The sequence below is a fragment of the Phycodurus eques genome, chromosome 1 (genome assembly GCF_024500275.1).
Source record: "Phycodurus eques isolate BA_2022a chromosome 1, UOR_Pequ_1.1, whole genome shotgun sequence".
NCBI lineage: Eukaryota > Metazoa > Chordata > Actinopteri > Syngnathiformes > Syngnathidae > Phycodurus > Phycodurus eques.
This window is the reverse complement of record NC_084525.1, coordinates 1,062,005-1,199,479: the sequence shown is the minus strand read 5'-3', so window position 1 is coordinate 1,199,479 and position 137,475 is coordinate 1,062,005. Positions and strand designations below refer to the sequence as shown.

Below are 137,475 nucleotides of genomic sequence, written 5' to 3'. Positions count from 1 at the left end.
CACTCTGGACCGCTCGTCGGCCAACGGCAGGGCACAAACTGCACACAAGCAAGTATTCATATTCACCCCTATAGACAATTTAGACCATTTCTTTGAAGAACCTAACTTGCATGTTTTTTTTTTTTCTAACATTGACGGAGGACCCGTAAAAGCACGGGAAGAACATGCAAGTGAACCACTACGTCCCCATTCTGACCTTCATAATCCTCATAAAATAAAAGGAAAACATATATAAGGTCAACTGAAAATGAAGATAATGATCAAATGTGGCCTTTGCCAACAGGATTCACATGAAACGATAAGAGTTTACGTGACCTCCTGAAAAAAAAATGGTCATTAAAAAGAAATGAAATGCTCTTTTTTTCCCCAGGGAAAGATGGGAGAGAAGAGCGGCTATTTCCCCACCAACTACCTGATAAAAGTCCGTGCGTCAGAGAGGGTTTACAAGGTGACGCGCTCTTTTGTGGGGAACAGAGAGATGGGACAAATCACACTGAAGAAAGACCAGGTGAGAAAAGATTCCTTTCACGCGCTAGAGTGTTCGTCACCTGCCATCGTTTCGACCCTGTACGTCGGCACGTTGCTCGAGTGCTTGTCGTCGCCGGGCCACGGCGCCGTCGCTCTGCCTTTTCAGATTGTGGTGAAGAAAGGAGACGAGAAAGGCGGTTACTTGAAGGTCAGCACTGGACGCAAGCTGGGCTACTTCCCCTCTAATCTGCTGCAGGAGATCACTGTGATATAAGAAGAAAAAAAGGATACGTCGAAACACAAAGACAGAGTCTCAATGTTTCTCATTCCGGACGGCGACCTCTGTATTTTATACATTATCAAAAAGTGAGATGCAACTGCTCCACTCGGTGATTATGTGAATAATCCAATGAACGGCAATGACGCGTACTACCAGACACAATTAGGCACACCGAACATCTATCCGTTGTCTACACACCCCCTACCCTGTTCAGGGTCGTCCACCGCAGGCGTGGGCGAACCTTTCGGCTCAGGGGCCTCATTGACTTTGAAATTTTGAAGCCATTGTATTATGAATACTTATTAGATTGACTTTGAACGGAAACAACGTTGTTTTGTTGATCACCTTTTTTTGCCGTTGCATCGGAGTCTGTTGTTAGTTTTCTTGGGGCAATTCCCGGGTGTTCGTCACTGTTCTGTCGGAGTCTGTTCACACACAAACGTAGAGCCAAACACCACCAGCGGCTTCTGGATGTTTGGAAATGTGTCTGCCTAAAACTCATCCAGTCTGAGAGTCGAACTTCTCTTTGAAGACACTATCACGTTGGAGATCAAGCAGATCCGTCTGCATCCATATACATTTTGAAATGACATGATTCACTTCAGAAAAATGTAATAAAAGGAAGGAAAAGTTTGAACTTGTTTTTTTTCGATCTCAACACACGCCAGTCTCGACACATCTGAACAATCGAAGAAGGGTTCAAATGACACGGCGCCATCTTTAATAGACGCGCCCGTAAAATGCCGCCAATGAGGAACGAAGGTCTCAATTCATCCGGATACTCCGACCTCGCTCCTCCGTCGCATTTCTGTGGGATGAGAACGAGCATATAAAGACAGGAGCGAAGAGCGAGAAAGTCGCAAGTCGAGAAATGCGATGAGCCCATAGCACGGCCGGCCTGAAACGCACGCACTTGATTGGCTAAGCGGTATCACGTGGGATACCCAACTCGCATGTTGACCTTTCGTCAGCTACCCAAACCACTACAGTTAAAAATGCAAAAGCTGCACAAGTTAAAACAAAACTGTTGACTTGGATTTCATTACCTAAATTAGCGATGTTACGAGATATGCCGATTCTTCGAAGCGTGTGTCGGGCAATGAAGGGGGGCGGGGGGGGGGGGGGGGGGGGGTTATCGCTTCATTTATGGGCGGAGCCAGACGCGATGTCGTCCGAAGCCTCGCTGCCCGGCTGTCCCGCCGGCATCGGAACAGGTCCGATCACCAATCGTGACCGATTCGGGAAGCGCTTCGGTTTTTGCTGTGAGGTTGGACAGCAACATAAAAGCCCTCCTGCAGGCTCCATTCAATTGGTTTTGAATACAGCGTCAGCTCAGAGTTTGGATGAAGATTTTAGCGTTTGTAGAGGCTCCTCGAGTATGGAGAGTGTTTATTGCGTTTATAGTTTGGAGATCACTTGGATGATAAGAGGCTGGGCTTTTGGTGCGCTCCGCTCAAACTGGGCGATGGTGGTCATGTGAGCTTGAACATCAGGCAGAACTCCATCCATCCATCCATTTTCTGAGCCGCTTCTCCTCACTAAGGTCGCGGGCGTGCCGGAGCCTATCCCAGCTGTCATCGGGCAGGAGGCGGGGTACATACACCCTGAACTGGTCGCCAGCCGATCGCAGGGCACATAGAAACAAACAACCATTCGCACTCACAGTCACAGTCACAGTCATGCCGACGGGCAATTTAGAGTCTCCAATTCATGCATGTTTTTGGGACGTGGGAGGAAACCGGAGTGCCCGGAGAAAAGCCACGCAGGCACGGGGAGAACATGCAAACTCCACACAGGCGGGGCCGGGGACTGAACCCGGGTCCTCAGAACTGTGAGCCTGACGCTCTAACCAGTCGGCCACCGTGCTCTTGCTCATGAAAAACCACGCGGAAGAAAACGGCGACCTCCGGAAACGCGGAGAGGAGGAGAGGAATCCCGCCGGCCCCGCCCCGTGACCCCCAATGCAGGGGCAGAGGTCATTGGCGGAAGCTTTTCAGCATGGCAAAGAATATCCAGGGGTGGAGAATAGTTTACTATTAATTAATATTCATTTTCAAATTTAAACTGTCTTTTAGTGAATTGGCCCAACTAAAAAATATCAAGTATGCTAAGACCTTCATGTATGTGTAACACCGTGGAATTGACGGTGCATTCAAATCGTATTTAAAAGAAATACATTTACTAGAATGGAAAAAAATATACTGAATATAATCCGGCTCATAATTGAATATCATTACCCTTTTGTGTTAACTGTGAAAGGAACACTATCACATAGATGCGCTTCATTCTTATTGAATTTATTATTTCGCTTACCTGATTTCCCAAGAGCAGAGGAGATCCTGGCACAAACGATTGTACAAGACCTGCAACCTCAGGCACAGAATTCTACATACAAAGTCTTTCATGGCGAGGAAAGTTCTTGATGAACACTGCCGCGCCAAGCTTCAAAAGGCAGTGAACGCAGTGGACAATGTTGTGCCGATCAGTGACCTGTGGACATCAATAGCCGCAGAGGCATATTTAACAGTCACATGCGACATCGTCAATGAAAACTGCCAAAAGCTGGCAGACGTGCAGAAACGTGCTCTTCCTGGACAACACGCTAAAGACAATATTTGTACACAATTAAGCAGAATCGCAGAAGAATCGGGTACAGCGGACGAGAATACGTATGAATACCGTATGCGGATGAGACCACGAGTTACGCATTTTGGTTTTTCACAGTGCAAAGACAGCTCCGCTTGCGCAGAGCATCAAAAAATTGAGATAGACTCTTGTTGTTCCTCCCCACGGAAATCTTTAGTAAAAGGCGAAAGATTTATACGATCTGAAGAGAAACAAGAGTGAACTGCTTTAGACACAGCGGAGCGGACTAGGTCATTGGCCGCCATGCCATTTTAACAGACGGTCTTAAATTCAAACAATTGGACTATTTTTTTGAACACTAATAAAAAAAATCCACCTACATTTGCCATACTCCAATATTCTCATCCTGTCACGCAAAAAGACAATGTAAACCCGTATAGACGCTTATTTTCCCCCTTCTTTATCTAGATCGTCAACTGTTTTGACGCACAGCATTGTGGGAATTTGAGTATACAGTCTCCTTCGGAGTGCGTCTACGTCATAGGAACGCAAAGCAATTTATATAGCGCATTTCACACAAGGTAACTCAATGTGCTTTACAGGAGTGAAAGCATTTCAAAACAAAGGAATAAAAAAGCTTATAAACATTTAAAACAAAGAGAAAAAATAAAATACAACTAAAACTAAAACTCTAAAAAGCATGAGAGAGAAAAATATTTTAACTGGACTTAAAAACATGCACACTTGGCATTAGCATTTCATTCATGTATTCAGGACCTAAACCGTTTAGCGATTTATCGACCAGTAAAGAACTTTAAAATCTATTCTACAGCCGACTGGGAGTCAGTGTAAAGACTTTAGAATTGGAGGAATATGCTACTGCTAATATGATCATTATGAAGGCGACACACGCAAGCTCGCTCTAACAGCCCGGCTAACCAACGGGCCTACTTGGTGGCCATATTGGGGAGGTTGACGTTCCCATTGTTAAGCTTTTTCTTCAATAATAATAATAACAATAATAATAACAGATTAAACCTATTGCGCTTTCCACTGATGAGATAACAATAACAATAAGGTGGGTAAACAGGAAGCACAGGTGCTGGTGTCAGCGATGCTGTCCACCGCGGTGGATGCGGAAAATGGATGGCGAGAGCCGAGCTGGCCGTCAGGGGACGCGGAAGATGGTCGCTAGCTGAGGTCGGTGCACGCATGTTCACGAGTCACGACCGAAGCGGGTGTTCGCGAGATAGGTAGTTCATAATTTAGCCTTTTTGTTTTTGTAAATAAATTATCCCCTCGCCTTTCCGGGTTCACGAAACATGACAACAACGAATAGTCATTCGGTGAACGTGAGACTCGGGGATGGCTGATTAACTGAATATGAAAGCACTTGAATGACTGTATGAAAAGCAACTGAACTTGTTTTTGATGAACAGTTTTGAATGATTAAATACACTCAAATGCTCATCACTATCGGTAACACGGTACAATGTCAAATCACCACACAAGTATTGAACACTGTCCTTTTTCGTTAACCAATAATCAGGGGAGAGCGCGAACGCAGTCCCCCACTACCAGAAATTATGCAGTCGAGATTCCCACATTTGGGGAATTCGCAGGGGTCAGCACAGCCGGAGTGCAATGGCTGAGCCTCACCCTGGGTGAACCACCTTCTTGATCATGGTGTCTCCCCTGCCAGGTAAGTATGAGTTGGATTCGGCGCGAGCACGCAAGTCATTCACGCGCACGCTAGGTCAAGCGACGGTGTCATCATGAGCACGTGAACAACCATACACACAACGGGCAAGCCGGAACACACGCGAGATGAAACGCTACTGTGCGCATGAACATGAACAAATATGCTTCCTATTTGAGAATTTCACTTGGAATGGAGACCGTCAATGGATACCCATAATGCACAGCGGCATCGAGAGACGATAAAATAAATTGAAAGTGAGGTCATTCACACCCAGAAACATATAAACCACCTATTCGGGTTTAAGAGAGACCAATGATTTGACTAATTAAAGAAGATCGAATGTAAACATAATTAGTAGTAGTTCTTGACGAAAATAATACATTCGTCTCGTCGAATGTCAAACACTTCAAGTTAGTCGAGACTTCCAGTTCCAACAGTTGGATGCGCATTTCAAAACGCTACTGCCACCTACTGAGAACTATTGCGCATGACAACCTTGGCGACGTTTAAGACAAAACGGATTCATTCTACAGTGGTTAGCCGTTGTCACCCACATGTTGCGACCCACTTTCATATAAATTGAAAACAAATTATTATTTTTAAAAAAACAGCCTTTAAAAACATGGACAGTATATTATATTTTTAAATGCAGTTTCAAATGGTTTGCTGTAGCGCTAAAGTCATATTGCCTGCCATGACGTCCACCAGCCAGACTGAGCTGCTCTGTGTACTTGGTTACAGAGAACAAGGAAATAACATTCCTTGTCACTTTTCTCCGACGCTCCATGTCCGAACTTAATACGCCTCCGTACAATACTGAAGGTCAGAATGCAAGAGTTGAGAATCTCTTTTTTTACCTTCTGTGCTCTGCACCAAACATAGTTGACCTCGTTGGACTGAAGACTCCATCGATATTTTTTTGACAAAGCTGTGGGGGTGCACCGTTCCTGGAGGTACTGCAATACCAGGTCGATGCGTGGAGTGGACGGAGCAAGCCCCTGTTCCATCTCCCAGTTCCAAAAATCAATTTAATATATGGTCCCCGGATAGGGGACGTATCAGATATTAAACTGATAAGAACAGATACTACACTTGATCTTAGCCAAAAGGCCGAGAAGCGATAACACCGTGAGGCCAGAAAACACGACCTCATTCTCCAGCCTACAAGCCAAAGTTACGGTGGCACATATCGACATGCTCATCACAGATGAGTCACATGTGGACACGCCAAACAACAATTAGGAAACGAATGTCAACTGGGTTGTTTTTCAACGTTGATATCGAAATCATGCTGTCAGACGCTCGCTTTCCTTGGTCACGTGGTCCACGTCGATCCAATAGAATGCGGAGATGAACGCATATTCTTCCGCCGTGTATTAAGTCTTCAACAACCGAAGAAATAATGAGCCTGACTCTCCCAAGAATGTCTTTCCTCTGTTACATCCAGGTCATTGACAATCTTCAGTGAGTTTCTCAACTTGAAGAACGTGTACCTTGTCATTTTTGGGCTTATTATTACTGATCTTAAATATCCATCTATCGAGTTACCATACGTGCTTGGTCTTGGCCCACAGAGGACGACGGTTTTCCTGTTCATGTGTGTCTGTCACATCATCTGATGAGTCTCCTGCCTCTTCTTCTGAGCTTTCGCTCTTCTCCAGCATAAGCACGCTCATCTGACTATTCCAGAACTTAATTTTCTTCAATTATTTGGTACAAAAGTTGCCTCGCTTCTGCCTCCTACAATAGTGTCACAATTAAAGAGGTTGAAATAAATACTTGTAACCTTATCGATCGATCATTATTTTATTCAGAGAATACATTCGGCGTGTTTATAACCCCACAAAGAACTGTTTTGGGGCAGAAAATGGAATGTAAACACAGAACTTGAAAGCCATTTAGCTATTAGCTAACACTATCCAATCATCCTCATGTCCGTAACAGTAGACATTTATAAAAGGGCTCGAATTTTTCCCAACAAAAAGTTCAACTGAACTCTGACTCCAAATTATGACTCATAACATGTTCATAAACAAAAAGATATGATTGCCTTTGGTGAAAAAAAACCATTATCTTTCGAATAGTTCACTTTCCATTTCTCTTCTCCTGGCATTTGTGTTTTGCTGCATTCTCCATTTTGTCTCGGGAAGGAAGCACAGCCGCTTCGAAGCCACCGAACACATGAGATCACTGGAAAGGCCAAGATGTCCTCGAAACAGTTGACCATCGAGATAAAGAACAGGAAAACTAAATTGTCTTTTTGCGTTGAAAGAGGAGACTTTTGGAGTATTTCAAATGAAGATGAAGAACTTTTATTTGGACTCAAAAGAAATAGTGGCACTTTTGAGTTGAACACCGTTTGTCAAATGTGTATGGCGGCCAATGACTTAGTCCGCTCCGCTGCGACCGAAGCAGTTCACTCTTGTTTCTCTTCAGATCGTATAAATCTTTCGCCTTTTACTAAAGATTTCCGTGGGGAGGAACAACAAGAGTCTATCTCAATTTTTTGACGCTCTGCGCAAGCGGAGCTTTCTCTTGCTGTGAAAAATCAAATCTGTAACCCCGGATAAAAACCGGTCTCCTTGTTTCACTCGCGATGTCGCGTTTGACACGTTCATGTGGTTACTGTAACGTGTCTTTAAAGGGCTTGCTAGTGAAAGTGGTATACTTTGCATTTCACTGCATAGACTGCGAACGAACGAATCACACGTGGCGAACAGTACATTCAGCTTGCATGTTGCTAATGTTGCAAAGTCGCGACCCACTTTCATATAAGTTGAAAATAATTCATTATTTGGTTGAAAAACAGCCTCTGAAAACGTGTACACGATATTATATTTACATGCTGTTTCAAATGACCTTTCTGTCATACTGCTTGCCATGACGTCCACCAGGCAGGCTGGGCTGCACTGTGTTTGTTTACAGAGGAAACTAGCGGCTAGAGAACAAGGAAGCGACATTTTGTGTCACTTTCTACTGTGCTCCATGCGGGACCTTCATTCGCCCGCCCGCGTACTCTGCCCAAAATCAGACTAAGAAAACGTGCCAATTGTTTCGATTGGTGTCGCTGACGCGTTGAATCGCGAGTGCCTGGTCGACCCAAGTGTTACACGCGACGGAAAACAACCTACACAAGACTTCGTTATTTTAAACCATCGGTGGGGGTGCACCGTTCCTGGAGGTACTGCAATATCAGGTCGATGCGTGGAGTGGACGGAGCAAGCCCCTGTTCCATCTCCCAGTTCCAAAAATCAATTTAATATATGGTCCCCGGATAGGGGACGTATCAGATATTAAACTGATAAGAACAGATACTACACTTGATCTTAGCCAAAAGGCCGAGAAGCGATAACACCGTGAGGCCAGAAAACACGACCTCATTCTCCAGCCTACAAGCCAAAGTTACGGTGGCACATATCGACATGCTCATCACAGATGAGTCACATGTGGACACGCCAAACAACAATTAGGAAACGAATGTCAACTGGGTTGTTTTTCAACGTTGATATCGAAATCATGCTGTCAGACGCTCGCGTTCCTTGGTCACGTGGTCCACGTCGATCCAATAGAATGCGGAGATGGACGCATATTCTTTCGCCGTGTATTAAGTCTTCAACAACCAATGCATCACAAAATACGTGGCCGAAGCTACAGTTGCCTGTGAGTATACACTTGGCCAGCAGGCGGTGCACGTCAAGAAATGGACCATGACTCCAACCAATGACCGAAGCGTTACGATGTTATGAAGCTTCATTCGTCATGACCAACTGCTTCTACGACTCAGGGCAAACGCATGCATGCTGGAAATTGCATCACACTGCAGTACCACAGCGTCATATGACGCGCACTCCAGCTTGTACAATGAGCAACATCTTCATTATTGTCAACCAACGATCAGGGGAGAGCGCGAACGCAGTCCCCCACTACCAGAAATTATGCAGTCGAGATTCCCACATTTGGGGAATTCGCAGGGGTCAGCGAAGCCGGAGTGCAATGGCTGAGCCTCACCCTGGGTGAACCACCTTCTTGATCATGGTGTCTCCCCTGCCAGGTAAGTATGAGTTGGACTCGGCGCGAGCACGCAAGTCATTCACGCGCACGCTAGGTCAAGCGACGGTGTCATCATGAGCACGTGAACAACCATACACACAACGGGCAAGCCGGAACACACGCGAGATGAAACGCTACTGTGCGCATGAACATGAACAAATATGCTTCCTATTTGAGAATTTCACTTGGAATGGAGACCGTCAATGGATACCCATAATGCACAGCGGCATCGAGAGACGGTAAAATAAATTGAAAGTGAGGTCATTCGCACCCAGAAACATATAAACCTCCCATTCAACTGGGTTGTTTTTCAACGTGCACCCTGAAACATATAAACCTCCCATTCAACTGGGTTGTTTTTCAACGTTCATATCGAAAAAAAATCGGTTGTTGTTTTAATGTTGTGGCCACGAGCTGAATAACTGTTTGCTCAACATTTTGAAATGAACACACATTTTGAAATCAATAGCTCTCACTCGCTCCAATACTTCCTGTTTCCTGCTTTGGGAACTGACATTAGGACTCCAGCGCCATCGTCGCAGAGGAGGCGAATTACACAACACCCCTTCCACTAATTTGGTTACAAAACGTTGCTGTTCCTCATGTCGTAAGCGTTAATAATCGAATAAAAACATGCCAGAAACGTCAAAATCCTTGAATATTTTCCATTAAACGTTTCAACGTATACCCCAAAACAGTAAGCATGCCCCGCCCAAGAAGTAATGCAAAAAACGATTGCGTGAAAGCAAAACTAACCACTCGTTAATACTTAACTATAATCAGCCATTATTACTTGACAACACACAACAATAGAAAAAGAAAATCCATATTCGTAAACAAATTCAGTTTGGTTGTCATACTGAAGTATAATAATCTTAAGGAAATGTATGGTCACGAGTAGGCCCCATGTTTCTCAATTCGCTTACCTGTTGATGTGAAGTGACATTATATCCAATTTAGCTTCCTTAAAATCTTCAGTGACCCTAACCCTTCAAAGTGACAAGGAATGTCCTTGTTCTCTGTAACCAAATACACAGAGCAGCTCAGTCTGGCTGGTGGACGTCATGGCAGGCAAAATGACTTTAGCGCTACAGCAAACCCATTTGAAACTGCATTTAAAAATATAATATACTGTCCATGTTTTTAGAGGCTGTTTTTTTAAAAATATTAATTTGCTTTCAATTTATTTGAAAGTGGGTCGCAACATTGGAACATGTGGGTGACAACAGCTAACCACTGTAGAATGAATCCGTTTTGTCTTAAACGTCGCCAAGGTTGTCATGCGCAATAGTTCTCAGTAGGTGGCAGTAGCGTTTTGAAATGCGCATCCAACTGTTGGAACTGGAAGTCTCGACTAACTTGAAGTGTTTGACATTCGACGAGACGAATTATATTATTTTCGTCAAGAACTACTACTAATTATGTTTACATTCGATCTTCTTTTATTAGTCCAATCATTGGTCTCTCTTGAACCCGAATGGGAGGTTTATATGTTTCTGGGTGTGAATTACCTCACTTTCAATTTATTTTATCGTCTCTCGATGCCGCTGTGCATTATGGGTATCCTTTGACGGTCTCCATTTCAAGTGAAATTCTCAAATAGGAAGCATATTTGTTCATGTATTAGCACACAGTAGCGTTTCATCTCGCGTGTGTTCCGGCTTGCCCGTTGTGTGTATGGTTGTTCACGTGCTCATGATGACACCGTCGCTTGACCTAGCGTGCGCGTGAATGACTTGCGTGCTCGCGCCGAGTCCAACTCATACTTACCTGGCAGGGGAGACACCATGATCAAGAAGGTGGTTCACCCAGGGTGAGGCTCAGCCATTGCACTCCGGCTTCGCTGACCCCTGCGAATTCCCCAAATGTGGGAATCTCGACTGCATAATTTCTGGTAGTGGGGGACTGCGTTCGCGCTCTCCCCTGATCATTGGTTAACAACAATAATGAAGATGTTGCTCATTGTTCAAGCTGGAGTGCGCGTCATATGACGCTGTGGTACTGCAGTGTGATGCAATTTCCAGCATGCATGCGTTTGCCCTGAGTCGTAGAAGCAGTTGGTCTTGACGAATGAAGCTTCATAACATCGTAGCGCTTCGGTCATTGGTTGGAGTCATGGTCCATTTCTTGACGTGCACCGCCTGCTGGCCATGTGTATAATCACAGGCAACTGTATCTCCGGCCACGTATTTTGTGATGCATTGGTTGTTGAAGACTTAATACACGGCGAAAAAATATGCGTCCATCTCCGCATTCTATTGGATCGACGTGGACCACGTGACCAAGGAACGCGAGCGTCTGACAGCATGATTTCGATATCAACGTTGAAAAACAACCCAGTTGACATTCGTTTCCTAATTGTTGTTTGGCGTGTCCACATGTGACTCATCTGTGACTCATCATCAAGTGTAGTATCTGTTCTTATCAGTTTAATATCTGATACGTCCCCTATCCGGGGACCATATATTAAATTGATTTTTGGAACTGGGAGATGGAACAGGGGCTTGCTCCGTCCACTCCACGCATCGACCTGGTATTGCAGTACCTCCAGGAACGGTGCACCCCCACCGATGGTTTAAAATAACGAAGTCTTGTGTAGGTTGTTTTCCGTCGCGTGTAACACTTGGGTCGACCAGGCACTCGCGATTCAACGCGTCAGCGACACCAATCGAAACAATTGGCATGTTTTCTTAGTCTGATTTTGGGCAGAGTACGCGGGCGGGCGAATGAAGGTCCCGCATGGAGCACTAGTAGAAAGTGACACAAAATGTCGCTTCCTTGTTCTCTAGCCGCTAGTTTCCTCTGTAAACAAATACAGTGCAGCCCAGCCTGCCTGGTGGACGTCATGGCAAGCAGTATGACAGAAAAGTCATTTGAAACAGCATGTAAATATAATATCGTGTACACGTTTTCAGAGGCTGTTTTTCAACCAAATAATGAATTCTTTTCAACTTATATGAAAGTGGGTCGCGACTTTGCAACATTAGCAACATGCAAGCTGAATGTACTGTTAGCCACGTGTGATTCGTTCGTTCGCAGTCTGCCAAGGCGGTGACGTACTAGACGTATGCAGTGAAATGCACTCGGGCGGAAGTTCACTGCGAAGTATACCACTTTCACTAGCAAGCCCTTTAAAGACACGTTACAGTAACCACATGAACGTGTCAAACGCGACATCGCGAGTGAAACAAGGAGACCGGTTTTTATCCGGGGTTCCAGATTTGATTTTTCACAGCAAGAGAAAGCTCCGCTTGCGCAGAGCGTCAAAAAATTGAGATAGACTCTTGTTGTTCCTCCCCACGGAAATCTTTAGTAAAAGGCGAAAGATTTATACGATCTGAAGAGAAACAAGAGTGAACTGCTTCGGTCGCAGCGGAGCGGACTAAGTCATTGGCCGCCATACACATTTGACAAACGGTGTTCAACTCAAAAGTGCCACTATTTCTTTTGAGTCCAAATAAAAGTTCTTCATCTTCATTTGAAATACTCCAAAAGTCTCCTCTTTCAACTGAAGGAACCTGTGTTTTAAAATCCCCTAATTTCCGTGGTTCCAAGCGTGTTCGTTTTCGTGAAAGAACGTCGTTCACAACAATGTATAAAAAGAAAAAAAATCTGTCCTAGGGGATCGGCCCCCGAGACATCTATACCCGAGGTCAACAGTACGGGATGTCTGTCCCCCGGGGTAACCGAGTGCATACTACCTCTTTCCAATTTGATCCTGTCCTTCCACCGCCAATTTCTATTCTTCGTCGGCTCCCGGTATCTCGGTTTCGAGTGGACGATCACCTGCTTGCAACTGTAACACAAATCCACCTGCTGGTTCGCTTTGAACCTACGGTTCACCGGATACCGGCCAGCTCCGCATGTCCTGTACTCAAAGCGCACAAGTAAATATCGTATCCCGCCGGGTCGCCCCAGCGTGCACAATTTACCACCTTCCCCAATTCAAATTGGTGTACCGTCTTTTCCCCCAATGTGTAATTCTAGGGCCCCTGTTGGCTTCACGGCCCTCTTTGTTACTCGTTCTCCTTGTATTGAAGGCATTCCAAAATAGATTCCTGTAACTATAATCAGGGAGATCACCAGAGTCATGATTATAACCTTTGACCAGACATACAAGATGTACATATTTCCCCCTATGTTAAATGACTAATTTAACACCAAAACACAGTATCCGCACACAACCCCATACACAAATCGGCAGGTCGTCTCCTTCCGTCGGAGAGGCCCCTGACCAGACCCGCAAACATTAAATTAATCACTACTCTGCAAACGATACCCGTGCCAATTGACTACATAATTCCTGTATACATACTCCAGAGAAGGGACAAGTCGGCAATTGTCACCCAACATTGATATTATTCCCCAACCAATTGTTAATTTGTCTCACAAAAGTGTAAATGTCATTAAACCAAGAATCACATAAAATCAGCGTTAAGTCAGCACACCAACATCCTGCAATACAAAAATAACACTATCAAGCTCCATCCTCCTGGGCGTCCTGTAAAATAATGTTATTTCAACAAATCAGTCATTCAACAGTCTGTAGACCGCATTCTCTCGTCAGTCACCCGGTCCTTTGGTAACTAAAGGTCTTTAGTCTCTTTCCCGTGATCACATCCTTCACTACTCCTGTCAGCCAGCTCAGTAGTGCTCCATTTCTGCTTTTAATTAAGATGACACAAACACTAAACGCAAAACAAAAACAATTAACATGACACGACAAGCGAGACTTCACAGACAATAACATTAACCTGGACCCAGGAGCGAATGTCCTCTCACATACACCACACAGACAAAACTGAACACAGCACACTTATTGGTTGAACCATAACACCTAAACCACTACAGACCAGGCTTCTATCCATATCATTAATTAAACGATCCTATTGTAAATCTCCCTGGCCTTTGCAATAACATAAACCCGTAAAACTCACACACGCCTGTCATAAAGCTGCCCCCATCCCCCAGCTGAGGACGCCTGTGTCCTGTCATAAACCATTTGGTGCACCCTCACTTCAAGTGCTCTTTTAAGCACTCATCCATTTTCTGAGCCGCTTCTCCTCACGCGGGTCGCGGGCGTGCCGGAGCCCATCCCAGCTGTCATCGGGCAGGAGGCGGGGTACGCCCTGAACTGGTTGCTAGCCAATCGCAGGGCACATACAAACAAACAACCATTCGCACTCACATTCACACTTACGTGCAATTTAGAGTCTCCAATTAATCTACCATGCATGTTATTGGGATGTGGGAGGAAACCGGCGAAAAGCCACGCAGGCACTGGGAGAACATGAAAACTCCACATAGGCGGGGCCGCTGATTGAACCCCAGTCCTCAGAACTGTGAGGCTGACGCTCTAACCAGTCGTACACCGTGCCGCCGCTCTCTAAGCAATATATCAAATCCCATTCACCAGCTCAGATAGCAACTTGGACGTCATTTATTCAAACTCCGAAGCGTTTTCTTACACCAAAAACCTCCCGTACTGTTTTCAGGCTTTTATCCCAGGCACGCAGAGGCGCTCTGGTCCGCTCTGCTGACCCGGAAATAGAAAGTCAAGATGCTACTCTGGCTTGATCCCATCCGCCGGGTACACGCCTAAATTTATTTAATTTATCTTCCAGAATATCATATGCATACCTATTTATACATACAATATGTATGCCTTATTTATTTAGTTAATAAATATAATGGGTACCCTTTGAAGCACTTTATAACATTTTACATATATAGTCATATAATTTCATTCATCAAAGTTCTAAGGTTTACTTTATATTGTGTACACAATTTATAAAACATATCGCACCGAATATTTATACCATTCACACTTAGTCCACGTTTTTTTTTTACAATAGAGGCCTGCGCAGGACATGTTTGGGACAAGTAGAATCACTTGTCCGATCTGATGACTCGTGGAAACTCATACGTCGAAATATAATGGTTAACCCGCGCTTTGTCGACAGACGGCACGTTTTCTTTTGCACAAGGATAGCCTTTGGGCCATCCGGAAAAAGTGCCGACAATTATTAATAAGTACCTTATGCTTTGGACTGGGACCACCATTGTCGGTTCGGTCCATTACCACCACATAAATTCGGGCCTTGGCCCATCTCAGTGTGTCAATTCCCTCTTCGTTGTAGGGCGAACACTGAAATCTTTACATATATCACAAAAAAAACACAAAAATCTTTTACCTTACACAGAAGATCAGGGTGCCACCAAAAGCGCAGCTTGTTCAGCATTGACACATAACTTTCCTGTAGGTAACATCAGTCTCCTAGGTTCTCCTTGTCATCATACAAACCACAGCTTCTCCTTGTCATCATACTCAGCACCTGTCTCTTGCCACTTACGCTTGTCTTCCTTTGGCGCCTCCTCCTTCATCATCCTTTCGATAGCCTGCTATTTCTTTCGCCGCCGCATCCGCTGCGCCATTCCCCCGGGCTACCAGAGTGCCCGCTTTCGCCTGTCCTGGACACTTGACCACAGCCACCTCCACCGGCCTATCAATAGCCTCACTCAGTCGTTGAATCAGCTCTGCGTGGGCCACTTGGTCACCAGTGGTCGTAACAAAACCCTGTCGCCTCCATGCAGCCAGATCAACAAACAAACATCCTACCACATACGCCGAATCAGAATAAATTGTAACACACTGACCTTCAGATAACTCTAGTGCCCTGCACATGGCCAGCAGTTCCGCAGCTTGAGCGGAGGGTTTCATAACATCATTTATGGACCAAAGCGTTGGGATTTCAGAATTTGGGTTTCAGTGATATCTTCTATGGCCTCTTGCTTACAAAGATACTACGGCACGTTAACAAAAGCAGTTGGGTTTACCTCGAATGTTACCGGAGTCACGGATGTACACAGACCCCTCGGACCACAGCGAGTCCGGCAGCGAGCTCCACAGCTGTGCGGCGTCCTCATGGTCCGAGAGTTCTCTGCCAGGGAATCGCGCGAAAGTCACATGCTCCAACACCCCTCCGTCCACCATGGTACCTTGAATACAAAAACATTCAGTACTAGGAGAGTACAACACATTGGGTATTTGATCTTGTTGCCAATCATTTGCCAAATGGCATTTTCTCACCCTGGGTCCCAGTTCTCTGGCTTCATGACCTAATGCTAGTGCAAGTAATATGTGTGGAAAAGATGTCAAGTTCATCATAAACCACTCACTCTGCTCTGGTGCCAAGGTGGACGCAGCCGCCACACCTTGTTTCCCTATGTAAATTCCTGTACTATTGAGCCTCCAATTTTCTTCCTGTATTGACTCGAAAGCTTCCCTATAAACCAAATCGTCATTTTTATCATAAAACAGTGTGAGATGGAGAGGGTCACTTGGAGGACAATAGGGGGCAAGAGAGTCGATCCAGGGCTTCCACCGCAGGAAGGCCGAGTAAACTCCGCCTCCCTCCTTTGTTTCAGGTTTTATTCGGGCCCAATATATGTCAGCAGTTGCTTCCGGAAGTTCATGTTGTATCATGTTCCATCCGGAGGACAACTTCTGTCCACAGTTCACCATGGTCCCATCGGGGAACCGTATCGTCAGTCCATCCGGGCTACAAAGGATGGTAGCCCTGGTCTTGATAAGCAGATCTCTGCCCATCAGGTTCACTGGAGCCCTTTTTTCATGAGGACAAACTGATGTTCATGTGTCTGTCCAGCAATTTCAGTCTTTAATGGTGTCGTAATCGGCAGATTCATGGGCACCCCTGCACAGCTCATTCAGGTGGTTGTCTTCCCTTAGCCGGGTTCAGAGGCTCCGTCTTTCCTCCGTCCCCTGGCTGCAGGCTCATTGGGCATTCGGACCAGTCCTCATCGCAGTAGTACTGGCGAGATGGCTCTTGTTGCTGTGGAGCCTTCTGCGGACGCTGTTGCCGGGCCGCGCCCAACTCTCCCTCGTGAAGCTTTGTAGCCTCCTCTTTGAGGTGTGGCCTCTCCGGGTTCCACTCAATTGAAGCACGCTTGGTCCGTTGGAGGTCGGCAAGGGCTTCCCCTGCCTCCGTTGGTGTACTCTGTCACGACTCCCGCCTCGTCTCCTCGTTGACCCCTGCGCCATCCACATCTGTTTCTCTGCTTCCATTTTAATTTATTTATTTATTATTATTTTTTTTATGGCCACTTTACGGGCCTGGGCCAATTGTAACTTCAAAAGTTGTTCCTGCATGTCCTTTACCTCATCTGATGATTTGTGTTTTCTGTTGACAAAAAGTTACAAATGGTGTGACATATGACAGTTCAAGAAGCTATCTCCCCCTTTCATGAGGTCAGGGTCTTTAAAAAGTTCAGTCCTAACTTCAACCGGCAAGGTGTCAAGTAAAGCTATTCAATAAATAACATTTGCCTCCCTTAAACGGGAGGGATGTGACCCGGTCTCATCTGTCCAAATACTTATACAATTTTCGAAGTGAGAACTGGGATCCATGAGAGGTTTGACGTCCAGAGGCTTCGGCACCGTTGGGGAAGAGGACGGGAACATGTCGCGGATGACTGCAAACACTATAGGAGCAAAAGGGGCAAAGGGGCAAATTTCAGGTTCGACATTATTCAGACCCGACCGTGTCAAAATATCATCCGATTGGTGAACCGAAATGCAACAGGCGCGTATCAGTCTCACGATGTCACCACACGCCAGGCTCATGCCGTCCGTCAAACTTTTCAGCCCCTGGATCCAAATTACACCAACAGCAGCCAGTCCGGGAAGCCGCTTCTGTAAAAACTCAACATTTTTTAAAGACAATTTGTATATTTACCCACCTCTTTGAATGCGGTGACGTCACTGGGGCCGTTTTCGGAAAGGTCCGTAAATTGTATTTAGCGGGGGAATTTGTCGCTCTTTTTTTCTGAACAGCTGTTACAGCTGCCATGGCAGGGCACACCAGACAAATCTCATAATTTTTTCTTCTCAATTTTTCACTCTTCTATTTTCTTATTCAACCTTCAATTCTCTCTCCACCCTGCAGCAGCCAACTTTCCCTTCATCTTTTTCCTTTCAGAATAACCTCTCTGTGCCGTTAAACAACTTACATTCCTTTTTCTTTTCCACACACTTCTTAATCCTGTTGGTTTCTTGTTCTGCCTTTCTCTTTCAATCCACAAATCCGACACATATCCCATTCATTACCTCGACACTCGACTGTCCAATTCACAACCCCGAGTTTTGGTGGCACACTCATCTTATTCTAAATCGGTTTTTGGGGGTCCCAAAATCCCCAACGTCTACCGAAACGTTACAATTTGAAACCGCGTCCGATTTCAAGTCAGTCTACGACGGGACAAGTAGGTACCTTGTTACCCTACTTCCAGGATTTTCTCTGATCCTGGTCTGTCAGGTCCCTTGTTACCCTGACGTCAGGTCCTCCGTTACCCTGACTTTAATTATGCAATTTTAACAACACACCGTCTTATTAACTATAGACAACAAAACAACTGTACCACAAGTCTCGCAAATTTCGTAATTTCCAATGCGCAGAATTCGTGATATACTCAAACAGGCTTCCGCTCACCTTTTTTATTTCGGTGCACCGGGGAGATTTGCAGTCCAACTGAATTCCTGTCCGCTTCTCTGTCTTTGTATCTATTGTTCCTTCAGGATCACGTCAGGGTCACCATTTGAAGGAACCTGTGTTTTAAAATCCCCTAATTTCCGTGGTTCCAAGCGTGTTCGTTTTCGTGAACGAACGTCGTTCACAACAATGTATAAAAAGCAACCAATTTATTCCTGACAGAGGAGTCTATACATTTTGCAGAGCTCTGGCTTCGTAACTACCCTAACTTATTCTTAGCAGATACAGTAGTAGAACCAAACTATCTGACTCTCCCCCAGACTTATACAATGTTTCAAACAGGCCGGTGTGGAATCGCTGTCGTGTGATTGGTCCGTAATGTTAGATATATTGTAGAAGTTATCATTTATTTGCTTAGCTTGCATTAGTATATACCAATTTGTCACATGTCATGTGACACAGCATGGCTCAATATAGCAGCCCATTTGAATAGTTTTTTTTTTTTTTTTTTTCTCTTTGCTAATGTCAATTTCATTTTGTAGTTTTGCACTTTGAATTGCGTTCTTGTTGTGGAACCCTCTTACTGGCTATCAGTATAGATTGTACCATCTTTATTTATTTTTAGTTTGCATGCCTCGGTTAATGCTACTAATTCAGCAGTTTGTTCGGCCAATCATGCTGCGTGCCTTCATCAGGTAAGGGTGTTAGCGTGGCTGGATTTAAGGTTGTGCATCGCTCAACAGTCAAATGTGGTTGTGACAGCAAGATGGCCATGCAAGATAAATATTTTGCAGGTGTTAAAAACGCCATATTGGTTTGCAATAGGAGAGCAGACACTGTATGTGGGTAACACAATCGTGGAACTGCTCTCTACTGCCTTTGAAGCTGCCACAACTGCTCTGACACAATGCAGTAATGCACACGTCACGTTGTCCAATTTAGTCAAAAAATAAGCCCATTTTTCTTAGTATATCACCGTATTGTTGTGTAAGTACGGAGCTCATGTCATAGCTTTTACAATCTACAATTTGAATGAATGTTTTATCATTAAATTTGGAAGGCCAAGCGCAGCCCTGGACACCAAATGTTGTTTAATGTCACAGAAGGTCTTTTCCGCCTCTGTATTCCATAGAACAGGTGATGTCATTTTAAGGTTTGCTTCATACATACATTTTGACAATGGTGCAATCATTTCTGCATAGTTTTGAATCCATGCTCTCCCTTAATTTGTCAGACCTAAAAATGACATCATATGTTTCTTTGTTTGTGGTTGAGGGTTTTTTCAAACTGTAGCTTTTCTGTCTTCTAATATAGTCCTTCCTCCTACACTTAGATTATGTACCAGATATTTGACTTGTTTTTTTACACCATTGCAATTTATTCTTGTTAACTTTATGTCCCTCCTCTGCTAGATGACACAGTAAGGCTAATGAATCTTTGCATGTCGCGCCCTCCTGGGGGAGTGAATTTAGACATGCTTGTTATTATTACTTGTGAATAAATGGTTGGACTTTCACAGTAACCTTGTGGTAATCTAGTAAATATATATTTTCTCCCTCAAATTTAAATGCAAACCAAATTTGACTGTTCTTTTCTATTGGTATAGAAACGAAAGCATTGCTTATGTCAATATTTCTTCATCAATTTCAGTGAGGATCATTTGGTCCAATCATACAGGATGCATGCGTCTCCCTTCATCAGCCTGCGTTGTCCGAAACATCGCATTCCTGATTAGACCAGTTGACGCACTGTATTCCAGTTTGTTTTCTATTTGTCGCCAATCATTTGTCTCCTATCCTTGTTTCAGTAATGTTCCCACATGTTTCCATTGTGACCCATAATCTTTGCACAATGAAATACGTGGGACACTTGTATTTTTATGCAGTTCCTTTAATTTGTCCAGTAAAATAATTCCTGCCGCGACTTTTGCTTCATTGTCTGAGTACAGATAATCTTCAGTAATTTTATCAGGTGTCGCATGTCGTAACTTGTTTTCATATACTGGGTCTTGCATTGGCGTGTTTTTGTACCACAGTGTTATATGCAGCTCATCATTGTTTTTTTTTTTTTTTTATCTTCTATTTGTGTGATAAGCTGCAAGGCTGCAGACAACAGACTCTCTCCCATGTTTAACGGTGGTTTGTCTGGGATATCGATTGTATAATAGAATGTACTCTCTCTGTTTTCTAGTGTCATATAGAGGTTGTCTCTTTTTAATTCATGTTTTCGTTTCACTACAATATTTTTATTTGAAGATGGAATGAGTATAAGTCCTAGTTGGAATAAGCCATCTCTTCCCAACAAATTCACAGGGCACTCCGGGACTTTGAAAATTGGCATTTTACAAGTTCTCCCCTGAGGGCGAACTCTCTCTAATCCACACAGGCTCAAGTTCAAGTTCCATGGCAAAAGTAATTTGCGTATTTGCAGATTTAACTATGGCCTTATGTCCCGATAGTTTGGAACCTGGGATCTTTTCCCTACATGCTTTTGTATCGCAAGGAAATTTCATTTCTTTCCCATTTATTGACAAGGTTATTTCAGGTTTTTTTTTTTGTGTGTCCAAACTCAGAATGTCCTGTAAATTGAAATCCACTTCCTCATTCTCTGTAATAATTAAACAAGAGGATTTGTTGAGTTGGGAATCAGGTTGGCTTAGTCATGCGGTTGTTTGTCCGTATTCTCTGTTATTTTTCTTAGGGCAGTTACGTGCGATGTGGCCTTTATCTCCACAGCACCAACAGATGGTATTATCATAATATTTTCGACCATATCTTACCATCCCACGGCCTCTGCCGCGTCCTCTAAAATTGTCTCTCTTTTTGCCTTGATAGTAAATTTCTGCTCCTCCGTTGAGGAAGACATCTACATTATTATTTTTTTTTTTCTTCTGTCTTAACACTCTTTCTGCACGGAGGGCATGATTAACATATTCCTCCAGAGAGCCAGTTGCTAGGTTTATCCAATGTTTATCGACCCATTTGTTAATGTGCTCTCTCGAGTTCGCATGTAAAGCATTTTTCAACTGTTGTTGATAAGGGCCCTGAGGATTTGCATCCTCAGTCAATCCGCTGTTTGCTTTAAAACAAGCGGTCATTCTAACCCTGTATTCTTCAAATAGTTCATCGTCTTTTTGTTTTATCCTTGCAATTTCCGTGTAATTCGCCCTTTTGCGGAACCTGGTTGTGGTTCTTTCTATCAAGGCTCTAACTCGATGGTGTAATTCTCTGTCATCATGTGGCATTATAACACCGTGATGTTTTGGATCCTAATCTCCCCGGCAAAGATGCCAATCAGGCCCCAGTATATGAAAACAAGTTACGAAAAATTGAGAAATTGGTCCTTCGAGCCGGATGTCAACACACCCGAGGATTCCACACTACTGTGCGCATGAACATGAACAAATATGCTTCCTATTTGAGAATTTCACTTGGAATGGAGACCGTCAATGGATACCCATAATGCACAGCGGCATCGAGAGACGATAAAATAAATTGAAAGTGGGGTCATTCGCACCCAGAAACACAGTAGCGTTTCATCTCGCGTGTGTTCCGGCTTGCCCGTTGTGTGTATGGTTGTTCACGTGCTCATATTGACACCGTCGCTTGACCTAGCGTGCGCGTGAATGACTTGCGTGCTCGCGCCGAGTCCAACTCATACTTACCTGGCAGGGGAGACACCATGATCAAGAAGGTGGTTCACCCAGGGTGAGGCTCAGCCATTGCACTCCGGCTGTGCTGACCCCTGCGAATTCCCCAAATGTGGGAATCTCGACTGCATAATTTCTGGTAGTGGGGGACTGCGTTCGCGCTCTCCCCTGATTATTGGTTAACAACAATAATGAAGATGTTGCTCATTGTACAAGCTGGAGTGCGCGTCATATGACGCTGTGGTACTGCAGTGTGATGCAATTTCCAGCATGCATGCGTTTGCCCTGAGTCGTAGAAGCAGTTGGTCATGACGAATGAAGCTTCAATAACATCGTAACGCTTCGGTCATTGGTTGGAGTCGTGGTCCATTTCTTGACGTGCACCGCCTGCTGGCCATGTGTATAATCACAGGCAACTGTATCTCCGGCCACGTATTTTGTGATGCATTGCAATATGGCGTTTGTTGTGGCTCTGGGAAATTACTTCTGAATGACAAAAAATATTTGATCAAATATTTGAATTGAACTACTTCACTAAATTAAGCTTTTGACACTATTATAATTTATTGAGCTGTGCCACGATGGCAGCTTGTGTAATGTGTTTGTCAACTTTGGACAATGGCATACCATAAACCCACTTTTTCATGGAGCTGCTCGACAGGGTCTATATTGCTGTGTCGAAGTAGGAAGTAGTTGAGCGAGGCAGGGCCATTGATGGTTTTTCGTCAAAATGTTGAGCAAACAGCTATTCAGCTCGTGGCCACAACGTTATACCAGCGACCGATCGTTATGACAAATAACTCATTATTTCTTCGGTTGTTGAAGACTTAAGACACGGCGGAAGAATATGCGTCCATCTCCGCATTCTATTGGATCGACGTGGACCACGTGACCAAGGAACGCGAGCGTCTGACAGCATGATTTCGATATCAACGTTGAAAAACAACCCAGTTGACATTCGTTTCCTAATTGTTGTTTGGCGTGTCCACATGTGACTCATCTGTGATGAGCATGTCGATATGTGCCACCGTAACTTTGGCTTGTAGGCTGGAGAATGAGGTCGTGTTTTCTGGCCTCACGGTGTTATCGCTTCTCGGCCTTTTGGCTAAGATCAAGTGTAGTATCTGTTCTTATCAGTTTAATATCTGATACGTCCCCTATCCGGGGACCATATATTAAATTGATTTTTGGAACTGGGAGATGGAACAGGGGCTTGCTCCGTCCACTCCACGCATCGACCTGGTATTGCAGTACCTCCAGGAACGGTGCACCCCCACAGCTTTGTCAAAAAAAGTCTTCAGTCCAACGAGGTGAACTATGTTTGGTGCAGAGCACAGAAGGTAAAAAAAGAGATTCTCAACTCTTGCATTCTGACCTTCAGTATTGTACGGAGGCGTATTAAGTTCGGACATGGAGCGTCGGAGAAAAGAGACAAGGAATGTTATTTCCTTGTTCTCTGGAACCAAGTACACAGAGCAGCTCAGTCTGGCTGACGTCATGGCAGGCAATATGACTTTAGCGCTACAGCAAACCCATTTGAAACTGCATTTAAAAATATAATATACTGTCCATGTTTTTAAAGGCTGTTTTTTTAAAATAATAATTTGTTTTCAATTTATATGAAAGTGGGTCGCAACATGTGGGTGACAACAGCTAACCACTGTAGAATGAATCCGTTTTGTCTTAAACGTCGCCAAGGTTGTCATGCGCAATAGTTCTCAGTAGGTGGCAGTAGCGTTTTGAAATGCGCATCCAACTGTTGGAACTGGAAGTCTCGACTGACTTGAAGTGTTTGACATTCGACGAGACGAATTATATTATTTTCGTCAAGAACTACTACTAATTATGTTTACATTCGATCTTCTTTTATTAGTCAAATCATCACCCTAACCCTCTTAAACCTGAATGGGTGGTTTATATGTTTCTGGGTGTGAATGACCTCACTTTCAACTTATTTTATCGTCTCACGATGCCGCTGTGCATTATGGGTATCCATTGACGGTCTCCATTTCAAGTGAAATTCTCAAATAGGAAGCGTATTTGTTCATGTTCATGCGCACAGTAGCGTTTCATCTCGCGTGTGTTCCGGCTTGCCCGTTGTGTGTATGGTTGTTCACGTGCTCATGATGACACCGTCGCTTGACCTAGCGTGCGCGTGAATGACTTGCGTGCTCGCGCCGAGTCCAACTCATACTTACCTGGCAGGGGAGACACCATGATCAAGAAGGTGGTTCACCCAGGGTGAGGCTCAGTCATTGCACTCCGGCTGTGCTGACCCCTGCGAATTCCCCAAATGTGGGAATCTCGACTGCATAATTTCTGGTAGTGGGGGACTGCGTTCGCGCTCTCCCCTGATCATTGGTTAACAACAATAATGAAGATGTTGCTCATTGTTCAAGCTGGAGTGCGCGTCATATGACGCTGTGGTACTGCAGTGTGATGCAATTTCCAGCATGCATGCGTTTGCCCTGAGTCGTAGAAGCAGTTGGTCTTGACGAATGAAGCTTCATAACATCGTAGCGCTTCGGTCATTGGTTGGAGTCATGGTCCATTTCTTGACGTGCACCGCCTGCTGGCCATGTGTATAATCACAGGCAACTGTATCTCCGGCCACGTATTTTGTGATGCATTGGTTGTTGAAGACTTAATACACGGCGAAAAAATATGCGTCCATCTCCGCATTCTATTGGATCGACGTGGACCACGTGACCAAGGAACGCGAGCGTCTGACAGCATGATTTCGATATCAACGTTGAAAAACAACCCAGTTGACATTCGTTTCCTAATTGTTGTTTGGCGTGTCCACATGTGACTCATCTGTGATGAGCATGTCGATATGTGCCACCGTAACTTTGGCTTGTAGGCTGGAGAATGAGGTCGTGTTTTCTGGCCTCACGGTGTTATCGCTTCTCGGCCTTTTGGCTAAGATCAAGTGTAGTATCTGTTCTTATCAGTTTAATATCTGATACGTCCCCTATCCGGGGACCATATATTAAATTGATTTTTGGAACTGGGAGATGGAACAGGGGCTTGCTCCGTCCACTCCACGCATCGACCTGGTATTGCAGTACCTCCGGGAACGGTGCACCCCCACCGATGGTTTAAAATAACGAAGTCTTGTGTATGTTGTTTTCCGTCGCGTGTAACACTTGGGTCGACCAGGCACTCGCGATTCAACGCGTCAGCGACACCAATCGAAACAATTGGCATGTTTTCTTAGTCTGATTTTGGGCAGAGTACGCGGGCGGGCGAATGAAGGTCCCGCATGGAGCACAGTAGAAAGTGACACAAAATGTCGCTTCCTTGTTCTCTAGCCGCTAGTTTCCTCTGTAAACAAACACAGTGCAGCCCAGCCTGCCTGGTGGACGTCATGGCAAGCAGTATGACAGAAAGGTCATTTGAAACAGCATGTAAATATAATATCGTGTACACGTTTTCAGAGGCTGTTTTTCAACCAAATAATGAATTCTTTTCAACTTATATGAAAGTGGGTCGCGACTTTGCAACAGTAGCAACATGCAAGCTGAATGTACTGTTGTGATTCGTTCGTTCGCAGTCTGCCAAGGCGGTGACGTACTAGACGTATGCAGTGAAATGCACTCGGGCGGAAGTTCACTGCGAAGTATACCACTTTCACTAGCAAGCCCTTTAAAGACACGTTACAGTAACCACATGAACGTGTCAAACGCGACATCGCGAGTGAAACAAGGAGACCGGTTTTTAACCGGGGTTACAGATTTGATTTTTCACAGCGAGAGAAAGCTCCGCTTGCGCAGAGCGTCAAAAAATTGAGATAGACTCTTGTTGGTCCTCCCCACGGAAATCTTTAGTAAAAGGCGAAAGATTTATACGATCTGAAGAGAAACAAGAGTGAACTGCTTCGTTCGCAGCGGAGCGGACTAAGTCATTGGCCGCCATACACATTTGACAAACGGTGTTCAACTCAAAAGTGCCACTATTTCTTTTGAGTCCAAATAAAAGTTCTTCATCTTCATTTGAAATACTCCAAAAGTCTCCTCTTTCAACGCAAAAAGACAATTTAGTTTTCCTGTTCTTTATCTCGATGGTCAACTGTTTCGAGGACATCTTGGCCTTTCCAGTGATCTCATGTGTTCGGTGGCTTCGAAGCGGCTGTGCTTCCTTCCCGAGACAAAATGGAGAATGCAGCAAAACACAAATGCCAGGAGAAGAGAAATGGAAAGTGAACTATTCGAAAGATAATGGTTTTTTTTCACCAAAGGCAATCATATCTTTTTGTTTATGAACATGTTATGAGTCATAATTTGGAGTCAGAGTTCAGTTGAACTTTTTGTTGGGAAAAATTCGAGCCCTTTTATAAATGTCTACTGTTACGGACATGAGGATGATTGGATAGTGTTAGCTAATAGCTAAATGGCTTTCAAGTTCTGTGTTTACATTCCATTTTCTGCCCCAAAACAGTTCTTTGTGGGGTTATAAACACGCCGAATGTATTCTCTGAATAAAATAATGATCGATCGATAAGGTTACAAGTATTTATTTCAACCTCTTTAATTGTGACACTATTGTAGGAGGCAGAAGCGAGGCAACTTTTGTACCAAATAATTGAAGAAAATTAAGTTCTGGAATAGTCAGATGAGCGTGCTTATGCTGGAGAAGAGCGAAAGCTCAGAAGAAGAGGCAGGAGACTCATCAGATGATGTGACAGACACACATGAACAGGAAAACCGTCGTCCTCTGTGGGCCAAGACCAAGCACGTATGGTAACTCGATAGATGGATATTTAAGATCAGTAATAATAAGCCCAAAAATGACAAGGTACACGTTCTTCAAGTTGAGAAACTCACTGAAGATTGTCAATGACCTGGATGTAACAGAGGAAAGACATTCTTGGGAGAGTCAGGCTCATTATTTCTTCGGTTGTTGAAGACTTAATACACGGCGGAAGAATATGCGTTCATCTCCGCATTCTATTGGATCGACGTGGACCACGTGACCAAGGAACGCGAGCGTCTGACAGCATGATTTCGATATCAACGTTGAAAAACAACCCAGTTGACATTCGTTTCCTAATTGTTGTTTGGCGTGTCCACATGTGACTCATCTGTGATGAGCATGTCGATATGTGCCACCGTAACTTTGGCTTGTAGGCTGGAGAATGAGGTCGTGTTTTCTGGCCTCACGGTGTTATCGCTTCTCGGCCTTTTGGCTAAGATCAAGTGTAGTATCTGTTCTTATCAGTTTAATATCTGATACGTCCCCTATCCGGGGACCATATATTAAATTGATTTTTGGAACTGGGAGATGGAATAGGGGCTTGCTCCGTCCACTCCACGCATCGACCTGGTATTGCAGTACCTCCAGGAACGGTGCACCCCCACAGCTTTGTCAAAAAAAGTCTTCAGTCCAACGAGGTGAGCTATGTTTGGTGCAGAGCACAGAAGGTAAAAAAAGAGATTCTCAACTCTTGCATTCCGATCTTCAGTACTGTACGGAGGCGTATTAAGTTCGGACATGGAGCGTCGGAGAAAAGAGACAAGGAATGTTATTTCCTTGTTCTCTGTAACCAAGTACACAGAGCAGCTCAGTCTGGCTGGTGGACGTCATGGCAGGCAATATGACTTTAGCGCTACAGCAAACCCATTTGAAACTGCATTTAAAAATATAATATACTGTCCATGTTTTTAAAGGCTGTTTTTTTTAAAATAATAATTTGTTTTCAATTTATATGAAAGTGGGTCGCAACATGTGGGTGACAACAGCTAACCACTGTAGAATGAATCCGTTTTGTCTTAAACGTCGCCAAGGTTGTCATGCGCAATAGTTCTCAGTAGGTGGCAGTAGCGTTTTGAAATGCGCATCCAACTGTTGGAACTGGAAGTCTCGACTAACTTGAAGTGTTTGACATTCGACGAGACGAATGTATTATTTTCGTCAAGAACTACTACTAATTATGTTTACATTCGATCTTCTTTTATTAGTCAAATCATCACCCTAACCCTCTTAAACCCGAATGGGTGGTTTATATGTTTCTGGGTGTGAATGACCTCACTTTCAATTTATTTTACCGTCTCTCGATGCCGCTGTGCATTATGGGTATCCATTGACGGTCTCCATTCCAAGTGAAATTCTCAAATAGGAAGCGTATTTGTTCATGTTCATGCGCACAGTAGCGTTTCATCTCGCGTGTGTTCCGGCTTGCCCGTTGTGTGTATGGTTGTTCACGTGCTCATGATGACACCGTCGCTTGACCTAGCGTGCGCGTGAATGACTTGCGTGCTCGCGCCGAATCCAACTCATACTTACCTGGCAGGGGAGACACCATGATCAAGAAGGTGGTTCACCCAGGGTGAGGCTCAGTCATTGCACTCCGGCTGTGCTGACCCCTGCGAATTCCCCAAATGTGGGAATCTCGACTGCATAATTTCTGGTAGTGGGGGACTGCGTTCGCGCTCTCCCCTGATCATTGGTTAACAACAATAATGAAGATGTTGCTCATTGTACAAGCTGGAGTGCGCGTCATATGACGCTGTGGTACTGCAGTGTGATGCAATTTCCAGCATGCATGCGTTTGCCCTGAGTCGTAGAAGCAGTTGGTCATGACGAATGAAGCTTCATAACATCGTAACGCTTCGGTCATTGGTTGGAGTCATGGTCCATTTCTTGACGTGCACCGCCTGCTGGCCATGTGTATAATCACAGGCAACTGTAGCTTCGGCCACGTATTTTGTGATGCATTGCAATATGGCGTTTGTTGTGGCTCTTGGAAAGAATCGCAAAAAATTTTTAATCAAATATTGTGTCGACTTGAAATAATACAATATTGTTTCAACGTACTCTGTGTGTGTAACTGGTAACGGGAGTAATCATATACAGGTAAATCTAAAAAAAAATGGAAAACGCAATTGATTTCAGTAATCATACATATAGATTCTTTAAACACTTGGGAAAACACTTTTCAGAGGGCAAATTCCTGCCTAAATTCTACATTAAAAATAAATTCCATTGTTTGATAGTAGTTTGTTATGTTATATTCTAGATTCTAGCGGTGGTGAATTTGGAGCTGTCATTAGCTTTAAACTACAATCCTCAAATTATTCATGTATTAAAAAAAAGAAATATTTCAGTGTGTGTGGTGCATCTCTATAATATGAGTTTCACTTTTTGAATTGAACTACTTCACCAAATTAAGCGTTTGACACTATTATAATTTATTGAGCTGTGCCACGATGGCAGCTTGTGTAATGTGTTTGTCAACTTTGGACAATGGCATACCATAAACCCACTTTTTCATGGAGCTGCTCGACAGGGTCTATATTGCTGTGTCGAAGTAGGAAGTAGTTGAGCGAGGCAGGGCCATTGATGGTTTTTCGTCAAAATGTTGAGCAAACAGCTATTCAGCTCGTGGCCACAACGTTATACCAGCGACCGATCGTTATGACAAATAACTCATTATTTCTTCGGTTGTTGAAGACTTAAGACACGGCGGAAGAATATGCGTCCATCTCCGCATTCTATTGGATCGACGTGGACCACGTGACCAAGGAACGCGAGCGTCTGACAACATGATTTCGATATCAACGTTGAAAAACAACCCAGTTGACATTCGTTTCCTAATTGTTGTTTGGCGTGTCCACATGTGACTCATCTGTGATGAGCATGTCGATATGTGCCACCGTAACTTTGGCTTGTAGGCTGGAGAATGAGGTCGTGTTTTCTGGCCTCACGGTGTTATCGCTTCTCGGCCTTTTGGCTAAGATCAAGTGTAGTATCTGTTCTTATCAGTTTAATATCTGATACGTCCCCTATCCGGGGACCATATATTAAATTGATTTTTGGAACTGGGAGATGGAACAGGGGCTTGCTCCGTCCACTCCACGCATCGACCTGGTATTGCAGTACCTCCAGGAACGGTGCACCCCCACCGATGGTTTAAAATAACGAAGTCTTGTGTAGGTTGTTTTCCGTCGCGTGTAACACTTGGGTCGACCAGGCACTCGCGATTCAACGCGTCAGCGACACCAATCGAAACAATTGGCATGTTTTCTTAGTCTGATTTTGGGCAGAGTACGCGGGCGGGCGAATGAAGGTCCCGCATGGAGCACAGTAGAAAGTGACACAAAATGTCGCTTCCTTGTTCTCTAGCCGCTAGTTTCCTCTGTAAACAAACACAGTGCAGCCCAGCCTGCCTGGTGGACGTCATGGCAAGCAGTATGACAGAAAGGTCATTTGAAACAGCATGTAAATATAATATCGTGTACACGTTTTCAGAGAATTCTTTTACAATTATATGCAAGAAACTTTGCAACATGCAAGCTGAATGTACTGTTGTGATTCGTTCGTTCGCAGTCTGCCAAGGCGGTGACGTACTAGACGTATGCAGTGAAATGCACTCGGGCGGAAGTTCACTGCGAAGTATACCACTTTCACTAGCAAGCCCTTTAAAGACACGTTACAGTAACCACATGAACGTGTCAAACGCGACATCGCGAGTGAAACAAGGAGACCGGTTTTTATCCGGGGTTACAGATTTGATTTTTCACAGCAAGAGAAAGCTCCGCTTGCGCAGAGCGTCAAAAAATTGAGATAGACTCTTGTTGTTCCTCCCCACGGAAATCTTTAGTAAAAGGCGAAAGATTTATACGATCTGAAGAGAAACAATAGTGAACTGCTTCGGTCGCAGCGGAGCGGACTAAGTCATTGGCCGCCATACACATTTGACAAACGGTGTTCAACTCAAAAGTGCCACTATTTCTTTGGAGTCCAAATAAAAGTTCTTCATCTTCATTTGAAATACTCCAAAAGTCTCCTCTTTCAACGCAAAAAGACTATTTAGTTTTCCTGTTCTTTATCTCGATGGTCAACTGTTTCGAGGACATCTTGGCCTTTCCAGTGATCTCATGTGTTCGGTGGCTTCGAAGCGGCTGTGCTTCCTTCCCGAGACAAAATGGAGAATGCAGCAAAACACAAATGCCAGGAGAAGAGAAATGGAAAGTGAACTATTCGAAAGATAATGGTTTTTTTTCACCAAAGGCAATCATATCTTTTTGTTTATGAACATGTTATGAGTCATAATTTGGAGTCAGAGTTCAGTTGAACTTTTTGTTGGGAAAAATTCGAGCCCTTTTATAAATGTCTACTGTTACGGACATGAGGATGATTGGATAGTGTTAGCTAATAGCTAAATGGCTTTCAAGTTCTGTGTTTACATTCCATTTTCTGCCCCAAAACAGTTCTTTGTGGGGTTATAAACACGCCGAATGTATTCTCTGAATAAAATAATGATCGATCGATAAGGTTACAAGTATTTATTTCAACCTCTTTAATTGTGACACTATTGTAGGAGGCAGAAGCGAGGCAACTTTTGTACCAAATAATTGAAGAAAATTAAGTTCTGGAATAGTCAGATGAGCGTGCTTATGCTGGAGAAGAGCGAAAGCTCAGAAGAAGAGGCAGGAGACTCATCAGATGATGTGACAGACACACATGAACAGGAAAACCGTCGTCCTCTGTGGGCCAAGACCAAGCACGTATGGTAACTCGATAGATGGATATTTAAGATCAGTAATAATAAGCCCAAAAATGACAAGGTACACGTTCTTCAAGTTGAGAAACTCACTGAAGATTGTCAATGACCTGGATGTAACAGAGGAAAGACATTCTTGGGAGAGTCAGGCCTCTTCTGGACAGAATAAGGCAAGGCTGCCTTAGCTTCCCGAAACCAGGAAAAGTCTGCATCGATGAGCAAAGGATCTCTTACAGGCCGCTGTCCCATCAGGCAATTTGTTCCATGTAAGCCGTACCCTACAGGCTTAAAGGTATTTGTCCTTGCTTCTCCTGATGGTCTGATGTTGGACTTTGAAGTCCCGCATATCAAGGGAAGAATGCATTGGCTGGTCAAAGGTTGACAATTGGGGCAGCGGCAGTCCAACGCACGGTTGAAACTGTTCCCGCAGGAAGTCCGCTGTACTTCGACCGCTGCTTCGCGTCAATTCACCTCACGGTCGAATCGCTGGCCGAGGGCCTTCCGGCAACTGAGACCGTGACAAAAGAAACGTGTCCCGAAGCCACGTCGATTGACCGATGACAAACCATTTCAAAGAGAAGGGACGGGATCGTCAGTGATGATAGTCAGGAGAAGTCCAGAGTTGGCAAGAACAAATTGGTTTGACCGCGAGCCAGTTTTGACGGCTTCTACTGCACACGGGAAAAATCCTGAAGATGTCTGCATCAGATGGTCGAACAAAGACAAAGACCAGATCCAGGTCCGAGTGAGAAGACCCGCAGTCATTAGGGAGTACAATGACAACAGGGGTGGTGTTGCGCGGACCTCTGTGACCGAACGTGGACCAATCACAGCCTGCCCGAACGGTTGCGCGCGTGGTCTCTTGAAGCATCACGGGAGCGGCGACTCAACGTGACTCGTAGCTGCGCTTCCGATGCATTTGAACCGGAAATATGAAAATTCTGCTATTTTAATGTTGAAATTATTGGATTGAAAAAAGAAAATCGATGCAAAGCACGGACCATAGAACTCAAAGGAAACAATTTCATGTAACTTTCAGGTCTCATTGACTATTCACATGCAGAGGACAGGAACGAGCACCAGGGGGCAGTGAGGCTCTGCCTCACTTGCCTACCCTGACCGCACGTCACTGTGGTATACTATTATTATGATTTACAGGTAACGATTACACATAGGTTTCATCTACAGTAGAGGGTTAACTGATTGCCACTTGGCACGGGCATTATCTTTTGTGTTAATGCGTCATTAACCGCCGTCACAGGACGAAGTGGAACAACCCTAAATTCCGTAATAGCGGGACAAGTGTATCCTAAGTGATATGTGATGATTATACTGATCCTGCCTCATGTATAGTCCGTATATGTGTGGATGAAGCTCTTTAAGAAAAAAAAAAAAAATAGACTTTGTTTTTTAAAAGTATGCCTTCCCGTGCTGAAAGAGTCATGTTTAAAGTTCTCATTTTAAAACGTTATCGATGATTTCAAATTGTAGGCATTCATTGTAAAGGCAATCCTTAGTGACAGAGCAAATGTTGGCCCATTGAAATGCACTTCTTTTTACAATGTAAAGACATAAACAGGCCCTTAGCAACCATGGGAGCTGCATTGTTTTCATGTGTTGCCCTCAAACTCTGCGATTACAAGCGCACAAATGATCCTAACCGTTTGTCAAAGAAGCAAAAACAGGAACTCTGCACACACCGAGATGTATTTGGGTTAGTCTTCATGGAAAAGGCAAAGTAAGCAATTGTGGGAAAATTATACTGATCCAAAAATGTAACAGTGAAGACATTTTGGCGTCAGCAGTTTGAAAAATAGGACTTCAGAAACAATGATAACCTTTTGATGGCTAACAACTGCGGATCATTCAAATGCTCATCATGTCGTTGTCGCAGTAGTAAAGTCCTAACTGCAGTGAACATTTGTAGGGGAAAAAAAAACCCCACAAACCAATGAAATGAAAAACAGCGAGCAGGGCGGGAATTGTTGCATGACAAAGTTTGAGTTTGCCGCTGCGCAAACAATTTCATCACGCCGCGTTCATGACATCGGAATAAACCGGAGGCCCTGACGTGATGAGCGGCTGCCGTACTAATCTTCCAATAGATGTTGCAAATCGACTCGGGATGTCATCACACTTGCCCTCAGCCCCAAACGATCCAATCCTTTCAGCAGGTTGAGAGTTTACGGTCGAGCACACTCATTGCATCATATTTATAGCAACCATGATGCACGGCGCAGATTTACGATGTATATGCGTTTTTATAATCACTGCTCCACTGTCATATTTTCTGAGCATTTAAGGTAAAAGCAAAACACGAGTAAAATGTAAACAACGATGACAAGGATTCCAGATGAAAAATGCATTTTGAATCCAACTAAAAGAAGGGTCGTTTAAAAAAAACCTGACCCCATTTATTTACTTGTTATTTATTGAAGATTTCAGTATTTCTTAACCAAGGGCTATGTATGTCTACGTTAATATGTCGTATATAGCCTATATGCACAAATATACACCAACGTGTATACGAACGTGTGTCTATATTGCAAGAGCGCTTAGTCGAGACAAACAGCGCACGTTGTCAACCTGGCGGACATCTGCAGTCTAATGCTGTTAAGTGGAGTGAAACGGGCAGCGTGCGAGCTTCAAACCCTCTGCCAGCCTGCACTGTTTCTCCTCAAACCGCACACGGGCATCGGGAGGCTAATCGTAGCCGAAGCAGTCTCGCGACTGCAGGATGTTTGGCTCCAATTCAACAAGGTCGATGAAAACAAAGGAAAACAAGGCAATATTTAGGTGTCAGTGTTTATTAGCGTGCCTGCACCCCTTCTTGCTCGAATGATGGGCAACAACAACAACAACAAAAAACACACACACACACACACACAAACTGCTGTGCAACTTGATGGCACTAGAAAATGGTTCATTTTAAGTTCAGTTGAGAATTTTTTTCCCCAACACGGAGGGGTTAGTTTTTATTCCTTTTCGGGTTATGAAGCCCCAACCCTTTTGTTTAAGGTCCATATTCATATGCCGCGACCAATACGTGACGGTCTTAAACCACTTCAGCGCAAAGCCTTCTGCTGCGTCATGCGGCTTGTGTGTATTTTTAAACGGGGATCTCTTTATGTCAATTAAGAGGATTAACGGTGAGCGGCAGTCCTTCGGACCGGCGGTCGCGTCGCAGGTGCTCTTTGGGACAGCAAACCAAGCGTTCCGGCAAACGTTCGCAAAGCCTGGGCAAACCTGGTTTTGGACCACCACAACGAGACCCCCAAAAGACAGCACCCACAGCAATCTGCGCAGACAAACAATTGCAAATCCATTGTGACCTGATGGATGTCGGTCTGCGTCCAGTCTGTCTTTCATCACCTTTACCCTCGGCGTCATCCTCTTTAGAAGAGGTTTCCTTCTGGGATGGCAGCCGTGCAGATCCATTTCACGAAGCTTGCGGTGTGCGGGCCGGACGAGCGACAAATATTCAAAAGAAGGAAACGAACAGCTCTCTACTTCGAACCAAGGCTCAAGACACACGCGGTCGGCTGCACGGCTCGGCTTGGAAAACCACTGCGGGCGTCGTCGTTCTCACAGGGTCAATTGATCGCCTCTCACGTTTTTAGCTGACTGCACGGTAATCCCTCGTTTATTGGGGGGCTGAGGTACCTCTACCATACCCATATAAGGACTTTCTATACTCTTAAGTATCCAGTCGTGTACAGTAGTACGGTACACTAGGTACGTTTGAAGACAGGAAGCTTTTATTCAATCACATTTTCTTCTTTTTATATACAGCATGCTCTCAAAGTCCCGCAAATGAGAAACTATGCACGATATGAGTCTGAAAAACAAATCTGCAATGCGCTGAATCCGCAATAGGTGAACGGCGATACAGCGAGGCAACACTGTACACGCCGGTGACATTTCGCGTAACGTCGCGCTTGCGGCCGACCGAGACGCACTTTGCGCCGGCCCTTTGGAGCGCGACCGAGGAACTTCTTCCCGGTTCTGTTTTGTTGTCCAGGCTTAGTGAGCCGGCCGGGGCTTGCCTTCGGGCAGAGACACCAAATGGGGCTACGTTCAAATATTGCCGGCCGCTAGCAGTTTGCAAACTGCATATGTTGTCCCTTCAACGGGCGCGTGGAGATATTTTGAGGCACCGGCAAATTAGCACTATTACACAGGCTGTACGCTAACCACATCGCAGATATCGACATCGTGTCAGACAGATGTTTCCGCTTGCTCTCCCGGTGACAGTGTTCCAAAAAACATCACGACAAGAACAGAAATGCGCCCGGTGGCTTTGCGATTAGCCCGGATAAGACGCGAGGGAGGATGACCGCAGTTCGTAATTGTGAAGACCACTTCAACTAATCCGACCCCGATTGGAATACATGAGAACAATCCCGTGAGGAGGTTGAAGAACACTTTCCACTGTCGGTGCGTTTGCCTTTTTTTGTACTGGATTATTTCTGCATTCTCTTCACAGTATGTTCACTATCGTTGCACTTTTGAGCTCACGAGATCTCCCCGTGTTGTCTCTGCAACTGATATGCTGCGAGCGAGGAGGCCCATATAGACAGCGATTACAGGACACACTGTGTTTGTACGCCTCCCCATGAATTTCCTCCCAGAGGGCCTTGAAGTCAAGGAAGCGAGGGAGCAAAGATGTTTACGCAACAACAAAGCATCCTAAGGACCGCATAAGAATTGTCAAATAGGTTTGACAAACCTTGAATTAAAAACAACGACGACAGTTGAATTGATAGCAAACCGGGGAGGGATCGGAGGTAGCTGTAATCCGATATAAAGGACCTGTTTCTCCTCCCACTCCCCCTGCCCCTGCCCCTGCCCCTGCCTCTGCCCCTGCCTCTTCCTCCTCCTCCTCCTCCTGCTGCCTCCTTGTGCACTGCAACAGGTTCAACTGTGAACCGACTAATGTCGTAACTCACGGGAAAAGAGCAAACGCAAGAAGCGGATTGAAGTTCCCCAGCGATTCAAAGCGGCGCAATGATATTTCGGACAGCGGTGGAGCATGCCAAGAAGCATCCTGGCGTGAGTCATCTCATTCTTTCCTGCAAATGTCTTTCTTTTTTCTTTTTTTTTGTTTTAATGCATTTGGTCAGAAGCTACGAGTCGCGGTCGTAATGTATCGAATGTGTTGATATGATGAAGTGGATCCTAATAAGATCATAATGTTCCCTCAAATTATTTGGAACTGAGAAAAGCGTGACGGAAATCAGCATTTCAACAGAATTTGTTCGAACAGGAAAAATGACTTGGACAAAGAAGATGGTACCTTCACATCATCATTTGTTGCGCAACCCGAGGTGCCTCCTCCAGACTTGATGTTTCAACTCCTTCCACAGTTTATCCCAATTGAGTTGAGGACTCTGCAGAATAGTCCAATGTCTTGTTCTTCGCTGTGTTTTGGATCTTTATTTTGCCGGCCTGCCTGCCAGTGGCCCGTTGCTGAAACTTTCTTAATTGTTTTAAATTGCAATTCTCTATCGGAGTGGCATAGAACATCTTGAAGCCTCTTTTTGGGTGATGAAATGTTCACTTTTTGCCAAATTGCTGCCCTTAGAAAAACACTTGGCTCTTTGAGTTCAGCTCGTGACAAATGTGAGCCAAAACAAAACGAGTGTCGCCTTCACATTTTTGTTCCGCGTAGTTCATTTACTGCATCATTTCCCCCCGGATTGGCTCGCATACGTGTGTCGTGTTCTATCCGTTAGTCCAAGCAGCGCGTGCACGTGTGCGTGTTTGGAGGTCTAATGGTGCCTCATCTCATTTGGTCAGATTCCTTCAGTTAGTTGGCAGCTTTGCTGAGGAGCTAAAGCGCGAGAGGCGTGCGAGACTCAAAGTGGCGCAAACAGCCGTGGTTTCCAATCCAAACTGACAAAATGGGGGCGGGGATCCGAGTCTGCGCCTGCAGGAGAGAGGATTAGGAAAATGCGTCCTTTTTTCCCTTTCTTCCGTTTTCAAGCTGCTCTGCTGACAGAGAGCCTTTACTTGTGGCACTTCTTCCGTCTTGTCAATGGTTTGGGGGCGGGGCCTGCAAAACCCCTCCATCACATCACATGAGAGAGAAAGACAAGAAGGCAAGCTGTTGCTCAGGCAATGGTGCTCAAATCAAATCACCTGATATATATATATATATATATATATATATATAGTATTTTTTTCCCCTTCGCTACGATTACTTTTCCTTTTCAGACATTATTCGCTGCTGTTGTTCTGTCTTATCATTATTGCCATTGTTAGCACATTACCATTACTGACCGGCCATAACATTATGATCACTTGCACAATACATATCATGATGTCCAATACAAGAGCTGGCGCAAACATTCTGAGTTGACAAAATTAATAATGCACAGTTTTGACTCTGTCATGTAACAAATTGAGGCAACCAAAATATGAGACGCAGTTCTCCCTGTGATGCAGTAAACCATTGCAAAGTACAACCGCAGTAATAAACATGCAGTTTAATGAATATCTCTCTGGCAGATTTAGTCATACTGAACATTATTAGCTTTATATATATTATATTTGGCAAGTGTGGCTGCTTCGTCTATCTACAGTGTATAGCGGTACGCAGTTTGTAACAAATGTCATAAATGTCGTGCCAAAGGTATCCTAAGTTAAAAACATAATGGCCAAAATAATCTTCTCATATTTCTGTCATGGTTAATAAATGAGTATGTGGAAGATTGTTCATCCAAAGGATTTTTTATGCTAACATATCATTTGCATTGTTACCTCTTAGAGCATTTCCACTTTTAAATGATATTTCTTGCACTGTACGCTGTTTTCATTGTATTTTTATTTTTCTCTTTGTCTTAAATGTTGATAAGCTTTTTTTTTCCTCTCTATTTTTAAATGCTTTTTAATCATGTAAAGCACATCGAGTTACCTTGTGTATGAAATGCGCGATATAAATACGTTTGCTTTGCTTTACTTTGCTCATTGCTCTATTTTTTAATTTGTTACTTTACAAAAACAAACTTTAAAAAAACGCATTGTTATTTCATAATGACTTGCATTCTTGAACAGACAAATCTGTTTTAACGGTCGAACGCGTTGCTTGATGATTTTCTGATTTCACAGAAAATCTGAATCCGAATCAGAATCCGAATTAGAATCGTCTTTATTTGCGAGCTCGCCTAAAATAAAAAATCCACATCAAAGCACTTCATGATGTCTGGTGGTCGAACACGATTGTTAGCGCTTTGCATATCACCCCTTTGTTTATTGCTCAACGACCGTTATAGGGTGCGCACTGTATGGCGATACTGTCTGATTCAGGACATTTTTTTTTCTTCTATGTCTCTTCTCAGCTCATCCCTCAGTTTTTCTTCATCTGCTTGGGAATGGGCGGTGCCAGTCTATACCTGGTCCGACTGGCCAAAGGACCCCATGTCACGTAAGAACCTTGACCTTGTGACACCGGACGGTGTCAGTAAATTGTTTGAAAAAAACAAAAACAAAAAAAAAAAGCGTGGCTACGACGAAGAAAGAAGAACTACGCAGGCTCCTCCAACGAATGATTGATGAGTTCATCTAGCTTGAGACACACGGCCCAATACTTTTAAAGACCGTGTTATCAGAAATGAACATTCAACATTCTCTCTTTATGTTTTAGCTGGGATAAGACCAATAACCCCGAGCCCTGGAATAAACTTGACCCCACGTATCAGTACAAGGTGACCTCGCGAACACACACGCGCACACGCTGCATCAGCACAACGCCAACGGGCCTCTGATTCTTCTTCTTCTTCTCTGCTTTAGTTTGTGGCCATCACCACTGACTATAAAAATCTGAAGAAGGACGGACCTGAATTCTGAACGTTCCCCACCCTGCCAGTGCGTCCGAAATAGTCCCATGCAAATACTGCAACCGTTGACAAATATTCTTTGGAAATGTCACTGTGCGTTTTTGCTCTCAAGCAATCAATAAAAAGGAACAGATTATTCCTCTTCAACTTTGATTCGACTCCCTCTTTCTGAAATTCTCCTCAGCTCAATTTGACCTTCGATGAGACCTGTTGTGAAAAATGTCACTTCGCAGTCGCTTGAGCGGTGTCTGTGAGCGAGTCGTTTTGCATTTCCGCCCCTGGGTGTCATTGGAACGAAAGCACTCCGTCAGCTACAACTGGCCCCCAGCCCCAAATTGTGCAGATGTCAAATCCTCTGTTATTTTTCGATCCTCCGCACGCACAGTTTGACGAACGAATGGCAGAGAAACCTGGCAACCGTTTGAAATTGTGAAAAAGCGCTAACGCTAGCAAAACTGCCAAAGTCGTTCGATCATCAGATTATCTCGGACGCTCGCGCCAACGCGACGCGAAAGGTGTCCCGGCCGGCCGGGGATGGGTTTTCTCTCTTTTACGAGCCAGTGCGGCTTTTTCCTTTTCGTGCCGTGTGTCCGCATCCAGACGCGAGCGATGCGAACCTCGCACGTTCAAAGAGAAATGTCAAGTTCTCTCGGAGTTGAACGTGTCTGATGTTCAATGACCAAACGGAGAAAAAGTCAATACAGGTAATAGTGGAATATTGCAAAAAAATCGAGTGTAAAGCATCTTGGGATAGGGGAGGCGAATGTCCCGCACATCCATCCACTTGCCATCACACTTTGGTGAGCCGGAGTCTGTCCTAGCTGACTTCGACTGGACACGATGACTGAGTCGGATAGGAATCTTTTTCCATAACCGGCTACGGAATAGGTCCCTCTGTTAACAGTGTGTGCGTGTCAGTTGCCACCCAGAGCGGAGTGTACGGCGTATAACAACATCCTGTGTGCGTGGGCACTGTCATTCAAGCTTCTTTTGATCAGCAGGAGAGCTGCAGCAGCCTCCGTTGCACAGTGCTGAAACGTTGATACCACAAGTTAACACGAGCCTACCTGGCGCACGCACACTTTACTGTATGCTAGGAGCACCTGACTAATAGAACACCTGACATGCCCCACAATTAGCACATTCAACCCTCAAAATTCACTTGTCAAGCATCGGGCAGTAACATCCACCCGTCCGATTCTCACAGCACGTCCTCATCGAGGTCACCGTAAGTTGGAGCCTCCGGTATCCTAGCTGACTTTGTGCTAGAGGCGCGGTATACCCCATACCCTCGCATTTACACTAATTAGCAATTTCGAGTCTACAATTAGCAGCACGGTGGACGACCGGTTAGAGCGTCTGGCTCCCAGTTCCGAGGACCGGGGTTCAATCCCCGGCCCCGCCTGTGTGGAGTTTGCATGTTCTGCCCGTGCCCGCGTGGCTTTTCTCCGGCCGGGCACTCCGCTTTCCTCCCACATCCCCAAAACATGCACGTTAAATTGCCCGTAGGCGTGACTGTGAGAGCGAATGGTTGTTTGTTTGTCTGGCGACCGGTTCAGGGCGTGCCCCGCCTCCTGCCCGAAGATAGCCGGGATGGGCTCCGGCACGCCCGCGACCCGCGTGAGGAGAAGCGGCTCAGAAAATGGATGGCTGGATGGAGTCTTCAATGATCCGAACATGACGGTTTCGGGGATGTGGGAGGAAGGTGTGGTTCCTGGAGAAAGCACGGCGAGAACATACAAATTGCACACAAAAAGATTTGATCCCCAAACCTCAATAGTGTGAGGTTGATGTGTTAACAACGGAAGCACTGGGTGCCCACCTTCCTTAACAGTTCATGTTTGAAGCAATATTTCTCAACACGCCCAAGTTGTATATTAAAACCATACGGAATTAAAATCACATAAAACTACTCACTCTTTGACTTCGGGTCTGGCCGTTCCATGTTTACCCATTAAAAAATGTCCGCAAATAACAATGATGTCCGATAAAGAAGTCACTGTTTTTTCAGGCTTTTTTTTTAGATCAAATTTGCACCCAAAAAAGTGTTTTATTTTTTTGGTTTTTGGTTTTTTTATCTTTAGTGGTGTTGTTGAGGTAAAAATGCTTCTACACGAAGAATGTCTGTGGATTTAAGAGTCTTCCCCGAGGGACGCCAGCGCACCGCGTCAAAGCAGCAGTCGGGTCGTGAGAAGCGGGCGCAGATGCGATGCGGACGAGACACTATTTGTCTTGTAATGTTGCCTGTGCGTCTCTGAGGACGTGCATCCTCGCGTCTGTTTGTATGCGTTTGCCAAGGACGAGCCTGAAAGCTCCCCTGACCTTTGAGTCGTGTATCAGCTGGTCAGCCTCTAAGGACGGAACACATTCCACTGGGGGGGCGGCGGGGCAATGGAAAGCCTGAGCTCGAACACAAAGCAGTGAGACACGGAACAAAGGTCCACTCATTTTCGGGGCAAGCGAATGAAAATGCTCCAGTGGGCAGCAGCAGCAGCAGCAGCATCCGGTCGGCTTTTACAGCGAGACCTGAAACACACGGAAATCACAATCAGAATCAGAATCATCTTTATTTGCCAAGTATGTCCAAAACACACAAGGAATTTGACTCCGGTCGTTGGAGCCGCTCTAGTACGACGGAGAGTCAATTTACAGAACACTTTGGGGACATAAAGACATTGACAAAAAAAAAATTGTGCAAAAAGATGCAGAGTCCTCTCGCACTTAGAGCAGTTCGAATGACTCATATTGCAATGACCATTGTGCAAAGGGCGCCGAGACTTCAAGGAGCGGATGCGGTTCAAAGTGACGAGTAGCGCGATCATCTGGGACAATGTCGGTTGTGCAAATGTTACAGATACTCCTCGATCCGTGTGCAAATGGAGCAGATGCTACTCTGGCACGAGTGGCCGGTATATGCAAATAGTGCAGCGTGGCGAGACAACGACAGCGGGTGCACGAGTCATACATCATTGGCCCCACACAAATGTGACAACCAACTAAAGTAAAAAAATTGCCACCTTGTTGTAATGGAATTATAGGTTAGCTGTTTAAGAAGTTGATCGCAAGAGGGAAGAAGCTGTCGGAATGTCTACTAGTTCTAGTTTGCGTCGATCGGTAGCGCCTACCCGAGGGAAGGAGTCGGAAGAGCCGGTGACCGGGGCGCGGAGGGTCCGAGAGGATTTTGCACGCCCTTGTCTTAGTTCTGGCAGCGTGCAAGTCCTCAAGGGCGGGTAGGGGGGTACCGACAATCCTTTCAGCATCCTTTCAGTAGAACCGTCTCAGCGGCTCCGGCGGCAGGCCGTGCTTTCTCAGAAGCCGCAGGAAGTACGTCCTCCGCCGGGCCTTTTTGAGGACGGAGTCGATGTCGGTCGCCCGCTTCAGGTCCCGAGAGACTGTAATTCCCAGGAACTCGAAGGTCTCCACGGTTGACACGAGGCGGCCGGACAACGTGAGGGGCAGCCGTGGCGAAGGACGCCTCCCGAAGTCCACGATCATCTCTACAGTCTCGAGCGCGTTCGGCTCCGGGTCGCGTCGGCCGCGCCGCGGCTCCGGCCGCTCCGCTCCCCGTCGATATGCGGACTCGTCGCCGTCCTCGATGAGGCCGATGACGGCGGTGTCATCTGCAAACTTCAGTCGGGTTCGCTGAGGTGCGGTCGTTCGTGTAGAGAGAGAAGAGCGGCGGAGAGGTGATCTACAAAATGATTTTCAAACGTGAACAAAGGTTTTGGGGACAATATTTCAGGTAATAGAAAAGAAGAAAGAATTGCAGTCGTGTCATGGGTGCGTGTGCGCTGGTTGTCGTCGTCCCCCCGTCTCGTACGCACCCGCTCCTGCGGGCATCTTCCCCACCTGCGCCTCGTTTCCCCTAATGGCGCCGCGCATTTAACCTCGCGTCTCCGTCTTTCCGGTCGCCGGTTCGTTGTACCTCGCCGTCACGTTGCCGCATTCCTCGTTTCCACTCTTCCTGTTCCGATTGTCGACCTCGCCCTTTTTGCCTGACGTTTTTCGGATACCGTCGCCTTCGCGGCTAGCCCGCCTGTGTGCCGACGTCTGCCAGTTTATTCAACTTCTCTTTTTGAAACTGTCCATTTGAATTGGAGTCGCGCGTTTTGCGTCCTGTCCGCTGTTCCGTTCACGACAAGTCCTGTGAAATGATGAAAATGATAACACGACTGCCAACGGCCTAATAAATGAAGAAGACTTTTTTTCGCCCTTTAACTGAAGGAACATAAATGTGGCACGAATCACAGTACGGACAAGTTAAAAAATAAGAGAAATTGAAGCGACCATTTTGGACTAAAACTAATTCACAGAGTCAAAGTAAAACCAACTTTTTGAAGGAGATGACGATGGAACCCTCGCTGAATATGTCAATTGTAAAACCACCCTGGAAAAGAATGCAAATGGGAAAAATATCGCTGTTTCTACATTCAGCCTATCTTATGTTGCTTAAAAAAAAACATTGGAATAGAAATGTTCCCACATCCTTCAAGCCTTTTTTGATTGTATATTTCTGATACAAGAATTCTCATCCCAACTCATTTATTGTCCCCAAAAGGTGTACCGTTTGGTGTTGAACCAGCATCGAAGGATTACTTCTTTTGCATTTTGACTTAGAAAACGGATGGCCGCGTGCGTGAAAGTGAGGCCTGTTTCTTTCTATTCACGTGGAATGAAACGAGTTGAGATCTGAAGTAAGCAGCTGAGCTGCTCTTTCTTGTTTCTTTTCTCGCAGTGTGATGCTGTGATTGTAGTTGCAGCTCTTCTTTTTCCCCCCCTCTGCACTGTTCCCAAATGTGATTTCATTGAAAGGAAATGACCAGAGGAAATGCCGGCAGCGCAACACGCTGGCTCTGTGTTGATCGTCGCCAAAGATCCTTCTTCTTTTCCCACATTGTCAAGGCGAGCAACATTTTTCCACTTAACTAAAATCACAACATACACTGTGCGTACATACGTAGATGTTGTCGTGCTTTAAAAAAAAAAAAAAAAAAGCGCTCTCCGTGTTTGTGTTGTCGTGTTAACGGTGGGGTTTAGTTCCCGGACCCTGCAAGAAAGTGTGGCCCCCTCGAGGGTTTGAATGGGGGGCTTAGTGACAAAAAGGCAACTCACTGAAAGGACTTCAAACCACCCACTTGAACAGAGCGGGCAGCAGCGGGTGACCTAGAACATGTACCGTGCACGACGGCAGTGTCCTGCTCACAACAGTAAATACAGTCGTGCCCGTTGAAAGGGACGGCAATCCCCTTAAAAGCCATTTCAGACCGCGCAAAAGGACACGTTTTTGCAATGTGTTCTTTGGAATCATAAAAAGATCCCGCAATAGCATTGAACCGTATAAAAACACGAAGACCATTATTAATAACATAATTAAAAAGAATAAACAGAATGACGCAGTTTGTCCCGCATTTCTTCAATTCAATGGATATTGTGCTACTCCTTCTGCTGTGCGCACCTTGACCACCGAGGGGCAGTAGAATCACTACATAGAGACACAACAAGAAGTTTCACGACTGACTAAGTGGCGGCAATATTCGTCTTTTTTTGGGTTTTTTTTCTTTTGCAAAGGATAAAGAAAGTACGCTTGTGAGTATTGTTATATTGTCTGCCGACGTGCGTTACTATCGGTGCAATAAACAGCTTGAAGCCTCGTCGAAGAATCGCTTGCCAGACAGCCGCTCGCTGTGAAGTCAGTCGAGTTGAGTTCACGACCGACGTACGGCGCTTGTATGTCAACATTTTGCTCGCATGCCGAAGCAGAAAAAGCTCGTATCTTGAAAAAGTCACGGCACCGCTACAAATGCCATCGCTGAATCGCAACGGGCGCGACTGCTCCTTTGCGCCCGATAGACAAAAGGTGTCAAACTCAAGGCCGACAATGTGAAAAAAAACGTTTGCCGCCCCTGCTACTGGCGATGATTCTCTATATTATAACTACATTATAGTTGATGCATTGAGGGCCGCCCAACGCGCGTCGGGAATAATCGGGAAAATATTTCGAGGGTCGAAGTTCGATCAGCACTCGCTGCAACAGCTTCCCTGATTTAAAGCCACAATATGCGATTGTGTGGATCTACACTGCTTGGTGATAGAGAGACTCAAATGTCAGGGGGCCAGCCAGGACGGCTCCCGTGTTGACTTGCTCTGCGCTTGTGTTGCTGTTCAGTTGCGTGCAGAGTTTGTACCAACGCACGACGACAGGAAGCTGAGGGTCTCTGTAGCCTCCGCGGTCAGTGAGTCGGACCCCCGGGAAAGGGTCTTGGCGAACAGCTCCACCTACCGGTGGCACTCAGTGAATCTGCATTACTTTGTGCTCGAAGAGCTTTGAAATACGTTTGTAGAACGGAGCTACTGTGGGACGTCGAATTCTGATCGCGATCTGTCCCGGGATGCTGGTGGATTTGCTTGAATTGAATAGGGATTTGTCCCGTAGGAAATAATGCTTATGCCTATTGCTGAAGGAGAGTTGACTTGAAGCATCACTGTTTAACATTGTTCATTGAAACTCAAAGTTAAGCAAAACAAATGATGTACTCACACTCTGTCTTGGTCTTACACAGGCGTCTGTTTTTGGGGAGGAGATTTTGTTATTTTGTTACGTGTCTGGTGTTCTGTGTTGGCCACCGAAGTACAACACACATTATAACAGCAGTAAGAATACACAAAGGGATTTTTTCCCCCATTTTAAAAAATCATTTTAGTTGTTGAAAATTGATATGCTGACATTTTGTGTGGTGGTTTGAACTGCAACTTTAGAGGCAAGAATTCTGGCTGAACTCCAAATTGCATTCGTGGAACGCCATGGAAAAAAAGATAAAGCTTCCGTTTTTTTTTTGGTCCGGTCATCTTTGCAGCCAGGCCTCCAGCGTGAAATGACAATCTTCATAAATAAAAGGCTGCCTCCTTCAGCTGTCAGGAAGTTGGCGTTTGTCACAAAGTAAGAACTTTTGAGTCCATTCGAAAGCCATCGCAACCCGGTTGCATGATGTCCTTATGTGACTGACCAAGGTAGGCGGATGACTAGTCCTTACCAAGGCTGAGACACAGACAGTGAGCCGGAAAAACACAAACAAGGCTCCCGCAGCTTTGAAAGAAAGAAAAAAACCTCGGTGTTAGCTATTGTTGAAGGATTCTGCGGAAACAACCTGCAGCTCATTTGAATTGGAGCGACTGAGTCCTCCTGTACAGTTCTGATGGTGTTTCCAACTGTTCTCGTTGAATGGGAAAAGGCAAGTCCACGCTGTCCTGGGATTATTAAAAACAAAACAAAAAAACACGAATATTTGAATTCAACCGCCGTCGATGGCAGTGAGCGAGTTAAAAAAGAAAATCCAAAAATCATGTGTTTCTCCAGCGCTGGTCCAGTAGTGGCACTGCAGTAGTACTGTAAGGATAACACCATAGCAGAAACTCTAAATGAGTGTCTCCCAACATTTACTGAGCAAAAGCACATATTTGACATTGTAAAACAAACACAAACAGCCACGGCACACTTTCAGAAAATGTCACAAAAAGTAGATACGCAGGTTAATTGCCATCGAGCGGAAGAGTACTATTTAATAGTTCTGCTTGTCAATATACGTCACTGGCGTCGATAGATGAACAAAGCGACATTATCTGTAGCGATGAAATGGTCGCAGACTGTCGGCAAAGGTCAGCCACAGCCGCCTTCTAAGGCTTTGTTGAAGACTCGCCCATTGTCAGACGGTTCGGCAATCATCCCTGCAAGACGCGACAACACTACCCCGTCAATCCCTCCGCCTTCTGTCCCCAAATGCGAGTTCCGCCTCAGCAGTTTTGTTGACCCGTCCCGGTGGCTGTTTGGGATTCTGCTACAAAGACAACAACGTGTGAGTTTCTCCCGTCCTGCTCTCTGTGAAGTGCAGGTGAAGACAGCAATTCAGTGTCACCACCATCCCTGGTCTGCCACCTGTGGATTATGGAGCACGACGTGACTTTGCCCTCGAACAAACTCGCAATCTTCAAAGTCTCGCCGTCTCGACTGTGACGTTAACTGCTGCTGCTGCTGCTGCTGCTGCTATTAAAGCCGTTTCCAAGTCTTCCGGTTGTTCGGTGTGCTGCACTTTGGTCCTCCATCACACTCGCCTGGTGTCACGGATCATTTTCAGACCAATGAAGTGAAATGGGATCATTTCTTGTGCCTCCTCGAAATGCTCGGCAGTAACGTTGTATAATACGATAAATGATTTAACCTACAGGTGAGCGTGTGTTGTTGTTGTTGTTGTTTTATTGGGAATAGCGATGCCCACAAGCAGTTGGAAAAAACAAAACCAAGAAAACAGGTTTTAATGTTTTTAAAATGGAATTCATGTCAATAATTCAATTACCAAATGTGTTATTCGTTGAATGTTCCTGTCAAACATCTTTGTGCATGAGGCAGCTGCGCTGACCCTCAAGATGCCAATAAGACAGCAAAGTTCACGAGACGGCGTGCCAGGCCTCCAAACGCAACACTTCGGGAAAAAGTTTGATTTGATCTTGCTTATAAAGTCACGTTTGTCAGGGATCTTCCTCAATGACTTCATTTATTATTTCTTTGTATTGAAACTTGGCCTCGTCTTGTGCATGCGCTGTCACGTCTGAGAAAAACAAACGATTTAGGAATTATTCATAAGCAGTTATTTTGACGGGACGTAGTGTCACCGTGCAGACTAAATAAGAGTTCTTATGACGCTTATACATGCAGACGTCGTGAAATTCCAACGGTAGCCTTCATTTAGCAGCGGACGTTCAGTCCATACTGCACAGTACCATCACAGTCTAATATTACTCATAATGTTGTATTTTCAAATATTTATCTCGCAAACACGAGTTACAAACACTGATAGAAGCATACCAATGAGTGCTAATCAGTCTAAATAAATCCTGGAAAAGCCAATTAATTGATGTACAAATGTACTGAATGAGGGGCTGTCGTAAGCATTCGCACTCAGAGTGAAATCCTGCCGTCAAATCTCACGGGAGAGATGGAACTGCGGGGAAGGAAGTTCAAACAATTCTCAGCATGTCAGTCATTTCTTGTCACTTGCGTTCCTTCTTTCTGCCACTGCCCTCCCTCTGCTGCCACCGAAAGACGCCTCGTGCCTGAAAGTCGCATGAAATTCCACACGGCGATTGTGAAGCGCGAAAAACAAGTTGAAAAATTAAAAAAAGAAATACAAAGGTGCAAGTGAAGATCTCCCAGCATCTCCTCACCGGCTCCAGTCAAACGTCCATCGAGGTTCCTACCCTCACTTTTGGGTCGCGAGCCAAAGGACGAGATCCCGGATACGAGCGGCCGAAAAGAGTGACGCCTCCCCGGCGAGGTGTTCCGGGCACGTCCCGCCGGGAGGACGACCCCGGACTCGCCGGAGAGAGACGTCCTTCGGCTGGCCCGGGAACTCCTCGGGATGCCCCCGGAAGAGCTGGATGAGGTGGCCGGGGAGAGGGGAGTTTGGGCCTCCCCGCGACCCGACCTCGGATAAGCGCTGGAAAATGGATGGATGGAAACCTCACCAATGAAATATTCAAACAAAACAGTCCTGCTGCCTGTTTTTCGATTTTGTAATTTTGATCTGAGCCTCAAATTGAATTGAGGAGACTCTATCGCTTTTTTTCTTTTGTTACATTAAAAAACTAATTTAAGAAATATGACCAGTCCATTTTTGGGGGTTTTTTGATTTTCGATTGCCAAACGAAAATGGAAGAAAGAAGAAATGTAAGAGGATGATGCCGCAACTTTTGCTTGTGTTGCAAATGTTCTGCTTCCACTAACTTTTTGCTGTCGTTGTTTTTGTATGATTGCTCAGCTTGTGTCTTTGGTAAACATGTGCAAAAACCCTTTCATCACTTCACATAATATCCTTTGTACCCGGGGGGGGGGGGGGGGGGGGGGGGGGTTGGAACCGAGGGAGTGGAACTAATGGGCCCTTTGAAGTTCCAAACAATCCACTGAATAAAAGGAAGCTTAGGCCCGTATGTGTTTTTCATTGGCGTGCTTATGGAAGATAATGAAAAAGGCAACGGTAATATGTCAGGGCTTGTTTGTTCGTCAGCTTCTTGTTGCGTGTTGTTTTGTCCAAACACACTAAACTATTGTCGCGGCGTAAATGAAGTGCGTCTCTCCTTTCATCTTTTGCCTTCATTATTTTTTTGACGAGCCTTTGGTGCATTCAAGCCTCACGTAAAGCGCAGGAGGCTAACTTTGACAGTCAACCGTCTTTCGGGACTAAGAAGTCTGCAGCGCCGGTTTCCCTTTCGCCCGACCCGAGATGATCACGGCGATCGGACAAAACATTTGCGCGTACAAGCGGACGGTCGAACGCGACGTTTCCATCAAGCTCTCCGTGCCCTCGGTTCCGAAAGCCGTCAAGGTTGGACGTGACCGCGCCGAGAAGAACACGCAGCAGAAGACTTCGGAGACTTCTCGCAAGGTTCAATATGTTGAGAGAAGTTGGAAACGGAAGCATTAGTTGTGTTTCAGCAGCGTGGGCTCTGACAAGAAATGAAGCAGTCGACGTGAATGGCCTTTATTGCCAAGGCACACATAAACACCGGTGACAGAGATCGTTGTCCCGCTGACGTGTCAGATAACACGAGTCCACGTAAGACGACCTCAATAAAGACCCTGCAAAGGGAAATGGGATGTGTTGATGACATGCTAATTGCTGACAAGACTGAGAATGATGCAGTGCTGAATTGTGGAGCTAAATTGACAAATAAAATGGCGCCCGGTGACGTCCTCACGGTCTCGGGTTTGATAGAATTGTCTCGTACGGTTCTGTTGCAGTTGTCTCCATCATTGAGTCCATCGTCCAACATTTCCCGCCGTTGGCTCGAGTCGGTCCGCCCAAACATAGGAACACGTGTAAGGTCAGACATTCTCCTGGAGTGGATTGTGTTCGAGTTCTGAGGTACCGTGCGCCACATAGTAATTGACTGCATATTGGTGAGCCGTGAAAGCGTCTTTCCAAAACAAAAGCAAAACGCTCGACGGCGTATAAGGGGCCATCCCCCGGATCGGCGCCATTTGCCATTTGCTTGTTGTAACACTCGCAAAAGAATCTTTTTCTGCAAATCCATCTCGCTACCGTTCCCAAATTGAACGAGTCAAAATGCGTGTTGGCTCATCTCGATCGACGTTCTCGTTGTATGTCATTGTTTTATTGTACCGCGTAACGGGACTGAGAGTAACCGGAGTGAGTTTTTCCGCATAGAATTAGCAAACGCAGGAAATATAGCCGCATAACATTTATGTTAACGTGCCGAGATCTCATCCGTTCCGGTCGTCGTCGAAATGGGATCAAATATACAAAGCAATAAATGCGTGAACTGGCTTTTAAGTTCTCGAAGGGGGTAACGCCTTGGAGTCACAAGACTGAGTGAAAACCCAGGCAGGGACACGACTCAAGTTGGAATTTAAACTCCGTTGTTTTTCTTGAAAGAAAATCATCGAAAAAGTAGAGTCGCGATAAGGACTAACACGAGTAGGTAAAAAGAAATCACATTTCTAAAGGACAAAGTCTAACTTTGGGAAGCCGAGACAGGCTGGACGCTAATTGTCCACTCTTCAAAGTACTTGAAATAAATCTGTCGAATTGTATGTATTAAATATGCTGTCAGATCAATGTGCAGGATAATTTGCTCACCCAAAATATATACACGTCATCTTATACATTTGATTTCGTGGGAATGCAAATGGCACCGATCCGGTGGAGCTACCCTCTTTTAGAAACGGAAGTAAACGTTTCATTCCGGAGTTGTCATCCGAAGTGCTGCTGGTTTCCGGTCTGCCTGAAAGTTGCGGTCCGGGCAAACCTTCTGCACCAGCCTGTAGTCGGTACCGGCGAAGGCGATGAAGATGCAAATCACCTTAAAGGGTTTGGCACAGATCCACGCCGCCTGCGACCGGGTGTTTTCCGAGTAGCACGTCTGACCCGGGTCGTACATGCAGGGCTTGGTCTTCTTGGACCGGTTTGTCCTTCAGGTACTCGACGCGGCAATTGAGTTCCGTCGTCGCCGTCAAATCCCGCTGCTGCTTGTGCGGGTCCGGAGAGGTGGAGCCAGTGGACTGAGAGCGGGAACCTAGGTCCGGTAACAGTACCGAGTTCCCGGTCTGAATACTTAGAACTCCTGGATGCGGAACCTCCAAGCCAACAGCTTGAGAAGGCGGAACAATGCTGACCGATATGTTTCCTAAATGGGAAGAGTTGTGGCGGAAGTAGACACCGAACGTGCCGTCGACGTGGTCCACAATTTTGCCGGTCACCAGAAGACTGAACTTCAACGTTTTCACGTTGAAGTAAAAGTCAGCCCAACCCAAAATCTTCTTGGACTTCGGGGAGACTTTTGAATGCGGTTTGGATTGAGGGTTGTACCGATGTCGATCGAGGGCCAGGGAAAAGTTCCGCGGCCGGCCGTACGGGCCGAGGGATCCGTGCGCGGGGCTTTTGTATTTGGTGGAGATGATCTGTAAGTCCTTGGAGATATGCTTCACCTTCAACGCCGCTCCGGCAGAAGCGCCTCTTTCCCCTTTGTCCGCCCTCCGTTGTCGGTTTGCCGAGTCGGAGGCTTTGACTGTTTCTCGGCCCTTGGAGGAAGAAAAGGAAAACCAAGCACACGAATGACGAGTCACAACGTGGCACGGGTCTGTTCGAGCTTATTCTACACATCGGGCGCGTGGTATTTCCCTCGCGATTTGCATTTGCACAACGTGGCTATCGAGACGACCGCTCCTTCCGGAACGCTGCCGTGCTACGGCGCGGTGCGTCTGCCTTACAGCTTCAGTTACTTTGACCGAAACGAGATAGCACTTCATGTGCGTGTGGCGCGTGCAGCGGAAACATCGCCAAACACAGATACGATGCCCGTCCGTCCATTTTCTAAATTTACGGCGGTCTACCGCAACGCCGTTCATGACCCAGAACTACATGGACAGTACGGTTCTAACAAATACATACATACATTTCAAAGGCATTTTTCGTAGCAGAGTACATTTCCTGCCCTAAAATAGCAACGCTAACAACAACACGGAGTTGTGTCTACCAAATGAATTGTGCGCATCCAGTCGTCATTGTGGAGTTCCTCTCCTTAAAACTACCACTTGGGAGGAAAAACTTTGGCTCCACTGTGAGAGACAGGTCCAACTTTTTAATGCACGGAGAGAACCGAGAAGAACTTGCAGACAGCCGACGTCGGTTTGCTTCCTCCTCTATATTTTGGGAATAAACATCGCCCGCGCGGGATGTCATTAAGCGCGATCACCTCCTGCCACCTCGGCCGCGTTGCCGACTCGCATCGGCCGCGGGCGGGCGACGTGCGCCGCTCTCGCCGAGCCCAATTAGAGCCGACAGCGTGACGACCGCGTCGGCGGATCCGACACCGTGCCGGCGCGGCGACGGCGACGACGACACGGCGAGAACCGTAGCGGATGCCGGGCCGACGCCGAGAGGGGACGGGCGGCGGAATACGCACGCACCCGAACAACGTGGAACGTTTTTTTGGAAAGGATTTTGTCCGCGGCTAGAAAAAGATTGTCCCGATCTACCGCGTTCGCCCGAGCACTCATAACTGTCAAATTAGGCGTACGCGCGACAGCCGAGCCGCGTGTGCTGTTGAAATGACGAGGTTGACAATTGTACAAAACAACACGACGCAGTACAGTTATTCATCACAAGCCAGAATACGGAAATGAACTCAGGTGATGAGAGTACTCTTAACGAACGCGTATTGCAGCTGCGTTTGGCCTGAAAACTACAAGCCAAATCATAAACATAACGCATCGTTGGCCCAGCCGTCCATTTTCTTCAGCGCTCCTCCTCACGCGGGTCACGGGCGCGCCGGAGCCCGTGCCGGCTGCCTTCGGGCGGGAGGCGGGGTACAACCGGTCGCCGGCCAATCGCAGGGCACGTACAAACAAACAACCGTTGGCACTCGCAGTCACACCTACGGGCAATTTAGTCTTCAATCAACCTGGCGCGCATGTTTTTGCGGATGCGCCCGGAGAAAAGCCACGCAGGCACGGGGAGAACATGCAAACTCCACGCAGGCGGGGACGGGGATCGAACCCGGGTCCTCAGAACTGTGAGGCAGATGTGCGAACCGTGCCGGCCATCTATTGTTCAATGAATACTTTTTTTTTGGACAGCGGCACTCGAGGCTACTTGATTGGTGCGCACATCCTCTCAGCCAAAATCGGCTGAGGCAGGAATAGAAAACACATGCGCACAGTTTCAAGGCTCAAGTGTAAATTAGCCATGTTAGCCATCTTTCGGAGAGGGTTAGGATACGCAATACCGTTTGGTCCCATGAGTTTCCATGACAACAGTGTTTTACATCCTGTATTATTGGTTTTCCCTAAAAATGGAGCACATGCACATGCGTGTTCAGCGCAGGCATGGATGAGTACTGCCTCGCACTTTTTAGAGTATATCTTCCTCGCTGATGAATTTGATAGCACCACTCCGAAAGTGTAGATTTACGATAGCAAAGGCACCGAACCCTTTTTTCAGTGAAGAATGGAGGATGACGCGACTTCTACGGGCTGCCGTTTGGAAAGCTGCGCACACCGAAAATAACAGTCAAGTGTTGTCACGTTTAGTTTGAAAAAGGGTTTCAAAAACTGGTGTGAATCTTCCGCTCACTTTTCTGCACAATATTTGTCCACTTTAGATTTACATACAAATATTAAATCATCCACCGACATCTCAAGTGTTAAATATAGATTGAAATGTTTATTCAAAATGTTAAACATAGATCCATTTTAAATATATACAGACATATCTACTTGCTCCATTTTTTGCACTTCACTGAAGCTGTGAAGATCCTGAAATAACTCAAGTCATTGCTCGCGAGACAGCGCAAATAATCTTCCAAGCGGCGGCTGGTGCCTGGAAAAAAAAGATCAATCGCAAATTGGGCCACTTAGAAGTCAGGTACCGTTGGATTCGACGTCACGGAGCGTTTCGCTAGCCTGGGCTTTTCTCAGCCTTTTCTTTTACAGCGGTTTTGAGTTGCAGCAGAGGTTTTTAAAATGTGTTGATTTGCGTTGTTTGAATAGACACAAGGTGCCGCGTATTTAAACGATATTGGTAAAAGTATTCGCTCGCACCGCCTTGACTCGCACGTGAATTTAAGTGACATCCCATTCCTCATCCGTCCGGTTCGATACGGCGTCGGTCCACCCTTTGCAGATATCGCAGCTTCAAGCTTTCCGGGAGTGTTGTCCGCACGGTTTAGGAGAGTTTATGGGAATTTTTAGAGGTTAGGGTTAGGGTATGGGAACCCTAACCCTAACCCTAACCTCCTTTCACTGGACCCAAGAGACCAAGGCCAGCTCCTGAAAAACAACCCCACACCGGGATCGCCCCTCCACTAAACTTTAGACTCGGCACAACGCTGTCAGACAAGTACCGTTCTCCTGGCAAGCAACCACCAAGCCAGGCTCGTGCGTCAGATTGCCAGATGGAGACGCGCGATTCGTCACTGCAGAGAACGCATCTCCACGGCAACCCGCTTCACGGCACTGCATCCGATGCTTTGCAGTTGCACTTGGCGACGCGTGGCTTGGATGCACCTGTTCGGCTATGGCAACTCATTCCATGAAGCTCTCTGCCGCACTCTTCTTGAGCTAATCCGAAGGCCTCGTGAAGTTTGGAGGTCCGGCAGAAAGTCGGCGACCTCTTGGCACTACTCGCCTCGGCGTCCGCTGACCCCGCTCCGTCAGATTACGTGGCCTAGCACACGGCGGCTGAGTCGCTGTTGTTCCCGAAAGCATTACATGTTAGCTTGTATTACAGCTAACAGTCGACGGCGGTCTATTTAGGAGCGAGGAAATGTCACGACTGGTGGCATCTTATCACACTTCCACGCCGGAATTCACCGAGCTCCTGAGAGCGACCCGTCCTTTTACAAACCGCGCGCGTGCCTCGGTACTTGATTTGATATACCTGCGGCCATGGAAGTGAATGGAACGCCTGATTCTTCGGATGGGTGAGCCGATACCTTTGCCAATCCGGTGTGCGTCACCGATCAGTATATTTGGATGATGTCGAGCTTCCGTTGACAAAAAACTGCACTCGTATCGACAGAGATCAGATACGGTACCTCTCCGCTTTTAATACACATTTATCGGAGGCGGGATTAGGATCCAAAGATCAGATGCGTTTTTTCCCCCCAATTGCGCACTTGAGAGCAAAAAAAAAAAATCAGAATTGTGTCACCAGCAGTGTAAATCTTGCCTCAGAGCCACATCATCTTTTAGATGGAAATGCCAGGCTCTAAACCGAAACGCTAAAAAAAAAAGAATCTTGCCAACGATGTTGACCGAAAGCTGTTGATCTAAGTAAACTTTCCACTAAGCTAATTAGGTTTTTTGGGGGTTTTTTTGTGAAACAAAAATCACTTGTGAAGTTGCAAAACAATAGTGACATAAAAAAAAATAAAAAAATACACCAGACCGCAAGAGAGTGTAGCATAGTTTTCCAGGTATGAAGGGAACTTCAAATTGGTCCCACAACGCAACCGTCGAGAAATCCCATCAATAGACTTCAATCACAACCTATTCATGGAATGATTCTTTCGTGAATGCCCATCACAGGTTGCAAAAACCACTGTTATAAAATATCGTCTTCGTCGGCTGAAGTATAAAAGTCAAGGTTGTCGACTCACCGCTGAGGGGAGAAGCCACAGGCAGGCCACGGTCAACTTCAAACACGTGGACCTCATCCTGTCCAAGCAAGGATCCACGCAGAGAGGAAGAGCGCGAGCTCGACTCGAGAAGATGGCTTTCGCGAAAGCTTGGAGTGAGGGCTTTCTGCAGTGGGAGGCTCAACCCCCGCCGCCGCCGCCGCCTTCCAAAGCGAGCTAATTCTCCCCCGAACGCACACACGCACGGACGCATCTCTGCTGGGCTCTGGTCTGACAACCGCCCGCTGTCCTTGGACAGTCACGCCACCAGAGAGGATTCATCCATTTAAGAGGATTTGCACACGCATTATACTGACAAGTCAGCTAATGTGATGACAAATCCGGCTGCGTAAAATGGGGAAAAGAACAAACTAGACAAGTCTTGTTGATTCGTCTTCAAGTAACTTATACCAATCGATCAACTGTCAACACTAAGGTCTAGTGCTGCAAAATGATTCAAATTTTAACTGTGATCCCAATTTTGGCTGCCATGATTAAATTTACCTGATTGTCGATGATTGTTTTGTACGTATATATATTTATACTCTGCACTTAACACAGTGTGGCCATATTATGTACTTGTTTTTAAAAGCGAACATCAAGAGTGAAAATAATAGGGTGGGTGGTGAATGGCGTCGGCCGCGCCAAGCAACTGCGGGTAATCCGGTTTTGTTCTTTATGGTTCAATTTCAATACTTCTTCAGGTCATAAAGCACAGAGGTGTGTTACCTTATTTTCAATACTCTGCCAATGTGGCTCTATCTTCTCTTGTTTCCATGAAAACAATATTTGTCACTTTACTACAGCTAACTGTTCTGGGAATAAAAAAAAATATATATATATATATATGCTTTTTTATATCAAATGAATTGTGAAAAAACATGTATATTTGTGAACAAGTGTACATTCAAAAAGAATGTCTTCAGTTTTATTGGGTGATGCAGCGATCGCGTGAAGTCCAGGGTCATATCCATCCATGTATACTCTGAACTGCTTACTTGGGTGTCCAAGGTCATAATTATAATAACATCATTTTGAGTTAGATAAGAATAGCACTTTTTCCCCCTCAATTATTTCGGACGATTATTTCGCTCATGTTTTGAAAGGAACATTGGAGAAGACACTACATGACTGAAGTTGAAGTCGTACAAGAATAACGTCAAACATATTTGACAAAACAGTTGAGTATTTTCGAGATTTTAAAGTGGGAGATTACAATCGTACAAGAAAGTCATATATTTTTGTAATGTAATCTAAATCTAATCTTCTTTTGCCACAATGTATGCATCCACTTCTTTCAAATCCACGCCAATTTAAGCCTCTCTCTGCTTCTTCTGAATTTCCCTTCCTCAACTCTATAGACTTGAGATAACCACTGCCATCTGCTGGTGAATAAATACACGTCCACCTCCCAAATGTGGCAAGAAGTTCGGTTAGCCGGGCTGGTACGAGTTTGCGTATCTGGTCTTCATATCGATGGGGGAGATCGCACGACGAAGGCGATCGCTGATTGGCTGCGAGTGAATGCTCAATTTCCCACAATGCTGTGCGTCAAAACAGTTGACAATCTAGATAAAGAACGGGAAAACTAAGCCTCGATGCAGGTTTAAATTGTCTTTTTGCGTTAAATGATGAGAACTTTGGAGTATTTCAAATGTAGATGAAGAACTATTATTTGGACTCAAAAGAAATAGTGGCACGTTTGAGTTGAACACCGTTTGTCAAATGTGTATGGCGGCCAATGACTTAGTCCGCTCCGCTGTGTCTAAAGCAGTTCACTCTTGTTTCTCTTCAGATCGTATAAATCTTTCGCCTTTTACTAAAGATTTCCGTGGGGAGGAACAACAAGAGTCTATCTCAATTTTTTGATGCTCTGCGCAAGCGGAGCTTTCTCTTGCTGTGAAAAATCAAATCTGTAAACCCGGATAAAAATCGATCTCCTTGTTTCACTCGCGATGTCGCGTTCTGACAAATTCACGTGGTTACTGTAACGTGTCTTTAAAGGGCTGCTAGTGAAAGTGGTAGCTCGCAGTGAACTTCCGCCCGAGTCACTCGCGCCAGTGCATTTCACTGCATAGACTGCGAACGAACGAATCACACGTGGCGAACAGTACATTCAGCTTGCATGTTGCAAAGTTTCTTGCATATAATTGTAAAAGAATTCTCTGAAAACGTGTACACGATATTATATTTACATGCTGTTTCAAATGACCTTTCTGTCATACTGCTTGCCATGACGTCCACCAGGCAGGCTGGGCTGCACTGTGTTTGTTTACAGAGGAAACTAGCGGCTAGAGAACAAGGAAGCGACATTTTGTGTCACTTTCTACTGTGCTCCATGCGGGACCTTCATTCGCCCGCCCGCGTACTCTGCCCAAAATCAGACTAAGAAAACATGCCAATTGTTTCGATTGGTGTCGCTGACGCGTTGAATCGCGAGTGCCTGGTCGACCCAAGTGTTACACGCGACGGAAAACAACATACACAAGACTTCGTTATTTTAAACCATCGGTGGGGGTGCACCGTTCCCGGAGGTACTGCAATACCAGGTCGATGCGTGGAGTGGACGGAGCAAGCCCCTGTTCCATCTCCCAGTTCCAAAAATCAATTTAATATATGGTCCCCGGATAGGGGACGTATCAGATATTAAACTGATAAGAACAGATACTACACTTGATCTTAGCCAAAAGGCCGAGAAGCGATAACACCGTGAGGCCAGAAAACACGACCTCATTCTCCAGCCTACAAGCCAAAGTTACGGTGGCACATATCGACATGCTCATCACAGATGAGTCACATGTGGACACGCCAAACAACAATTAGGAAACGAATGTCAACTGGGTTGTTTTTCAACATTGATATCGAAATCATGTTGTCAGACGCTCGCGTTCCTTGGTCACGTGGTCCACGTCGATCCAATAGAATGCGGAGATGAACGCATATTCTTTCGCCGTGTATTAAGTCTTCAACAACCAATGCATCACAAAATACGTGGCCGAAGCTACAGTTGCCTGTGAGTATACACTTGGCCAGCAGGCGGTGCACGTCAAGAAATGGACCATGACTCCAACCAATGACCGAAGCGTTACGATGTTATGAAGCTTCATTCGTCATGACCAACTGCTTCTACGACTCAGGGCAAACGCATGCATGCTGGAAATTGCATCACACTGCAGTACCACAGCGTCATATGACGCGCACTCCAGCTTGTACAATGAGCAACATCTTCATTATTGTTGTTAACCAATGATCAGGGGAGAGCGCGAACGCAGTCCCCCACTACCAGAAATTATGCAGTCGAGATTCCCACATTTGGGGAATTCGCAGGGGTCAGCGAAGCCGGAGTGCAATGGCTGAGCCTCACCCTGGGTGAACCACCTTCTTGATCATGGTGTCTCCCCTGCCAGGTAAGTATGAGTTGGATTCGGCGCGAGCACGCAAGTCATTCACGCGCACGCTAGGTCAAGCGACGGTGTCATCATGAGCACGTGAACAACCATACACACAACGGGCAAGCCGGAACACACGCGAGATGAAACGCTACTGTGCGCATGAACATGAACAAATACGCTTCCTATTTGAGAATTTCACTTGGAATGGAGACCGTCAATGGATACCCATAATGCACAGCGGCATCGAGAGACGGTAAAATAAATTGAAAGTGAGGTCATTCACACCCAGAAACATATAAACCACCCATTCGGGTTTAAGAGGGTTAGGGTGATGATTTGACTAATAAAAGAAGATCGAATGTAAACATAATTAGTAGTAGTTCTTGACGAAAATAATACATTCGTCTCGTCGAATGTCAAACACTTCAAGTTAGTCGAGACTTCCAGTTCCAACAGTTGGATGCGCATTTCAAAACGCTACTGCCACCTACTGAGAACTATTGCGCATGACAACCTTGGCGACGTTTAAGACAAAACGGATTCATTCTACAGTGGTTAGCTGTTGTCACCCACATGTTCCAATGTTGCGACCCACTTTCATATAAATTGAAAACAAATTATTATTTTTAAAAAAACAGCCTTTAAAAACATGGACAGTATATTATATTTTTAAATGCAGTTTCAAATGGGTTTGCTGTAGCGCTAAAGTCATATTGCCTGCCATGACGTCCACCAGCCAGACTGAGGTGCTCTGTGTACTTGGTTACAGAGAACAAGGAAATAACATTCCTTGTCTCTTTTCTCCGACGCTCCATGTCCGAACTTAATACGCCTCCGTACAGTACTGAAGATCGGAATGCAAGAGTTGAGAATCTCTTTTTTTACCTTCTGTGCTCTGCACCAAACATAGTTCACCTCGTTGGACTGAAGACTCCATCGATATTTTTTTGACAAAGCTGTGGGGGTGCACCGTTCCCGGAGGTACTGCAATACCAGGTCGATGCGTGGAGTGGACGGAGCAAGCCCCTGTTCCATCTCCCAGTTCCAAAAATCAATTTAATATATGGTCCCCGGATAGGGGACGTATCAGATATTAAACTGATAAGAACAGATACTACACTTGATCTTAGCCAAAAGGCCGAGAAGCGATAACACCGTGAGGCCAGAAAACACGACCTCATTCTCCAGCCTACAAGCCAAAGTTACGGTGGCACATATCGACATGCTCATCACAGATGAGTCACATGTGGACACGCCAAACAACAATTAGGAAACGAATGTCAACTGGGTTGTTTTTCAACGTTGATATCGAAATCATGCTGTCAGACGCTCGCGTTCCTTGGTCACGTGGTCCACGTCGATCCAATAGAATGCGGAGATGGACGCATATTCTTTCGCCGTGTATTAAGTCTTCAACAACCAATGCATCACAAAATACGTGGCCGAAGCTACAGTTGCCTGTGATTATACACTTGGCCAGCAGGCGGTGCACGTCAAGAAATGGACCATGACTCCAACCAATGACCGAAGCGTTACGATGTTATGAAGCTTCATTCGTCATGACCAACTGCTTCTACGACTCAGGGCAAACGCATGCATGCTGGAAATTGCATCACACTGCAGTACCACAGCGTCGTATGACGCGCACTCCAGCTTGTACAATGAGCAACATCTTCATTATTGTTGTTAACCAATAATCAGGGGAGAGCGCGAACGCAGTCCCCCACTACCAGAAATTATGCAGTCGAGATTCCCACATTTGGGGAATTCGCAGGGGTCAGCACAGCCGGAGTGCAATGGCTGAGCCTCACCCTGGGTGAACCACCTTCTTGATCATGGTGTCTCCCCTGCCAGGTAAGTATGAGTTGGACTCGGCGCGAGCACGCAAGTCATTCACGCGCACGCTAGGTCAAGCGACGGTGTCATCATGAGCACGTGAACAACCATACACACAACGGGCAAGCCGGAACACACGCGAGATGAAACGCTACTGTGTGCTAATACATGAACAAATATGCTTCTTATTTAATAATTTCACTTGAAATGGAGACCGTCAATGGATACCCATAATGCACAGCGGCATCGTGAGACGATAAAATAAATTGAAAGTGGTCATTCACACCCAGAAACATCCATCCATCCATCCAATTTCTGAGCTGCTTTTCCTCACTCGGGTCGCGGGCATGCTGGAGCCTATCCCAGCTGTCATCGGGCAGGAGGCGGGGTACACCGTGAACTGGTTGCCAGCCAATCACAGGGTACATAGAAACAAACAACCATTCGCAGTCACTGTCACAGTCATGCCTACGGGCAATTTGGAGTCTCCAATTCATGCATGTTTTTGGGATGTGGGAGGAAACCGGCGTGCCCGGAGAAAACCCACGCAGACACGGGGAGAACATGCAAACTCCACACAGGCGGGGCCGGGGATTGAACCCGGGTCCTCAGAACTGTGAGCCTGACGCTCTAACCAGTCTCCACCGTGCAGCCTCCCAGAAACATATAAACCACCTATTCGGGTTTAAGAGAGACCAATGATTTGACTAATTAAAGAAGATCGAATGTAAACATAATTAGTAGTAGTTCTTGACGAAAATAATACATTCGTCTCGTCGAATGTCAAACACTTCAAGTCAGTCAAGACTTCCAGTTCCAACAGTTGGATGCGCATTTCAAAACGCTACTGCCACCTACTGAGAACTATTGCGCATGACAACCTTGGCGACGTTTAAGACAAAACGGATTCATTCTACAGTAGTTAGCTGTTGTCACCCACATGTTGCGACCCACTTTCATATAAATTGAAAACAAATTATTATTATTTTTAAAAAACAGCTTCTAAAAACATGGACAGTATATTATATTTTTAAATGCAGTTTCAAATGGGTTTGCTGTAGCGCTAAAGTCATATTGCCTGCCATGACGTCCACCAGCCAGACTGAGCTGCTCTGTGTACTTGGTTCCAGAGAACAAGGAAATAACATTCCTTGTCACTTTTCTCCGACGCTCCATGTCCGAACTTAATACGCCTCCGTACAATACTGAAGGTCAGAATGCAAGAGTTGATAATCTCTTTTTTTACCTTCTGTGCTCTGCTCCAAACATAGTTCACCTCGTTGGGCTGAAGACTCCATCGATATTTTTTTGACAAAGTTGTGGGGGTGCACCGTTCCTGGAGGTACTGCAATACCAGGTCGATGCGTGGAGTGGACGGAGCAAGCCCCTATTCCATCTCCCAGTTCCAAAAATCAATTTAATATATGGTCCCCGGATAGGGGACGTATCAGATATTAAACTGATAAGAACAGATACTACACTTGATCTTAGCCAAAAGGCCGAGAAGCGATAACACCGTGAGGCCAGAAAACACGACCTCATTCTCCAGCCTACAAGCCAAAGTTACGGTGGCACATATCGACATGCTCATCACAGATGAGTCACATGTGGACACGCCAAACAACAATTAGGAAACGAATGTCAACTGGGTTGTTTTTCAACGTTGATATCGAAATCATGTTGTCAGACGCTCGCGTTCCTTGGTCACGTGGTCCACGTCGATCCAATAGAATGCGGAGATGAACGCATATTCTTCCGCCGTGTATTTAGTCTTCAACAACCAATGCATCACAAAATACGTGGCCGAAGCTACAGTTGCCTGTGATTATACACTTGGCCAGCAGGCGGTGCACGTCAAGAAATGGACCATGACTCCAACCAATGACCGAAGCGTTACGATGTTATGAAGCTTCATTCGTCATGACCAACTGCTTCTACGACTCAGGGCAAACGCATGCATGCTGGAAATTGCATCACACTGCAGTACCACAGCGTCATATGACGCGCACTCCAGCTTGTACAATGAGCAAAATCTTCATTATTGTTGTTAACTAATAATCAGGGGAGAGCGCGAACGCAGTCCCCCACTACCAGAAATTATGCAGTCGAGATTCCCACATTTGGGGAATTCGCAGGGGTCAGCACAGCCGGAGTGCAATGGCTGAGCCTCACCCTGGGTGAACCACCTTCTTGATCATGGTGTCTCCCCTGCCAGGTAAGTATGAGTTGGACTCGGCGCGAGCACGCAAGTCATTCACGCGCACGCTAGGTCAAGCGACGGTGTCATCATGAGCACGTGAACAACCATACACACAACGGGCAAGCCGGAACACACGCGAGATGAAACGCTACTGTGCGCATGAACATGAACAAATATGCTTCCTATTTGAGAATTTCACTTGGAATGGAGACCGTCAATGGATACCCATAATGCACAGCGGCATCGAGAGACGATAAAATAAATTGAAAGTGAGGTCATTCACACCCAGAAACATATAAACCACCTATTCGGGTTTAAGAGAGACCAATGATTTGACTAATTAAAGAAGATCGAATGTAAACATAATTAGTAGTAGTTCTTGACGAAAATAATACATTCGTCTCGTCGAATGTCAAACACTTCAAGTCAGTCAAGACTTCCAGTTCCAACAGTTGGATGCGCATTTCAAAACGCTACTGCCACCTACTGAGAACTATTGCGCATGACAACCTTGGCGACGTTTAAGACAAAACGGATTCATTCTACAGTGGTTAGCCGTTGTCACCCACATGTTGCGACCCACTTTCATATAAATTGAAAACAAATTATTATTTTTAAAAAAACAGCCTTTAAAAACACGGACAGTATATTATATTTTTAAATGCAGTTTCAAATGGTTTGCTGTAGCGCTAAAGTCATATTGCCTGCCATGACGTCCACCAGCCAGACTGAGCTGCTCTGTGTACTTGGTTCCAGAGAACAAGGAAATAACATTCCTTGTCACTTTTCTCCGACGCTCCATGTCCGAACTTAATACGCCTCCGTACAATACTGAAGGTCAGAATGCAAGAGTTGAGAATCTCTTTTTTTACCTTCTGTGCTCTGCACCAAACATAGTTCACCTCGTTGGACTGAAGACTCCATCGATATTTTTTTGACAAAGCTGTGGGGGTGCACCGTTCCTGGAGGTACTGCAATACCAGGTCGATGCGTGGAGTGGACGGAGCAAGCCCCTGTTCCATCTCCCAGTTCCAAAAATCAATTTAATATATGGTCCCCGGATAGGGGACGTATCAGATATTAAACTGATAAGAACAGATACTACACTTGATCTTAGCCAAAAGGCCGAGAAGCGATAACACCGTGAGGCCAGAAAACACGACCTCATTCTCCAGCCTACAAGCCAAAGTTACGGTGGCACATATCGACATGCTCATCACAGATGAGTCACATGTGGACACGCCAAACAACAATTAGGAAACGAATGTCAACTGGGTTGTTTTTCAACGTTGATATCGAAATCATGTTGTCAGACGCTCGCGTTCCTTGGTCACGTGGTCCACGTCGATCCAATAGAATGCGGAGATGGACGCATATTCTTCCGCCGTGTATTAAGTCTTCAACAACCGAAGAAATAATGAGCCTGACTCTCCCAAGAATGTCTTTCCTCTGTTACATCCAGGTCATTGACAATCTTCAGTGAGTTTCTCAACTTGAAGAACGTGTACCTTGTCATTTTTGGGCTTATTATTACTGATCTTAAATATCCATCTATCGAGTTACCATACGTGCTTGGTCTTGGCCCACAGAGGACGACGGTTTTCCTGTTCATGTGTGTCTGTCACATCATCTGATGAGTCTCCTGCCTCTTCTTCTGAGCTTTCGCTCTTCTCCAGCATAAGCACGCTCATCTGACTATTCCAGAACTTAATTTTCTTCAATTATTTGGTACAAAAGTTGCCTCGCTTCTGCCTCCTACAATAGTGTCACAATTAAAGAGGTTGAAATAAATACTTGTAACCTTATCGATCGATCATTATTTTATTCAGAGAATACATTCGGCGTGTTTATAACCCCACAAAGAACTGTTTTGGGGCAGAAAATGGAATGTAAACACAGAACTTGAAAGCCATTTAGCTATTAGCTAACACTATCCAATCATCCTCATGTCCGTAACAGTAGACATTTATAAAAGGGCTCGAATTTTTCCCAACAAAAAGTTCAACTGAACTCTGACTCCAAATTATGACTCATAACATGTTCATAAACAAAAAGATATGATTGCCTTTGGTGAAAAAAAAACCATTATCTTTCGAATAGTTCACTTTCCATTTCTCTTCTCCTGGCATTTGTGTTTTGCTGCATTCTCCATTTTGTCTCGGGAAGGAAGCACAGCCGCTTCGAAGCCACCGAACACATGAGATCACTGGAAAGGCCAAGATGTCCTCGAAACAGTTGACCATCGAGATAAAGAACAGGAAAACTAAATTGTCTTTTTGCGTTGAAAGAGGAGACTTTTGGAGTATTTCAAATGAAGATGAAGAACTTTTATTTGGACTCCAAAGAAATAGTGGCACTTTTGAGTTGAACACCGTTTGTCAAATGTGTATGGCGGCCAATGACTTAGTCCGCTCCGCTGCGACCGAAGCAGTTCACTCTTGTTTCTCTTCAGATCGTATAAATCTTTCGCCTTTTACTAAAGATTTCCGTGGGGAGGAACAACAAGAGTCTATCTCAATTTTTTGACGCTCTGCGCAAGCGGAGCTTTCTCTTGCTGTGAAAAATCAAATCTGGAACCCCGGATAAAAACCGGTCTCCTTGTTTCACTCGCGATGTCGCGTTTGACACGTTCATGTGGTTACTGTAACGTGTCTTTAAAGGGCTTGCTAGTGAAAGTGGTATACTTCGCAGTGAACTTCCGCCCGAGTGCATTTCACTGCATACGTCTAGTACGTCACCGCCTTGGCAGACTGCGAACGAACGAATCACAACAGTACATTCAGCTTGCATGTTGCAAAGTTTCTTGCATATAATTGTAAAAGAATTCTCTGAAAACGTGTACACGATATTATATTTACATGCTGTTTCAAATGACTTTTCTGTCATACTGCTTGCCATGACGTCCACCAGGCAGGCTGGGCTGCACTGTGTTTGTTTACAGAGGAAACTAGCGGCTAGAGAACAAGGAAGCGACATTTTGTGTCACTTTCTACTGTGCTCCATGCGGGACCTTCATTCGCCCGCCCGCGTACTCTGCCCAAAATCAGACTAAGAAAACATGCCAATTGTTTCGATTGGTGTCGCTGACGCGTTGAATCGCGAGTGCCTGGTCGACCCAAGTGTTACACGCGACGGAAAACAACCTACACAAGACTTCGTTATTTTAAACCATCGGTGGGGGTGCACCGTTCCTGGAGGTACTGCAATACCAGGTCGATGCGTGGAGTGGACGGAGCAAGCCCCTGTTCCATCTCCCAGTTCCAAAAATCAATTTAATATATGGTCCCCGGATAGGGGACGTATCAGATATTAAACTGATAAGAACAGATACTACACTTGATCTTAGCCAAAAGGCCGAGAAGCGATAACACCGTGAGGCCAGAAAACACGACCTCATTCTCCAGCCTACAAGCCAAAGTTACGGTGGCACATATCGACATGCTCATCACAGATGAGTCACATGTGGACACGCCAAACAACAATTAGGAAACGAATGTCAACTGGGTTGTTTTTCAACGTTGATATCGAAATCATGCTGTCAGACGCTCGCGTTCCTTGGTCACGTGGTCCACGTCGATCCAATAGAATGCGGAGATGGACGCATATTCTTCCGCCGTGTCTTAAGTCTTCAACAACCGAAGAAATAATGAGTTATTTGTCATACCGATCGGTCGCTGGTATAACGTTGTGGCCACGAGCTGAATAGCTGTTTGCTCAACATTTTGACGAAAAACCATCAATGGCCCTGCCTCGCTCAACTACTTCCTACTTCGACACAGCAATATAGACCCTGTCGAGCAGCTCCATGAAAAAGTGGGTTTATGGTATGCCATTGTCCAAAGTTGACAAACACATTACACAAGCTGCCATCGTGGCACAGCTCAATAAATTATAATAGTGTCAAAAGCTTAATTTAGTGAAGTAGTTCAATTCAAATATTTGATCAAATATTTTTTGTCATTCAGAAGTAATTTCCAAGAGCCACAACAAACGCCATATTGCAATGCATCACAAAATACGTGGCCGGAGATACAGTTGCCTGTGATTATACACATGGCCAGCAGGCGGTGCACGTCAAGAAATGGACCATGACTCCAACCAATGACCGAAGCGGTACGATGTTATGAAGCTTCATTCGTCATGACCAACTGCTTCTACGACTCAGGGCAAACGCATGCATGCTGGAAATTGCATCACACTGCAGTACCACAGCGTCATATGACGCGCACTCCAGCTTGTACAATGAGGAACATCTTCATTATTGTTGTTAACCAATGATCAGGGGAGAGCGCGAACGCAGTCCCCCACTACCAGAAATTATGCAGTCGAGATTCCCACATTTGGGGAATTCGCAGGGGTCAGCGAAGCCGCAGTGCAATGGCTGAGCCTCACCCTGGGTGAACCACCTTCTTGATCATGGTGTCTCCCCTGCCAGGTAAGTATGAGTTGCACTCGGCGCGAGCACGCAAGTCATTCACGCGCACGCTAGGTCAAGCGACGGTGTCATCATGAGCACGTGAACAACCATACACACAACGGGCAAGCCGGAACACACGCGAGATGAAACGCTACTGTGTGCTAATACATGAACAAATATGCTTCTTATTTAATAATTTCACTTGAAATGGAGACCGTCAATGGATACCCATACCCATAATGCGATAAAATAAATTCAAAGTGGTCATTCACACCCAGAAACATCCATCCATCCATCCAATTTCTGAGCTGCTTTTCCTCACTCGGGTCGCGGGCATGCTGGAGCCTATCCCAGCTGTCATCGGGCAGGAGGCGGGGTACACCGTGAACTGGTTGCCAGCCAATCACAGGGTACATAGAAACAAACAACCATTCGCAGTCACTGTCACAGTCATGCCTACGGGCAATTTGGAGTCTCCAATTCATGCATGTTTTTGGGATGTGGGAGGAAACCGGAGTGCCCGGAGAAAACCCACGCAGACACGGGGAGAACATGCAAACTCCACACAGGCGGGGCCGGGGATTGAACCCGGGTCCTCAGAACTGTGAGGCTGACGCTCTAACCAGTCTCCACCGTGCAGCCTCCCAGAAACATATAAACCACCTATTCGGGTTTAAGAGAGACCAATGATTTGACTAATTAAAGAAGATCGAATGTAAACATAATTAGTAGTAGTTCTTGACGAAAATAATATAATTCGTCTCGTCGAATGTCAAACACTTCAAGTTAGTCGAGACTTCCAGTTCCAACAGTTGGATGCGCATTTCAAAACGCTACTGCCACCTACTGAGAACTATTGCGCATGACAACCTTGGCGACGTTTAAGACAAAACGGATTCATTCTACAGTGGTTAGCCGTTGTCACCCACATGTTGCGACCCACTTTCATATAAATTGAAAACAAATTATTATTATTTAAAAAAAAACAGCTTCTAAAAACATGGACAGTATATTATATTTTTAAATGCAGTTTCAAATGGGTTTGCTGTAGCGCTAAAGTCATATTGCCTGCCATGACGTCCACCAGCCAGACTGAGGTGCTCTGTGTTCTTGGTTACAGAGAACAAGGAAATAACATTCCTTGTCTCTTTTCTCCGACGCTCCATGTCCGAACTTAATACGCCTCCGTACAATACTGAAGGTCAGAATGCAAGAGTTGAGAATCTCTTTTTTTACCTTCTGTGCTCTGCACCAAACATAGTTTCTGTCATACTGCTTGCCATGACGTCCACCAGGCAGGCTGGGCTGCACTGTATTTTTTTACAGAGGAAACTAGCGGCTAGAGAACAAGGAAGCGACATTTTGTGTCACTTTCTACTGTGCTCCATGCGAAAAACCATCAATGGCCCTGCCTCGCTCAACTACTTCCCGTTTCTTGCTTTGGTAACTGACAGTAGGACTCTAGCGCCATCGTCGCTGAGGAGGCTGTGGAGGCGAATTGCACCCGTTCCACAGAGTGTGTGCAGTGTGAAGGTGCAAATCATCCATCCATCCATCCATTTTCTGAGCCGCTTCTCCTCACGCGGGTCGCGGGCGTGCTGCAGCCTATCCCAGCTGTCATCGGGCAGGAGGCGGGGTACGCCCCGAACTGGTCGCCAGCCAATCGCAGAAGGCGCAAATCATTTTATTCCAATTTGTACACGCTTGCTTTAGTGTAGTTGTGCACCCCGACATATTCTGTGCCATGTGAAAGAGTATTTTCAAAGGCCGGGGAGGTCGTATAAAAAAGGAATTGTTTAAAACCACAAAATGTATATATCATTATATGAATGACTTGCGTGCTCATCACAACAGTTCAGTTATGTCTTTATATATGTTTTTAACAAGATATCTACTTAGAGCTCTTTTAAAACACCTAATTGCTCGAGACAAATGTAAGGAATTAAATGTTTTGATGAACTGTCAAACTACTGGATGCCAAAATAAAATGAGACAAAAGGAAAATGTTTCTCGGTCATTCAGTCAAATCCAGATGAAATCTTCCGTCGCCGAATCAATCTCTTTCAAGTGGGGTCACTGAAATGAGAATAGCAAACACTCCCTGTTCTGTTGAGGGCAAATTCATTGATGTGAGCCCAGACAACTTTGGAAACACGTCCAAACAGCCCAAACTGTCCAGAACACAGGAGAAGAAGAAAAAAATAGAGGGGAAATGGGCAATGTTCAAAACTATTGCTATTTGACTTTTTTGTAAGATTATGTAAATTGATGATGGAGGGGGGGGGGGGGGGGGGGGGGGCACCCCAATGTCGTCAAACAAGTGCATGATATTTATTGTTTATATTTTACAGCCGAATAAAATGTGTCAGGTTTTTATGCAATATTCCGGCACGTAAATACACTGATTTCATCTTGAATTTGGGATCGAAGCTTGACCTCTCTCTCTTTCCTTTCGGGAGTCTTTGGCAGATATTGGCGCCATTTGATTTTCACCGAAATGGGTGTAATGCTGTTATGTGACCACAAGATGGCACTGACAGTAGCCCGAAACATGGCTGCGGCTCAAAGCTTTTAAACCAAAGTTTCATGGGTCTGAGGAGCAATAATGTTATGGTCCAACATAACTGAGGGGAGGAAATACCTTTCGTCAAGCCATAGCCATGTCTAATAGGGAAAAACGCTTTGCGCCATCATCCGGCATGTACGGGAAATTACAAAAATCATTTTGAGGAGGCATCAATTTTGCCGTTTCACTGTTCACCGTAAATGTCCAAATACGGTTTCTTGCTCTAAGAAGAACCGTGCGGCTTTTGCGTGATCCTGCACACAAATACATAATCAGTCCAGTGACCACTGTCACTTTAGGACGAAACCACGGGAGCATCTGAAGTAGAAGAAGAGGAAGTCAGAGCGGACGTGACCACGGCGCCCGGTCCGGAAGCGACAGTCGGCACGGTAACCGAGGGCTCGGCTGGCCGAGGGGGAAGCGACTTGTTGATGTTGAGGGGGACGAAGACGTTGGAGGCGCAGTGCTCGCTGAGGTACTCGCCGCCCTTCTCCTCGTAGTCCTGCCGGCTGATCCATCCCGCCGCTCCTCCTCCAGCACCGCCAGGAGGGTGCTCCAGCGCCCAGTTTCTTGCCCCCAGCCACGCGCCCAGGCTCGGCTGCGTCGCCACGCTCACCTGGGAGGGAGGAGCCAGCGCGGAGCAAAAAAAAAAAAAAAACAGTATTTCTTTAATTGATCCAAAAAAAAGAATCACTTGACTTTGCTCTTTTCACCACTCTTTCAGTAGCTACTCATTTGCCTTGGATAGCGTTAAAGCCTCTATTAAAATCTTCTAACTCTTTTTTTAACATTCAAAGTACAAAATGGAAATATGAGCACAAAACAGACTCACGGCGCAGTAACCATGTGAACGGAAGGGAGCTGGAGGCCATCTGAAGCTCACTCATAAATTGGGAAACTCAGCCAAATAATAATAATAATAATAACAAATCGACCAAGCTACGGCTTGCGACTCTTAAACTCCTAAATTGAAAGTGGAATTTTCCAGAAGCTACTGTAGCCTAATGACACATGTAAATGATTACCAGGACCTACATTTCGCACGTAATCCCCAACAATATGCTCCAATGATATACCTTGAAGTGTGACTGGAAGGGTCTTATAGCTAGCAGCTCTCGCTCTATCCTCTCCTTCATCCCCGGATACTGCATGTTTCCTCCCGTCAGGAACACGTTGCCGACCAGCGCCTCCTGCTGCTCAGGAGTGTACCTGAACACGAACATGTTTCAGTACTGGAACGACATTTGACCCCCCCGAATCGGCTGACAGCGCTAACGTCTTCATTTCACCCTCGGTTTCGGCACCAACTGCAGTGCGAGGGTCCCGAAAGGGTGGAGCTAGACATAATGGAGTCCGTTGATTGGTAGACAGAGAAGGGAACGGGAAGAGTCGTGCGCCGAGAAGAACAGGCTGCCGTGCTTTACCTGCCTACGCACCACAAGCAGGATCGGGCTTTGGGTGGACGGACGAACAGATGGGAGACTTTCTTCGTCACGTCACATGAGAGATTGAGTGCAGCGTTACCTGGCCAACACATATTGAAGCGTCTCCATCATCCCCATCTGCTCTTCTCCAGTCAGCGAGGGCCGGAAGAGGATCTCCGGACAACGCAGACGCTCCGTGCCCACAAAGAGTTGGTGGTATTCCGCCATGTTGAAGGCTGGCTGGAGAGACTTGTTTTTGTTATTTTAGATTCGCATGAGGAAGAATTAAAGGCGTTTTTTTTCCAGGGGAGCAGCATGCAGGCTATCGTCCCGGCCGGCTTTGGCCGAGAGGGGGCGTGCGCCCTGGAATGGGCGTCGGTCGGTCAGATTAAGATTCATTTGGGAAATAAATCAATACGAGTCAAGAATGGATCAAATATGAACTATATTTAACATGCAGGTCTTCGGTGTTCAGTGAAAGAAGGACATTCAAATTCTACTTACAGTAGAAAAGTGTCCATTTTCGTGTTTGTATGTTCAAACCGTGGCGTTCTCGTTACAAACACATTCGAATCTTTTTAAACGTACGCTAATTTGCATGCATGTGTGCTTCTGACAAACCCCCCCCCCAAGATGCTATATTGCTTGTGTGAATTTCGTGTTCCCAAAAATCCACACAAATTCATTGTCACTTGGACTATTATATGAATAACAAGATTGTTTTTGTTTTTTTAAATGTGAGCAAGGAAGTTTTACCCTACCTGGACCACATTCACATTCGTTTTTTCCGGCAGCGCGTCCTCAGAGAAGTCAGGATACATGACGGCCACGCCGTCGCCGTCCTCCATGTGCTGCTCCAACTCGGAGATCTGGCGGGAAGAGCGCGACAAGCGTCAAGTCGGCGCGGACTCCGCAGTGCGCGACGGCGCGTGCTTCTGAAACTTGGGGGAAGTCTCGGTCCGCCTCGCCTCCGTCTTTCCCTCGCCGTGCGGCGGCGGTCTCTGGCGGCCCTGCTCCACGGCCAGCCGCAGTTTGCCGATGTACGACCGCAGCTCCTCGGCCGAGTCCATGTTGAGCTGCGCCAGGCTCTCGCGGAACTGATCCGATAAGCCGTCCTCCAGCAGCTCCTACGCACACACGCGCGCGGTTTGATGACGTACGGGACTCGCCGGAGAGGAACCGGAGTTTAGAAAAGCGCGACACAAATTTGACATCACATCATGATTCCGCTCGCGTCGCGTACTGCGTTTCTACCGAGACGAACGCTTCGCTGCACGCAGCAGCTGAGTGGAATAGGCTCGATGCTGATCCCAAACGGGAGCTTTCGCTCGTCTTTATCAACGTGTTCTGTCACTGTTGACGTGTGTTTGAGCCTCGAGACATTTAGCTCGGGCTCTGCTTCCGCAATCCAAGTTCCATCAACGGAGTGAATTAACTGACTATTCTTGGACGAAAGATTACAATAGGTCATGTATGTACGTTGAGTCTTCCAACTTCATTTGAATTCCGACTGATTTGATTGCTCTTTTTTTTGCGTCTTTTCATTTTATTTGGCCATTTGCGTTCAATGCGAACGTCTCCGTCTACGCGTTGTGTATTTATTGCTTCGTACAGCGCTTTGGTGCACTGCGTGCTTTTGAAGCGCTCAAGGAGTCAAGTTTGATCGGACGTACTCCTGAGGGTAGTGCCCAGTGACGTTGAAGCCGGTGGAACCCTCAAAGGAACACATTTAGCACCTTTTTTGTTTTTGCTTTTCTGTGACAGTGTAGCATACCGTCGCATGTCTCAATTGTCCGTAGGCGTGAACGGGAAGGTTTATTTGTCTACGCTCGGGGAGGACCACGCCTCTCGGCCGAAGTCGGCCGGGGTAGATTCCGGCCCGCCCGGCTGCGGCCCCGACAAGCGCGACAGAAAACGGACGGCCGGACGGTCAAGGAGAGAGACGACAAAGTTTCTCACCTGTACGGCCGTCAGCCTGTCCAGCCTCTCTTGGTCCTGATGCAGTTTCTCGCCACGACGTCGAGCGTTGATCTCCTGGAGCCGCCTGAGCTGCTGCGCTCTCCTCTCTTGCCTCTCCTCCACGCTCACACAGCCGCCGGGCAACTTGCGCGAGAAGGGAAGTTGCATTCGGTGAACCTCGCGCTCGTAAAACTCCGGGCTGCGCCACTTTTCCAACTCTGCAGACAAGCCAGTAAAACACAAACAAAAAACAAAGAAAAGAAAAGAAAAGAAACAATGGGGCAACGCGCTTAAGATTCAGTCTGCGTTCGTGAATAGGTTGCCTGCAAGCGCACCTTCTTGATAATCCACAGCAGCGTAGCTGTGCTCGTGCAGCAGTTCCTCCATGCGGCCGAGAGTGACGGCAGCCAGGTGACCCGGATATTTGAGCTGGAGGAGCCTCTGCAGGTAGGCCGCCGCCTGGCCTCCGGCCACATTCACACGCTTACAGTTCACCGCGTCCAACCTGCACGAGAGGCCGTGTCAAAACGAGAGCGCCGCTGGCACGACGCCGGGCACGATCGCTAATCTAAAGAGCCGTCGGGATCAACACCGTCCGATACATCGCCCTTTTCGATAGACGCGGTCGGTCAAGGAGGGTCGCATTGAACCGTCGCTTGGCGAGTATTGGTTGACGTTCGCAGTGTGCTGCGTCATCCCGAGAGCCGTTCCTTCATATTTGTCGCCGTTGTTTTTGGAGCGAATTCGACAGCAAACGAAAAGCATCCGGACGCCAGAGGCTCACCTGCCGTCGAGAACGGGCAGGATGTGCGAGCAGTGGTACCCCGAGGACAAAACGATCCCGGTCCGCGGCGGCTGCGGGTTCCGCCGATTGTCGGTGCGATGGAAACTGTACAAGGCGTCCACTCCGTAGGAGACGTGGGGGACGCCGTAGCACTCGAACAGCAACTCCGACATCATCTGGCGGCAGTGCTGAGGGTTGCAGGGCGCCTCGGTCAGGACCAGCGGGTGCTCCACGCGGCCGCCCTGAAACACGCGACACGCTCAAGACAGAACTTGGAAGAAAGGCACGTGTAGATTCTTGTCTTGACAATCTATTTCGGATACGCGAGGTCCTCGCTTTACGACGGCGTTCCGTGACGTCGGAACGCACCGCAGTCAATCGCTAATAACGTGCGCTCAACACAGTAGGAAAGTGACAATTATCGTCAATATTTGATAGAACGATGACGTCACCCGTGACTAACAACATTAGTATTGCTTGGAAAGCAAAAATAAATGGCCTTATCCCCGCCTGTATGTCTCACGGGGAGTTGCTGTTTCACCCCATGAATGCCACTTCTCACACCAACGCACATTCACAGATTTGCAACAACTCTTCTGAATATGCTTGACAGAGAAGAGAAATTGCACAGCGAGTTCCCCCCCCCCCCCCCCCCCCCCCAAAAAAAACAAATAGCCTCCTGAAACATTCAACAGTGCATCGGAACATTCAGAGAAGGTCCCCTGTAAATGTTTTCGAGCATTTTCGGGTCATCCTGCATACGCGTACATACGCAGTTGAAAGTAGAGGATGTGAATATGAATGTAAAGCGAAAAGGGAAAAGGGCACGTGGCACGAACCTCCGAGGTGACGCCCAGGTGAGTAAACACATGGTCGAAAATCAGCTCCTGGATCTCGAAGTTGACCACCACATTCCGGTCGAACTGGCTCTTGAGCAGCCACCGCAGAGGCTCCAGGTTGGGGATGTCGTTGCCGATCTGGGTCTCGCTGCGGGCGGCGCCCCTGCTGCGCGCCGCCACCGACCTGAAGAGCAGCCGCGGGGCGTCAAAGTCCACCGTCGCCCAGTCGGCCCTGGTCTGGAACGAGCCGTTGTCGATCACGATCGGCGTCGGCGTCGGCGTCCCGCGCGAGGCCGCCGGCGGCTCGAAAATTGGGTCGGGAGAGGTTTTACAGTCCCGAAATGAGAAAACCTGGCAAAGCGGTTGCTGCTGGGCGGCCATTTTGGAAGCGTGTCACATAAAAATAGATCCGAGTGCAACTCCATAACGGGGTCTGGGGTTCCTCGTTAATCTATCCCCGTCGACGCTTGCTTGAAAGGGTTCCGTTCAAAACAGTTACGGAAAGTCACGACGTACGATTTCAACGTAGATTCTTCAGGTATCTGTACTCTACTTGAGTATTTGACTCAATTTTTCAAAAAGGGTACTTTCTGCTGTATCAACGTGGGCAACAAACATAGTCTGGTTGCTTAGTGACAATTCAATTTGGAAACATTGGAGTGCACGGAAGCGACATCTCCGGTTTTTTTTTTTTATTGCTGAAGGTTTCACGCCGACAGTGGCGGTAGCGCTCATCACCTTGACTAAGCATCCGATGAGATTGCACCGATGACATCCGCTGTGCTGCTCTCAGCCACTTGGGGGCGTGTTCACACCATATCTTGGGAATGCTATAGAATACGCTCCGATGAACCCGTCAGAGAAAATACATTCATAAACGCAGAGATGACAGGTCTGATTGGCTGACACATTATTAACCATCCATCCACTTGTCCTCATTGGGCTCGGAGCCTATCCCAATGGACTTTGGGCACACCCGGGATCGGTTGCCATCAACACACCTCAACCATTCATACCGATGGACAGGAGCGTCAAACTCGTTTTAGTTTGCGGGCCACATTTACCCCAATTAGATCGGAAGCGGGCCGGACTGCAATATTTGTGGCGTATAAATCCATAAACAACAGCCATTCAAAAATCCCCCCCTTGTTTTGGTGCAAATAATTACAAGCTACTTTATTCATTATTATCTTGTCGCACATTTTGAGCAGTTTGAAATTTTAAACCCAAAATGATTTCAACAATACCATGAATCAGTGAGCGTGCACCATTCAGGTACATCCTTTGTAAATGAATGCATAAAAATGTAAGTTGTGGCAGTGCATGCGAAAAAAAAAAACTCTTTTGAAGTGAAGCTTTTGACTGAAATGTTCTAATATTCAAAGTCTTTTCTACATCTCCACAGGAGGTATTTATTTTTCAGAGTGTCAACATGGCACACCATTTGATATTAGTGTGCTCCTGCACCATTGTTTGGCCTTCACAAGTGCATCGATGTCATTTAAATGTTGTCAGAGCACCCTCCAGTGGACAAGATTAGCCAAAAGAAAAATAGCAGTGAATGTGTTCTCCACCCCCACGGGCCGCACTGGACCCCCTGACGGGGCGGTGCTGGCCCACGGGCCGTACGTCTTCAATGAACCCGGCGTGCGTGTTTTTGAAATGCGGGAGGACGACGGAGTAGCCAGGGAACATGCAAATGCCACACGGGAAGGCTGGAGGCGCAAAACTCTAAACCAGAACCTCCGAACTCTGATCCAGACGCAATAACCACTATCGTCCCTTGTGCTGTCCTTCAAGTGATAATTAAGACAACAAAATCCTAGTTAGAAAATGGCTGCATTCATTGCACCCCACCGCGAGTTAAGCATATCTTTGCACCTTAGGTGCAAAGTGTTAACTGACATAATAGTTGAAGCGATGGAAAGGTGAACATCCACACATGGCCGATCTGTCGTCTTTTTCCAATCAGATATTATCACGCGCGGTCAAATCAGTTCACTTTCAGGCTCTTGAATGAATGAAATCGCCAATCACAGAAAATGGTGCCGTTGTTCACGTCGATTTTCCTGGAGAGGGTTGTCATATGAGGGCAGAAGATGCAGATGATGACGGCGGGAAAAGCGCGTGTTTGCGGGCGTGCGTGCGGAGGAGGAGGAGGAGGACTACTGTATGATGGTGTGTCACCGAACCATGAAGCACAGTTCACTGCTCAGGCACAAAGCTCTAAGTGACTGCCGCAAGCCCCCCGCCCCTCCTTCCTGATGCTAATAAGCAGATCTGGGTCAACTCACCCTTCTCAAACACACACGCAAACATAGTGACGCGCTCGCTCGCAAGAGCGCGAGGCGTATCGGGACATCAAACACGCTGAGCGACTCTCCTCTCGACGCTTACGAATACACGTCCTCCCTCCCGGGTCTGACACGGGGTGCCCGTGCGGCGACAGCTCAGCCGGGCCTCCATTTTGTCTGAGCTAGCGAGGAACGCGTCGCGGCGGAGGAGGGCCGACGGAGAGCGACAAACGCGGTGAACACTTTGCGCTCATTTCAAGACGCAAACATGATGGTGATGTCATTGAATTCGAAATGTTACGTTATGGTAATCCGTGACATTGCTGGGAGAAAATGTCTCATTCAATTAACATTGCTTTGGAAAATTTCCATGACTACAATTTTAGCTACGTTTGAAAAATGGTCACAAAGGTCAGATTTCCCCCCCCCCCGCATTACTTCCTCCTTTTAAAGCCGACACTTACGATTGGCTCTCTCTGGCCATGTGCCGTTCTGCCCGAGTTGCCTATTTTTTCCAAATCTGACCTCGAAACGCCTGAGTTTGCCTGCGATTTTGAAAAGGGTAGACTTCAAGTTGCACTTTTGAACACGTAAAGGAACATTGACCTTTGAACAGTTTCATCTTTATAATTTTGGACTGTTGACGGAACATTCACTTGTCCGGGTCGTCATATCAAGCCATACTGTCGAAATGGTGTCATTTTGCATTTGTCATTAGGTCAACACGGTATGGTGGGTTTCCACATGCTGTACACCAAAATGCAGCAGCCACATTTCGCATGATGTATTTACATTTCATCGTCTTTTGCCGTCTGTTTATGAGTTGCGCAAAGAGCAAATACGCGGTTCATTGGAAAACAAGGATCTACGGTTTTAATCCACTTTTTCAGAGGAAACATAAAAGGAAAGTCATCGAATGTAATGTGTTTACTTTGAGAAAGAGAGAAGGCAAAACCACCCAAAAAACACAGCGTTTTTAAAGTGCTCCTAATTATTGTCGTCCAATTGTAATGCAGCCCTAAGGGGGGCACGAGCCAGTGCGAAGTGTAGGCCGGTCCCGAGCCCGGATAAACGCAGAGGGTTGCGTCAGGAGGGGCGTCCGGCTTCAAACTTTGCCAAACAAATACGAGCGTTCATCCGAAGAATTCCAGGAAAGGAGCTCGGAGGGACGGATGCTGGTAGACTTTGCAACAAGGATGCAAATGGCTGAAGTCGACGCTTTTTTCCAGAAGAACGCAGGAACATAGGGTGACCTACAAGAGACCAAAGAGAAGGTTGCCGGAGGTCGTGAGGGAACACATGAGGTTGGAGCGGAAGATGCAGAAGACAGGCTGACATGGAAAAGGAGGACGCGCCGTGGCAGAAGGCGAAACGGAAAAATAGGAAATATAGGGGCCTATATTTAATGGCGTGTACAATTGTGTGGGCGGACTTGAAGAAGGTTTGACTCAAGGTGTTTTTATATTTCGGTGCCGCACTTCAGATAGCCCCGACCCGACCCGACCCGACCCCCCGCCTCCGACCTCCTTGACTTTATTTCTCACCCTGTCATGACTGCACACACACACACACACACACACACACACACACACACCCTTACACCCCCTGCCCAACAATCTATCACGACACATTTCTTCATTCGGTGGCCCATTTTTTTCCCATGTCCATGTTTCACTGTAATAAATCTAATATCCATTCAAATAGAAGCAGAGAAAAGGTCGCCGTGCTTACATTTATTTGCATGCGAGAAAATGGAAACTACGAGAAACGTTGATCATTGACTGATGTTCGTTTTCATTCTTATTCATTTCATTTTACAGCCAACGAGAAAAACGACCGAGTTCGAAGAGAGAAAATACCGTTTCAATGGAAATTGCAAAACACACACACACACACACACACACACACACACCCTGTCCAATTACTGTGGCCATGGCAACTATCAGAGATTACTGCTCCCAGTCAGCACTTTTCAAATGCAACTATAAGCTCCTCCGTATCAGGCCCCCGCACACGCGCGCTCGTGCACGCGCTCCTATGGAGTAGAATTAATCCTTTTTGTTGTGATGGAAGGTGAAATGGTCGCCCTGGTAACCAATTGAATAGACCTTCAAAAAAAGGCAAAAGAATCCACTTTTGTCCGGATGGGAGATTATAGGCTGTAAATCATCGTTTTGAAATCATTTTGACATTTTTGACTTTCTAAATGATTTATACTGTAGAATAAATCGCACGTGGAACTTATCATAAACATTGTGGAATGAATTATAATTGCTGGTCCTAGTTTGGATTTAATCCAAATAGTGTGTGCGCATCTTTCTGTATTTTGACGTCGCGCGTGTACGCGTGACATTTGAGCCGATTCGGTTTGGGCACGACGTGACGGGTTTTTTTGGGGGGGGGGGGGGGGGGGGTTAGGGTTACAGACGCCCGGAGGACTCTCCCTATATCTCCTCGACCACACGCACGCGGATGACACACTAACGCGAAGCAAGTCTGTGTGAGCGCGAACACGAATAGCAGCTGGGCCGCGCGCACGCATGCATGCGTGCGAGCCGAGCATGAAAATAGGAAAATACTATATACTATATATAGTATATAGTATTTAATAATATATACTTCTCTTGTCCTCTGGCTGCTTCCTACTCCGCGTGGCTATTTTTTCCAATTAGTATTTATTTTGCGGCGATAGTAAAAATGCACGTGCTCAAAATGATTGCCTTCGCGTCCCCTCCCCCCCTCCAATTTTGGGCAAAACTGTCATGTTTTTTTTTTGGAAAGCAAGCTGAAATAAAACAACCCCCCCCCCCCCCCCCCCCAAAAAAAAAAAAAAAAAAGATGACAGTTTTGCCCAGCCTTGTCACAGCAGATTATGGAGCTGAGGTGCGCAAAACCACTCACGCTCACGCTGAGATTTAGACGACACGCGCATCTCGGAATAAAAAGAATATCCCCGATATTGAAGCCTTTCTACATTTAAATGCGCAAAATATATAATACATCCAAATGACGCCTTAGCGAAATGTAGAATAAGCTGCAGGCTCCGGCTTGCGTGTGCGCGTGCACGTGACACGCGGGTGGGAGCTGTCCACGGCGCTTCCTCGCGGGTCATGTGCGGCGTGTTCATCATATCAGCAACGAGTTGCGTCCTCGCAGCCTGCTGCTGCCGCTGCTCATCTGGAGCCAACATGTTTCCATTGCAAGTCTTCGTTTTCGCTTTTATCGCTCGCAAGTGAAGGCGAATCGGCTCAAATGACAATCGTCGTTTGGTAGAAGCGAATTCAATTGTTCGCGAAGGCGCAAAATGAGCGTTAATCGAGATTCGCATATGCACATATTGGGCAAAAAAAGAAGTTGAATAACAGCGCATGTCGCCTATCAGCAAAGCGGAAATTGGCAGAAATTGGAGCGCGTGTTCGAGGATCGCGCGCGTTAATGAAAAGCGACGTCGCTTTGATTCAAAAGGAACCGTAACGCATTTCAGCATTGCGCACCCTTTAAACAAACGACGGCAACGCGGAAAGTGATCACATGCTTTCTGCCAAACGTTCGCGAGCGCAACTGTGCACCGGAAGGGAAGCGCAGGCCTGGATTCAAATATCATAAAATGTGCTATTCCTAAAAGAGTTCTAAGCATGCCCGTGGAGTTAATTCGCCTATACAATCAAATACAGCGCAAGAGACAATAATAATCCGAACAAATGTTATTTATTTAGATAGATATATAAGAATAGACTGAGGTGCCGCCATCCATTTTGCTCCAACACTGACAATTGCGTTTTGGGTTTTTAAAAAATTACCGTCCACGTGATTTGTCGTGACTGACCTGACCATCTCTCTCTCTCTCTCTCTCTCTCTCTCTCTCTCTCTCTCCTTGTCCTCTCGCGACGCAGTCGCCCGTCCCAGCGCTGCACCAACACGCCATTAAATATAGGCCCCTATATTTCATATTTTTCCGTAGTATTTGACTTATTTTTGGGACAGATGACGACATCTTTTCAGTTGTTCTTTATTTTGACATAAAGGAGTTTTAGTTTTTGTTTGTTTGTTCTTCTGGGAAAAAAAAGGGTGGACAATGGACGAGCGAGCCAAGAAAATCGGCTGAGGATTTTCTTTGCGTGTGTGTCGGCTTTGGGACTTGAGGACAACAGGCATGACTTTGCAGCATCCGCAGCACTGAACCAAAATTCCCCAAAAACAAACAAAACAAAAAAAGAGAAAGGAAAGGAGGCGAATACTCCAGCATCTTGCGCTCTTTTCCCCCTCGACCGCGAGGCCCTCCCGTTTTCTGGATTAAATCTTTGGAGCAGAAAAGATGGCTCACCTGATCCGCCACAAGCTGACCAACAAGCTGACCAACGCGGCCCACGCGGTCTCCAACAAGTCCCAGGCCAAGGTCAGCGGCGTGTTCGCCCGCCTCGGCTTCCAGGCCGCCACGGACGAGGAGGGCGTGGGATTCGCCGAGTGCGACGACCTGGACTACGACTACAGGCGAGGCATGCAGATGGACGTCCTCCAGGCGGGCGGAGAGGGCGGAGAGGGCGGAGAGGGCGGCCCGGAGGACGGGGACAGCCACTACCAGAGGGACGGCCCCGGCCCCGGCCCCGGCCCCGGGCCTCAGGCCCTCAAGACCGCGGGGTCGCAGGATGAGGACAAGCCCAAGATCACGTCGTGGGAGGCTGGATGGAACGTCACCAACGCCATCCAGGTACATCGTGTGTTTGGGGCGGGGCGGGTGCTGCGCGGTTAGGCCTTCAAGAGTCACCTTGAACACATTCGAGCGGAATGCATCATCCTCAACACGCGATTTGGAAATGAATTCGAATTCTATTCTTTCCAACCCGTAACACGAGTGGGCGTTGGGCCGCGAGAAAGCTGCGCGAATCCTCTCAGCCAATCAGCAGCAACGAATAATGCAAATAAGGGCAGAAAAAACAACGTGATGTCATATAATTCGGCACAATACAATCCTGCTGAGCAATTTGAAATCAAAATGCTTTGACACATAAAACAATGACGCTCATCTTCTGCACACACACTAGATAAATATTGCAATGCACCATAACAGCTAATAAGAAACGAATAACAACAAACCAAGCAGGCCTTATTATTATTATTATTATTATTATCATTGCGGAACAGCGTTATAAGTGCATCGGTTGCAATTAAATGATCAAGCTCGGCGAGTGCAATTATGTAAATCCTGTTTAACACCCCCGAGGCCCGATTTCGTTTAGCAAAGAACATCGTAAATAAATGTGCACACCGACGGGAAACAATTCGGAGTCCGTCGCACAATGACATGAAATGCAAATAATTGGACTCGTCCTGGGGTTGCGCTAACGCCTCGTGACGTCATCGCAGCATCCAGCGTAGCGTTCCGATTACGTAAAGCGCGCGCGTGTCCGCTTGTGTCGCCCGCAGGGCATGTTCGTCCTCGGCCTGCCGTACGCCATCCTGCACGGCGGCTACCTGGGCCTCTTCCTGATCATCTTCGCCGCGGTGGTGTGCTGCTACACGGGCAAGATCCTCATCGCGTGCCTCTACGAGGAGAACGAGGACGGCGTCAAGGTGCGCGTGCGCGACTCCTACGTGGACGTGGCCAACGCGTGCTGCGCGCCCCGCTTCCCCGCGCTGGGCGGCCACGTGGTCAACGTGGCGCAGATCATCGAGCTGGTGATGACGTGCATCCTGTACGTGGTGGTGAGCGGCAACCTGATGTACAACAGCTTCCCGGGGCTGCCGGTCTCGCAGAAGGCGTGGTCGGTGGTGGCCGCCGCCGCCTTGCTGCCCTGCGCCTTCCTCAAGAACCTGAAGGCCGTGTCCAAGTTCAGCCTGCTGTGCACGCTGGCCCACTTCGTCATCAACGTGCTGGTGATCGCCTACTGCCTGTCGCGGGCTCGGGAGTGGGCGTGGGAGAAGGTCAAGTTCTACATCGACGTCAAGAAGTTCCCCATCTCCATCGGCATCATCGTGTTCAGCTACACCTCGCAGATCTTCCTGCCGTCCCTGGAGGGCAACATGCAGAAGCCCGGCGAGTTCCGCTGCATGATGGACTGGACCCACATCGCCGCCTGCGTCCTCAAGGGCCTCTTCGCCCTGGTGGCCTACCTGACGTGGGCCGACACCACCAAGGAGGTCATCACGGATAACCTGCCCAGCGCCATCCGCGCGGTGGTCAACCTCTTCCTGGTGGCCAAGGCGCTGCTGTCCTATCCGCTGCCTTTCTTCGCCGCCGTCGAGGTCCTGGAGAAGTCGCTGTTCCGAGACGGCGGGCGGGCCTCGTTCCCCGACTGCTACGGGCCGGGCGGCCGGTTGAAATCGTGGGGCCTGGGGCTGCGGGTGGCCCTGGTGGTCTTCACCCTGCTCATGGCCGTCTTCGTCCCCCATTTCGCCCTCCTCATGGGTCTGACGGGCAGCCTGACGGGCGCCGGCCTGTGCTTCCTGCTGCCGAGCCTCTTCCACCTGAAGCTCCAGTGGAGGAACCTCCTGTGGCACCACGTCTTCTTCGACGTGGCCATTTTCGTCATCGGCGGCATTTGCGCCATATCGGGCCTCATCCACTCCATCGAAGGGCTCGTAGAGGCGTTCAGGTACAATATCCATGACTGAGAGCTTTTCGCCGACGACCTTTAACCCCCCCGACGCCCCGCTCCGCTCCCCGCTCTGTGGGTCACGACGACGAAGAAGCCCGCGAGGAGGAGCATGTGTGTGAAATCGTTTTTAATTTTGCCTTTGTGAAAACGTGCAATAATAAACTCTGCAATCATAGTATCCAATAGTCTCCGACGGTAACGTCGCGCAGAGGGGACGCGACCTCCTGAAGGGGGCGTGGCCAAAGATGACAAAGGGTGAAACACGGCTCAAAGCACAAGCGTGCGCGTGGTGATGTTTGGGCCGAGCTGGGAAATACGTGGACGAACAGTGGACTTTACGTTCTACGACGGGGGGCCTCGATTTACGACGGCGTTCGGTTCCTACGTCGGCGACGTCACCCAAATTGGGATGTAAGGCGACGGAATGCGCCGTAGGCTGTTGCTAACCGGGGACGGAGCCGGGAATTTTTCCAAATGAAATTGTCGACCTGAGTTTGGGGGGGGGGGGGTGTTGCTCAGTATCTTTAGAGTGGCCACGCCCACCCTTGCCACCCCCTGGCTCCGCCTCCTGTTGCTAACCTATGCTAAAGCTAAAGCACGCCTGAAGTCACAATTACAGTAAGTACTTTTATGAAAGACACTTCTCGGCCATAAATATGAAACAGGGATGTCCGAACTATGGCCCGGGGCAATTTATGGCCCGGCGTCCATTTTGTAGGGGCCCGCGACATCTACTAACAATTTCCTTTTGACAGGGTCCACAACCCTATTTTAACACAGGGATGGGGCTGGGGTTAGGGGGCATCATGAAAAGTGTGTGTGTGTGTTTGGGGGGGGGGGGGGGGTTGGGACACCCACCCACCCACCCACCCACCCATAACCGCCACTACGACTAATAATCCGTCCCCGTGCTACGTGTCAAGGTCCAAATTGTGAACATATCCCATTATTACATTAGAGAGCTTCAAGGTGCTCTAAATCTTGCTCATTTTGGTTCTGAATGTGAAGTAGCGGATCGAGTCACATGAATCGCGTTTAACATAAAGCTGTGATGCAGCGGTTTTTCAAAATACCCGCAGTATATAATTGCTGGATGGACGGGTTTGAGCAGGTTTCATAAATGAAAGTGGCCCTGAAAGCCTTCCATTTTTTGGTAAGCATCCCCCATACGAGAAACGTTGGACTCCCCGCACGTAAAACAATCGAACGAAACAGTAAGTATACTGTTGCGCTAACTACGTAGTATATCGGAACCGGCGTAAATGGAGGCCCTCCTGTACTGCTATTTAAGCTGCTATAAGGGAAAGTCCGCACGAACACGTGTATTTAAAAGCAACTAACTGTACGACTGTACGAAAATAAATCTTCTCCCCCTTCGATGACACATACAAGTGGATGGAGAAGGCAGCCCTTTTCCTGCTGATTCGCAATCGTAAAAATATCGAACAGGTTTAACGTTTACGATGGTCGGCCCGACCGGTTCGCGAGCAGATCGTGGAGGAAAACTGTCAGTTAACACGTCCCACACCGCAAGATGATCAGCGCAGGAAAATATTTCAGAAACATCCGAGAAGCGGGCCTTTGCTGACTTGGATCACGAGTGCAAGATGATCCAAATTGGCCCGATTATCTGGCACGTGTTTTTCCCCTGAAATATTCGGTGTGACTCACTTGTTCGGGAGGGGCAATCGACTTCAGGCTGTTCCGCCTCATAGTCCGTTCTTTTGGGAAAAAGAAAGAACAACAAAAACCAAGCCAAATTTGGAGATATGCCCTTTTCATTGTACAGTGACCAAATACTCAACAACCTCAACGAGTACGTCGCAAATCACCCGCGCGCCTGCCATTGCACAGAACGAAGCCCACTTCGGCGAGGATATCCCGTTAGTTTTGCTGTTTTGAAATGACATGACATCGCACAATCGTGAGGTATTATCTGTCTCTATGCAAATGATCAAAACTAAATTCTGGAACATCTCCAGCCTGGCCAGAGTTCGCACGAGGGCACAAAAAAGCCTTCCCCCCCCCCCTTGTGTGTGTTTTGAATACCTGTAATCGTGTGGACGTTGCCGAAATCTAAAGTCACCTTTCCACTTTAAAGTCCAGTCCAGTTGGGTCCACCCCGTACTGTTTGGAACGATAAATCCCGATCTGGATTCCGTGTCCACTTAGGGAGCGTGAAAGCGGTTATGGTGACGTCAGCTACCTACGAAGTGTGACATCGCGAGGTCGCCAAGAAGAAGGCCACACAACGGCGGAATGTCTTCGAGCAATTTAAGCAATGACACAACACAAGGCATCGAGTTCTCCTCCTTTTAGTCGCATCCCACTGTGGTGTATTGTGCCATCTATTTTGGTACCCTTTAACAACTTTGGGCAATAGTCACACTCCAAATAATGAACTGAACGGTGTGGTAGGAACGGGCAAGCGCCCTTCAGTCGAGGTGCTGCGCTTTCAAAAAAAACAACCCAAAAAAAACATGGATATCTTCGGTGTAGTTGTTTGTTGGAAATACTTTTGTCAGTTTGTTCGGTGCTTTTATTTTTCCACCTGAGTAGAGCTCGTCGGTTTGTTCGTTTTTTCTCGGTGTTGCCGATGTTATGCTGGATGGAGTGAATTTTGACGTGCAAGCAAATGGGTCCTTCTCGTGTCGTATGCGAACAGTGTTTGTCGGACGATGTTCTCTCCCTGTTGAACCTGTCAATTGTGATTAAATGGAACTAATCGTGGTGCGTGAGACAAAGACTATTTGTTGAATCGAGCGATAAATAAATGGAATATTTTATGGCTGCCGATTCTGTTTCCTTTCCCACGGTGGGCCTTAAGTTGCGTTTTATTCGGAGCGCGAAGGCATCCTCGTTTTTTAAACAATCCTCCGAGCAGTCAAAGAGAACATGCATTGAAACGCGTTACACGTGCTGCAACTCCAAATGAAAAGAACCTTGAAGGCCATTTCAAGAGGCCCCGAAAATAACCCAACAAAAGAATATCAATGTTCCATGGAAAGACAGTGGAGCCACATTTGCAAGACACAGGGGGCAACGCGTATTCTGCGCCCGCTGTTCCTCCTGCAGCTGTAAATGACTTTCCAGCCGCCGCTGGGCTCCAATCAAACGGACAGTCATGGAGGGCATTTTTTTCAAGGGCAATACAAAGGAAAGTGCAGACTCATTTTGGCTGCGGGTCACATCGTAGTCATGGGTTACGGTCACGAGCGCCAACACATATACAGGAAATGTACAATTGCCTCATGTTATTACATATACTCCAAAAAACGGACGACAAACCAGAAGCCAGTCAAAAGTTGTTCATTCCGTTTATTTTGAAATGGGGATCGGTCACCCAAATGTTTGCAATCAACGTTCTATAAAAGCGAAGATGTTGTTATTTTAGCAAGAGACATGAAGTCGACGCACTTGATTTGCTTTCGTAATATGGATGTGGCGGGCCGGTTGTGGCCCCCGGGGCCTTGAGTTTGACACCGGCGCTCCAGATGATTTCGCACGATCGACGTATTTTAGAATGTGTATCGCTTTGGTGTTTAACCACAGTAGCTAATTGATCATCGAAAGCACCCGATTCTGAGTGTCGTGCATCATTTTGATGAGCTTAAACAAAACGAATGCTCCCTAAAGCTTACGTTTAATAAGCAAAGTGACATTTACATTTGTACGTTTATTCAATCAATGTTGTTGTTGTTTTTTTGTTGTTGTGTTTTTTTCGCTTGTGGACTACATTTATAGATTTATCCGTTTTCTACACTTTTGGTCTTGGCTCAATTTCTAAGCCATACAAAAATGGGTTCTTCCTCCAGAATGTGACTTTTGGGGACCGGAGAGTCTTTTGTGATGTTTTTCTTGAAGTTGGAATATTGATTGTATGTAACACAAAACACTGTTGGTGAGATGACGAAATGGAAAGTTAGAAATGTGAGCCAAAGTTTCCGTTCTATTCAGCAGACAAAGCGTCGTCGTATGTCATTTGAAGTTTCACTTCTCCGTTTTCAGTTCGTAACGGGAAGCTGCGACTTCTGCCAGGAGCCGATCTTCAAATGAACAACAACTATCGGCAAATTCAGTCTCTTTGCAGTTATTATCACGTCGCTGACGCAAAATGCTTCCAAACGTGCTAATATTGCTCGCGCTCATCTTTTGCGCCTGTGGACAAAATCCTGCAATACGAGTCGTCGTGACCGACAAAGGACTTCAGTATGGTAAGGTGCATCGGATGTTTGCTAATACGTTTCAATCTCTCCTTTTAAAGGTGACATAGTTACGGAAAATGGACTTTTAATGGCTTGCATACAAATAGTCGCGTCTCCAGAGCGCCTGCCGATCAATAATATGCAACGCGTTCTATCAATCTTTGCAAGTGATCATCGCGGCTACAGCCTTCCTAGGAAATCGCAATTTCTTATCACAGACTCGGGATCTTTTCTGCAAGTCAGGAAATGGGGTGCGTAAAGTGTATTTTGCTGAAAGCGGGTCGTTACGACAGCGGGGAACTGTTTTGAATTGTGGGGGGGGCGAAGAAGCGGTGTTCAAAGTCAAAAGGCTCGGTAAGGGTGTTGCGCATGTGCTGTCTCTCCCAGGAAGGCACGCGGTCGCAGGATGGATTCAAGACAAGTTGGAACTTGTCACGTTGCCCGACATGAGTGGTGAAATGCGCGTCGGCTTCCTGGCCCGCATCGGCTACACGCTTACAGGGTAGGTTGCTTTGTTGGGGGCTGGGAGCGAAAAACAACCGCGCTGCCGAGCAAACGGCCCCGTCGCCGCAAAACAGCACAGCGGACGATAGAACTCCAAAAAGAAAGGCCAATTCTTTTCTACGAGTCTTTCAAAAACCATTTCGAATGCAAAATGATTCGGATGCCAAACCGTCCGGCATTGAAAAAGTCCTTCATTGCGAATGGGAGAATGAACAAAAGACGCTGCACTTCAAAGGCAAGCATTTTAGCAAGCGAGCCGGGGGGAAACAAAAAGTGGCGGAATCTGCAGCAGCTCGGCTCTTTGCGGCCCAGCAAGGCGCAAGTATTCCATCCTAACGATTAAAGATCATTTCATTGAGTCATCAATTATGATGCCAATTCCTGACCAGAACGATGGAAATTCCCTTCAAAAGTGAGCTGACGTGTGCCAAATAGATTTCTTCCGGAGGTATTTAAGCACACTGCAGGTGCAGGCCAGGGAATGTGTATCGGTCAAGTCAGATATCCTTAAGTCTCATTTCATTGAACATATTATGGATCAGTCAACACAAATGTACATGATAAGCTGCTGTGCTACATTTGCGCTATTGCAATGTCAGCCCTAACTTGGTCGGAATCGCAAAAATCGAAACGATGCCATATGCTCGTGCTGGCGGATCAATACAAGCCTCGTGTCTCGCTCGCCTCTTCTAGCATCACCATAAGAAAGTGCGACTTTCCGGAACCGTCCGTCGAGTTCTACCCAGGCTTCTCCGGCTTGAAGACGTCCGTGGCGGGCCTCGATGTTGCGCTCGCGGGAGGCTGGGAGGCCCACTGTGGATTCGTGTGAGTGGGATTCGTCGTCACTGCATTACCGTTGACACGATATATTGTACATTTGTATCACGATGTACACCGGCCGGCCACAATATGCAGCACATTGCGCCGCTCGGTTCCGGTGTGCGTGCGTTTACTTTGACGGTAAACTTCAAATATTGCCTTTTTGCCCTTTCAGACACGGAGGCGGATCTTTCGACATGGCCTCGTTCGGCGTGGGCCTGGTCTCTGTCGTGAAGCTGGGTCGGGACTCTGGCGGACATCTTTCTTTAACCGGCGTGAACTGCAACGCTCAAGTGGACCACGTCGACGTACGTTTCTACGGCGACAGGAGGTACACGCGCTCGGATCACGTGGCCCTCGTTTGACATTGGCGGCGAGATGTAACGATGCCACAATGTCGCGTCGACAGCTGGCTTTTCCGGCTTTTCGAGGAACGCTTCAAGGACCGCATCAGAAGTCAAATGGAGGCCACGGTGAGTGATTCTCTCCTTTTGTGGGTGTTTGTATCGACAATTCGCTGTTGTCGAACGCGCCGGTGTTTCTAACGCCAACCCCCCCAAAAAGAATCCCCACATCCCTTAACCTCTGATCCTAGAATCGCCCCTTGTCGACAGGTAACGTTAAGGTCAAAACAATGGCACGATGAAGAGGGCCTTTCTTTAGTTTTCCGGTTCTGTGTTTATCAACATTGATGAAGGCAAAGCACAAGACTCTCCCGGCACACCGCCAAACAGAAAGGTCGCAAAAAAGGTGGATGCACAGGTTAATTGTCATCGTTCCAGATTTGTCCCGCTGTGGAGGAACTCATTGCAAACCTGGAGAATCGCCTAGAGGACATGAAAGGTATTGCGGCGTGTTAGGCTCAAAGGTTTCACTTCTTCTTATCCCAAAAAGAATGTGAAGTCACCTCCAGGCGCTGGGGTGAAAACTAACCGCTCAAATGATTGAAAGTGAGCTTTCAGGTGAATGAAGACCTCACTCTGGACCTGCCTCTCATTGGCCTGCCCGAGGTTGATGCTTCGAGTCTTCACCTTGGGCTCAAGGTCGGCAAACATACATAAAGCTTGTTCTGTTACGTTAAACAACGGTTCATTTTGTACGCGTTTTGAAGGGGGAATTTTACAGTATCCAAAGTCCAGAGGAGCCCCCCTTTGAGGCCCGGCCTTTCGCCGTAGCTCAGCAGCCGGGTTACATGCTGTCGGTGGGCTTGTCTGACTTCACCGTCAACTCGGCCTCCTTCAGTTACTTCGCAGCTGGTTTACTGCAGGCTTTCATCAACGACAGCATGGTGAGTTCACCTGAGAGACCGAGGAGGAGCAGTAGCACTTGTTTTCTTCTTCTTAGTAAGCTTCGTACGACTCAGGTGAGGTGAAAACGTGGCTTTCTCTCCTCAGATACCTCCAGGGTCGCCTGTGCGCCTTAATACAACCTCAATGGCTCCCTTTATTCCACAGGTAATACGGTAGCTGTGAATACTCCCACCCCCCGTCGAAACGAACGCATCATTCTTCTTTTGCAGCTCCCCGAGATGTTTCCAGACTTGCCGATGGCACTGCAGATTTACGCCAGAGACGTTCCGGTGTTTTTCTTCCGCTCCGGTGCTGTCACGCTGAGCTCGCCGTGCGCGGCGAAGGCCTTCGTCATCCGGCCCGACGCCACCCTCGCCCCGCTGTTTCAACTCCACGTGGTGAGCGCAAGTCAGCGACGACCTCCGACACGATCTGGTTGTTTGTTCCGTTTAAATGCAAGGTAGCCCAAAGTCGCGGTGTGGAGCTTCTCTGGAGAACGCAAAAAAACGAGTCCACTATGATTCAGGGTTCGGGTCACGTGGTGGCCGTCGTTAACGGTTGCGCACTACCTCGGGCTCTGTTAGTTGTGGTCTAATAACGGCTCATTCTTGTTCAATGGTTGCATAGGTTAACGAAATGTGTAAAAAAAAAAAAAAAAAAAAAAAAAACACAAACAATTTGAAAGGGGAAATGCAGTAGGCCTTATTCACTAACAGTTTCCAAATCTTTGAATAACACGTCTGTGGCATGCATTCATCAAAATAGCCAAAGGATCAACAATTCTATTACATTGTATTTTCTGGGAAGTCAGTTATAAAAGTTCATTCGAATTTGTTTCGTTAAAAACAAATGTCATTTGGGGACACGCTACTTTTGGGAGTGAAAAAGGAATATGAAAGTTCCTTTTTGCATATTCCGTTTAGAAATCACTGAGGTCCATTTAACGTCAAATGAACAGAGGTTAGAAATGAAGTAAAACAACAGCATCTGGTGGGACACCAACCCATCTTTCTTTCAGGACTCAAACTTCAGCGGCGAAGTGTGGGTCGCCGACGGACGGCTGAAAGGCTCCGTGTCAATGGACAAGTGAGGAAACGGTAACAGCGCCTGTGTCGAAAAGTCCAAATAATGTAATGAGGCGGCCTCTTTTCCAAACAGTTTCACTCTGAGTCTGGCCACAACTGAGATTGGACCCTTTAAGGTACCGGTACTGCTCCTCCACTGTTCACGTCATCCAGCATAAGGCCGGTTCCCTCATCGCTAGCGCTTCGCTTCGCAGACCGACGCTTTGGAAAACGTGACGCAGACCCTCATGGAGACGTCGGTCTTGCCGCAACTGAACGGTGAGGCGTCTCGTCTTTGGTTGCGTGTCTGATATTATGATCGAAGAGTAACGGCATGTGTGCTGTTGAACAATCGGTAGGTGACTTCTTGGTCTCACGACGGCAAAATGTGAACAGCACGACGAAGAGGACTGTTTAAATTGTGCAACAGAAGCCTGCAGATGACATATTCTACAATTTGTAGCGGAAGCGAATGAGGCCTCAGGCTATGTCCCTATTGCATTTTCCGGCTAATAAATCACATTTATAGTCATCCGCAGGCTTCTGTTGCACAGTTCATTTAGGTATGTTATCTCAAAATATTGGAATAAATATATTCTAACTGATTGAGATGTACCTGTAGATCACGAGCCATACCTTGCCCACCCTTGGTCTAACGAATGTTTTTGTCGGTTAAGGTCACAAAACGTGGGGTGGGGTGGGGTGAGTGGTCATTGATTGCATTTGCGTTGCAGGGAAACTTGCCACGGGCTTTCCTTTGCCACGAACTGTACACGCACAGCTGGTCAACCCATTTGTGAAAGTGGAAGAGGTAGGTACCAAAAGCAAATGGAGACGCGTTTGCTTGGGCTGAATTTTGCCTTTTCGCTTTCCAACAGGGATTTGTAGCTTTCTGCTCAGATGCCGAGCTGCTGAAGACACAATTTGAAATTGAGCACAATCTTGGCTCAATTTATTCAACATGATTCACGTATTATGATTTTCACGCCCAACCGCGGATTAAAACGCTTTTGTTCCATACGTCCGCACCTTGTGTAATCAGACTGCCGAAAATTGTGCAACAACTACAATAAAAAACATATTCAACTACAGACATGTCTGTATGACCAGTTTTTTGTTCATATTTTTTTACCTTGTTTGATGGTACCTTGTGTGTTTTGAAAGGAGTCTTTCCATCAGATCCATAATCGTTTCTTGAATTATTATAATGTATCCCATAGGACATCATTTGGATTTACTTGTTCTACTGAAAGCACAATTATGACTGTCGTCAAAATTGAAGTTAATGGTATATGCAAAAAAAAAAAAAAAAAAACATTTATGTTATGTAAGAAATGTTTAATGTTAAGTGCTAAGCTTTAAACAAACTTAGGAAGGCCTGATAAACAACAATGATCACTAACAGAAAGTCAATTTTACCACCGTCGTGAAACAATGGCATCACTTTATTTTGAAAAAAAAGTCAGTGTGTGTTTTTTTAGTTACAGGTTCGCATTCTTGGAATGTAACACCACCATCATATAAATAAACACACTACCGGCCGCTGTTATTCAAATGTTCCCCATTAAGAAAAGCATCGCAGTTGGTGAAAGGAACGACCGCACAGGTCGATGGCTGAGCACGACACACGCCTTCAGATTTAAATCAAACTTTGCAAAAGGCTGCTGTTAACAGATGTTCCACACCATGACAGTTAATAACACGGGGGATCGTATCTGGGAACACTTGCGACAAGCCAAAGTGAGAACGAAGGATGAAGCACGTTACTTCCACCGAGTGGCCAAAACATCGGAGAACGTGCCTCACGTTGTGGCCGACCATTGACCCTAAATAATAAAGATACGAACCGGAGCGCAAAATGAATTCACTGACTAGGTCTGCTCGACCATCCTTGAATCCTGTCACGCTCGAGCTGAAAGATCGCTCGAACACTCCGGCGAACGGCACCGCGGAATAAAACAGTCGAGGAATCTCGCCACCCTAACGGAAAACTACTACTCAAGTCCAAAGGCTGCGGAACACAGCTGCTCCGACCACACGGCGACATTTAGTTAAAGGATACCTTCCATCCTTAATCCATTTGTACATGTCGCATATTAATAAGAAATCAATGAGAATGCCGGGCGGAAAAGACCAACTAAAATAGTTAAAAGGACAAAGATTAGAAAATATATATATATATATATATATATTTTTTTTTCTTTCAATGATGGAAGGTGACCTTTAGAGATAGCTGTTTACAGTGCTTTAATGAAATGTTTGTTTAAAGGGTTTAAATCTCACACACAATCACATTCTCTCTGCACACACACTATACTTCACTCTATTAGAGACCCAATCACACACACACGTGGCGGCTGTAGTAATTAGGCTGTACTGGCTGACGAGGTGTCGCACCAGTTCATGACGGGCGGCGGCCCGCTATTATATGTCCGCAACCGCCGCCGCCATGGGCGCACGCACGGTGCCGCGAGCCGTCGCCGCCAGCTCCTCAATTTCCGTGTTTAACCGCCGGATGACCCACTCCATCGCTTCGCGGCCCTGAGAGCGTAACAAAAACGGGACAAAGGGTTCGGAAACGAGCAGGTGAGAGAGACAGAGAGAAAGGGGGGGCGGCGTGCCGGGAGAGTTGAAGGTCATCCTCACCTTGCCGGCGTTGACGGACATGGTGTTGGCCATCAGGCCCTCGAGGTAGCTGCTCAGACTGACACCTTTCACACTGATCACAGCCTCCTGGGTCAGCACAGTCCTGCTCATTGAGGGATTCCATGCTAATTAATTCATTAGCTCCATTTCAAATGAGCTGAATTATTTTTTTCTTCAACATTAAACACATTACCACACTCAAAAAGAAACCAAAAAAAAAAAAACCAATGACAAAAATTCAAGTTTTCAGTAAGTTCCAGCATTTGCGTGGCTGTGGACACACGTTTCTTGACCGGACTCTTGATCGTCTCCCGTTTCAGTTGACCTCTCTCTCTGCACATCATATACTTAAAATGCAAAAATCAAAGGATGACGTTTTGACATATGCGAAAGGCGGCTCTTCACTTCATCGCTTTATGGCAGAGAAAATAATGGAAGAGAAGTAATGAGTTTTGACTTTCAGGGACATTGTGCATCAATCACTTTTTGCCAGTAACTTCACTCATTATGTTGCTTATATACCGCATACATTTATGGCCTAAATCTTTTCCTTATTTTTGTACTTGAAAATTCCTGTTGCAAACTAAACAAATAGTGAAGGACAACGTATGACAGTGGAGACACGACATTCCAACGTACTTGTCGGGATCCCGCGGATGAGGCTTATACGTCAGCTTCTCGTCCACAGACACCAGGTTTGTGAAGGAGATCTGAAGAGACCAAACCAGTAGAAGTTACCCTCGGCCTTGAAGCCGAATGACAGAATCAACACGATGTTTCAAATAGAAGTGGGAAGAGGGCCTTGTGGAAAGTTTCTTTTCCTGTGCTTCATGAGTTTTCCTTTTGAATTGAACCGCTGCAATAGGTGAACGTTTTAACCATATTTCTAACTCATTACGATAGAATATCAGAGCTGTAAGTGGCTACTCACATTTGTAGATTTCAGCTCAAAGATCTTGTGTTCGGGGTCCACTACTGAATGTTCTCGGACATAGGTGTGTGTTCTCGTTAATCCAATGATCTGCAGGAAAATGAGATATCTTGTTAGAAAATGTTGAAGTTATCAATCAAACCGTTTTATTTTTTGGGCACTGACAGATTTGGCGATGGCGGGAAGACCCCACTCTGTGCTGAGCAGTCTTTTGCTGTGTAAGCGCCCCTCCGTGTCCACACTTCTGTCCAGAACATCCACACCAAACACACTGGGGTTCATGGGGTTGGGGTACTTCTGCATGGCGGCCTTGGTCACCGTCTCCCACGGGTGGCTGTTCAAAACATGTGGTACAGTATGTATAAAAAAAAAATCTTGAAAAAGAGGGGTTTGTTTAACCATCAAGTGACATCTCAACCACTCGGTAAAGGCTCCTAATTTTTTGATAAAACCAATGATATAGTTCATAACTTCCCAAAGGAAATATAAGATGGTTACTTGTATCGATTCATTGTTAACGCTACAGAGCATGACAGAGCTTCAGTATGTGGATGGTAGAGGAAAATATTCACTGTCGTCCATCACTTTTAATGTACAGTGTGTAAATTGTTACTGTCAGCTGTTGACATGTGTGAAACGCCCCCCCGCCCCCCCCCCCCTTTTTTTTATTAAATCTCAGCAGGCAGGCTGTTATGCAATAGTGGTTATGTCAGCGTCCAGGTTGATAAGTGATGGAAGTTAAAAAAAAAATCCTTTTACCAGCTATTTTGAATGGATATATTTGATGTCAAACGCATATATCTCGATAACTTAAAAGTTTTACGCTAGTAGCGCAAAGCTAACAAAGAGCGGTTAACTCTAGAGGCTTCCCTGCTCGAAGCTTCGTAAATATAACTATTAATAAGTACAAAGAGAGCTCCGGTGGTCATGGTAACAACACCAGCGAGCGCTTTGGATAACTTTGACGACCGAAGTTGCCAAACTTAGCTTAAGTGGCTATTAGCTTAAGTGGCTAACACTTCAAGCTATTTCAAGACACACACACACACACACACACACACACACACACACACACACACACACACACACACACACACACACACACACACACACACACACACACACACACACACACACACACACACATACACAAAAGCAGCGAAATAAACGCTTTTCGAGGAGTTATGAAAGTGCGGCAGACAGAAGCACTCACTTGAAAATGTGCTCTGACGCCCAGATCTTCATTTTTGACGGGAGTCAGAACTCGGGAGCAGCCGGGCCGGGCCGGGCCGTGCCGGGCCGGTGTGCCGCTAACTGGAGACGCCGAGGAAGGAGAAAGGAACGGGCCGTGCAGGGACGGAAAGGCAGAAGGGACAAACATTCCAAGTGGCCTCGACACACACGCGCGCGCATTTCCTCTCGCCGTAGATACCGTGATTACTCAACTAAAATTGTTTTTAAAATGTGTCTTTATGTTTTTAGTACTTCTAATTTTCAGTAAAATTGGAAAGTGGCCACTGTACTAATTGTAAAGCTTAGTATTAATATTAATATATGGGCTCCATGCTGATGCCAGCACAGCAACTCTGTACACCAGTTGACTAACATGCATGTGATACGGTGTTCGTTCAGTAAAAAAGTCCATAGATGTGCGTTTGGCTTCAATTTCTAATGCTGGGACAAATAATAATACCAGGTTATATTAAGATAGCAACTCACAGGTTCTTACAAGTGTTTAGACACTATAAACACTGCAACACTCATCGGTAGCACTCCCTTGCTCATTTCCAACACCCTGTCCTGTCTTGACCTTTTTTGTCCTCTCTCATCTTGTTCTATTGGTTAGTTGTTGCATGTCCTCACTGTTTTTTCTTTCTTTCAGGTTTGCCATTCCTGATAAATACTTTCTAAAAAGATTGTGGAGACATGAACAGGTAGTAATAGTCGTGATTTTAAACATCGCGGGACTCCCTGTTCAAGATGGCGGCCACTCTGCACGTCGCTCCCATGTCAACCTCTCGCCTGCGCGCGTTTAAATGACGTCATCACGACAGCGTCCGCCCTGCCCTTGAAGCGACCACAAGACTGGCAAGATGGTTGCATACTGGAGACAAGCGGGACTCAGGTAAAAAGAACAGGATTATTGTAACTATTCATATCACTCGTCCGTTTGTTTTGTTTTAATGGATGCAAGAATAAGTGTAGCGTTATGTGCAAGTGTTCCAGGCGTTAAGTTTTCACGGAGATGTGTGGTTAGCTACCATGCTAATGCTAGCTGAAGTTAGCGTGTGCATACATTCGCGTTTGACTTGCGCTGCTTGCTCCGCTGGCTATTGAAACCACGCGGTTTTCACCAGTTACGCGTACGTGTCGGCCTGTAGACAGATTGTGTGTATTTGTCCTCTGTGCAGCTACATCCGCTTCTCGGCTATCTGCGCCAGCGCGGTGCGGGCCGCCCTCAAGCCGCAGGTGAAAAGTGAAGCGATGAAGGCGGCCGAAGCCAGCGTCAAAATAGTCAAGCCCAAAACTGTCTGTAAGTGCACATTTCAATGGGACCGTCATTCGTTCATTACACTATTTTATTATTATTTTTATTGTTGGGGCAATCGAAGATAAAAAATAAAAAAAACAGTGGCGTTCCACCCTTAAATTTAAGTAAAAAAATGTCAAGGCACACCACCTTACAAAAATATAATGAAACAAGTATGAACACTGAAATACTGATCTGGTCTCAATTTACTTCCAAATTGCCATAGTGTGAAATTTGGGCCTTTTTAATTGAACACAAAGCTGTGACTATATGAAGAATGGCAACCTATGGACCCACATACTTATTGTAGCTTTCTGGCATCGAATGCAGTGGTTCTCCAACTTTTTACACCGAGTACCGCTGCATCAAACTCTTTGCTTGCAAAGTACCACCCCACCACGATGACCAAGGTTAAACTCCAGTAATGTAGTAGGCCCAAGTGTGCATCAAATACAAGAGGTTTTATTCATAGTGTATTTATTCATGTTGTGAATATTAACACCGTTTAAAGTAGGCCAGTAAAAACTACTTGAATTATTCATGCATGTATGTAAATGTCAAAAAGATATCTTGAACAGGCTGTATGGATAGCTGCAAGCTTCATTCTAATATGTTTGATTGAATTTGCTGCTTAGAAATGTACTTACTTCAGTGATTTTGCGCAGCCCTTGTGGTACACTTTGAGAATCACTGAAATGGAAGAGCGTTTTTGTTTTGCCTCTCACTGTACGTCGCTGGCATAGGTGTACTAAAGTTAGATGTGGAACAAATAATTTTCCGACTAATTAAAACTCATTGACTGCCAGCCTTCCCAGTTAACACGGATATTGGACTTCGAAAAACGTCAATGGCAGTAAATGTGTTTTAAGTGAAATTGGATCATTTCCCGGGACGCCACTTCTGATCTCTAGCGTCACTGTTGGGAATACTGTTCTATCAAATAAGTAGTTCTCCGTGTGGTAATATAGCTGATGGATCGTGATCATGATCTGATTGTGGCGGCTAACAGGCTAAAGTATCTTTACTGATTGCCTCTTACTAAGCTTCATGTAAACTACACTAATTAAAGATGAAAATCTAATTCATTCCTGTAGCCTTTTTTTGTATATAAAAGTATGGTTTGGCTCCAAAGGTAACTAAGACGATAGACCCATCCCCCCAAAAAATTGCAATAGGTGAATTTGCTATTATAGAAAAAGCAGGGGAATGTGGAAGTGACGGGCAAAACTAAAATGCTCAGTATGCTGTACATACTTTTGTGTCAAGTTAGGTGCCTTGGCTCAATAAATATTGGGAAACACTAAAAGAGAGTAACCATCATACTAGAAACCTCTCCCTAGAGGTATCAGTTTAACAATTGGTTTATTGTGAGGCGTTTATCTTTATTTACATATTTTGTTGTTGACAGTCAAAACAGTGCAATTGTTTTTAAGGTCTCATTTTTACACATATGTGGTTCTTGCTTGTATTCCTATTGAAATGTCTGTTTTAATTACCAAACCGTATTATGATGGTCAGTCTAGCTGTACAAATTTGTCTGTTTTCAAAATACATGCGAAGAAAAAAAAAATTCCTTCTGGACAAAATGATTTGATTTAGCATTAATACATTGCGAGGTCTTGTTTTTTTTTTTATAAATGCATTTAATACAAATTGCATCTTTTCAAGGTAAAGCAAGCCTGGATTTGTAGTGACCATTGCAGATTATTTTTCATATTCTGGAAAGATCTGGGTTTTACTGTAATTTCTGTTTCTGTAGGATGTGATCCCGTGACGTAGACCTCTTCTTCCTGCAACTGTCTGGGGGGAGAAGGACCAAGTGATGGTCAGAAGAGATGGGATAACTACAGAATGGCAATTATCTCCCTGTTATTTGTAATTAAAGTTATATTTAAGCGGATTCAAGCGATGATGGATCATTTTCTTTAATTTTGGTTTGAAATAGTTTTGCAAGTAAAAAAACAGCAAAAAGTTGGTGTCATTTTGGTAAAGTTTTTAACTTTTAGTGAAAATATGTCACACTTGCAGTTTGCAAAGGAAATCCAAAGCCAGAAGTAGTCAAGGCCCTCAAAAAGGAGATTTAAAACAAACAAAAAAAGAAACAAAACAATTCCTTTTAGAAATTCATGATGGACATTTGATTACATTTCCTTGATAAAGTGAAAATATTTTGTTTGCTGTGTATTTTGAAATGGCACAAAATACATAGACTTTTTGGATGATTACTTTTTCAAGACAATTCCACACAATATACAGAATCAAATGAATTAATTGTGTAGTTGATTATTATTATAGATATATATTAGAAATGCATGCAATCAAGCAGACATCCCTTCGTTCGTATTTCAGATTAATGATTGAAACACCTTCTGAAGTGTAATGACGTAATGTATCATGTGAACTTTGTGCAAGTCCCAGTTTGCTAATGGCAGCCACATACAGTATAGTCGGCACTCATAGACATCCATTGTTCTCTACTTAAGTGTTTTAAAACCGAGCCTTTAATGGCAGAACAGTTGACAGTTTTCTGCAACTTGTATCAAACGGCATCCATTGGTGGGGATAAGTCCACAGAAGAACAAGGAGGTTCCCCGTCTAGCCGTCCTTCTCTCTGGTCATCTTGATCATGGTCTCGGGGGATCTGTAGAGGAAGATGAGCTTCTCAAAGAGCGTCTCCTCCAGCGCCATCTCGCCGGTCTCGCGCACCACGAAGATGTCCGTGCACAGCTTGAGGACGCGGTCCACGCACGGCAGCTCCTCGAACATGATGGAGCGCGAGATGCCGTTGAAGAACTCCCTCACGAACTTGCCGATCACCAACACCACCGACATGTAGAGGCCCACGATGCTGCGGTGCGAGAGTTCGAAGTCAGTATTTGAAACCGCTTCACTCTCCTGTGAACGTTATGAACTAAACCAGTTTGGACTCGTGCAATTTTAGGTTCATCCTGAAAATGTGTCTTAGCGGGTTCGCTTAACCCTCCAGTTCCTGCGGAAAGTCCAATACTCCAAACCTGATGAATAGTTCACATTTGTACACATCAAACAGTTCCCGGTTTTATTGCAATGCTTCAGGATAGACACTATCTTTTGTCATCTTATTCTATGCCAGTATACGCAAATCATTACATCCGCCAACCCTTGAGCAACCGACAAAACTGACCGTGAGAAAAACATGGACAACGCAAATCCAATGCGGCAACTTTCAGAGACTGACCTTGGGACTTGTTGACACTCATTGCAAAACAAATTGATATTTGAAACTGTAACTGAACTGAACTGGTCAATCGTTATAAAATGGTATTCGGGCTAGAAATGCTGTCTCACCTTTAGAAGCACCCGTGACTAGAACGGCTTCAAGCACGTTCGGCAACATCTATAGCCGGAAGCTCAAAGTTTGTGTGTCCGTTTGCAAAGAACTTTCTAGAGCAAAAACGTTTTCCAATAAGCCTCCACTTACAGTACGTTTCTGCATGTCCTTGGTCACACGGGTTAGTAAGAATGACCTATCATGATAAGTATCATTAGTTCGGTATTTAAAGAGGGCGTTGAATCCTCGGAGTCGCGCGGGAGGACGGTTCTTTAAAAAACGGACACACTAACTTTGAGCTTGAAGTAGTATATAGATTTGTCGAGCCTCACGTACTATTACAATTTTTCTACCCTGGTCTAAATGCTGCGCCCCGTGGCCCCGCCCCCCCCCCCCCACACGCCTTACTTACCCGTGTCCAGCCAAAAAGCCCAGACTGGCCGGGCTGACTTTGTCGCTGAACACCACGATCTCAATGCTGTCGCACTCGTGTGGCGAGAAGACGTGGGCCGGGGAGCACTCCCGTACCGTCCACCACTGGTCCGCCTCCCGCTCCGAAGTGCCGTTGACCTTTCGGAGTTTGATGGACAGGGGCCTGAAGAAAGCCAGGAGCTCTGGACGCTCAGTCGGACCTGGGGGCGAAACATGCGCGGCTTCCGGATTTACGGCACGTTCCAAACTGGAGCATGAGGATTACGAAGTTAGTTGTACAAATGGATTTTTATCAAAAATAGCTATAGAACATATATATTCCAACATGAATAGCAAATCTAGCTAATTTCTATTAGAGTGCAATTAGCTGTTGTACTGAGCTAAGGTTTGCGATTATAAATTTAAAAGTGGGCCAACTTGTGTAAGCCATTTGCCCGTTGATTTTAGGATGCTTGTTCACTACGTAAAATAGATTTGGGATTCATTTTTAAACTGCACTAAAGGACAGTATATTTGTTGAAATTAACTTGTACTGTACATTGATAAGGCTACTGTGCGTTGCTGTTTTTTTTGGAGGGAATATGTTTGTTGTGTTATATTGTCTTCATTTTCATGTACAGGCTTGTTAAGAGGAACCATTCACTGAAGTTCTATTTTTGTATGATGAATGACAACTTCCTTAAAAAAAACTAAATATTCATATGAGGAAGACTCCCAAACAACAGCGGGTTATTACAATGACTAAAACCTCAACTAACCTACGTTCATCCTGGTTGCCATTTTGGACTCCGGTCCTTTGGGACCCCTGAGGAACTTGGGCAGCAGAGAGTTGATGATCCTAGCAGGGCACAGAAGCGGGTCACCAGTTATACGACATTCCGTCCGGGCACGAGCAAATACCCACTCGATGGTGCGCTATGTGGTTTTCTGGCTCTTTGCGTCGCGTTGACCGTGACTCACACGTGTTTGCCGCTGTCTCCTTTGAGCATGCGCACTATTCCTTCCTTCAAGGCCTCGTCCTCAAACTTCACCGTGTGCTCTCCCACCGTCTTGGCGTTCATCGATATGGACGCGTTTCTAAATGAGTACCGTGTTAGGATCAAGTCTGCAAGCGTTAGTAGTCACAATATATCTGAATAAATTGCACAAGGGTGTAAGTTGAATTGGCCCTCGAGGGATTATAATCAGTATAAAAGAAGCTCAGTGTACGTTGGCGGCATAGATAGAGTCGGTGAACAAAGGCGACGTTATTTGTAGCGAACGACTTTCAGACCGATCGAGTGGAATCGATGACCTGTTGATCTCTCGCGACACGCTCCGTGTTTGGGAATCACAGCCGAGGAGGCCCGCGGTCGGTCTGACCTGAGCAGTGTCCAGCGGAGCGTCACGTACAAATGAGGGGAGTCGCTGAGCTCCTCCATCATGGCCTCCCGACTGGCCGGGCTGATGCTCCAAAGCAGGCTGGCGTCGCTCTTGATCTTGGCAACAACGATGTCTTCAGCCTCGTAGTTCATTATGAACTGCATTGCGGACTTGAGGAGAGACAATACATTGGTTTAGTGGATTCCTGCCGGAAGACAAATTGGAAAGAAGAAAAACAGCAAGAGAGTATACTAGTTTGCCAAGTACCTACAGGTAAGTGGTTCAAACCCCATACTTTACGAAATTTGAAATGATTACCGTACCTATACTGTGAATCAATAGAAGGCTTATGTTTACTTAGACATTTGTTTAGTGGTCAAAGAGAAGATCCTCTCACTGGGTAGGTTGCGTAGACTTTGGTGAGTCGGTCGAATCCCGCTTCTGAGTAGGAAACCAAGTTCTGTTCCCGGGCGCTCATGGTGAACAGAGGCTATGGACACGCAAACGCGGGGAGTGACCGTTGTTAATGCTCTCGTGACGTTCTGTACACCACCAATACAATTATGCTTGTCACGTCACGTCGGCTACTGACACCTTAAAACAGCTACCGCTATTGTGGCGTTGCTCAAAAAAAAAGACCGCAGCGTTGAAGATATTTTGTCAAATGGCGGCCTTCCTTTTTCTGGACTAAAGCATCATGGACTTGAAACAAATGCCCCTGGCCACTATGTGAGCAAATAGGGTCAACTAGAAAGCCAAACAACAAGGAAGCGAATTGCTCTTGACCTCATATCCAGCGATGCTCAACTGGATGGAGACGTCAACGGGCTGATTTGTGACGCCGGCTGCTGATTGGACGAGAGACATGAAGAGCAGAGGAAACCAGATGATGCCGATGAGGACAAAGATGAGGAATCCTCCCATCCCGTATTTCACCACCTTCTTCTTCTTCTGTCCTGGCCGGTGGGGGAATTTCTGCAACGATGAATGAATCCATTAATTCATACCTCGGCCATTTTTAGAATCATCCTTTTCACTTTATTTTTTGACTTAACGCATTCCCTGCCGTCGACGGCTTTCGAAGTCAAATATCCGCGTGAACCGGGTAGGCTGGCAGTGAATGTTGATAAACAAACGCAAACGAAAGCACGTTCCGTATATAGTTACTTTTTCAGACTCCCTCCAGCACTTGAGGATGAATACATTCGCATAGATGTCTTCCACGCAGATCCAGCTGGACAGTGACAGAGTGGTGTCGGTCCACACCCAGTCCATCACGGCCCTTAACTCTGTCAGGAAGGGGACCAAGCGAAACCTGAAGGAAGACAGGGCGGGAGAAAAAAAAGCAAAATCATTTCAAGTCATCTTTTTATATTAGGCTTCTACTTGAGTTAAATGGCTGAGTTAAATAAAGACTCCACGCGAGTACCCTTGGAAGAGGAAGAGGTTGAGGTAGTTGAAGTTCTTCGTGAGGAAGTTCCCCAGGATGCGATTCGGGTAGCCACACTTGATCTGGTACGCAGAAAGGCCAAAGTAAACGCACTTGACAAAGTACCACAGCTGGGCGACTGGGTTGCGGTTGAACCTCCTGTGTGCGGAACATAAGCGATCGAAGGGGAGATCGGTCGGTCGGTCGTCTTCTCTTGTTCCAAAAGAATCCGTTCAACTTCTTACCTTTCAGTGACCCCGGGTAGGATGAAGAACATCCAGAAGTGTATGCCGAACACCAACACCACCTGGAAAACGCACTTTCCCAGCAGAGACTTCTTCAGGTAGAGGGCCCGGTCCACAATCATGGTACCGAACTGGATCAGCAACATGACCAGGAAGGCTTCAGGGACCTGGTCCTCAGACAGGGACTCGGTGATGTCGGCCGCCGCGGAGTATTTCTACAGGTCGGTGCCATCTGAGTCAGTGATACCCAAACACGACACGCGCTTCTACGCCGCTGCAAACTACAACCGCAATAATAAGCGTACAGGTGCGTCGCAAATAAACTCGTTTATTGCAAATCGTATTGGTCAGCGTAACTGATGAAGAGGCCGACAACATAATATCGCATTTGAATACGTTTCCAGTAAATGGGACAGTTTCTTACCCCAAAGGCCCAGTATCCATATATGGTAACGATGAAGTTGACGACGTCGATGAGAAACATGAGGGCGTAGACGTCGCACACGGGACTGTAGTCTGGGTGGATGATGTCGTAGAAAAACTGCCTTATGGGTAAGTAGATGTGAAGGGCTCTGGAAAAAGAACAATATACGTTAACGACGGCATCTAGCTCAAAGTTTGCCGACCTTAAATACTCAAAAGAGCCATACGGACCGTCTCTCACAAAAACAAAGCAAACACTGGGAGCCAAAAACCCTTTTGACAGCTAAAGGGAGGATAACACTGCATATATATATATATATTTTTTTTTTTTACCTAAATGTATAAAAAAATAAATAAATCAACCTCTCGTGTGTTGCATTTATGAATTCAATGAACTGCTATCGAGAAGACATTTTTATTTCTGCATGTAACCAAAACTTTGAAATAAAACAGTCTGTCGATTTGAGTCGTCTTTGCATTTATGAAATTCAAGCCACGCGCTTCAACGATCCCCCTGCAGCGAACCCAAACCCATTTTGGACTCACACTTCAATGATGGCGGTTTTAGTTTGAAGCATCCTCTCTCTGATGAGCTGCCTGATCCGCTGCTTCCTGGTCAGAGGCGCCTTTTGCCGACGCCGTCTCTTCTTGTTCCTCTTGTTCTCCCTCTTGGGCTTGCCTCCTGGGCAAGAAAAATCAAGACATCAAAAAGGATTTAAATATTCGAGAGAATAAAGGATTCTTTTCTCAAACGAAGTCCCTTAGAATACTCTGGAATCTCTAATGTCGCACGCCCCAATTATCCCCGCACAATTCAGACTTTGTTTTACATCTTAAGGGAAACAAAATGTCCAACATTGCATCAAACTTCAGTCCGACAAATCGCCGCCATACATGTGTCGTCATTGTTTTATGGCTTTTAAGTTTGACTCTTAATGGTGGCCACTTATTTCAACGCTCGGGCGACAATTAAGAATGTGGGAAAACGAGTCGCGTGACGCCAAAAGGCCGGCAGTTTCCGTGCAGTGTGCCTCGGGTGTTCACCGTCGGATTCTGCAGAGTTGCCTTTCTTCAGCTTCCGGAAGATGGAGGCGGTGGACGACCGGAGGGGGAGGAACTTGAGTCGGCGTGCTTGTTTCTCCTTTTCGCCTCCGGTCATTTTCTTCTTGTCCACCTTCTTCTTTAGCTTCTTGAAGAAATCGGGCATCTCCACCTCCTTGTTGTCCCACAGCCCGTGGCACTGCGCGGTCACGGACACGAGTACATTTTGCGCACATACGACGACCGTTAGTACAACAGTCGAGGTGTTCCTATCTGTACTATAGTCACGAAAACGCACAAAATATGTTAACCTTGAGAATAGAGCGGTGGAAGAACAGGGCGAGCAGCTGAATGAGGTCAAAAAGCACATAGCCATCCTTCTTCTCAACGCCAATAATGTTGGGCAGGGCGAAGGGACGCTCGGCATTGATGCCTCGGTAGGCAGTAGTGGTCCACGGGAAGAAACCGAACTGGAAGAAGTACTTCACCACCACGTTCAGCTGAAAGAAAGGTTTGGCACAAAACAAAGTGTCATTTGTCCGTAGCTTATTATCATAAGTTGATATGTTCCTGTCATTGTGGCTAAAAAGCGACGTGCGGAGAGTCTCTGTCAACGGAGGACACTTGTGCAGTCAGTGAATGGGGCGATCATTTCACTCTCAAATCTCACGATCTCGCCTTTTCTCACCCGTTTCCTCCCTTTGTACGAGCTACGTTGCCCGGGCCCATCTGCTTCTTCCTTGACAATGGCACCGTGTTGTTTGTGGTTCAACAAAAACATAATACAGAACAGTGCACGTGGCACCTCCAAAGGTGGTTTCCTGTTAAGAACACTTGGCTTGGGCAGTCGGGATGTGTGCGAGGGTCAATCGCCTGGTGTGCGGGTGTGAGGCGTCGACTGTCATTTTTGTTTGCGCTTGTTTATTAGTTCAATCGCAAGTGTGGAGATGAAACCGTCGATTAAGAAGGGCTTCCACGTGCGCGCTGAGACCGTACCTCGGTGTAGATGATGGCGGTCATCCAGAAGCGTTTGCTTGGCCGGGGCACAGACAGCATCGCCCACATGAAGATGAGGATCGGCAGGACGAGGCTGAGAAGCGACGCCGACACCATGTGGTTGAGGATGATGACAAAGTAGCACAGCATCTCCGACTTGGACACCGTGGTGTTGTAGAGGGCAAAGATCAGCTTCAGTGGCCTCGGAAGGGTAAGGAAAAACCTGTCGGACGCTGAGATCTCGTCGTCGTCAAACATTCTGCGGATGGAGAGAGAAGAGACGAACGACTTGAAGTAGCGGCGTTGGCTTCCGATCGCGAGCCCACTTTTGTGTCGACTGACTTGTTGAGCAGCAGCTCGCTGGCAGTGAGGTTCCTACTTTCCTGACTTAGTGGTCGTGGAACATCAGAGGCATCCGTACCGATTTCTGCGATGTCCTCCCTGAAGCCAGGAGAAGTGCGTTCCGGGTCCTCAGTTTGCTGGGATTCGCCGTCGGGCTCCTCCCCCTCGACACCCTCATCTTGCCGTTGCTCCGTTTCATCTGACACCTCTTTTCCACACCGCGTTTCATCCTCCCCTTCCCCTACAGCTTCTTCTTTTTCAATGGCGTTCGCCTCAAAGCTGCTTAGAGAAAACGGAACTCAACAATCAACAAAAACATCCACCAAGGCATCATACATTTCTTGTACTCATTTTAATTCCTTAAGGGGGAAATTCAAGTCACGCTCTCCTGTGTATATTTATGCATTTATATAGCCCACACTTGCAGGCGTTCCTTCTTCACCTTGGTGAGAGCTCATCGGCTTCATAGGAGGTCCAGTCGACACGGGCCGATTTCCGCAGCCTCCTTCCGAGATGGTCGGAAGCCGCCGCCGCGAGCGGAGGTTCATCGAGCTCCTCCTGGGTCGGCTGCCGGGAGCCCAGCACGGTCTCCTCCGTCGTACAGCTGATTCGGGCAAAACGTGTTTTGCGAATGTGTTTTTGTAAGCGTCGAAGACGATTCGGAGTCTTCAACGAGCCCAACTTGCGTGGTTTCATCAAGACAATAGAGAGCGTTTTCAACGACAAATGACTTTGATCGAAAAGGGCATTGGCGAGTATTTAATGAACCTCACGTATGTGTTTGATCGACAACTTTGTCTCTTCATCTGACCTATCGAGAATGTTTCCATAAACGGCGACAACCATTTAGAGCAGGAGTGAACAATAATAAATAAACAATGCAAATATGAAGGAGCGACGAGCATTTAGTTGCCCTCGGGTGACCCTCCCCCCAATGATTTAAATGACCGTAACCTCGGCATCGCCGCGGGAGGGCCGAGAGGTTTGAGTCCCAATATGATTGTAAGCCAGTGTAACGTGAGGCAGTTTGAAGTTTGACACTGCGTTTAAATATCGGAACACGGGAGGGGCGGACCGACTGTATTGCGCGTGGATGCGCTGAGGCCGCTTCCTCGACTGTGTCTTAACAGTTTGGAATGCGCTTGGAAAGTTCCTTTTCCTACCATCAGTTGATGTTCTTTTTATTCATTAGAATACGCGCGATTCTATTGTATGTTTGAAATGTATTTTTGTATTCCGTGATTCTTTTGTGTCCCGCGAGAAGGCGCCGACGTCCCACACGTCCCGAATCGCCGGTTTAGTGTCTCGGCTGAAGCTCCGGTACCTGGAGAGGCTGCTGGCCCAGGACAGCTTGGAAGCTTGGCTCCTGAGTTTGGCGTAGGCGTGGCGGGAGGAGGGCAGGGCGGGTGGCGGTGAGGAAGGAGGCAGCGAGTCTTGTGGGTCTTCTTGTGAGGACCATGTGTTGTGACGGGACAACCGGCTCTCATAATACCGCTTCACGCTCTGCCGGCTCACCTCTCTGCCCTGCGGAGCGAGCGAGAAAGTGGCGGAAATCGAAACGGTGTCACGCGCCATCGCGTGACCTCCCACCTTCTTCTGCTGCTGGCCGAGTAGTGCTCTCTCAAAGAGAAGCACTTTGGAAATGTCCAGGTTGTCTTTGCACAACGAGTTGAGACCCTGAGTCGAGTCGTCAAGAAGCGACTGCAAAAACACCATGCCAAATTTCAGGGTGTTGATGATCCGCTGTAGAACGTTTTCTGGAAGGGAAAAGGCTTTCTTACACACTTTTGGGGTGGTTCCAATAGAGTGCCCTCATGTCTGATTACCTTTATCTTCTTCCCCTTGCCCTTCCGCTATGCTTTCGTCAAGGTCGTCCTCGCTTGAGTCCATTCTGTCAAAACCTAGAAGAAAAAGAGATTCAAATTGGAATGTGATTCAGCATGGGAAGGATTCCCCAAAAACTCGCCAAACATGCTGAAAATGTATTTCAATATAATTATGATTACTTTTTCTTTTCTTTGTTTTTGAAATTGCTTCGACTTCAGATGTATTTTCACTCATAAAAATATAATTATGAAGTATTAGTCTTCGCCCACTGTAGCTGCGGTTGGACCTTCTGAAAACACCTTTTTTCACGCAAAATGCTACTTGATACATGAACTTCCCCGAACATGACTAAAATAGACACATCTCATCGTGTATGTTTCAGGAAGATGTCTTGGTTTTTGAAAACAATGGCGACATTCTTCCACTGTATTACTGTTAAATCCCGCGGAATGTCTTCAACCGCGCCGACAATTGTGCAAATCTGAATTTAGGTTTTTGTTGAAAATCCTACTAAATTCCAAGAAGAACAGGAGAAATATTTCCTCACCGCTTTTTCCAAGGTCTGAGGGATTCAAATGATGTTGAATGTACCCTGTTTAGCGCTAATAACGCGTCAAGTCCAAATTTTGGTGTACAAATTCCTCACTCTGCTGTGCCTGAAGCTCTCTCGTCGCTCTCTTCTTCTCCTCTTTTTCCATTCGCCTCTTCTCTCTGCTCAGGTCCTTCAAAGCTGTTTTGGAGCTCGTGACCCAGGCGTTGTAAGCCAGCTTAGAAAATGACGCGCAATACAATTGGGTGAAGAACTTCTGACATTTAACTTTTTGTTCAGTTTTTGGTTCGGTGTCTCTTGGCTTCTGCCTTCAACAAACCTGAAAAGCAGATTTCTTCTTTGGGGGTTCCTCATCTTTCTTCTCTGGATCCTCGTCCTCCTCCTCACTGTCACTCTCAAACAGGTGGTAGCCACAGTTGTTTTCCACTGTGTGAAACAGAGCAGTGTCACATACGCCGGCCAGCGAGCGTGTTCAACGTTCTATAGCTAACAGATCAAGTGTGGACATCGGGCAGCACGAAGGGGAGCTCTTCTGCCGTGGCCGCGAACGTGCTCTAGAAGAAGCTCCCCTGCCACCGTACCCCATCCCGGATAGCGCGTGCCGTGTCACACGCCCTAGCTTGCCGTGAGAGCAGTGAAAAAAGGGGGCCAAGTGCCCAAACTTGAAGGGACCGTGCCGCGCCAGACGCACACCGTCTGCTTCCCGTCCCACGTCCGGTTCTGTTCCATCCAGTACTTTCACGTTTCGCTGCGTTCGTCCCTGTGTTGCGCGAGCCGACTGCCGTGGCAAATGTCGAAATCTGGCCTCGCGTCCACGGCATGTTCCGTTTTCCCATCCCGCGTTGTCTCAGGTTCATCCCCCTTTCGTGCACGGGGGCCTGAAACGTGATTGCCGTTTCGTAATGCAAAAAGAATTCTTTGAGTTCAAATTACAGAAGAATGACAGTATTTTGTGGACCCCTGCTGTCGGCGGGGAAAGGGGACCAGGCGGGGACAAGGAATAGCAAAAACCTGGGGATCAATGACGCCCGTTGAAAATGTTTTGGGGTTTTCAAAAATAACTTTTACACCCAAACAATTCTAGAACAAGCAAAGATAAATCATCACTCAGCGTTTTGGGGGTTTTGGCGAGCCTCCCAAAAAGAAAAGAATTTGGAAAAAAAAAACTCATCTGCAGCTTCGGAACCGGGAGCATGCAGGGGTCCGCTGCCTTCTTCTTATCGCTCCGCAGGGAAAAGTGCTGATTCTAAAGTTCTTATGGATTTGGGCGACATCATTTTGTATTGTATTAAAAATATTAATAAAGGATGCGGGAGGAGGCCGGAGTATCCCGGGAAAATCCTCGCGAGGAGAGTACGTGCAAACGCCACACAGGTTGTGCGGCCGTAGCCCAACTGCAAACGCACGACGACTAAAGCGTCGCGCTGCCCTGTTATTGTAGCGCTGAAGTAGAAATGTTCCATTATTATCTGGCGTAATCCGTTATTTTGGCACGATTGACTTGTGAAATAAAGACTGCCATCGAATCGACATCAACGGTTGGGGGATTCGTCAATTGAACGCAAAGTACAATCTTGATTGTTTCGTTGTTCTTTATGCGTTTGTTACTTCATCATGTACCTCCGGGCCGCGAGACCCAAGGCTTCCACCATTTTCCTGCATCCCTCTTTGCCTTCTCTTCGTCCCCTGGAAAAAAAAGAAGCATGGTCTCTCCTCATACCGGCAGTTGTCAATACTGAGTGACGCATTCCGCAGCAAGCGCACGCGCCGTATTGGTGTCTCGGAAGGATTCCATTCATTATCGTGCGTTACCCAGTCTCTCTGATTCGGGATCAACCGGAAGCCCCGCTTTGTCTGCCGGCGGCGGCCGACTCCTCTGTTTGGATTTAATCTTCTCCATCCTACAGGAAGATGCCGAACATTTACAACTAGCTTATAACATTTATTACGTAGACATTGTCCGTATATAAGGACAAATGGATGAGGATAAGGGAAGGGAATTTGTCGATATTTTTGGCTAACAGGATGTAATGTTTAAGCACATACACTGTCCATTCTACTGCGTGTCTTACTGTTTCTTCAGGGTCTGCACAGATTTCTTCTCCATCTCCAGCCGAGCCGCAACCTGCTTTTTGACCTTGGCCTCAAACAGCTCGGCACCCCTTAAAGACATTTAGAAAAAAGAGGATTTGGGGTTCATTGAAAAAAAGTACTATATACTGTAATATACACTCCCCCAACCCCAGCGGCACCCACCCAGCCTCTTTGCACACCACTGCTGATTCTGATTCTACAGACCTGGAGGCCAATATCTTGGCGGCCTTGAGGTCGGCCACCACGTAGAGGAAGTAGTAGCTGAGGAAGACCCTCCTCTGCGCTAAAAGGACGGTGAAAGAGATGGCATCCCACACGATGCCGGCCTCGCCCTCGGGCAGCTCACACTCGTCGTCCGGCTCGGCTGAAGAACACAAAAAGGAGAGCCTCGAGATCAGCGAAAATCTTCCATCCGTCCATCTCAACTCAACCCGGAAGACGACAACGTCACTGTACGCATTGTCACTTCTTATCAAAATGAACAAAGACTTTTCTGCAGTTTTGTATGGGGGCGAACATTGATTTGTAATCGATATTATCGATGCCGGTCCGCGACGACGAAAGACACTCACGGACGTCGTAGCCTTTTATGGTGCAGAACATACTGAAGGCCTGAATGAACCAGCAGCCGTTCTTCAACAGGCTGCCCAAGTAGGCGCACGAACCGAGCTGAAGAGAGAACAAATAGAAAGTAGGACACGTTGGATGGACACAGTTCATGTTGAGATAGGCCTCATATTCATTGAGTTCAGGTTGGACCAAACCGTCTCGCAAGTTAACCCTTCATTATTCACCAAGCCTCAAGGCAATTTGGACATTTGTACACTTCCAACTTTGTGGGACAGTTTGAGGAAGGCCCTTTTCTCTTTCCAGTGTTCCCATGATGCTCAGTACGGCGGTATTTGCTGTGTCACGTAGTGTCTGACGTGATAGGAGGACTCACAGAGAGGAGGTTCTTCATGGCGATCACAAAGCAGGTGTAGCCAATGAGCCAGTCCCACAAGCGCAGGATATATTTGACGGGCTGCATCAGCACGCTGCTTCCAAACAACATGAAGTAGAAGCAGGCCACCAGGTAGCCCATGCAGAAGATGTTGATGCGAGTGGTGCCCGTGATGAAGATCAGGCACAGCACCAGCCAAAAGAAGTAGCTGAACACAAACACCTTCACCGTGTCGAGGTAACACCTGAGGACCGAACAGAGACAAATTGGGGTTTCTTTCTCGGCCAGAAGGGTGCACGCTGACATGAACCGTCGATGTCAATAGCGTGTGACTGTGAAGTCGCCAATAAGACCAAGGTCACATCGTGTTGTCACTGAAACACAACACGGAGTCAATAAACCTAACACAATCATCAGAAAATCTAACGAGAACGAGTGCTACAAGGAGGGTGACGTAAGTCGACAGGACGTACAATGTTTTCTTCTTCTTGAGCCTGTTATACAGTATTAAAGTCAACCGCCGTTTTTCATGGGTGATAGGGACTGTGAGTAATTGACCCCACTAAAAAGGAAATGTTTAAACCGTAAATATACCACAATCTATGATTTCAAAAAAACACCAATCAATCCATCCATCCATCCATCCATCCATTTTCTAGCGCTTGTCCGAGGTCGGGTCGCGGGGGCAGTAGCTTCGGCGGGTACGCCCAGGGATCCCGAGGCGTTCCCCGGTTATCCCCGGGGTCTCCTCCCGGTGGGACGTGCCCGGAACACCTCACCGGGGAGGTGAGGTGAATTTGAAATTCTGTCCATCAAAGTTCTGAACAGAACGGGTGACAAAGGGCAGCCTTGGCGGAGTCCAAACCCTCACCGGGAACGAGTCCGACTTACTGCCGGATATGCGGACCAAACTCGGACAGCCCGTATCAGGGGCTTCGGTACCCCGTACTCCCGGGGGGAAAAAAACACGAACAGGCGAATTTGTGAGTAGCGAACGTGAGAATAGGTGGGCGTTCTGTACCGAACTACAATTTTCTTTCTCGTACTTTGTTTTCCAGCACGGCTCTCTCCTTTCTCGTTCTTCCTGACCTGCAGTGAAGGAAGTTGTCCACGGGTATGAAGCGGTCGCAGGAGCCGGGGTCGAGACTGCGGCTGATCTCCACGTTGTCTCCAGCCAGCAGTCGCACCGCTGCCCGATTCTCCTCCTCAAACACTTGCCACTGCAAGGAGGAGCACAGCAGCAACAGGTGGTCGTCTGCACGGGGCCAGAGAAAGAGGGAGAGGAATTCCTCTGGAAAGACACAAGCACTTCCACTGGTTCTATTTTTAAAGGTAGGTTCGGTTCTGATGTGATTTTTTTCACTCAAAACTTTACGGAGGACAATATACTCACAGAATATGAATAAGGGATTGGGACTCATGGCAAAATCAGGCATATAAAACCATTTGATGACATTTGACGTCAAAGGTTGAAGTGCAGTCCTCCACGGGTAATCTAAAAGGGAACACCAGTGAAAATGCCTTCAAAATATATCCAGCAGACGATCATATTTCATGAATGATAACTCAGTCAATATTATTGTCTCCTAAACGTTTCAGTGCTGATTTTGGACTTGACGGAGTCAGTTTGTCCAACTCGTCACCTCTCCCTGTCCCAGAGTTGCCAAGGAAACGGCAGTATAGGCGCAGCGATAGCGATGTTTCAAATTGTTGAGCTGCTGTATGTTCCGGGAACGAGTGTCTGACTGATGTGACGTGCGGCTGACTTCTGGTGATCATTTGTTATCTGCGCACTTTCGTACATTGGCATTTAATTTCAAATAAAGTCGTACCGACACACAGCGCAGGAGGGATGCCGATGCAGAGTAAGTACTGCAGCACTATGAGTCCCGCCGTGAAGCCGCAGTATTTAGGCCACACCTCTCCTATCGCCTTCCTGCGGCGCCGCGACAGAACCGCCATCAAAGCGCAGGAGTGAAGCAAGGCGTAGAAATCCATCCTTTGACCGATCGCATTGACTGCCACAATGAAACTCATCTAAAGATTTCAGCGCATGCGAGATGAAGATGTTAAGGAGCCGCTCTCCAAGCTCAGACTCTTGTGACCGGACTGAAACCTCACCTCTAGGCCAAATTTGTAGAAGAAGAAGTTGACAAAGTACTTCACGCAGGGCCCGATGCCGTGGTCCAGGCGCTGCCTGGTGATCCCGTGGAAGATGATGCCGAAGGGCGGCGGCTTCAGGTCGTTACGGATACGGAAATACAGCTGGTGCCGACGGACGGTCGCCTCGAACGCCAGCAGACCCAACACCATTAGATGATTCTAGCATACGCGAGAGATGAAGTGAAAACGACGTCACGGACGAGCCGGCCGCACTACGTGGGGAGACGTCGGCGGACGGCGAGAAAGGAAGGCGACCGAGCTTCGTGTTATTGTCGCACATGTAATCGTACCCTGAGACAAGGAAGGATTCTTCCTTCACACTTGAGGAGCGCGCCACACCAGTAGACCGGATCCACAGGCTCGACGTAGAGGATGGACCTCTGGAGCAACTCCATCACGCTCGCTCCAACACCAACGTCCGGACCCGACGAGTTGGATGGGACCGTATTCTGAGATACGCAAACACTGGTAAGTTGGGAAGAAGTTGGGTTATTTGTCTTCTTTGAAGAAATGATGCTCGACAAGAAGAGAGGCTTCAAGAGTACAAAGGTGGCCGCCCTCTTCGCTAAAGCGTTGAGCTTTTAAATTCATCGCTTAGTCACTTACTTTGACTTGATTTTCAGTAAAGCTTTTAACTTGGAAAACGTTGTTCTAATTTCTTTGTCTTTGAACTTTCTTTCCCATCATTTCAATCGAAGCAAATATATTTGGCAATGTATGAATTTATTTCTATTATATTTAGCTTCTTTTTGTTCATTTCTTATCTTTACAATAAAGCTTTTTGCAACTATGAAATGTCTTGAGTTGATTTTGATGGATTTCTTTTCGAGTTAGGAGAAAAGCATTTAGCGCATTTCCTTCCTGACACTTTTTTGTACTTCATGTTATTGACTTTTATTTGGTGTTTTATTGATTCTTTTAATTTTACGTCATCTTGTTCGGAGAGCTTTTCACCAGGTGGAGTATTTGTTGACTTTTTCGAAAATGACAAATGTCCGTCAAGCGAGAAATACGGAAAATCGCATAGTTCTTCAAAGTTAGTTTTGCCAAGGCTTCTTCTTATACCTTGTTTGACGCTGTGCAGCACGTTTTGTTGAGGAAAGAAAGCGTTATTTGTTTGAACCAGGTTGATGATGTCTCAAAGCATGTGGAAAAGTAGGACATCCCCCACAAGCTGAAGCACTCACTGCGGTGCAGTTGGAGGAGTAGCGGAGGGGTTTGATGACCTCCAGCTGGTAAAACATCTTGCACACCACCGTGACGCAGGCCCACACGGCGGACACGCTGGATGCCGTGGGCCGCAAGCGATGGAACGGGATCGCAAGCACCCACAGAACCAGGAAGAGCAGGTTCATGAGAGAAACCTGCCGAGACGGACAACGGGAACACATCACGACCATGACAGTGGTTCGTTCCGCTCCTGTATATTGTACCCGACCTCTTTCAAGGACACCCAGATGATGCCAGAAGACACGAGTTTGAAGCCGTGGAGCTCCATTAGTCTCCAGCACAGCTCCTGCAGTTTCTGGAGGCCTAAGATAGCCTGAACGAGCAGCAGGCTGGCCCGGTTCACAATCACAACCCACTTGTCTGGGGAGGGGAGAGAAAGGGGAAAAAAAATCCAGCGGTGCCACCCACCTTGAACCAATTGCCTACTCGTGACAATAACGGAGAGACCCGTAACCGTGTCTTCCATTATTTGTCCGACTTTATATCGATCTTGGACGAGACACGCCGAGCCCAGCGAATGGTGTTACCTTCCCGCTTCGTTTCCTCCTGCTCCTCCTCATCACTCCCTTCTGAGGTCATCTCAGAGGTCATTTCAACAATATCAAGAGTCTCCTGACTTTTCCCACTGCTTATGTTTTCCTTTCGAAGTCTATAAGAAAAGAAACATTCGGAATCGAACACCCTCGAGGACTCTGGAAAAATATATCACACAAAGACTTTGGGTCCAGTTTTCGTGACCGGCGCAACTGTGTGCCAGGGGTGGGTTGGACCGGCGTCGATAATTTCGCAGAGCAGTTCGGTCCGGCGGGGATCCGACAGTGGGTTTGTGTTTACCCCTGACTTTATTCGCCACCAGTCAAAGCGGCCCCTCTCATTCCCTTTGAGGCGCAACGGCAGTTTGAACTGAGCTACCTCCGTGCGGAAGAGGACGATACGTAATCACAGCCATCGGCGTGCGACCGGAGCATTGGCACCGCTCTTGGCCGGCGCGACGACAAACTATGTGAGCGGGCGTCCTTATTAGATACAGAATGAGCTTGTGATAACCGCCTCCTACTTAAAGATGTCCGCGGAACACAAGGTTTGTCTGCCTGTGCCCTGATCAAATTCCACCAAGATTTAGAGGTGTAAGTTTAGACCGCCTTTGCGCCATCAATTTGTCACTCCGCCGACCGCGTCTCCGAGGACGCGCTGTTGCTGCGCCGGAATGCCCGGTTTGGCGCAGACCGGTCTGCCGAATCGGCAAACACGAGAGCCTCGCGCTTGCACGAAAATCAGGACATGCCGGGATGTGCGTCGTCGCCGTAGATGCGCTGTCTACGAAAACGGGGCTCTTCATCTCATTGAACATGTGAGGATCAAATGTTTTACTCTTTCTTTTTGCTTTATTGCATTCCTGCTTCGGTTTTGAAATTCTTACCTTTTCTGGAGCTTGTCAATGTTTTCTTTAATACTGGAAATAAATGTAGAGAGAGAGTCAGTACGGATTGTTTTTAGAGCCGGCCATGTAACAGAAACAAAATAAAAAGGGTATTTTAGGCTCATACGTTTTAACACTTGCTAGCGCCAAATAACAGTTAATATTAACAGCTCTGTATAGAGATATTATAAATAGAATGTACGTAGATTTTTGTTCTCGATGACTCTGTGTACAATTGAACCTTCAAGTAGTTTTTTGTTTTTTGTTTTACCTTTCTGTTGTCCGCTGCATTTACATTTGATCTTAAAGCATGCGAGAAGGGATGAAGACTTACATGTCAGAAATCACGTTGACTGAACGTCTGAGTTCTTCTTCTCTAAGTGAAGAATAGATGGGAGGGGGGGAAAAAACAAAGGTCATTTCATTGATGTGTCTTTTTGTACTTACTTTTCTATGGAGCCCGTAGAGCGACGTAAGAAAAACAAACAAATAAAGGCTGGGGGAAAAAAAACAACAAAGTTGGTGAGATCTTGCAAAAACTGCAACAGAACGCAAAGGTTGGTGAGGGAACCTGTAGTTTAAAACACTGCAATGACAACATGACACTAATGATTTACTGGAGACACCGGTCACATTCGATTCTATATTTATCTTTATACCGTAATTGAAACAAAGGAACAGCCTTTTTCACCACAGCGCCACCTGTTGAATCTGCTGGGCAACTTATGTCCTTCACGTATGATCACGCAGCATCTCTGTAGAATTTATAATTTGGCTTCCCTCTCACCTGGGAACTTGCCTGACGGGAACATTGTCGAGGTCACTGAGGGTCAGGAAGTCGCAGTTGAAGTAATGCAGCTGCAGAATACAAGCCAATAGGAACGCCGCAGGAAGTAGGATACGGGCAAAGAGCTCCATGGTGTTGTAGCGTTCCAAACCCAGATCTCGAAGACTGACCGAGGATACGAGGTGAAACTCAAGCTCACGATCCGCGAGCGATGCACTGATACTCACCCGTCCTCGGACATGCCCATGCTCTGTCGCAAGAGCGCGGACACACTTCGGAACTGGTACAGGTAGATGGCGATCAACACCAGCATCGAATAGCCGACCACCACCGCCCAGAACGTCTTCAGGTACCGGCGCCACAAGTCGAAGCGAACCTGAGATGTGGAGACATAACATAACATTAATAATGGATAGCATAGACCAGAGGTGTCAAAATACACAGTCCTCGGGCCAAAACCGAGCCGCTGGCGGGTACAATCGGGCCAGCGGGATCAATTTGAAAGTGCAAAAATATGTAAGCGATTGCGGTGGCGGGGGACTAAGGATAGTGAGGTTGACGGCTTTTTCGACAACAACCAGCAGACGAGACTTACCTCATTTTTCCATAGTTTGATCAGGAAGACATTTTGTACATTCGTACAAAAATTGTCAAGTAATCAGTAATGGCTCATTAAATTTCCTGTTCATCAGTCAAGGAATTCCAACCGCCCCTCTAGAATGCAAATAGACCACAGGGTTGCTGATGATATCCAAACAGAGAATGAAGGGAGTCTTGTCGCAGCCATTAGGCCTTTGTGAGCTAAGTGCGCGGCATGCATCTAAAAGCTCAGCAGAAACACAAGAAGGGCAAGCGAAACCAGGAAAACGCGAGCAAACTCGGATGTGTGTGCATTTCGGACTTGAAATCAATAGAGAGGCCCGCTTTGAGTGTGCTCGTGCCTTGTCTTGGGTTTCGATAATAGATACCTTAGAAGAGCGCCCGAAGAGCTGAGACCGTCTCGAGATTATTCACGTGGCAGTCTCGTGCGTTTTTGGTTTTGTTTTCAAACGGCATTCAAAAAAGAAAAAATCCGCGTTGACGCAATTAACAGCGCTCAGTTTTGACTGATTATTCCGTTTAGGTAACCGTAGCAACCAAAACGAGACCTTGCGGGGTCGGATTGCGCACCTGGTACAGGACGACGAAGGACAGGAAGAGAACAATGTAAAGAATCTTGTAGACGACCACCTGAGCAAGGGATACAGAGTCAAGATTAGAAACGGCACATTTGCATTTCTATTCCATATTCGACTATTACCACAACTTCAAACATTATGTGCATTGTGACCCCACTGCGCCCCCTCCATCCTGTCTCTCTCTCTCTCTCTTCATATACTCTCCTGCATAATGATGTATAGTTAGAGAGTACAAAGGTACTGTGAAGATTTGGCCTTCCGTGCGCACGCTGTGTTCCGTCGCATGCATAAAGACGCATGAGGTCCAGCGCGTCGTCGAGGTTGGCGGTGTTGCATACGCTATATTGTTTTCTGATCGCACTTCTCATCCATTTCTAACGAGTGTCGCCGTGTGCTTCTTCAACAATTTAGTTTCACGGAACGGAAGACTCTAAAGTGCCCGGAGGTGCGGATGTGAGCGCGGATGGTTGTTAGTTTGTACGTGCCCTGCGATTGGCCGACGACCGGTTCGGGGCGTGCCCCGCCGCCTGCCCGACGATCGCTGGGATGGGCTCCGGCACGCGTGAGGAGAAGCGGCTCGGAAAATGGATGGATGGAGACGATATGTTATCACAGGTATATTGCGAACATTTAGTCACAGTAATAAAGCATCGGGAAATACACTGTGTGTTTAAAACCGGTCGGAATAGTGGAATCAAGGTTTAAAATGCCACAAATGGCTTCGTTTGGTATTGATGGTACGGTCATTTAAGTACGTCCGAATAATTACAGCCACTTCCTGTGGTAGCCATTATCTTTTTTCCGAGAGGGTCAATATTTGAGGTGAGGCGTTTGTGGAGACACGAGCGCTCTTGGAGAGGAGGTCACCGTTTTCAGTTTATCTGCCAGTTGGCACTGGCGGCATCATCCCGCCAGATCCGGCATACGGCGTCCATTGTGAAATTCAACTCGACTCCTAATCCTTACGTTACTTTTGCAGTTTTGCTGCAGTCATTTCTTTAACGTGCGTTCATCGGTCCGTGTGTACCGTTCCGGAGAAGCTGACCACAAAGAACATGGAACAGCAGAAGAAGATCCAGTATTTGACCAGGACGCTTTTGACTCCAGAGATCAGCATGGCCACCGCCGGAGATGGCTGGTTTTCCTCGGCTGGAGAAGGTAAAAAATAAAGGAGAGAAATAGGGAAAGGCAAGAGGAATTCATATTTGCCCCCTCTTGAAAGGACATGAAATGGGTGCGACAAACAAATAGAATTCAATTACGTTGGATAACTTTGACTTCATCGAGCGATCTGGCCTTCAACCTCTGCTCCTCGCGTCTTTCCTTCAGCTGCTGACGAAACATCAACCAGAAGGCGAAGCTGTAGAAAACCTGCATGCAAGCAAAATAAAACAGGCACAATAAAGTGACGAAAAACATGGCCGTTTCACGTCAAACGGCCATGAAGGTACTTTGGGTAGTGTTGTGAGATGTGGTCCCGATGAATAATGGAGCAAATCATAATAACGAATGGATTGATTAAAGGTAAGAAAGGGCCCGGGCCATCAAGACACTTCAAAAAGAGAGAGAGAGAGAGAGAAAAAAGAAAAAGTAGAAATTGATCGCAATCTATGATGGTGTGTGATTTGGTGCTGATCCAACTTAGGTTTGCTCAGCGTTGGCGAAGATTTGCGCTCCAAACGATAGGCGGTTTCAGATAGCGCTTCTCTCTGTTACCTTCGATCCCAAGTGGATGCAAGGTGCGGGGTGATACCCGTTCAGGTCAAAATCCTCGATGACGGCCGGGGGCAGACCGGGGTACAGCTCGCCCCGGCTCAGGCGCAATCCGCTGACGAAGCCCAAAACCAGGAGAACTGTACCGTACGCGGCCAGGAAGGGGGCGGACATCATGGCATACCGGCGCCTGTCTCGCATCATCCAGATGACGCAGGACCAAACCAGCAGGGCAAAGGTCAGCCAGTTGTTGTAGGTGATACTCCAGACCTTCAGAGCAGACGGGATGTATCGCATAGAGACGTCGCTCGTGTTTATTTGTCGAGACCATTTTTTTCAGAGATATTTATTTCTATTGTTTCCGTGAAAGTTGATGTCAATTCATGCGGGGAGGGGGGGGGGGACCTTGCTGGAAAACAAAACAAAAGTCATCATCATAACCACAGTTCCCTTCACAGTTTTCAAGTTGTACTATCCACGAGGGTCCTTGGTTTCCGACCGAGTTCTGTTCCCGCCCGTAACCCGATATAGTACGAGTCACCTACACTAACTTTCACAATTACAGTAAATATTGGTATAGAAAACACTTATTGGCCACGGATATAAAATAGTCCAATGGAAAAATATGGCAAGAAAAGGAGATCACTTCAGGACCTTTTTCGCACGCTGGAAAGGGGTCGGTCAAGTGCCGCGTGACGAATTTCGGGGCGACGTTCATATTTAGGAAACAAATGTCACGTGTCGAAACGAGCATTTATTAATAATAAGGCGGGTTGAGTTGTAACCATGAAACATACATAGCCTACGTATGACAGAGGGTTCCTACGGACGGAACCCGAATGATCCGGAAGGCGTCGTCGTTTATCGCTACCTGCACGGAAGCGGTCGTGAATCAGACTTACAGTAAATATTCAAAACACCGTGAATAAAAAGGCAATGACATGAAAAACAGGAAGTACGATGGTGACTGAGCATGCCTTCTTGCGCAGTGTGATGACGCACTGCAAAAAACAAGGACCTCAATACTCTTTACTTTATGTATTTTTTCTTGAAGAATGAACTCTGCTAAAACGCAAACGAAAACACTGTTGGATTGTCTCCTAACGGCAAGAGTTCATCGTAATTTCCTTCAGTGAACGTGTGGTAAACTCGCATGACAGTTCGCTAGCCCATCCCAAAAATCAAGCCCGTAAAATATGAAGGTCAATTGGATTGTTTTTGCCTTTTGCTAATGTAAGTTTCATGTCTGGATGCGTTAGCTAGCCAAATTCACACAAGCATTATTGTTCCATTCGGACTTTTGACTGCTAAAGAGAAGCAACTTGTTTCATTTGGGTTATTTGGTTTCTGTCTTAGAACACAACGGAGTCGGTATAGTTTCATATAGTTTAAGATGAGGCGTTTACGCTCTAACGTCTTTGCATTCCTGAGCAATGAGTCCGTTACAGTTCCTGCTCAGGCTTACACGGCACAATGATGGCATAATTACAAGACTGAAATCCGTGTCGGATTGACTCCTTTGGACATTTGGGAGCACTTAAGATTTGTTCACTCAATGACAAATCTATTTGTAAGTCATGGCCGGTCAATGCCTCCCTACCATCATGATAATGAGGCCACTGACGTAGCTGTGTTTCTGGACCAGTCCTCCGAAGACGACCAGACCGCTCGGGCCTGAATCGGGAGCAGAGGTTTCTGTCAGACTCGCCGAGGACTGGCCGGTCCTCTCCGTTTCAGCTTGGCTATCTGTCTCAAGCAGAAGGGATGGACAGAGCAGGTAACAACGTTTTGGGGATGTCTTGTGCTCATATTGACAATGACAAAAACAAATGAATGGAAACATATTTGCTTGTGTTTACCACGTGACGGCGAATGTTTGCCTTCTTCATACTGCGGGAGAGGCAAACGGTCGGTGTAGCCGGCACGCCCGAGCCGGCTTCCTTGATCCTCTCCGTAGACGCCTTGCCACGAACCGCCCCTCGTGAACACGATCGCCTTTGGAAAGAGAATACATGAGGACCACTTTTGTCTTGATGACAAAAGAATTCAAAATTCAAATATCGGCACCCGATTAGGTCGATATGTTTCCTCCTCCGCGCCGCTCAAAAGCTGAAAGCAGGGAAAAACACTTTCCGAGTTATTCTTTTGAACAGTTCCCGTCCGTCCGTCCATTTTCTGAGCCGCTTCTCCTCACACACACGTACGTGGGAGGAAAGCGGAGCGGCCGGGGAGAACATGCAAAGCCCACACAGGCGGGGCCGGGGATTGAACCCGGGTCCTCGGAACCGTGGGGCAGACGCCCTAACCGGTCGGCCGCCGTGCCGCTCGTTTCCAATCATCGAATGTGATGAATAACGTGGAGATTTTGCAAGGTTTTCTTTTTGTTACCGACCTCTTTCTTACAGTAACTTGACCAATCATTGAACAAATTCTTATCCTTGACTTCTGATTTCAAAAGTAGTTCTCCATCTGTTTGTTGTGCCTATGTAAATGAAACACGAATATGGTTTCACAGTCATAACGGCCCTCTGAGGGAAACTGCGCCAACGATATGGCCACTGACAAAATTTGGTTTGACAGCCCTGGTCAAAATCGAAAGAGCAGTGGGGGAAACAGTCATTCATTCCCACCTTTTACCCATACATTATTGATGACTGGCTAGTACATATGTTGGTAGTAGGCCTGGATATGGTGCATTTCTAATAGTGTTACTAACGTAAAACTAAAGAAAAACACACACGTATTAATACCCACTGTACATGAACGAATGCAAGCATTCATTGCAGCTGGTTAAAAAACGACTGACGGATAAACGCAATGATTAATAGTTCCGATGGATCATAAACCCAGACAAATACTTTACAGCAGCGGTAATGTTCCTTCGAAAGCAAAACGCATGAATTGGAGAACGAAAGGAAATGCATGCTTTGCAGTAAACGCACGATGCGCTATGTGTATGTTGTTTACATCATGCTTATCTCCTGAGATGTACACGACTCCGGAGAAGCTCGGGGCAGCGTCTGGAGTGGATGGCCGACTCTCTTCGCCATCGCCGTTGTCCTAAGAAACATAAACATCAAACATAAAGCGTTAATGATCAAACTAGAACGCAAACACCCCAAAAATACTGCTCGTGGCTTAGCCCATGAGCAGGTCATTACAGCGGTGCGGTGTCGAGCGCCTTGTGGGTGTCGTCTGTCTATATGCGCCCCGTGCGAATGCCTGCCGACCAGTCCGAAGCGCACCCCGACTTCGGCCCAAGGTCAGCGGTGACGGGCTCCGGCTGAACATAACAGAAGCGCAACGTCCCAATCTATCGAGCGGATGGCGCCGCTGGGGGGAAAAAGAAGCTTCGGACTTCTATTTTACAGAGTAACTCAAATGCGAATAAACATGTATCCAAACACTGTTTTGGAGTCATTTGCTTAGTGTGTCTTTGTAGTTCAATTGGAAATGTGCACACACGCCCCTTTTGTTACTGGGCTGGGATGAATAATAATTGAGCCCAATGAATTCTGTTCCATTTGTTTTGACCGTGACGTTCTTGAGATGACCTGTTAGAAATGTTGAAAGTGCTTCGTTGCACAAAGGTAAAGACGCTGTCAACCAACCTCGTCTGTGATTTGGACCCATTTGTGCAGCAGCGTAACTAGCGTGTAATAAAGCAGCAGCAGAACAAAAGGGTTGACGAAGTCGGGCCAGCCGACGTCGGGCCGCAGACCGAGCGTGTACGGGTCAGAACCGTTGGTTCGGATCACTCCTGTCATTCCAAACAACCTAAGGCACACGAGATGGATGGAATCAAACTTCATGGGTCTTCGGTCTTCATAAAAAAAAGGACGAATCAAGCACAACACCGAAAATCTGAATTCAATGTCCATTCTGTGGCGGGCTCTCAATAATTCTCCTTTTTTGGGATCGGGCGATACCTTGCGTAGACATCGTCAGGCGGCACCAGCTGCTGGGACACGGGCAGCTGGTAGACGTAGAGCACGAGAAGGTGCCCGCCACTGAAGACGGTCATCATCGCACACAGCGAGCTGAAAAGGAGCAGGCCCGTCGACCGGCCGATCGCCCACCACCACGCCAGTCCGAGGAACGTCGCAAAGTACACGCCAGAGGTAAGCGACGGAAGAGCGATACCTGGGAATATACACAAACGCTACGGGAAGAACGGAGAAGCGGTCGTATTCCGGCATTGACGCAAACTCACTTGATGGACAAATGCATTGGGACATGCAGAACTCCCTAATCGGTTGATTCGTCAGTTCATTTGCCGCTCCTCTGATGTCTTCTACGCCCACGAGCTGCAGGACCGTGCGGGCGATCCGGCGAAGGCGCGGGGGACGAGCCCTTCGCCCGTCGAGGAAAATACGTTCGCTGCAGTCAGCTACTGGCCGAACGACGTGCGCTGCTGAGTCGACGCTGAACTGACAGTCCACACTCTCGTACGTGTGTTCATCGGGGACTAACGCGCAACGACAACTCGAAAATGTCATCGTCGCGGTGGACTGAGCCGTTTAGCTCCTTAGCTCGCTAGCTTGCGGCCTGGCGACCATATTGAACAATTCACTTTCTCTGTTGTGTACTAGAAGCTGCACATGGCGACAGGCTGTGGCGCATCGGACGGCGCCAACAAAAGCCCACCGATGCGCCACGAGCCGACTCGCGGCTAACGACGCAGCCGTCGGCTCACCGCGACAATGACCATTTATCGAGTCTGGAATAACTATCGTGTCCATTTTACAATACGTTTATACAGTCATTATCATGACAGGCCTACAAACGACTCACACCTACGGACAAGTTAGGAAAGTTATTTTGTTAACTTCCATTCAATGTCGGTTTTGGGCCTTGCCGCTTCCGTGCGGTGATTTGTCCAGATTCTCTGAACCTTTTGATGGTATTATGGACCGTAGATGATGAAATTTTGGATATATTGGACTTGTTAGAGTAGTTTTAATTCAGCATAGTTTTTACCTTTACTTGAGGATTTACGTTAAGAAGAAACGGTACTTTTGCTCTGCGATAGTGATCGACATGCCGCTACTGTGCCAATCAAAGCGACTCGCGGCGGCTACGTGGGCCTCGTGTTTACATTGCAGACTACGAAAAGAAAAAAAAAAGCTTTAACATGCAGTCTAGTTTCGCCACTCCCCAAACTTGGATATTTCATCCCACTTGTAACTTGAGAAAGTTGCAGATGTCTTTACTGTTGTTTTGGCTGTGTATCTGGCAACATTAGCCCTATTTTGTGGTCATAAGTCACTGTAAAACAGGAATCTTCTGGGGCACTAGTGTTCTGTTTTCTCTCTCTCTCTCTCTCTGTCTATCTCTCGCTCGCTCACTCTTGCTTTGGCACTCGCACACTTTATAATAAGTCTCGTCAGCAAACAGCTTCTTCATTCGGCCATTTGAGTGGATAAAGCAAATAATGTTTGCGTAAGGCCCTATGCATGTGTTGTTGCTTTTGGGCACTTCAAATTGTAAACGGTGGTAGGTGTGTGTGTGTGCGCGTGTGTGCGCTTCCGTTGAACACGATCTGTGATCTGTCTGAGCACAGTCTCATGCCAGTTATAAGGGGGAGTGCGTCCTTGTTCAAGCAGATTGACTTGCATTTATTCGATTGAAGCTCGATTTGTCCAGGTAAAAGACCAAGTAAAACAGAAGGGCGACCTGGCCAAGAAGGCAGCAAATTAAACTTCAAGTCCAAGTCAGTCGCATACAAGTTTATTTCCATTGTTTATTTTCAAAATCAATCAGCTGAGTTGTAGAAATTCTCGGCCACGAATGGTGGGAAAAGTTTCCAAATGATTTACCTTGGTCTTTTACGTGAGTGAAACCTGACATTTGAAGAGGGGCGTAAAGACTTCCTAGCCACTGCTGCCCTGCTCCTGTTTTTGTAATCTGCCCGGCGATTATTGACTCTTGTACTGTTTCACAAGTGCAAACAATACATTAGAAGAGCGTTTCTTGGAGCTGAATTTGCCTTCAGGTTTCATTGAATACATATTTGTATTTATGTTTCAGATGAAGTGATACTGTTCAGCAATATCTGAATTTGCACATTCATTTTTGATGTAGTTATTTGTATTGTACGTGACGTTCCTGCTGAGATTGAAGAAAATCAAATGAGAAGTTACTCATTAGCCACTCAGTACTTGAGCACTGAGTACTTTCTTCCACTGACTCGAGTAATTATCGGGAGCTCATTCAAACAGTCGCGGCCGTAGTTCCGACTTCTGGCAGACTTTCAAATTGTAAAGGCTTACGCGGCTCCGTGTCCCATTTCTTTTGTCCATACCGTGCACCCGCCGCACTTCACCTGCCAGTCCCAGCAGGAAAGTCACAACCGCTTTCCCCGCCGTGTCCATCATAGCGGATAACAGCAGCCTCAAGCCGGCCGCAAACGTCAGCAGCTTCTGAACAAACTGCGGCGGGACAGATTCGAGCGGCGCCGTGCTCTCGTCCGAGCTCTCGGAGCGTTCGCTCCCTCCGTCGGACTCCGCGTCGGAGGTCTCCGGGTCCTGCCGGACCCCAGACGAGCGGAGTCACGTCCCTGTCGATCCCCGTCTCCGGGTACAAATATTATAGGCCGATAGCCTTACCTCAGAGTCAGAGGGCCGGATCCCATTCTCGTGGAGGTTGACCTGAGGTGCCGCTCGAAGTAGCTTTCTGAGAAGTCTCAGTATGAAGAGAGCGGCGACGAGAAGGCCCGCGTCTGGCGCCAGGAGGCGTACGATGTTGCCCGGGTCGACGCGGCTCAATCTAGACGCACGCGCACAACCGTTTGCTTTAACTTTGCATCAATAGAAAAAATAAACAGAACGTAGGTTCATTCATTGGATGGAACATTTTTAGCATCCGCAGCAGAACCTCGAAAAGCGGACCGCATCTCAGTTATATCAGGGGACTCGGGATTTTGCATCACCGCATGAAACCTCATAAGCCGGACCTGGATTGTGCAAGTATTTAAAGATGAGTTTTTATTTGTCTTGTAAGAGAAGAACAACAGAACAGGAGAAGAATCTAAAGTGCAAGAGAAGTTAGGGGAAGTATAAGTTGTAGTCCTAACTGTGGTTAACTTGTTGCACTTTTCTTATGAGGATGACAAATGTTGACAAAATTAGGTACGTGAGACGCATCGAAGGTTAAGTGTGCGTTTTATTCTCTACGTATCTTTAGGCTTGTGTAAATGCCAAAATGTTACTGAAGCTAGAACAGAATATTTCTCACTCAACAATTTCCTACGGGAACCTTTGAAAATCCAAACAAATCTCAGGCGAAGGACCGCCCGAGCGCAATTGGACCTCCAAAGTTGCATGGTACCGTATATGTAATTCAGGTGGATTCGATTCAAAGTAACGGTCGCAATAACGGGACGCGTTCTTTGAGGATGCGTCGCATTTGACCCCGTACCTCACAATGCCGACGTGGTAGAGGAAATCCTCCCAGAAGCCGCTAACTGTTAAAAAGATCATCAGGTGAAGCGCAAAAGTTTGCTGGTCAAGACACTCGACGGTGATTTTGGAAGACATTGAAACGATCACTCGTGCGTTGTTCTACCCTGTGGGGTGATGTAGGCAAAGGGGATCTGCATGAAGCACTGCAGGCTGAGAAATGTCAAACTCGTGTAGATGATCCCACGTAGGAACTGCCCCGTGTTGCCTGCCGAGAACAAAAGATGACAAGGGATACTGTCGGGTAGAACCGATGAACATATTGACATTTATATACAATATCTGTGAGTGGGAGAAAAAGGTGGGAAAAGAACTCCCGTACTATACTTAAGTGGAAGCCCCTTGCACAATGGTCATTGCAATATGAGTCATTCGAACGGCTCTAAGTGCCAGAGGACTCTGCATCTTTTTGCGCAATTGTTTTTTGTCAATGTCTTTATGTCTCCAAAGCGTTCTCTGTTGTCCATTGACTGTCTGTTGTCGCCCAAGAGCGGCTCCGACTACCGGAGACAAATTCCTTGTGTGTGTGGGGGGTTTTTTTTGGACATACTTGGCAAATAAAGATGATTCTGATTCTGAAGTACAGATACGAATAGATACAAAAGTAAAAAAGAAAAACTCCAAGTACTGATTCAACTCCAATATATATATATTTTCCCCACTGTCAATTACAATGTCCAAGTTGGCACAATGAAAACAAAGGAACTTCTCTGCACATAAAATAGTTTCCGTTTTTATTAACTTAGTGCTCCTACTGAGAAGGGGGGGGAAAGCACGTTTCGTGTCGCACGTTGTCGTTAAAGAGCTCGTTAACTTTGGCTCGACTTTCCCGCTGTCAAAACACGTTCCCGTAGCTTTGCGAATGTTGTGAACCAAGTACCGGAAAATGCCAAATGAGGTCATGATAACTACTGGCAAAATACACATTGCTCGCGTGTGGTTTTTTTTAGATGAGACAGAATTTGTGAATGCCTGAAGCTTGTGCTTTTTAGGTTGTCACGTGACAACACATTCTCCGCCAATCATCAAACAATCCTCTTTCATAAATAAGAGCCCGAAATCTTAATCAATCACTCCAAATATCAACCGCTCTCTTTTTACATCTCGTTTACATCGTGTGGTCATCCGCGGCGGCTACAAAACGCAACACGGCTATTTTGACAAAGTAAGGAGGAGGAAGAAAAGAAATCTGTTTTTAAATAGAAGGACTAAGCGCAGAGTAAAAGCAGTAAAACGCTGTATTTCTTTTGTCTCTGGTTATGGCGAAAGCCTATGTAGAGCGCCTCGTGTCATGCCGCTGCAGTTGTATGAGGGTGCCGGTTTGTCCCCGGAACAGATTAGTTCCAAATTGAAAAATGGTTCCACCAATGCCTCAGAATGGATTATGTCGGACCTCGAGAGGTCCCGCTGTAACTTTGTGTGTTTGGAATGAGAAGGCTGGATGCACTGCACATAGTAGAAAGGATTCTCGCTGAGCCAGCCACTTTGTTATTGATGTCCAGGGTTTTTTTTCCCCTAAAAGCTTCATATCACTTCAACCTCTCTCCTATAAAGATGGATGCATCATACTCTCTGAGTAAGCGGTGGTCTCACAAAAAAACAAAACAAAAAAAACAACCTAACAAGCACACCTGCACACGCACACACATTTGGGCACTTAGGCCGAGCAGAGCGAGCTCATATGAGGAGGGTGAGCATCATTGTGGGCAGGGTGTCGCTTTAAGAGACACAAAGACTGAAAGGCAAACACACTAAAAGAGTGCCACAATGCTGACATCGCCTCTTTTAATTCCTCACTGTAATTACCAAGCTATGTATAATTGATTTGACTATTCCAACCACATCCCCTTTACAAAGTGTGCGTGTGTGTGTGTGTGTGTGTGTGCGGGAGAAGGGTGGAAGGGCGATTTTAATTGATCAGAATATAGTCAGCAAAATGGGGTAAATCGCGCGCACAGATTGACACCCGAAAGGTTTTATTACACTTCACTTTTATCATAGCTCCTTTTTTAAAGTCGTAACACTGAGCAGAAGGCAAACGTGGGATGCCTGTTGATTTAATTGGTAAACAAAGTCACAATAACATTCTCTTATATCGCAATTTAATGAAGAAAAAAGGTTTTGGATTGACTGCATTCTTTCTTTCTCGATAAACTGCGCTTGAAGATGAAATAATAAAGTCAAGGTTTGATACTAATTACAAAACATTTTTGGATACTACTCCCTTCTGTGAGAACACGACAACAAATTCTTGTGTGTACATATTCAAGTCAAAGACTCGGAAAGTGATACAATTCAGAAGTCGATCAAAATATTTGCTAAAAGTACCCCTCGAAAGACTTTAGAATTGCTAACATTATGTTTGTAAGTTTCCACCTGTGGGCGGTTTTGACTCGTGGGGTTAGGGTAAAAAAAGAATTGAATTCAATTACATTTTCAAAAGGGAAAAAAAAGCTTCTATGGAAACAATGTTTGAATGCAAAGTTGTGAAATGACTTCCCGTACAGAAAGCGAACTTAAAAAAAGGGGGAAAAAAGAATTGCCACCATTGTCATGCTTGATTTCACATGACACCTCCGCATCCATCCATCAATTTTAGCATCAATCTTAGCCTCATTGAAACTCGTTCACTTTCAGCCCTTACAGTCAACGTGGATATTTGACTTCTAAAGCCGTCGATGGCAGTGAATGTGTCGCAGGTGAGCCGGTGAGCTGGCGAGCCTGCGCCCGCCGACTTACGGCGAGAGGCGGGCTGCTCCCTGGACTGGTTCCCAACGAATCGCAAGGCTAAGACCTCAGTACAGTGTTTTGTTCTGTTTTTCAGTATACTTTGCATTGTTACTTGGTTCCCAAGGGCCGTGTGTTTTAATTGACTATTAACAGTGGTTAACCTCTTCCGATTGGAGGACAGTTATTTAGCACAGTTATTCATCGTTTTGGGATTGCAACACTTTGACAGTGGAATAGGTTCATCCATCCGTCCATCCGTTTTCCGAGCCGCTCCTCCTCACGCGGGTCGCGGGCGTGCCGGAGCCCATCCCGGCAATCGTCGGGCAGGAGGCGGGGTACGCCCGGAACCGGTCGCCAGCCAATCGCGGGGCACAGACAAACAACCAACCATTCGCACTCACAGTCACATCCCATGCATGTTTTTGGGATGTGGGAGGAAAGCGGAGTGCCCGGAGAAAACCCACGCTGGGCACGAGGAGAACATGCAAACTCCCCACGGGCGGGGCCCGGGATTGAACCCCGCTCCAGTCGGCCACCGTGCCGCCGGAATAGATTTATAATATTTATATTTTTATACTCTCCATATGTTTGGATGTGAGCGTGAATGGTTGTTTGTCTCCTCTGCGATTGTCTGGAGACCGGTCCAGGGTGTACCCTGCTTCTTACCCAAAATCACCTGGCACAGGCTCCAGCTCACTCATGACCGTAATGAGGACAAGCGCTGTCAAAAATGGATGGATGGACCATTCTAAATTGCTGATATCAATTGGCTTCCAGGGGAAATTGGGATTCCAAACAAGGAGGATTCTCACCCTTCATCGTGAGCAGACTTGGGTTCGGCATCAGCGGCAAGGTGAGTAGAAACAGGAAGTAGACCACGGACAATCCGTTGTATCGGAAAGACGCAGCTGTGTTGAGAAAACCATTTTATGTTCATTGAATCAAGTTCAGCCTTCAGGGGGGGGGGGGGGGGGGGGGAATACAGATAATTACAATAGGACCGGCTGCACTGTGCACATTACCGGAACGTCACCCAAGGAGAAATCCCTCAAAATAACCCTCGGTGCGCCACATGGTTTGGTATTGTGCCCCAAGTTTTTTTTTATGCACGCAGCACTTTTTTTCGAATGAAAGCTCTTCACGCCCACACACTGTCAGTCATTGTTTCTTTTGCAGATTCAGATACTTTGCTTATGTTGGGTCATTACAAAGGTACGCCATAAAGACATACATTCAAAACCGGTCCACATTTTAATAAACTGGGCATCAAAGTGAAATAATACCTGGGAAATATAGTCGTTACTGTACACAGTTTATTCATCCATCCATTTTCCGAGCCGCTTCTCCGGTCTGCCGGAGCCTATCCCAGCTAACTTCAGGCAGGAGGCGGGGTACACCCCGAACCGGTCGCCAGCCGATCGCAGGGCAAGTTTGTTTATTTATTCACCGAATAAAACGCCACATCACAACAGCTAATAAGTATTCGTCTTAAAACATGGTCAGTAGAAATGTTCAATAGGGAATTAACATTGTTCAGCCTTTCATGTATTAATGATTCTGATTCTGATCCTCAATGAATCATAAAATAGGTTACACACAACTCCTCTTATGGCAATGGATCTCTTCAGTGCAAAAACTGAAGAGGATTTGAATGTCTGCCATTGGCCGGTGACCAGTACAAGGTGTACTCAGCCTGTCATGATCAGCAAAAAAATGGAAAATGGAGGGATTTTTATTCATGTGTAAAATTCCTCTATCAAAATAAAAAAAAAAAAAAAAGATTTAACTTTGACAAGCACATTTAACTCGGTGTTGTGCTTTTACTCTCAACTATTCAGGCTACATTAACTTATTATCCTCTCTCAAATAAGAATAGATATTAATACATTACATACAATATCCATCCATTTTCTGAGCCGCTTCTCCTCACGCGGGTCGCGGGCGTGCCGGAGCCTATCCCGGCTGTCGTCGGGCAGGAGGCGGGGTACGCCCTGAACCGGTTGCCAGCCAATCGCGGGGCACAGAGAAACAAACAACCATTCGCACTCACATTCACACCTACGGGCAATTGAGAGTCTCCAATTCATGCATGTTTTTGGGATGTGGGAAGAAACGGGAGCGCCCGGAGAAAAGCCACGCAGGCACAGGGAGAACATGCAAACTCCACACAGGCGGGGCGGGGGATTGAACCCGGGTCCTCAGAACTGTGAGGCTGACGCTCTAACCAGTCGGCCACCGTGCCGACACATTACATACAATATAATACATAAAATGCTAATTATATATTATTATCGGCACGGTGGCCGACTGGTTAGAGCGTCAGCTTCAGCTGTTCAACGGTCCGGCGTCTCCGTTGTTGTATTTTACGCTTCATAATGCGCCACACATTTTCAACGGGAGACGGGTCTGGACTGCAGGCATGCCAGTCTGGTACCCGCACTCTTTTACTACGAAGCCACGCTCTTGTAACACGTGCAGAATGTGGTTTGGCATTGTCTCGCTGAAATAAGCAGGGGCGTCCGTGAAAAAGACGTTGCTTGGATGGCAGCATATGTTTCTCCAAAACCCGTATGTACCTTTCAGCATGAATGGTGCCTTCACAGATGTGTAAGTGACCCATGCCATTGGCACCAACACAGCCCCATACCATCCCAGAGGCTACGACGTCCACGATTTCCAAAAACAATTAGAAATGCGGACTCGTCGGCCCACAGAACACTTTTCCACTTTGCGTCGGTCCATCTGAGATGAGCTCGGGCCCAGAGAAGCCGGCGGCGTTTCTGGGTGTTGGTGTTAAATGTCTTTTGCTTCGCATAGTAGAGTTTCAAGTTGCACTTCCGGACGTAGCGCCGAACTGTATTTACTGACATTGGTTTTCTAAAGTGTTCCTGAGCCCATGTGGCGATATCCTTTCCACCTCGATGTCGGTTTTTGTTGCAGCGCAGTGCAGTGTTGCAGCCATAAAACTCTTTAAGTTTATGATTATTTGGTCAAAACAATCAAGTTGATCAGTTTGAACATTAAATATCTTGCCTTTGTAGTGTATTCAATGAAATAGCGGTGGACCACGGAATGTTGAAATCATTGTATTCTGTTTTTATTTAGGTTTAACACAACATCCCAACTTCATTGAAATTTCGGTTGTAGATCCCTTTCATGATTTCCTAAGGCAAACATTGGACTAAAATCCAAAGAAATGGCGTTATGACCAGCATCCGTGCAGGAGCAGATTGTGCTCGACCGCTCACTGCCGGACTTTTATCCACCTGTGTTTTGAAATACATGAGAAAGAACCTAAAATGCACATTTGGATGCATAGTGTTTGTCTATGACTCGCGATGTGTAGTTTCTTGCAAATTTAGACAAATATTGTGAGCTATTTTGTTATTCCCCTTCTGTTGATTGACCAGTTCAAGCACGATAAGACTTACCAGCTAGCAGGCTAAGCGGCAGTAATAAGTTGTACAGCATCCCGACCACCATGTCCCCAGCCATGACTCCTACCACCTTTACGATGACTATTTTCTTCACTTTTTTTCAATGCGGCGATGGTCCTCACGAGCAGGTAAAAGTGTGGGAAACGGCCATGGTCTCACACCTGCTCCGACACGGAGAGACTGGTCCAGAATCAAGTTTGGGATCCTCAGAGCCCGATGGGAATGAGAAGAGGTCTCCTCTCGTGCGCGAGGATAAAGCGCCTCTGCTCTTCTTCGATCCCCTTTTCCGCCTCCCTCACCTCTCTCGCTCTTTCTCTCTCACACAGAACGGCTTGTGACCAAGCGTCCCTGTTACTATGCAGAAATTGAGGCTAACCTCCCTGCGGGGACAGAATGCCGTCACTATATCACCGACAATCATAAAAACGGATAATGATCGTAAACTCGAGTGACTTGGCGAATTGTTCGGCTCATTTCTGCTTTTGTCGATCTTTGCGTATTAATGAGCTGATCAGCATTCTGCATTTCTGACACCAGGCTCATAATCACAACGCACTTTTGCATAAGGCTGGCTCATCACATTTGACTACAGGGTGAGGGGAAGTGTATCTAATATTCACGGCTGCCAGGCCATTAACCACTGGTGTGACGACAGAGGAATCATCAATGCTTGGACCGGCAAAAACAGAAACTTTATTTCCTGAATATTTGAGAATAAACGCCGCATTCGCATACTTCTAAGGCGCTGTGTGGCCGTTACAGTGTGGCTGTCATTTTAAGTACGCTCATTCTCTAGACAAAAGTACCGAGACACACTTCTTGATGGATAAATCCATCTAGCCCGAGACCCCTTCGACTGTTTGGGGAAGGCACTTTTCCGTTGCCAGCGTAAGAACGAACGTCCGTGAAGGCCAACTTGAATGAGTTCGGAGTGGAGGAACAAGCACATAAGAACAGAGATTGGCGCAGGACCGACATTCACACTTCTTCTGGATGAATGGGAAACATAGTCACTCCACTTCTAGAAGTCTTCCCAGACGAGCGGAAGCTGTTAAGGGCCAGCCAAATCGACGTGCTTTTCACTTCTCACTTCCTGTAAGAGTAAACGTCACATCTGCCAATATTTGTCTGTAGAATATCGATCTTACAGCTGCATTTACAATTCAAAAATATCCCATTTTGAATATAGACATGAACGTGGTACCGAAACGATCTCAGCCAGCTCTGCTATTCATCTCCAACACTTTTCAAATCCACAATAGTTATTGTGCTCAAATAATCCCAAGGAGTTTAAATCAGTTACGAGGTGCTCCGTGTTAGACCTTTGGCCAATGTTGTCAACGGTCTTCCTCTATTTGAATCCCGTCAGTCCTGAAAACATACTGAATTATGATTACAATTACCTCCTTTCCTATTACGAACCTCGAAAGCAGTTGTTCGCTCATGAAGTTCATAAGTGACAGGTGTTCAAGCCTTGGTCTGTCCAGGCCGCTCTCAATCATTATCAAGTACACGATACACCATCATTGAGGGCCCCTGTTCTGTTGCTAGGCCAAGGTGATCTTCTGCAAAGAGTTGGTAGAGTGCTGCCACCTTGTGGACGCCAGTGTATTAGTTAACAGAACAGTCTATAATACTGTTATCCATATTATGTTTAACTGTCGAATCAGATAGCGACAGGATGCATACTAACAATGATCAAAATATAATGTATACTTACACAATCTAATGATATCCAATACAAGAGCTGTAACAAATTACAGCTTTTACAAATATAACTTTGGTTTTGATTGAG

General features: G+C 46.4%; 9 protein-coding genes and 29 non-coding genes across 39 annotated transcripts in view; 17 read left to right on the top strand and 21 right to left on the bottom strand.

The window, feature by feature from the left end:
- Nucleotides 1-1,364, top strand: part of stac3 (SH3 and cysteine rich domain 3) — a 7,298-nt gene extending 5,934 nt beyond the window's left edge. The window contains exons 12-13 of one of the 2 annotated variants that reach the window (XM_061684310.1): nt 371-508; nt 635-1,364. In XM_061684310.1, the coding sequence (XP_061540294.1) occupies nt 371-508; nt 635-742 (246 nt within the window). In that variant the 3' untranslated portion in view covers nt 743-1,364. Of the gene's footprint in view, nt 1-370 lie in introns of both variants that reach the window. The other variant, XM_061683467.1, reaches the window with a different exon arrangement.
- Nucleotides 1,365-3,481: 2,117 nt separating this feature from the next.
- Nucleotides 3,482-3,595, bottom strand: LOC133414235 (U5 spliceosomal RNA). Its single transcript, XR_009769966.1, has one exon. It is a non-coding gene; the product is annotated as a U5 spliceosomal RNA (small nuclear RNA).
- Nucleotides 3,596-4,880: 1,285 nt separating this feature from the next.
- Nucleotides 4,881-5,044, bottom strand: LOC133414360 (U1 spliceosomal RNA). Its single transcript, XR_009770004.1, has one exon. It is a non-coding gene; the product is annotated as a U1 spliceosomal RNA (small nuclear RNA).
- Nucleotides 5,045-5,967: 923 nt separating this feature from the next.
- On the bottom strand, nt 5,968-6,158 carry LOC133414428 (U2 spliceosomal RNA). The gene has a single exon (XR_009770027.1). It is a non-coding gene; the product is annotated as a U2 spliceosomal RNA (small nuclear RNA).
- A 1,294-nt stretch (nt 6,159-7,452) lies between these two features.
- Nucleotides 7,453-7,566, top strand: LOC133414252 (U5 spliceosomal RNA). Its single transcript, XR_009769972.1, has one exon. It is a non-coding gene; the product is annotated as a U5 spliceosomal RNA (small nuclear RNA).
- A 629-nt stretch (nt 7,567-8,195) lies between these two features.
- LOC133414449 (U2 spliceosomal RNA) lies at nt 8,196-8,386 on the bottom strand. The gene has a single exon (XR_009770031.1). It is a non-coding gene; the product is annotated as a U2 spliceosomal RNA (small nuclear RNA).
- Nucleotides 8,387-8,931: 545 nt separating this feature from the next.
- LOC133414382 (U1 spliceosomal RNA) lies at nt 8,932-9,095 on the bottom strand. The gene has a single exon (XR_009770012.1). It is a non-coding gene; the product is annotated as a U1 spliceosomal RNA (small nuclear RNA).
- A 1,753-nt stretch (nt 9,096-10,848) lies between these two features.
- LOC133414379 (U1 spliceosomal RNA) lies at nt 10,849-11,012 on the top strand. Its single transcript, XR_009770010.1, has one exon. It is a non-coding gene; the product is annotated as a U1 spliceosomal RNA (small nuclear RNA).
- A 459-nt stretch (nt 11,013-11,471) lies between these two features.
- Nucleotides 11,472-11,653, top strand: LOC133414464 (U2 spliceosomal RNA). Its single transcript, XR_009770034.1, has one exon. It is a non-coding gene; the product is annotated as a U2 spliceosomal RNA (small nuclear RNA).
- A 676-nt stretch (nt 11,654-12,329) lies between these two features.
- LOC133414246 (U5 spliceosomal RNA) lies at nt 12,330-12,443 on the bottom strand. The gene has a single exon (XR_009769971.1). It is a non-coding gene; the product is annotated as a U5 spliceosomal RNA (small nuclear RNA).
- A 9,808-nt stretch (nt 12,444-22,251) lies between these two features.
- Nucleotides 22,252-22,415, top strand: LOC133414354 (U1 spliceosomal RNA). The gene has a single exon (XR_009770002.1). It is a non-coding gene; the product is annotated as a U1 spliceosomal RNA (small nuclear RNA).
- Nucleotides 22,416-23,329: 914 nt separating this feature from the next.
- Nucleotides 23,330-23,520, top strand: LOC133414420 (U2 spliceosomal RNA). The gene has a single exon (XR_009770025.1). It is a non-coding gene; the product is annotated as a U2 spliceosomal RNA (small nuclear RNA).
- A 914-nt stretch (nt 23,521-24,434) lies between these two features.
- Nucleotides 24,435-24,598, top strand: LOC133414369 (U1 spliceosomal RNA). The gene has a single exon (XR_009770006.1). It is a non-coding gene; the product is annotated as a U1 spliceosomal RNA (small nuclear RNA).
- A 548-nt stretch (nt 24,599-25,146) lies between these two features.
- Nucleotides 25,147-25,337, top strand: LOC133414444 (U2 spliceosomal RNA). The gene has a single exon (XR_009770030.1). It is a non-coding gene; the product is annotated as a U2 spliceosomal RNA (small nuclear RNA).
- Nucleotides 25,338-26,004: 667 nt separating this feature from the next.
- LOC133414257 (U5 spliceosomal RNA) lies at nt 26,005-26,118 on the bottom strand. The gene has a single exon (XR_009769973.1). It is a non-coding gene; the product is annotated as a U5 spliceosomal RNA (small nuclear RNA).
- A 1,294-nt stretch (nt 26,119-27,412) lies between these two features.
- LOC133414405 (U2 spliceosomal RNA) lies at nt 27,413-27,603 on the top strand. Its single transcript, XR_009770020.1, has one exon. It is a non-coding gene; the product is annotated as a U2 spliceosomal RNA (small nuclear RNA).
- A 918-nt stretch (nt 27,604-28,521) lies between these two features.
- On the top strand, nt 28,522-28,685 carry LOC133414364 (U1 spliceosomal RNA). The gene has a single exon (XR_009770005.1). It is a non-coding gene; the product is annotated as a U1 spliceosomal RNA (small nuclear RNA).
- Nucleotides 28,686-29,956: 1,271 nt separating this feature from the next.
- Nucleotides 29,957-30,147, top strand: LOC133414415 (U2 spliceosomal RNA). Its single transcript, XR_009770024.1, has one exon. It is a non-coding gene; the product is annotated as a U2 spliceosomal RNA (small nuclear RNA).
- Nucleotides 30,148-30,776: 629 nt separating this feature from the next.
- On the bottom strand, nt 30,777-30,890 carry LOC133414261 (U5 spliceosomal RNA). Its single transcript, XR_009769974.1, has one exon. It is a non-coding gene; the product is annotated as a U5 spliceosomal RNA (small nuclear RNA).
- A 4,472-nt stretch (nt 30,891-35,362) lies between these two features.
- ndufa4l2a (NDUFA4 mitochondrial complex associated like 2a) lies at nt 35,363-39,740 on the top strand. The gene is made up of 5 exons (XM_061671365.1): nt 35,363-36,186; nt 36,665-36,801; nt 39,090-39,175; nt 39,395-39,455; nt 39,541-39,740. The coding sequence occupies exons 2-5, from the start codon at nt 36,757-36,759 to the stop codon at nt 39,595-39,597; spliced, it is 249 nt and encodes an 82-aa protein (XP_061527349.1). The 5' UTR covers nt 35,363-36,186; nt 36,665-36,756; the 3' UTR covers nt 39,598-39,740.
- Nucleotides 39,741-50,084: 10,344 nt separating this feature from the next.
- Nucleotides 50,085-56,526, bottom strand: LOC133405165 (neurexophilin-4-like). Its single transcript, XM_061682305.1, is given in 3 exon segments — nt 50,085-51,566; nt 51,568-52,176; nt 56,256-56,526. Coding segments are annotated over 3 exon segments (897 nt in total). The 5' UTR covers nt 56,313-56,526; the 3' UTR covers nt 50,085-51,335.
- Nucleotides 56,527-58,048: 1,522 nt separating this feature from the next.
- LOC133414232 (U5 spliceosomal RNA) lies at nt 58,049-58,162 on the top strand. Its single transcript, XR_009769965.1, has one exon. It is a non-coding gene; the product is annotated as a U5 spliceosomal RNA (small nuclear RNA).
- A 623-nt stretch (nt 58,163-58,785) lies between these two features.
- Nucleotides 58,786-58,976, bottom strand: LOC133414437 (U2 spliceosomal RNA). The gene has a single exon (XR_009770029.1). It is a non-coding gene; the product is annotated as a U2 spliceosomal RNA (small nuclear RNA).
- Nucleotides 58,977-59,524: 548 nt separating this feature from the next.
- LOC133414374 (U1 spliceosomal RNA) lies at nt 59,525-59,688 on the bottom strand. Its single transcript, XR_009770007.1, has one exon. It is a non-coding gene; the product is annotated as a U1 spliceosomal RNA (small nuclear RNA).
- A 936-nt stretch (nt 59,689-60,624) lies between these two features.
- Nucleotides 60,625-60,815, bottom strand: LOC133414431 (U2 spliceosomal RNA). Its single transcript, XR_009770028.1, has one exon. It is a non-coding gene; the product is annotated as a U2 spliceosomal RNA (small nuclear RNA).
- A 548-nt stretch (nt 60,816-61,363) lies between these two features.
- On the bottom strand, nt 61,364-61,527 carry LOC133414343 (U1 spliceosomal RNA). The gene has a single exon (XR_009769999.1). It is a non-coding gene; the product is annotated as a U1 spliceosomal RNA (small nuclear RNA).
- A 1,294-nt stretch (nt 61,528-62,821) lies between these two features.
- Nucleotides 62,822-63,012, bottom strand: LOC133414401 (U2 spliceosomal RNA). Its single transcript, XR_009770019.1, has one exon. It is a non-coding gene; the product is annotated as a U2 spliceosomal RNA (small nuclear RNA).
- A 548-nt stretch (nt 63,013-63,560) lies between these two features.
- LOC133414338 (U1 spliceosomal RNA) lies at nt 63,561-63,724 on the bottom strand. Its single transcript, XR_009769998.1, has one exon. It is a non-coding gene; the product is annotated as a U1 spliceosomal RNA (small nuclear RNA).
- A 923-nt stretch (nt 63,725-64,647) lies between these two features.
- LOC133414411 (U2 spliceosomal RNA) lies at nt 64,648-64,838 on the bottom strand. The gene has a single exon (XR_009770023.1). It is a non-coding gene; the product is annotated as a U2 spliceosomal RNA (small nuclear RNA).
- A 1,295-nt stretch (nt 64,839-66,133) lies between these two features.
- Nucleotides 66,134-66,247, top strand: LOC133414239 (U5 spliceosomal RNA). The gene has a single exon (XR_009769967.1). It is a non-coding gene; the product is annotated as a U5 spliceosomal RNA (small nuclear RNA).
- Nucleotides 66,248-66,876: 629 nt separating this feature from the next.
- On the bottom strand, nt 66,877-67,067 carry LOC133414408 (U2 spliceosomal RNA). The gene has a single exon (XR_009770021.1). It is a non-coding gene; the product is annotated as a U2 spliceosomal RNA (small nuclear RNA).
- A 913-nt stretch (nt 67,068-67,980) lies between these two features.
- Nucleotides 67,981-68,144, bottom strand: LOC133414384 (U1 spliceosomal RNA). The gene has a single exon (XR_009770013.1). It is a non-coding gene; the product is annotated as a U1 spliceosomal RNA (small nuclear RNA).
- Nucleotides 68,145-70,435: 2,291 nt separating this feature from the next.
- On the bottom strand, nt 70,436-76,077 carry actr5 (actin related protein 5). The gene is made up of 9 exons (XM_061681011.1): nt 75,691-76,077; nt 74,852-75,093; nt 74,403-74,572; nt 74,068-74,285; nt 73,077-73,235; nt 72,870-72,977; nt 72,209-72,348; nt 71,761-71,893; nt 70,436-71,300 (listed from the first exon to the last, which is right to left on the bottom strand). The coding sequence occupies exons 1-9, from the start codon at nt 76,069-76,071 to the stop codon at nt 70,980-70,982; spliced, it is 1,872 nt and encodes a 623-aa protein (XP_061536995.1). The 5' UTR covers nt 76,072-76,077; the 3' UTR covers nt 70,436-70,979.
- A 5,785-nt stretch (nt 76,078-81,862) lies between these two features.
- On the top strand, nt 81,863-87,361 carry LOC133399656 (vesicular inhibitory amino acid transporter-like). Its single transcript, XM_061671352.1, has 2 exons — nt 81,863-82,692; nt 83,409-87,361. The coding sequence occupies exons 1-2, from the start codon at nt 82,300-82,302 to the stop codon at nt 84,594-84,596; spliced, it is 1,581 nt and encodes a 526-aa protein (XP_061527336.1). The 5' UTR covers nt 81,863-82,299; the 3' UTR covers nt 84,597-87,361.
- Nucleotides 87,362-88,553: 1,192 nt separating this feature from the next.
- On the top strand, nt 88,554-93,552 carry bpifcl (BPI fold containing family C, like). Its single transcript, XM_061671339.1, has 15 exons — nt 88,554-88,794; nt 89,173-89,287; nt 89,983-90,114; nt 90,284-90,439; nt 90,518-90,581; nt 90,891-90,951; nt 91,060-91,151; nt 91,220-91,396; nt 91,503-91,562; nt 91,628-91,795; nt 92,416-92,483; nt 92,556-92,598; nt 92,677-92,740; nt 93,196-93,272; nt 93,340-93,552. Exons 1-15 carry the CDS (start codon nt 88,695-88,697, stop codon nt 93,424-93,426), a joined length of 1,464 nt encoding a protein of 487 aa, XP_061527323.1. The 5' UTR covers nt 88,554-88,694; the 3' UTR covers nt 93,427-93,552.
- A 318-nt stretch (nt 93,553-93,870) lies between these two features.
- Nucleotides 93,871-97,393, bottom strand: LOC133399637 (PRELI domain containing protein 3B-like). Its single transcript, XM_061671313.1, has 6 exons — nt 97,252-97,393; nt 96,204-96,372; nt 96,039-96,128; nt 95,747-95,817; nt 95,108-95,210; nt 93,871-95,002 (listed from the first exon to the last, which is right to left on the bottom strand). The coding sequence occupies exons 1-6, from the start codon at nt 97,281-97,283 to the stop codon at nt 94,886-94,888; spliced, it is 582 nt and encodes a 193-aa protein (XP_061527297.1). The 5' UTR covers nt 97,284-97,393; the 3' UTR covers nt 93,871-94,885.
- A 662-nt stretch (nt 97,394-98,055) lies between these two features.
- Nucleotides 98,056-100,468, top strand: atp5f1e (ATP synthase F1 subunit epsilon). Its single transcript, XM_061671327.1, has 3 exons — nt 98,056-98,163; nt 98,450-98,571; nt 100,328-100,468. Coding segments are annotated over exons 1-3 (156 nt in total). The 5' UTR covers nt 98,056-98,131; the 3' UTR covers nt 100,330-100,468.
- A 695-nt stretch (nt 100,469-101,163) lies between these two features.
- si:dkey-11f4.7 (piezo-type mechanosensitive ion channel component 2) lies at nt 101,164-135,738 on the bottom strand. The gene is made up of 57 exons (XM_061680128.1): nt 135,675-135,738; nt 133,056-133,151; nt 129,620-129,721; nt 129,473-129,518; nt 128,662-128,821; nt 128,379-128,580; nt 125,983-126,196; nt 125,665-125,830; nt 125,021-125,113; nt 124,121-124,162; nt 123,913-124,048; nt 123,654-123,799; nt 122,057-122,323; nt 121,603-121,711; nt 121,368-121,489; nt 120,333-120,392; nt 119,390-119,538; nt 119,163-119,327; nt 118,710-118,751; nt 118,376-118,408; nt 118,129-118,186; nt 117,483-117,594; nt 117,164-117,315; nt 116,913-117,089; nt 116,016-116,174; nt 115,679-115,884; nt 115,395-115,594; nt 114,956-115,057; nt 114,652-114,817; nt 113,563-113,806; nt 113,192-113,288; nt 112,824-112,983; nt 112,598-112,687; nt 112,338-112,426; nt 112,146-112,211; nt 110,845-110,951; nt 110,622-110,742; nt 109,975-110,049; nt 109,739-109,905; nt 109,473-109,672; nt 108,591-108,752; nt 108,149-108,427; nt 107,807-108,065; nt 107,122-107,310; nt 106,814-107,009; nt 106,316-106,451; nt 105,771-105,918; nt 105,347-105,561; nt 105,102-105,260; nt 104,840-104,987; nt 104,459-104,647; nt 104,070-104,162; nt 103,673-103,842; nt 103,271-103,387; nt 103,069-103,148; nt 102,291-102,510; nt 101,164-101,416 (listed from the first exon to the last, which is right to left on the bottom strand). Exons 1-57 carry the CDS (start codon nt 135,736-135,738, stop codon nt 101,164-101,166), a joined length of 8,175 nt encoding a protein of 2,724 aa, XP_061536112.1.
- Nucleotides 135,739-137,475: the final 1,737 nt, after the last annotated feature.

What these genes read in the sequence shown, in the direction of transcription:
- ndufa4l2a (XM_061671365.1), top strand. Translation starts at nt 36,757, where the DNA reads ATGATATTTCGGACAGCGGTGGAGCATGCCAAGAAGCATCCTGGC. An exon ending in GCCAAAGGACCCCATGTCAC is followed by an intron (nt 39,176 to 39,394) that starts GTAAGAACCTTG and finishes TTTATGTTTTAG; the next exon opens with CTGGGATAAGACCAATAACC. An exon ending in ACCCCACGTATCAGTACAAG is followed by an intron (nt 39,456 to 39,540) that starts GTGACCTCGCGA and finishes TCTCTGCTTTAG; the next exon opens with TTTGTGGCCATCACCACTGA.
- actr5 (XM_061681011.1), bottom strand. Translation starts at nt 76,071, where the DNA reads ATGGCCGCCCAGCAGCAACCGCTTTGCCAGGTTTTCTCATTTCGGGAC. An exon ending in CTGCCCGTTCTCGACGGCAG is followed by an intron (nt 74,573 to 74,851) that starts GTGAGCCTCTGG and finishes CCTCTCGTGCAG; the next exon opens with GTTGGACGCGGTGAACTGTA. An exon ending in ACGGCGAGGGAAAGACGGAG is followed by an intron (nt 72,978 to 73,076) that starts GCGAGGCGGACC and finishes TCTTCCCGCCAG; the next exon opens with ATCTCCGAGTTGGAGCAGCA.
- LOC133399656 (XM_061671352.1), top strand. Translation starts at nt 82,300, where the DNA reads ATGGCTCACCTGATCCGCCACAAGCTGACCAACAAGCTGACCAACGCG. An exon ending in ACGTCACCAACGCCATCCAG is followed by an intron (nt 82,693 to 83,408) that starts GTACATCGTGTG and finishes TGTCGCCCGCAG; the next exon opens with GGCATGTTCGTCCTCGGCCT.
- bpifcl (XM_061671339.1), top strand. Translation starts at nt 88,695, where the DNA reads ATGCTTCCAAACGTGCTAATATTGCTCGCGCTCATCTTTTGCGCCTGT. An exon ending in CGTTTCTACGGCGACAGGAG is followed by an intron (nt 90,440 to 90,517) that starts GTACACGCGCTC and finishes TCGCGTCGACAG; the next exon opens with CTGGCTTTTCCGGCTTTTCG. An exon ending in TGGCTCCCTTTATTCCACAG is followed by an intron (nt 91,563 to 91,627) that starts GTAATACGGTAG and finishes CTTCTTTTGCAG; the next exon opens with CTCCCCGAGATGTTTCCAGA.
- LOC133399637 (XM_061671313.1), bottom strand. Translation starts at nt 97,283, where the DNA reads ATGAAGATCTGGGCGTCAGAGCACATTTTCAA. An exon ending in GCGTCAGAGCACATTTTCAA is followed by an intron (nt 96,373 to 97,251) that starts GTGAGTGCTTCT and finishes TGTTTTGAACAG; the next exon opens with CCACCCGTGGGAGACGGTGA. An exon ending in TGTCCGTCAACGCCGGCAAG is followed by an intron (nt 95,003 to 95,107) that starts GTGAGGATGACC and finishes TTACGCTCTCAG; the next exon opens with GGCCGCGAAGCGATGGAGTG.
- atp5f1e (XM_061671327.1), top strand. Translation starts at nt 98,132, where the DNA reads ATGGTTGCATACTGGAGACAAGCGGGACTCAG. An exon ending in TGGAGACAAGCGGGACTCAG is followed by an intron (nt 98,164 to 98,449) that starts GTAAAAAGAACA and finishes TCCTCTGTGCAG; the next exon opens with CTACATCCGCTTCTCGGCTA.
- si:dkey-11f4.7 (XM_061680128.1), bottom strand. Translation starts at nt 135,738, where the DNA reads ATGGCTGGGGACATGGTGGTCGGGATGCTGTACAACTTATTACTGCCG. An exon ending in ATGGATACTGGGCCTTTGGG is followed by an intron (nt 105,562 to 105,770) that starts GTAAGAAACTGT and finishes ACCGACCTGTAG; the next exon opens with AAATACTCCGCGGCGGCCGA. An exon ending in GGCTTTTTGGCTGGACACGG is followed by an intron (nt 101,417 to 102,290) that starts GTAAGTAAGGCG and finishes CTCGCACCGCAG; the next exon opens with CATCGTGGGCCTCTACATGT.